This window comes from Dreissena polymorpha, chromosome 13 (genome assembly GCF_020536995.1).
Source record: "Dreissena polymorpha isolate Duluth1 chromosome 13, UMN_Dpol_1.0, whole genome shotgun sequence".
Classification (NCBI taxonomy): Eukaryota; Metazoa; Mollusca; class Bivalvia; order Myida; family Dreissenidae; genus Dreissena; species Dreissena polymorpha.
Window position 1 is genome coordinate 32,055,986 of NC_068367.1, and position 144,179 is coordinate 32,200,164.

The window sequence follows — 144,179 nt, forward strand, 5'->3', positions numbered from 1 at the left end:
CCAATGTTCTGGTGGAATGCTCAAATCAGCCTATGGGATAAATGAAGTCTATTCATTCTGAACTATCCGCGGGAAGTTTTATTTGAATTTTATTGGACAGTTACAAAGGTCAGGTAAGGTGAAAAAGCTTGCGTATACAGCTTTGCCGAATAAAGAATGGGGTCGTCTTTGTGCAGAAAACGACCCTTTTGTCAATTCAGTCACAACATACATTCTCCATAAAATAGTGCATAATAAATTTATAGTTTTTATATAGTTTTATCATAAAAATAAATATTTACAATAATGCCACGTCTTTATTGTTTATTAAGTTCTTTTGACATATTCAAAAATGTTAAATATATACTTATATATAGTTGAAAAAAAATATATAAAGCGGAGTAACCCACTAGACGCACTATTTTAAGAGCAGGAGAGAGTTACTTTCACTTTCTCAAAGAAGTAAAAGTTAGCGATAAAAACAACAACGTAAAACAAACAATCAGCATTCGTAACATCTACCTATATGTAAGTATCTTCATTGCTTGTAACTTGTGTACAACATTTTGTTTTGAAATGAACTACCGAAATGTGGTTTATTAAGTAAAAATTTTAAGTAAAAATACTAAAATCCGAAATGGCATTATCAAATAATCACGCTTTCATGGTTAGATATTGATAAAAGCATAACAAAAGCGAAATGGTTGAATAATTTGGAGAGTTATTTTGATATCGTTATATTTTGTTACATAACATGGATTTGTTTATAAAAAGCATAAGATACAAAGCTTCCATCTGGCCATTTTCCATTGAATCAGGCTTTTTCCGCTCCATTTTGGGAATACGCCACACTGGAATTTTGGGAAATTTGCGTCGTGAAAACCCCCATTTTGGGAAAAAAAATATTCGCAAAATTGGCTCAATCGGGAAAAATTTTCGCATGTAAATAGTGTTTCTTATATTTCAAAGAAGCCGTTAACTGGTAAATAACGACTATTTTGATAACTTATTATTAAAATTTTACATAGTATCATGAACATGTGAGAAAAGTGCAGGTGTTTTAATCTGACTTTTGGGAAAAGGCCTGGCCTTTTTTGAGGTGAAAAAAATCGTGCGAAGCGCCGGATTTTGAGGAAAATAAGGAAAGTCTTAAATAATCATTAACATATCCTCGAAGGCCCGAATTCTGTGGGGGTCCGAATTCCGGTGACATTTGTTTTTGTCTCGTATCGCGAGAGTTAAGATGACGTCACGCACGCGCAGTTCGGTAAATATTGACAGATGCCAACGCAACTGTCACCTACGAAAAGACTTTCGAAATGAGACCAAAACATGTAACACTCCTGTATAATGTTTCTCACACCTTAATTTGTATGTTTTCTACTATTCCTAAATTATGGCCCCCTTTAAACCCCTTTATTTGGTCCCAAACTCGCTTTTAAACATGTGACAGTCCGTTTGCATTGTCGGCTGGAGTTGACTTGTAGAAGTAGACCGGAAGTTTTCGTTTTTTCAATTAGGCCAAGCTATTTTTTCTATTGGGTTGCTGGTCGTATCCCTTAGACTACTTTTTCCTATTTTTCGGCGTAAGCTGTATTAAGCCAGCTTTTCACCCTGACTTGACCTTTGTAAGTGTCCAATAATACTCAAATAAAATTTCCCGCGGCTAGGTACGAATGAATACACTTCATTTATTCCATTGGCTGATTTGAGTATAACACCAGAACATTGGAAACATATCCGCGTCTTTGTAACACTGTTTTACTGCATGAAACAATTTTATCTCTAATGAAAAGGCTCAATAGATAGAACAGTTTTACAATCAATTTTCCAAATAAATACAGTTTGTGCGTTCACCTTTTATTTTCAGAGAATTACCAGCGCAAAAGCGGCCATTTGTGAAAGTCAGAGTTTATATACAGTTCATCACCGGAGTTCGCAGAAGGGGTTGCGATCATTGTGTTACACCGGTCTTACTGACAATAACGTAGTGACTGTAATGCATTGCATTCAATCCGCAAGGTATCAAGGTCAGTTTGCGGTCAGTTGCAGAAATCTTTATATAAACGCCGTCTCGTAAACTTTGTGCACTTGAAGTCTGTTTTGATCAGAAAGATACTAAATAAAGATATTCGGCGATATTATTGTGGTATGTCAATCATCGATTTTTAATATGGTTTCAACATTTGCATGATAAGGACCAATTTTGATATAATTAATTAGAAATTTTTATCCATTTAGACCAGTTTATTAAGCATGAGCACAATAATTCACTATACTATAATTATTCAATTAAATAAGATTCGAGTATTGCCGGCTGACCTATATGCACTCGTTTATTTTCATGTTGTGTTTTTCTATTCTGTAAATATAGATATCTGAGCAATAATATCACATAAAGCAAAATAAGCCACGAAATCTGGCGCAACACCCCGTAATTGATTTGCTTATGATGTAGCTAAGAACTGGGCAGAAAAAAGGCATCCGCTACTTTTTATCTCATGGAGATAACTTTTGATCGTTCATAAACATCGACCACAATCAACGCCGTATATCTTTTTTAAAGATATTTCTTGTTTCAATTATATGCAATTAATTGCTGAATGTAAAGATCATGAAGAATAAACTGCTGGCACATATAAATTGTAAATAAGTTAACCTATTTATGTGTTTGACTGTTAAAAGAGTTATTTTAAAAGATTATTTATAAGTTGGAGCTCTAAGGAGGGGTGACACTTTACTCTGTTAGTGTTGTGATAAGGAAGAAAAAACGAATGAAAATACAAATTCATAAACTAATTGTAAATAAGTTTATATATTTTGACTGTTATAAAAAAAAAAATATATTTCCAATTTAAAAAAAAAATACAGAAAAACTAACAAATAGCAGTTGCTTGGCCTAAATACCCCATTAGGTTTGAGTAATTTCCCTTTGAATGACGTCACCGGAATTAGGTCCTCTCTAAAAAATTGGCAGACAGCTTCGACCAGGGCTACTTTACGAAGCCGAATCTTATTTATTTAAGCACATATTTGCCAAATTCGGTTTGGTAAATGTAAATAGAGGATTTTTCCATCAAGGTATGTACACAATTTTGTGTTGTGTTTGTTTACTTTCACTTCTTTTTAAAAATCGATTCTTACCCCCAAGGAATTTGGTCCTTCGAGGATATTTTACAGTTTTTAAAACAAATTCAAGGCAACAGATAATTTTATTATGCAACACTTTCTATTTTCTACACCGGATCAGGTAAACTTATAAATTTTAAGGTAAAAAAAAAAAAAAAAAGTTTTTTTTTTTTTTTTTGGAATTGGGATTTTTTTTTTCAATTGGGAAAAAAACAACCAGATTTGCATTGGGAATGGGGCCGAATTTCGTACCCGTGGCATAGGGAGGAAAAAGCCTGTGAATCTATGGGTCCATTAAACAAATTTATTTCAAAAACAATATTTTTTTCATTCCCATTCAATAAAAAATGAATTGTTCTTTTTTTATGCCCCAGAAGGAGGGCATATAGTGATCGGACCGTCCGTCTGTCCTTCTGCCACACTTTGTGTTTAGGTTTCTCAAAATGCTCATGACTTCTATGTCCCTTGAGATATACTGTAATTACTCTATGTTTTCGGACACTTATTAATAATTAATTTCTGAAAATTTAGATGCGAAAAATATTCAAAAATGACAGGTGTCCGAAAATTTAGAGACAAAAATTAAAGTGTCCGAAAATTATAATTATTTTGAGATAAATGCAATAAATCAATGTACAATAATTTTCTTGTGATTAACTCTTCTTTTTCTGCTGAAACAAATAAAAGCAACTGCACAGCTTTGCTAATTCTTGCCAGAAATGATATAGAACAAATACGTTCAAACAGAAAACATTCTGCTTCTTTAATAGGACTACACTGTTTCAAATGCTGTTGGGTAATTATTTTATACTGGTATATATGGTTATTTACCCAATTACACTTATGTAATGGTCCATTGCCCTCACGCTTGAATCTGCCAGGTTTTATGACCTTAATCCCATTGTAAAAATCCATGATCGAAGTGTCACAGGATAAGTGAAAACAGGGCCGAAGTATTTAGAAAAGTGCGGTTAAATATACTGTCCGAAATTTAAGAGACATTTATTATGGACGAAAACTCCTATGTCCGAAAATTTAGAGTCACGAAAAATAATTATTTGTGCTAAAAAAGAGGGTTTTCGCAAACTTAGAATGTCAGAAAACTTAGAGTAATTACGGTAACCTTCATATTTAGTATGCATGTGTATATGGAAAAGGCCTTTCAATATGCACAAAAAATTTGACCCCTGTGACGTTGACCTTTAACTTAAGGTCCGTGTTTAGGTTTCGAAATCTGTGTTTAGGTTTCGAAAATGCTCATAACTTCTACATGTATGTCCCTTGAGATATAACCTTCATATTTGGTATGCATGTGTACATGTATATGAAGAAGGCCTTTCCATACGCATAAACATTTTTACCCCTGTGACCTTGACCATGAACTTAGGGTCCGCGTTTAGGTTTCGAAATCTGCGTTTAGGTTTCGAAAAATGCTTATAGCTTCTATATCCCTTGAGATATAACCTTCATATTTGGTATGCATGTGTATATGGACAAGGCCTTTCAATACACACACACAAATTTTTACCCCTGTGACCTTGACCTTGAACTTAGGGTCCGCCTTTAGGTTTTGAAATCTGCGTTTAGGTTTCGAAAAAATGCTCATAACTTCTATCAAAGCGTTTTTAGGGGGCATTTGTCATATAATGGTGACAGCTCTTGTTTTTAAGTCAAATAATTATCATATCTTATCAAGGCCTTTTCCCATTTTTGTGAAAATTTGAGTTGCAAACTTCAGGGGTCTCGCTAGTGGGCAAAGTGGGCGATTTGTTCGCCCAGGGAATATTAATTTTGCACATTAATTTCATGAAGGCAAAGTAAAATCTCCCCCTTTAAATGATTTACTTTGTGCCAGACATTGACTGATTAAAATCAATTTGATGTGGAGAATTGGACACAGGAGAATTCTCAGCCATAAGTTGCTACATTTACAGGTCATGCAAAGTTGAACATTCAAATGAACAGTCTGGAGCTATTAGAGTTCTTGCAATTGTTTATAGAGACGCCTTGATTAATTGCCTTGTGCTGGCTACAAATAACTATGCTTAAGCTAAGTTAAATGGCCCATTATAAAAACAATATTCAAGAATGATCAAATGGGAAGAGGTAACCTAGCACTTGCAATAAATATGGGACTCATTTACAGGTCACATTTGCAATCTCTGCTGTAAAATGAGATTTTAAATGACTTTTTAGTTTAAAACAAATATTTGTAACAAAATACAATGTATGTTTTTGATATACCGTAATTTCTATATGTTTTCGGACACTTAAAAATAAAAAAATTTGTTCGTGTCCGAAAACTTAGATATGAAAAATACTCACAATACAGGTGTCCGAAAACTTAGAGTAAAAAATTGAAGTGTCCGAAAAAAGCATCCATTGTATCAACGACTACCGGTAATAGCACGCGCTTGAAAAATACCATGCCATATAGTATAAATTACAGTTATATTTTTGCACTGCATTTTAAATAATTATGCCCCCCTTCGAAGAAGAAGGGTATTTTGTTTTGCACATGTCGGTCTGTTGGTCTGTCGGTCCGTCCACTAGATGGTTTCCAGATGATAACTCAAGAACGCTTAGGCCTAGGATTATGAAACTTCATAGGTACATTGATCATTACTGGCAGATGACCCCTATTGATTTTCAGGTCACAAGGTCAAAGGTCAAGGTCACAGTGACTCAAAATAGTAAATTGGTTTCCGGATGATAACTCAAGAATGCTTAGGCCTAGGATCATGAAACTTCATAGGTACATTGATCATGACTGGCAGATGACCCCTATTGATTTTCAGGTGGCTTGGTCAAAGGTCAAGGTCACAGTGACTCGAAACAGTAAAATGGTTTCCGGATGATAACTCAAGAATGCTTACGCCTAGGATCATGAAACTCAATAGGAACATTGATCATGACTGGCAGATGACCCCTATTGATTTTCAGGTCACTAGGTCAAAGGTCAAGGTCACAGTGACTCGAAATAGTAAAATGGTTTCCGGATGATAACTCAAGAATGCTTACGCCTAGGATCATGAAACTTCATAGGAACATTGATCATGACTGGCAAATGACCCCTATTGATTTTCAGGTCACTAGGTCAATGGTCAAGGTCACAGTGACTCAAAACAGTAAAATGGTTTTCTGATGATAACTCAAGAATAATTAGGTCTAGGATCATGAAACTTCATAGGTACATTGATCATGACTGGCAGATGACCCCTATTGGTGTTCAGGTCACTAGGTAAAAGGTCAAGGTCACAGTGACAAAAACATATTCACACAATGGCTGCCACTACAACTGACAGCCCATATGCCGGGCACGCATGTTTTACAAACAGCCCTTGTTTTAATTTGTGTGTCATCAAAAGCATTCAATTTCAATACCCCCAATACACCTAATGATGCCCTTATTATTTCTGAATATTCAATTATACAATTGTACAAAAAAATACGAAAAGCGGTTAATTTTAATACTGAAAACTTTTAAGTGTGATTTCAATTGCCCCAATTGTGGGGAGATCGGTTTTGGGATTGATGTGCTTCTTCTTCATCTATTTCGATCACGCCTACATTTAGACTGCAGGGATGCTAGTTCCAGCCATATACTTCTCTAAGTGGTTTGTTTCCCTGCATTTTGGGGGATGTGGTAAGCTGTTTGCTCTATTTCTGCACAAAGGCATGATGGAGATGGCACAAGTTGAATTTTTATCCCCACGCCTTTTGAAAAGCGTGGGGATATTGTGGTGATCTCTGCCGTCCGTCTGTCTGTCTATCCGTCCGTCCTGGCCACTATCTCCTCCTTCACTATAAGCACTAGTACCTTAAAACGTACACACTTGGTATCTTTGAGCATATGTGTGACCCTGCACTATTTGGAATTTTGATCTGACCACAGCCACAGGGTCAAATTTATGGGGGTGGGGTCGGGTCAGAGATTTTTACTCATTTTTTTAATTTTATGTACTTTCGGAAAACCCGAAGTATTGTCACAGCCAGCTCGTCGTCCGACGTCCGCGTCGTGCTAAAACCTTAACATTTTGTTAAGGTTTTGAAAATTGGCTCTAAAATCAAAGCGCTGCCTTCAGTCTACAACTTTGAAACTTCATATGTAGCTGCACCTTCATGAGTTCTACATCCCACACCCATTTTTGGGTCACTTGGTCAAAGGTCAAGGTCACTGTGACCTCTAAAAAAATAATTCTGACAAGCTTTCATTTATTCAAAACTGCACCTGCAGCCGAGCGTGGCACCCGTTATGCAGTGCTCTTGTTCATTCTTTGTCTGCTTCTGCTCCCAGCTTGGCCCATCTGTCTGCTTCATCATTTCCATTCGTCCCGCAGTGGGAGGAGATACAGTAGATTACAATTGTTTACTTCTTATTTTGTAGTGCTGCTGTGAGGAGAGGCAGTTTGTTGGCTGTTGCTGCTTTATGGACTGACAAAGCATTGTTAAGTAGACTATCTAGAAGTCTTGGTTTACTCTGCTTCTGATGGTGTTTGCAGCAAGGATAAAGGCTCATGCATCAGGTCTGTAGTTTGTGCAGAAGAAACCTGATAGTTTTGCCTTTGCCTTGCCTGTCTGTATGGGTACTGCAGATAGGCTCCAGCTCTCCCTCTATTGAATGCCACTGTTGCTTACCCATATGTGTAGGCCCATATCCATGCTTCGTCTGGGGTCCTATCTCTTAGTATGGGCTTTCTTGCCCTGTTTTCGTGCTCGTCTTTTGTGGTGACATATGGTACTGCAGATTGGTAAGATTCTAACCAATCTATGTCCATAAAATGCAAAACAGACTCTTAAAGTACTTGGTACGGTTTCGATTTTTTACATGGATCACTTGCGCTAAATATGGACCATGCATGCTAAATAACAAAAAAGTGTTACTTTTATACATAGTAGATGGCGTGGTGTTCTGATTGTATTCCTTTCCAATTTTTATGCACAGTGGCAACTTATTGCCTGAATATAGAAATCAGGTAACCCTTGTGCCTGAATTGTTATGCCCCCGGATCGAAAGATCGGGGGTATATTGTTTTTGGCCTGTCTGTCATTGTGTCAGGCAGTCATTGTGTGTCTCATAAAACTTTAACCTAGTTAAAGTTTTATAACTTTTGCAATATTGAAGATAGCAACTTCATCTTTGGCATTCATGTGTACCTCATGGAGCTGCACATTTTGAGTGGTGAAAAGTCAAGGTCAAGGTCATCCTTCAAGGTCAAAGGTCAAATATTTTTCGTTCTTAAAACTTTAACCTTCATTAAAGTTTGGTCATAACTTTTTGAATTTTGAAGATAGCAACTTGATATTTGGCATGCATGTGTATCTCATGGAGCTGCACATTTTGAGTGGCTAAAGGTCAAGGTCATCGTTCAAGGTCAGAGTACGCCTGTATCTAAATTTCCAATCATTATCTTTGTTTGCCTTTTTTAAGGTCTTGAGTAATTTAGCCTTTTATATAAGACACATTAAATTAAGAAAAAATTGAACCCATTGTCAACTGTTGGTCTATGCCAACGGCATTCAGTACATCTTGAGGAAGGGCCCCTGATTATAAACATGCAGTATGTCTTTTTAACTTCTGTTTGTAAAATATCTTTCATATAACCTGTCCCTTTTGTATTGACAAATTACATCTTCGTCACGGCTACACTCAGCTGAGATGCACTTAGCGCTATTTATTGTCCCCTACCGGTGAAACCGGAGGGGACTTATGGTTTACACTCAGTCTGTCTGTCACATTTTTCTGGATCCTGCGATAACTTTAAAAGTTCTTCATATTTTTTCCTGAAACTTGAAACATCAACAGATGGCAATATGGAGATTATGCACGTCATATCATTTTGTTCCTACGTCAAAAATTCTGGTTGCTATGGCAACAAATAATTTATTATTTTTTTACTGACAATGGTGGAGTTTCACCGGTAGGGGACCATATTGCTAGGCAATCTCTTGTTGTATAACAGTAGCAATTGTTTAACACTGAACAATTATTTTTTATCAATTATTATTTAACATGATTTTTTGGTAAAATCATACATTTCATATTAAACATATTTATGCAATTTTGTCAAGATGAGCAGTTTAGTTTGTTAATTATACACTGCTATACAATACACAAAATAGAAAACCTTTATTTGGACTGAGTGACCTTATAGTGACAATCAAGGCAGCCCAAAACTGTATATGAACCTTAGCCTTTGGCGTCACGATTATATCAAAGGGCACAGTGACAGTTTTGTTTTCTAGTTCTTAAAGATAAAGGGTGAGTAAGTGAATGAAACGATATTCATTAGATATGTTTGCCTTACATTGAATTTTGATGTAATTATGACATTATCTGTTCATTTCAGATTCTTAACTGCTGAGTGTGGGTGTAATCAGTGGAAAGTTTGAACAGATTCACTCTGTATCAATACCACTGAACCACATAAAGGACACGGACACCGAACTGAGTGCATCATTATAAACCTTTATCAGGATGGGATGGTGGTACCTCACCATACACATGATGATAGCTGTCAAAGCAAGTACAGTACTTGATCAAGGAATAGTGTGCATGTTACAGTGTATTGATAGTAGTATATTTAGCTTTGTAAAAAGCATTTTATGTGTATCTACATTGTGTAAGGATAAAATCTGATAAAATATTTACTGTGCCAATAATCAAATACTACAATGTTAAAATGATCTACGATGTTAATTCATAACTGCTCAGTATTAATTGTGAATTAAAAATTAGCTATGTTATTATGAACTGAAAAGTAGCTGTGTTATTGTCAACTGAAAAGTAGCAGTTTTATTTTGAACTGAAAAGTAGCAGTGTTGTTATGAACTGAAAAGTAGCAGTGTTATTATGAACTGAAAAGTAGCAGTGTTATTGCTTAGTATATTGAGGGTCACTCACTGAATTTCAATTCTGTATATTAATGCTGTGGCTATGAACAAGATGTCGTTCAATGACAATGACACTGAGACACTGTTGTTACCAGCTGGCAAACAAAAATCATCTATGCCGTACAGCAATACGGAGTATGAAGATGATTGTGACATAGGAAACCTTCAGTCCAGGCCAAGTCCTGTTCATCAACAGATGCACAGTGGCCCAACTAGAGAGGACAAAGGCGAATCTATATTGACATGCTCAGGAAGCCATATTGTTGTGGAAGATGCCCACGGTGGACTCGGAAGCAGCACAACGTGAGTACATGTTTTTGTCCCATCAACAGGTTTACATAATGTCGAAATAAATCCCATGGAATAAATTGTGTATCATTCTTTGAAATTTGGGCTAAATGCATTTGTGAAAAGTTTTGTACTAGATTAGCATGTGAAGTCTGAGTAGGCTAATCAAGGAGGATTCTTTCCGCTTTTGATGGCATATTTGTTTCAAGAAAGACTCTTTTTAGCAAAAATCAAGTTTAGGTGAAAAGTGTCGTCCATTATAAGCCAGTGGGGACTTATTAGGCTAATCTAGGACTTCACTCTATGCACATGCTGTAAGCTCAGTTTTCAAAGAACAAGGCTCAATTGATTCTTTTTTTTATATTTCATCATTGCACAGGGAAAGCTGTCACATGCAGACTAATATGGTGATATTGGGTTTATTTCATTATGTCATGTGTTGTTTATCTTTTTATTAAAGGCACTTTCGATCAGTTATTTTAAAAATAAAGACACCATTTTTGAAAAATGATGGGAGACATAGAATATTAGGTAAATGTACTAAACCTTTTGTTTCACTTTTTCTATGTCCTGCTAAAGAGACTTTAATTCCACTCTTGCATAGTATTTTGAAAGGTAATTACTTGCTGGATCCTGACTCAATATTCACAGGGTGACCCCAGTCACATCATTAAGGTCTATTTAATAGGGGTATTCCACTACGACCCGATTCCCCACGATTTGTCCCGATTTCCAATATTTTGAGGTCGGGGACATTCGTAGCTCAATCGGCGAAAGTCCTAACTCATTTGTAGCTAGTTGTGGGCCAGTTGTAAGTGATTCCTGCAACTTGTGAACTCCTGAAAAATCGTGGCCAGATTTTAAACCTGTTTAAAATTTGGCCAGGACCTCCAAGACTGAATTTAATCGCAGTTGACTCGTAACAGCGTTGTAGTGCGTTCTTGGGCATCGTAATGGATTCGTAGGTAATTCGTTACTCAATCAGGAAATCGGTGATCACGTGATCTGTCTACGAATCAGCTAAGACGTTGGCAAGACTCTCACGAGTTCGTCCCCGAGTCAGTTGCAAGCCCGCTAAGATTCTCGCGATTTAGTTACGAAACAGTTACGATTTTCGGAGAAAGGGTGTGGTATATAAAATGGGGTGTGATTTTTCCGCGGATCGGCTTGTCCAGGGTCATTTATGCAATTCGCGTAAATTCGAAAAAAAATGGTTGAAAGTACGACCGAATCTGAGGGTGTATTTCATAAGGGGCCTGGGAAACCTCTCCGCATATTACACTGGTATATTGTCTTAGCATTTTTTTTAAACGAGCCTTAACTGTAGTTTCCCAATCTTCCAATAAAAATCGGTCTTTAAAAATGTGTTTCATATTTCTTTTCTGATTCGATTGCAAATGGCGACTTTGTGAAGCGTTAATGAAGACGAACGAACGAATCTCACAAAATCTCAGAGATTTAACAACTATTGAAAAACAAATTTAAATGGGAAAGGGAAGAAACAACAGTGGATATAAATCAGAAAGCAATACCACTTTCTGAATGGGTACGGAAGATCTACTGTCTTGGTAAGGCTGAAGTCATATTCTATTCTTGTGAAAAAATATTGAACTACTTAAACTGTGGTAAATTGTAGTTAGTTAAAACTTGTAACATTGTTGACCTTATGTAGAATATAAAGGCATTGAGCTCAAAGTAAAAAGATTGTCGTCATCGTTCACAGGTATCGGAACACTCGTTGATTTTGATCACAATTAATACTGGTGACTTTGCATAACATGTTTTAAAAGGGATTTTAAAAAGATTTTCATAAAAAAAATCTTGTTGATAAGTTTAAGATGGTGTTTATTAAAAAATCTGTTTTAAGGTTTGTCATTGCGTAATGCACGCGATTTGGGTAGTCAAAATCAGTCTTCAGAATTTTCCTCCCCTCAGACTTCACCTCAATCACACCCCTGCTAAACAGAGCTTCTCATTTTGTTCAGTCATGCAGTTGTTAGGGCTTTGTATGAATAACACGTAATTTGTTTATAATCAATAATGGCAAGAAGAGGCAAGGGCAGGGGGAGATCAGTAAGAATACAATCGAAATAGAAAGCACAAAAAATCCTCCGAAAGGAGCAACTCTGACTCCTATGGATTTTGAAGATCAAGATGTGGAACTAGATGTTGCAGATTCAGAGACCTGTGGTGCAACCGGTAAATACTACAGCTGCTCTTTGTCGAACTTCCATTTTTGCTTTGCCGCCAAAAAAGGAACGGAGGCCTCCCAGTGGGCATCAAACATTGTGCGAACGTTGCTGCAACTTAATATTTAGGTAGCAACGTAGGCAAGCATTACCAAACATTGCCACAACGTTGCATACAAAACATTACCGGACGTCCGGGTAATGTTTTGTATGCAATGTTGTGGCAACATAATATTTAGGTCGCAACGTCGGCAACCATTACCGAACATTGCCACAACGTTGCATACAAAACATTACCTGGACGTTTCATCAAACGTTGCAGCTTGGTTGTCACAATGGTGTATATGAAAATTTTCCTGACGTTTTTTTCCAATGTTGCTGCAACGTTGTATTTAGGTTGCATTCGAACATTGCAGTTTGGTTGTCACAATGTTGTATATGAAAGTTTTCCTGACATTTTTTTCCAACGTTGCTGCAACGTTGTATTTAGGTTGCATTGGAACGTTAGAGTTTGGTTGTACCAATGGTCTATATGAAAGTTTTCACGACGTTTTTTTCAAACGTTGCTGCAACGTTGTATTTAGGTTGCATTCAAACATTGCAGTTTGGTTGTCACAATGGTGTATATGAAAGTTTTCCAGACGTTTTTTTTCCAACGTTGTATTTAGGTTGCATTCAAACGTTGCAGTTTGGTTGTCACAATGGTGTATATGAAAGTTTTCACGACGTTTTTTTCCAAACGTTGCTGCAACGTTGTATTAAGGTTGCATTCAAAGGTAGTATTTTTTAATCCTTTTTTTTAAATAATATAAAAAAATAAAAATCAACAAACTATTTACTGCCAACCGCTCTTTCGAGTATTATCGGCAGATAAGCACACTGTCAAGTCCGTTTCTTAGAAAGAACCAGTACTTGGTGTCTAAAGAGGAGATAATAAAACGCTTCCCGAGTAGGAATCGTACTTTATAATAATACAGTTTATGCATACAGTCCAACCTGCCCGAGCGACCGCCTGTTAATAGCGACCAACAGTCAATAACGACCACACCGATTTCCTCCCGAACGATTTCACTATATATTAAACCTGCGAATAAAGCCCACCTGCGAACAAAGACCAAAGACCGCTCTTTTACATTCCCAAAAGTCCTTTTTGATAGCTTACAACGACCACTGCAATCATAGAAATCAACGATTTCGCAACTTTAAAAAAACAAAATGGCCGCCATGACGCTGTGAAGTCACGTGATACACATCTTACCAGTGGACTTGTTGGTCGCTATGGAGATATTGGCAAGTGACAGTTTATTGCACTCGATAGCAGTTGTTTGTTTATTTAACACACATTGCTAATTATTATTCGCCTGCTTCTTTTATGAATTTGACTGTTTGTCAAAAGTGTAAAAAATTGCCTTTGTATTTAAGTGACTCGCGATTAAAGAACTAATTGCCGAAAATATCAAAGACAGGTTTGGGGCTTTCATCAACTCATTGCGGAAATTAACGGTTTCATATCAATTACCATGCCTTAGTAAAAACATTTTGATAGTCATTCCCTTCTTAAATTTCTCCGTAAAAAGTCGTGCATAGATTATAGATAAGTAAATTTTCAATTCATGTTAACTATCATGGCTTCCAAGCGTAAGTTCTGACGTTGGAAGAACGCGTTAAGGTCATTATTTTGTAAGTCAAAAGACGCAGTTGTAGACAAGTGGCTCAAAGTGATCTTGGTGTAGACAAAAATCTAATCCAAAACATTCTGAATTACATGCATATATACGTGTATGTCAATAGTTATTTATACATGTATATGATTAATGAAATAAATAATAAAAACATAAGCGAATGGAAACAATAAATATAAAAACAAAACTGTGTTTTCAATCCTTTATTTCATTATACATGCAAAAGTATTCAAACATTTATACAAAAGAGCACATTCATAAATAAGCTACCTGTTAAAAAAACTACTAGCATATTTTGCAAAGTTTCAATCGACCCTGGGAATAAAGACCCCCTGTGAACAAAGACCACATCGACCAAATCCCTTGAATGGTCTTTATTGACAGGTTAGACTGTAGCATCAATGAAAATATGATTTATTGTAAATTTTAGAAATTCAATTTTTTTAATTTTACAGATCAGTTGCTTAAACTTAAAGATGCTAAAGATGAACTTTAACTCAAAATAGCCGGATAAATTGTTTTGTTTGTTTGTTTGTGTTATGCATTAAAATGGTAGAATCTATAGTTAAGTTTCAACAAAAAATAAATAGTCAACATTTTTGTCTGAAACTTTCAATTGACGCCGTGGTGTAGTGGATGAGGTGTCCCCTAGCGATTAGGAGTTGGTTGGTTCGATTCCCACTTAGGGAGCGTTTCATTAACTCCTCTATAGACACCAAATAATGGTTCTTTTCAAGAAACAAACTTGAAAATGTCCATAACTGCCGATACTAATCGAAGAGCGGTTGGCAGTAAATATTTATTTTTTAAATATTATTTAAAAAAATAAATTTAAAAATACTGCGTTTTAATGCGACCTAAATACAACGTTGCAGCAACATTGGGAAAAAACGTCGCAGCAACCGTGGGAAAAAACGTCAGGAAAACTTTCATATAGACCATTGGTACAACCTAACTGCAACGTTCGCATGCAACCTAAATACAACGTTGCAGCAACATTGGATGCCCACTGGGCTTCTTACACATGTACATGTACACAGAAGAATGTAGGTCACATTGTAAAGAATGATCAATATCAATAGATATTGGCGCCTAATTCATGGGTGCGTCCGGTGAGGTCCAAGCTTTATTCGTGACCGATCTGCATCGTTCGTAGTTATACAGTCGCAGTAGATACTTGCACATTGTAGTGAAGTCGCGGCACTATTCGCAAGATTTGAACCAAACTCCACGATTTGTCGTAACTCAATTGATCGTACCAGTGTCGTAACTGTATCGTAGACTTCACGAATCTTCCCGATTCAATAAATGGGATACATCATAGCGAATTGTGGGCTTGTTTTCGTAGTGGAATAGGGCCATAAAGCAGCTGTCATGAAATGTTCACTACAAAAAGTATGATATGAAAGTAAAATTTGGCAGACAGTAAGAAACAAACATAATATTATGCTGTACAAATAACTATATATATATTAGAAACTATCCGGAGATAAAATGATAAAACCACTGAATAATTAATCAGGCTGTCAAGCGGTCATACTTTTTCCTACTATTTCCTACTTTTTCATCAGGATCCTACTTTTTCCTATTTTTTTACCAAATCTTCCTACTATTCCTACTTTTTCATTTTCAATGGAGAATTATTTTTTTTTAAAGAGTTTATTTAGTAAACTTGCAGGATGAATGAATCTATGGCATGACTGTATCCCTGTTAATGTGCATTCATCTAGATGAGACCTGACAACCCATGCTGACTGTCTGCTAGCACCTCTTCAGGAGCATAAATATTTATTTTTTATGTAACTTTTAAAATTATTGACAAGTTTTTTTTTGAAGTAACAATAGTGCCTTGTTTACTTCCTTAGCATTTGTATACTGCAGACTTCACTACCTTACACAGTTCCCAGTGATGCAAGAGCTGAGGGAACCCATTGTTTATTCCAGTTTTATTTTGTTTCCATTGACAACAATTTGACCAAACCTTATGCATGTTTACATGATATTGCTGTTTGGAATTTAGAGATATAGAGATACATGTATTGTATGAGTGGTTATGTAATATGGAATTTATTACACAAGTTATTGGAAAAAAGATCAAACTGATGCTTTGCCGAGTTTTCATCATTTACAAATATAATGTAATAAATTCTGTATTACATGACAACGGATATGATGTTCTATTGATATCATAGGTACATCATGTTTAGTAATTAAAGATAAATGCACAGAGCCTAAATGCCCTGATACATTTTTATGCTCCCGGTTGGGTGGCATATTGCAGTTGTACTGCCAGTCCGTTTGTCTGTCTGTGTGTGTGTGTGTCCGTCCGAAAACTTTAATATGGGCCATAACTTTTGCAATATTGAAGATAGCAACTTGATATTTGGCATGCATGTGTATCTCATGAAGCTGCACATTTTGAGTGGTGAAAGGTGAAGGTCATCCTTCAAGGTCAAAAGTTAAAAAATTATACAATCCAAGGGAAGTAATAAGCTTTAAAAGGGAGATAATTTCTAAACCTGCCAAATGATATATTGAAATTTTATTTCAAAGCTGCGCAATAGTGGACATTGTGTTCAGGTCGGGCCACCGTAACCTCGTGAAGAGGCCAGTAGGACCTGTAAATAAACTCTGAAACACACACACGGGCATTGTGTTTCGGACAAACACAACTCTTGTCTAATGATGCCATAGGTAGTGAGGTAACTTCAAGGTGTTAAAGCGAAGTATTAAAATTATTAAACGGCATTATTACACTCCCGCAAAGTCATCAATAATGTGAAGCCATTATTTGAAACTGGAATAAACAATTTAGTGCAACTGTTTCATTGCCCAATCAATGCTGTCATAAAAGATGTCAGGTGATAAGGTCCTATCTCCAGTTGCATAATCTGCTCTGCAATGACCAGTCATTTTGAATGTAACTTAAGTCATTATAACTGCACCCTATTGTCAATTTAAAGGTTTCACAATGTAGCTGTAGCAGAGCATTTACACTGCTTTATATACTAGTATTAATCTTAAAACAAGTTGGTGTATCACTAAATAAATTTGACTGCTTAAGGATATAACATGCACAATATAATTACCATTTGTATATCGATACACAGAAGACCTCTAACCACTTATTTGATGATACACCAAAATGAACAGCATCTAATTACATGTATACTTCTTTATCAGGGTAGCTTTGCTTGAAACTTAATTATCATAGATACACTATAAGTGCTAAAATTCCTAGTGGGAAAACAAAGTTTAACCCTTCATGGATGGAGAAGTTGGACAACAGTGGAAAAACACTGGGATCATGGTGCAAGAGAGATACCGGCAATGAGTTTGCAAGATATTGTACTGTCTGAATGAAGTCCATCTTGTAGTAATTCTGGTGCTAATCAACTTATAAGTCATGCAGATGGATAAAAACACAAGGAAAACATGAAATACATGCATGATAATTCACAAAAGCGTTTGATTCAAGTGGGTATCCATACAGAACATGTGATGGCACTCCTGCTCTGTTTCAAGCTATGGACCTGTGTCTAAAAAATAATTATTATTTATTCCTACTTTTGAGGAAAAAGTTCCTACTTTTTCCTACTTTTTTCCTACTTTTCTTGCAAAAGTAGTTCCTATTTTTTCCTACTTTTTGAAAAAAGGTCACTTGACAGCCTGTAATTTGTGTAATGTGGAAATCACTTGAATATAAGAATCAGAAAAAATTGAGGTACATTTTACGTTATACATGTATTTTGTATTCTATTTAAATAATTTTAAACTGAATTTAATATATTTTGCAATGTATGTGTTTCATTGATTAGCAATTTCATTGATTAGCAATTCTAAGGTTTTGTTGAGAAATACTGGCCACTTATGCTGATTGATATTTGTCAACACACTTAACAGTACAAAGTTCTACAAATGGAGGGCATTTGCAATTACAAATTATTAAAAACAGGATAGCTACACTTAAATCTTGAGTGATCTTCAGTTAACCCTTTCCCCCATAAGAGCAAAGTGGAAATGGCTTTTGCAACCAGCATAAAACCAGATCAGCCTGCGAGTAACTCGCAGTCTGTTCAGGTTTTATGCTGTTTGCTGCTCATCAGTAACTCAGGGTTGGAAATGAAGCCTTTAAAACTTGAATTTAGTAAGAAAGTTCTTTAATTAAATGTAACTTTCTATGGGACTACAAATCAGACAAAATACATAATCTAAGTGGTAAAGGCTGAACCAAATGTTACAAGGAAGCCATTGATTTGAGGCATCAAAGGGGCGCTATTTTGCAGCGTATAAATATTGCATAGCATGTAAAACAAAAGTGAACTTTATAAACGGTATACATTTCTCAAGTGATTGAATTGAAAGCTCAAATTATTCCATAATCGATATGTCATTACAATCAAAAGTAGAATTGCAAGACACCTGTTTGATGCTCATCAGTAGCTAAGGGTGGGAAATGAAGCCTTTAAAACTTGAATCTAGTATGAAAGGTATTCAATTACATATAACTTTCAGTGCTTTCCACAGGATTTTTGTCAGGCGCCCCGGGGCTGATAGGGGTGGTTCGGGAGGGGTGTCTCCTGCCGACTTTAATTTTTTTTAATTCAACGTGTAAATTCTCGTTCTGTGGTGCATTATAACTCAAAAAAACAAAATCAAAAGACGTCATTTGGTGCGCTATGACTCTTCAAGAAAATCCCCCAGTTATTTAAAAATATATATAATTTTTTATATTGTTTAATTGTTTTAAAACTTTCCCGCACAGATAGTAAAATCCCAACTCGAACGATTCCCGAATACATTAGTTTAAACCCAACTCTATTACTGTATACTTACTACTTTTCAAGTTTCTATTTATTACCCGATAATCCCGTTTATTTCATTTTTATAAATCACTTTCTGGTAAAAATTTACGATAAAAGCTCTCAATTATTTCTTTAACACAAACCTTGCCATTTTCTATAGTATCAAATAAATTTTAAGTGAATATTTATAGATTTGATGAAATATTGCCTCTTAACATGCATCAATCCCGTGTTGTGTGCTTGTTAAAACGCTAAATACACGCACGCTTTCTATGCAAATGATGCGACGTTGTACATGCTGAATAATTTTCGCGCTCTTTTGAATTGAGAAAAAGATTTGACACAAAATAAATTTCACTGCTAATTTAAAGCAAGAATATTTAAAGTTTTAACCTTGCAGTACCCGTCTGTAGATCTGCCGTGGAATCATATGGAATTCTATGGAAATTGTTAGATGGAATTCCGTGGAGTATTGGCACTAACTTTCCATCCGATTCCATGCAATCAATGGAAAAGTAAAAAAACAACAGAAGGGGGACTTGATATGGGATGGAATTCCATAAAATGCCGTGGAATTCCATAGAATTCCGTGGCATTCCATAGAATGCAGTGGAATTCCATAGAATGCCGTGGAATTCCATAGAATGCCGTGGAATTCCATAGAACGCCGTGGAATTCCATGGAACGCCGTGGAATTCCATGGAATGCTGTGGAATTCCATAGAATGCCGTGGAATTCCATAGAATGCCGTGGAATTCCATAGAATGCCGTGGAATTCCGTGAAAAGCTATGGAATTTAATAAAAAGCTGGAATAAAATAGAAAAAACAAACAGATTATAGATCAAAGGCATTTTATTGATTTTGAAAAACAAATGTGAATGTAAATAAAGGTTTCATCATAGAAGTTAAACAAGAACAAGATCTGGCATCAATCATTAACCACACACATGCAGTCACAGTACATATTCAAAAATGAGTGGTTTTACATTTTCATTAAGTACCAACTCTCTTAACCACAGGCATGCATGCACACATTCAAAAACACATCCATAAACATGCATGCATATACAGGTGAGAAAAGAAAAACTTATAAAAGGCACAATATAAAACATAGAAGTAGAATTTTACATTTCTCTTATGACAAGTATACTTCCTTTCTCACATATGTTCATAAACACACACAATTACATGCACACACACATCACGCACAATTGTTCTAGAGTTTTTTCTCATAAATTTTAACGTTCAACAACTGTTCCTTATTAATTCTAGAACACTTTCAGAACGATTACAGAAGTTCAGTTCTAGTTGATGTGTTCCAGTACAATTCTAGAAAAGTTCCGAAGGTTAACTTCAAATATTTAAGTCTGAAACCAACTTTTTAGAAAACAAATTCCCATGCAGACAGCCAGTATTCAAGTACTGAGCATAGTTAATAATAATACATAACAAATTAACAACTGTTGTAAATTTGTTATTTATTATACTATGCTCAGTACTGTTGAACACAGACTTAATTCAATTATCCAAGTTTTAAATTCCTAAATTTAAAAAAAAAACAAATAAATTAAGACAAAAAACAAACACAAAATACAATTCACAAAATACATAACTGGTCTTTTTTATACAAGAAGTAACCAAAATAAAACATGTCACCAGCCACAGACTGCCAGGCTTAACACAGAGGCTAAAAATGTTTGTCCAAGTCTTCCACTGCCATTTTCCTTTTCTTCTGAGAATATTGAACACCAGTCACTGCCTCCGGGTCCTTTTTGGTATGAGGTAAATTGTACACTGCTCACATGTGCTCTACAGAATAAAAAATCATAAAAATGTCTAAAGCAAAGAGATATTTACATTCAAACTATAACAAGAGATTGCAAAGCAATATGGTCCCCTACCTGTTAAACTTCACTATTTTAAGTTTGTTAAATATATTTGTTGCCATAGCAACCAGAATTCTTGCATTATAAACAACATGAAATGACGTGCAAAATGTCCTTATTGTCATCTGTTCATGTTTCAAGTTTCATGAAAAAATACTTAGAACTTTTAAAGTTATCCCAGGATCCAGAAAAGTGTAAATGACTTAGACTAATATATTGAATTCCAAAAAGACAAAATACTTTCAGGTGCTTAACATTAAATAATTTATCTAGCCCAGGGCATAACAATATTTACCATGAATTTGTGGCCCTGTAAGTCCTCTAGGTAAATGCGCTTAAAGAGCCACTTTGCTGTTGGATTATTTCCCAGCCAAACTCTGCAGTATCTTCCATCAACTGGTCAATGGAAATTAAAGCACATAATGAAAATGTATAGGGAACGTAATTCATGAATTGTTTTAAATATTAAGTTGTTAAATGGTCTTTAGAAAGAGAACTAAAAACGAAGTGAATACATCGCAAAGCACTAAGCATAACTTAATTTGTTGGTATGATTAGTACAAATTTATTATTGCTATAATTAGAATGATGTGTAATTCTATTGGTATGAAAATGCACACTCAGATACCTAAAAACCAATTCCATTGGTTTATTTTTTTATTTCCAAGCAAATATGTTGAATTGATATCCCCCGCCAACATGCTTCTGGACACATAAGTAATATATTTGACACTCAAACAAGCATTTTTTAAAGATACAAAGGGCCATAACCCCGTTTTTAACAGATGGTGTACAATTCCATTTGGCGTGCATCATCCTCTTATCCATATATATACTCGAACCAGGTTTCAATGAAATCCGCCAAAGCACTTCCAGGATATGGCCTTGGACACACAAAAAGCATTTTTTCAAGATACAAAGGGCCATAACTCTGTTATTAACTAATGGTGTACAATGCCATTTGGCATGCATTATTCTCTTATCCATATACATACTCATACCAAGTTTCAGTGAAATCTGCCAAAGCACTTCCAAGATATGACTACGGACGGATGGAAAGACGGACAGACGGAAGGATGGAAGGACGAACAGACAACGCCAAAATAATATCCCTCCGCCTATGGCGGGGAATAATAATAAATATTAACACCATTAATGAGCATTGAGTGCTCAACATGCACAGTAAAAAACTTCCTTAGCCTGCAGTTCCATAACCTTGCATGATAGAATTCCGATACTACATTCAACGTTATTAATTTCTCCACATAGGTCTTATTACTTCCTTTTTCAACCTGCAAACTCCACTAAGTGAAAATTTGGGTGACAGCTGCTTTTAAACTAATATTTGCCATACTAAAACCTCAAATATCACATAAAAAGGTCTACAATAATGTCATAAGAAGATTAAATTTAAAGGAATATTTAGAAATAATAAAAATCACAAACCTTCAGTTGTTGTTCTATTCCTAGACAGACTGCTCAAACACTGTATGCATCACTCTTTAGCAATATTTCATGTCACTTTCCAAATGATATAACTACATAAGTATTTTAAGAAAGTGTTTTTAATGGAAAAACTAATGAACTCTTCTCTTTGTTAAATGTCTTTAACTTTATTTTAACAAGTTAAACCAGTACATTGTCCACCATGTTTCATGTTTCAATCTAACAGGTAAACTTTCTGTATTTGAATTCAGCCAATTAGAAAAGGCTGTAATATCTTATAACCAATAGATTTGCAGCAAACATACCCAACATCTGATGTACAACACATGCTTAGCTTATCAGATAGATTGTTATTTGACAACCTGGACTGGCTGAGTTTGATATTGAGAAAAAACAGTGTGTATACCACTTGGACAGGGTTAAGGAATTTAAACTTGTAGAAATTGCTTTGAAAGTAACAACTACTCCTACTTTTGCAGAACTACTACTTTAATTACTACAGCATCAACAACACCACCACCAACAACAACAGCAACAATAACAGCAGCAACAGCAGCAACAACAGCAGCAGCAACAACAACAGCAGCAACAGCAGCAGCAACAACTGCTACTACAGCAACAACTGCTACTACTGCTACTTCTATTGCTACTACTATTGCTACAGAAACTGTTAATGCTACTACTTCTACTACTACTACTACTACCACCACAACCTCTACTTATATAAAAAACACTACTGCTACTACATCAATTACTACAACAACAACACCTACTACAACAACAACAACTACTACTACTAATACAGCTACTACAACTACTACTACTACTGCTGCTGCTGCTGTCGCTACTATGAAGTCTATTTGGCTATTTGTAAGTGTAAGGTGTTCTATATGTGTTCTTATTCCCCATAAGAACTTTTGTAGAACTTACTGGTTCTTAAAGCATTCTAGATGTGTTCTAGAACTACATTTTAAAACATTTTTAGAAATTTTTGACCATATTTTGTCCTTGAAATGTTCTAAAAAGGTTCTTGAAATTATTGGAACAGTTTCAGTCCTAAGCCATTTTCCACAAATGTTCTGGATTTATTATACAAAAACTGTTTTGGAACAATTCCAGAACATAGGTTTTAGAACACAAATATGGAACAGTTCCAGAACTGTTCCAATTTCTAGAACAAATTTATAATTATCTTTATTGCATTTTCTTTTAAATACAAAATACATGATGCAAATAAATTCATACATGTATTAAACTACAAATACATTTCAGACAACCAGTGAAAATTTTCTAAGTTATTTTCCATTGATTTCCATCCAAGAAAATGTATAAGTTATTTTCCATAACGATTTCCGTTGAAAAAAATGGCTAAGTCCAACTTTCCATGGTGTTTTCCATACATTCCGTGGAAATGCATGGAATTTTAGTCAAGATTCCGTGGAATTCCATAACAGTTTCAGATGGAAAATTGGCAAGTGGATGGAATTCCATCAAATTCGATGGATTTCCATTGATTTCCGTAGAATTCCATAATATTTTCTATGGAATTCCATAGAAAAGTGCTAATGACTATGGCAGATCTACAGACGGGTAACATTTACATTTGAAAGTGTGTTTCGGATTAAAAACGCGTTAACATCGACTTACGGGAATGGGTTTCGGATTACAAATTTATTTATTCCCATTTCAGATTTCAACAAATATTAACAGTTGCCATCATCAGTCTTCTTAGTATCGATTATTGGACAAAACATTTACAAGTGTGCGTAATTAATTCAACGAAAATTTGTTAAAGCGCATTACGTGTTGAATAAATGTCAGAAAAACGAGGTAAATCAGTTCTATAAATGGACTTGATGAAATATACATGTACTGGAAATAAATTGTTATCGCATAATTGTAACCGGGAGTTATTTGCACAACTTACTGGCTATAAGTAATTGATTCTTTACCACTTGCAATTAATTTCTCGTATTCATTATAAGTCATAGGTAACACTTGTTTACAGTAAAAAGGTGTGATGATGATGCCCGAAACCGTCTTAAATGTACTGTACTGTACTAGTTACCAGTTTTATATTAAGTAAATGGTACAACTTCTTGCTAATCAAGCTGCGATAAACTCTTACTTCGTGCCCGATGTCAATAAAAAATAATGGCTGATAGTTAACCCGCCCTTATAAGCATTCGCGTAACTGATTGGACAATGAACATCACAGTTTGACCACTGGAATGTTACCTGAGAGTTTCCTGTGATAGCATAAATGATTGTGTAATGTGGCTAGAATAATCGATACTCGCGTCATGCTATTCTCTTATCAGTGGATTATCCATTAACCCATGTGGTGTTAATGGCGATTACTTGCGGAAGTAGGTACCGAGTGCTCTTTTAAAACAGGGCATATTGATACACTGATAGAGAAACCTTCTTTCTTTTTTTTGACAATCTCCACTTTCTTTTACTGAAAAATACACTGCTCGGAAAATTTCAAGCGCCCCGGGGACTCTGATTTCTAAATTCAAGCGCCCCGGCGAGGGATCATTAAATGGCCTGTGGAAGGCCCTAACTTTCTAAGACACTACAAATGCGTTAAAATACATTGTTCATATCTAAGTGGTAAAGGGTGTAAATGCCAGTGATCAACAAGTTTGTGAGTTAAATGCCCTTTACCTTAAATATTTTAAAATGTATACATTTCTGAAGCAAAATAAATCACATTTCTCAAGTGATTGAATTGAAACCCAACAAACCGGTATGTTATCACAATTAATTGAAGAATGACTGATTGTGCAAGTCACATGTTATAATTATATTTTGCTGAGTTATGTACCCTTGAATTTAAACATGGGCATGACTGCTTTGCCTTTAACAAAGCAGTATTATAAGGGTACTTTTAGTCACTTTTTACAAAGCTCATAATATATCCAATTTGAAACAAATATCACCCAAAACAGGAAAACAATATCAGCCTGTCTTGGAAAACTAGAGGAAGCCTGGCTCACCCAGGATGAGGCATGTTCTTTTTATCGTATTATCGCAGATTAGCCTGTTTAATCTATTATTCACTGTCTTAAATGCTTCATTCACAGTGTTTAATCTATTATTCACTGAGTTTAATGCTTCATTCACAGTGTTTAATCTATTATTCACTGTGTTTAATGCTGTATTCACAGTGTTTAATCTGTTATTCACTGTGTTTAATGCTGTATTCACAGTTTTTAATCTATTATTCACACAATGCTTAATGTTTTTATCCTATTACCAGATGAGAATCAATAGTATAACAACAATCGTATTAACTTGAGCTTTATACTATCGCTATTTTTATACCCCCACAAACGAAGTCTAGGGGGGTATATAGGAGTGAACTTGTCGGTTGGTCAGTCTGTCTGTCGGTCCGTATTAAGTGTCCGCTCTCTAATTTAAGTAGTTTTCATCCGATCTTCACCAAACTTGGTCAGAAGTTGTATCTACATGATGTCTAGGCCCAGTTCGAACATGGGCCTTGCCGGGTCAAAAACTAGGTCACGGGGCCACTTAGTGCGTTTTAAACATTCAGCATGTTGTCCACTCTCTAATTCAAGTAGTTTTCATCCGATCTTCTCCAAACTTGGTCAAAAGTTGTATCTAGATGATCTTAAGGCGAAGTTCGAACATGGGCCTTGCCGGGTCAAAAACTAGGTCACGGGGTCACTTAGTGCGTTTTTTAACATTCAGCATGGTGTCCTCTCTCTTATTCAAGTAGTTTTCATCCGATCTTCACCAAACTTGGTCAGAAGTTTTATCTAGATGATCTGAAGGCCAAGTTTTAACATGGGCCATGCCAGATCAAAAACTAGGTCACAGGGTCACTTAATAAGTTTTACACATTGAGCATGGTGTCCGCTCTCTATTTCAAGTAGTTTAAATCCGATCTTTACCACACTTGGTCTGAAGTTGTAACTAGATGATGTGTAGGTAAAGTTCGAACATGGGCCATGCCGGGTCAAAAACTAGTTCACGGGGTCACTTAGTGTGTTTTAAACTTCACCATGTTGTCCACTCTCTAATTCAAGTAGTTTTTATCCAATCTTAACCAAAATTGGTCAGAAGTTGTATCTTGATAATGTCTAGGGCAAGTTTGAATATGGGTCATGCCGGGTCAAAAACAAGTCACGGGGTATCTTAGTGCGTTTTAAACCTTGCCATGTTGTCCGCTCTCTAATTCAAGTAGTTTTCATCCAATCCTCACCAAACTTGGTCACAAGTTTTATCTAAATGATCTCTAGGACAAGTTTGATTATGGGCCATTCTGGGCCTAAAACTAGGCCACAGGGTCACTTAGTGCGTTTTTAGTGCGTTTTTAACATTCAGCATGGTGTCTGCTCTCTAATTCAAGTAGTTTACATCCGATATTCATCAAACTTGGTCAGAAGTTTTATGGAGATGATCTTAAGGCCAATTTGAACATGGGCCTTTCTGGGTCAAAAACTAGGTCAAGGGGTCACTTAGTGCGTTTTAAAAATTGAGCATGGTGTCCGCTGTTTTTTGTGAAAACAACATGCAAAATATTATGTGTCAATGCGGCATGTGGGGGTATTCGTTACGTCTGTGACAAAGCTCTAGTTTTATCAGATTTGGGTTTTTCAAAAAATTGAATTATACATTTTTGTCAACTACAGAAAAACAAAATCGTCAAAAAATGCGATATTTTATAAGTATTAATGGAAAATAGGAGGAAATAATAGAATAAATAGAATATTATGTGAGTTTTGGATAAAGATCAAGTTTATCATGCTTGGCTCGAACCATGTTAGCGCTCAGCAAGCCTCGCACTACCTCGGTTATAAGCCTCGCATGATAAACTTGATCTTTATCCAAAACTCACATAATATTCTCTATATATTCACTGTGTTTTTTGGGAATCATGAATTGGTGATGAATCATCACTGCATTGCATGAAATTTTAACAAAATTCACACCATGTTTGTCCATGTTTTCCATGAAGTGCTGATAACACTTTGACTGATTATGTTCCTAACAACTGACTAACTGAGCTTAGGGACAGCAAGTTATGTTTATACAACAATCGCTCCTTTTGACATCTGCTTGCAAAGTGCATCGAAGTTTGCGTCATTGAGTGTTAATTTCTTATCTGCTGATAACATTATATGTAGTCATATATGCATATCACTCAATATTACAGAAGACCTGGGGCTTAAATAAGGCAGTACCAGGAATATTATCGTGTAAAGATTTATGTTGCTTGATAAATATTATGATTTAATAATAATTTAGTTGTTCCAAATGTAAACTTACTAGTTTAAGATTGCAAAAATTATATGGTAACACACTTTTTTCGAAAAATTTAATTGGAAAAAGAACAATAATTCTGTTACGGTTTGTGTTACCAAGATATTGGAGAAAGAAGTCTAGCAAAACTTGTGTACAGTCTAACCTGTGTTAACCCTTTCCCACTCAGAAGCGAAGTGAAAATGGCTTTGTGCAAACAGCATAAAACCAGAACAGCCCGCGAGTAACTCACAGTCTGTTCAGGTTTTATGCTGTTTGCTGCTCATCAGTACAGTATTTAAGGGTTGGAAATGAAGCCTTTAAAACTTGAATCTAGTAAGAAAGGTCTTTACTTTAATTTAACTTTCTAAGGGACTACAAATGCTCAAAATATGTATCTAAGTAGTGAAGGGTTACATATGTATCTAAGTGGTAAAGGGTTAAATATGTATATAAGAGGTAAATGGTTAAATACATAATTTTATCTTAGTGGTAGAGGGTAAAATACTTATCGAAGTGGTAAAGGGTTAAATACATATCTAAGTGGTAAAGGGTTAAAAACGTATCTAAGTGGTACAGGGTTAAATACATGTATATAAATGTATCTAAGTGGTAAAGGGTTAAATACGTATCTAAGTTGTAAAGGGTTAAGTAGCCAGCCACGGGAGGCGGCCTTGTAAGGCAGGTGGCCACATTTGAAATGATTGGTCAGCTGAATAGTATCATCCTCATTAAAAGGAACAAACACGGAAAGCAAGAAATCTTTTAATGGCTTAAGTAACATACACGTTTATGTTCATTGGTATATGATACTTGAGTGCACATGCAGTTAATAAATTATATGAAATATCGTGCTTAGCTTAGCAAACCTTACTTTGCAAAAGAACAAAAATCAGACAACATTTTTATTATGGTACATACATGTATATAAGCATTTGTTATATTATTGATACGTTCTTCTTATATATTTCTAGCAACCTGGAGACATTGATGCACCTTCTCAAGGGCATGATAGGGACAGGTATCCTGGCCATGCCCGTGGCATTCAAGAATGGAGGGCTCTGGGTCAGCTTTGTGATCATATTCCTCATAGGGATCACTTCCCTGCACTGCATGCACATGCTTGTCGAGGCGGGCAACAAACTGTGCAAAGAGTGGGTATAGTTTTGGTCGCGTTCTGGGAAAACTTGGCTTGATGTGTGTGCATAAACTGGTTGTCTGAGATAAGCCTGTGCAGTCCACAAAGACTTATCAGGGAAGACACTGTCTGCTGTTATGGATTATTGTTATTTATATAAATCTCTTTAAACAGAAATAATAGTTAAGGCAAAAAGTGTCATCCCAGATTAGCCTGTGCTGACTGCACAGGCTACTCTTGCAATACACTTAATGCACATGCATTTAGCCTTTTTTTCTTAAAGCCTGGCTTGTATTCTACTGTGAGATGAGAAAAAAAAAATGACTATAAAGCAAAATATGCTAATATTTTATTCATAAATTTACATGAATCATGTATAAGCGTGAAGTGTAAAAAATAAGGGTGGGCAAATACTGTGAAACCATTAATTTTTGCAAACACAAAATTTCGTCATAAAAAAAGGACTATTTGCCAGCACTAAAATTCACCAATGTCTGATTTTGAAAAAAAGCGCCAGTCAATATTCAATTTGTTTGTAATACAAATTGTGGTGGGGAAAGGGGGAGGACACTTGGGAGTCACTTGCAGGAGGTGAGGCCTGTTTGTCACATGCCAATTAATGAATCTATTGTTATCAGGTGATAGTAATGGACCCTTATTAATGTATGTCATTTACAAGTTCATAGTTAAATGCAAACAACACAAATAAAAATGTTCTTTATTAATTTGTAATAAATATGCATAATTTAATTCAGTCAGGTGTAGATCACACATCGTCATCTTTTAATTTTGTTTATTGTCTTTGACTTTGATCCGCTGGGTGAAGGCTGTATAATCTGCAGCCCCCCTGAAAAACACAATAATCACAATGGGTAATAAAGTTGTTAACAATTAGCACTAATCATTACTATTCTACCTAAAGGAAGTCAACGCATTTGATACATTTTTACTGCATTCGCGTTTTACAGCAATGTCATGTGTCAGTTAAGTACACTGTATTATGTACACCCCTTTGTGTCAACACCGGATTTATCTTGATAATAAAATCGACAAAGTATGTATGTGGGCAATACGGTTGATTTTAATGCCTTGTGTCTACGGTAATTCAATTGACTTTTGTTTAAACATTGGACATAATTATTCATTGGGATCCTAAATTCTTCACTCGGTCCACTGACGAAATAAACACAAATTAATTCCTGACAAATAATTAATGTTTCACAGTACATGGTAAATACAAACAAGTTTGTGCATATTATTCTAGTCTGTATATATTATTCTAGTCAGTCCAGGACACACCTGGACTTTGCGTCTACGATGGAGGTCGCACTGAGTAGACATCATCTGCTGCAAAGATGGAGTCGGGCTGGAAGGTAGACAACTCTTGATTAAAAATATGAGCCTCACTTTTGGCCTTAACTGGATGTTCCCTATGAAGAGACTTAAAAAATACTTAAAAGCAGAAAGTGTCATTCCTGAATTAGCCTGTGCACAGACTAATCTGGGACAACACTTAATGCACATGCAAAGGTTTTCTTAGGGTGAGACTCATAAATACAAAGTGATGTATATAAACCAATAAATAATCTTTTTATTATGCCCCACTTCGAAGAAGAGGGGGTATATTATTATTGATCATGACTGGCAGATGACCCCTATTGATTTTCAGGTCACTAGGTAAAAGGTCAAGGACACAGTGACTGGAAACAGTAAAATGGTTTGCGGATGATAACTCGAGAATGCTTAGGCCTAGGATAACGAAACTTCATAGGTACATTGATGATGACTGGCAGATGACCCTTATTGATTTTCAGGTCAAAAGTCAAGGTCATAGTGACAGGAAACAGTAAAATGGTTTCTGGACAAAAAATCAACAATGCTAAAGCCTAGGATCATGAAACTTCATAGGTTCATTGATCATGACTGGCAGATGACCCCTATTGATTTTCAGGTCACTAGTTCAATGGTCAAGGTCACAGTGACTGGAAACAGTAAAATGGTTTCCGGATGATAACTCAAGAATGCTTAGGCCTAGGCCCATGAAACTTTATAGGTACATTGATCATGACTGGCAGATGAACCCTATTGATTTTCAGGTCAAAGGTCAAGGTCACAGTGACTGGAAACAGTAAAATGGTTTCCGGATGATAACTCAAGAATGCTTAGGCCTAGGATCATGAAATTTAGTAGGTACATTGATCATGACTGGCAGATGATCCCTATTGATTTGCAGGTCACAAGGTCACAGTGACACAAACAAGTAAAATGGTTTTCGGATGATAACTCAAGAATGCTTAGGCCTAGGATCATGAAACTTCGTAGGTACATTGATCATAACTGGCAGATGACCCCTATTGATTTTCAGGTCACTAGGTAAAAGGTCAAGGTCACAGTGACTGGAAACAGTAAAATGGTTTCCTATTGATAACTCAAGAATGCTTAGGCCTAGGATCATGAAACTTCATAGGTACATTGATCATGACTGGCAGATGACCCCTATTGATTTTCAGGTCATAAAGTCCAAGGTCAAGGTCACAGTGACCTGAAGCAGTAAAATGGTTTCTGGATGATATATATATATATATGTATATGTATATATTACTATTGATACTTAGGTCTAACATCAGGGGTTTTTTTTACCCGATTTTATAGATGAAATTAGACTATATTTCCAATCGCAAAAAATATACTTTTTTCCCAAAATTTGCTTTAAAAAAATCCCAATCAGAAAAAAAAATGCTTATGACATCGGCTGTTTTGCTTTTTTAACGAATTGTAGTCCGATCCGGTCTTGTGCCGGATGTCGACTTGACTTCGATTTGGATAACGTCTGCATTATTCTTGTGCCCGATATTCTTCGTGTTGTATAGGCGCTTACGATATTTGCAATGAAATTCAAATGTTTTGTGATGCGACTGAATGAAAAACAAATATGTCGCGCAATTCGAAATATAACGTGAAAAAGATTCTTTAGCAAAATTCTGGTCAAACGAAAACTGTTGATTTTTTTTAAGCAAGCGTCATTAAATAAACTAACATCGTCAACTAGTACAAGTCCTATTATTGAAACTCCTTCCATTGTTAATGATAGTAATTTAATAACAAGTGACTCTTGAATCTCGTCATCGTTGATTTCTGAAAGCAACGTTCTGACTGACATTCAACATGTTGAAAGCAGTAGTTCTTCTGAAGAAGAAGAAGCGCCTCCTAATAAAATGGTGCCTGATGCAGGATTGTTTTATTTTACAAAATTTGAGGCCAGGTATACATGGTTGTACTGTAGTGTTGCCAAAGAAGCTACTGCTTGTGATTCAAAATGTTGAACCCTTTCATGTAGTTTTAAATCCCAATTTATTTTCCCAATTTCTTGAAAATGTAGATAAAATTACCAATGTCAAAGCCATGGGCTATCTTCCCTAAATGCTGAAAAAAACTTAACGTATTCACACAATGGCTGCCATTACAAATGACAGCCCATTTGGAGGGCACGCGTGTTTTACAAACCGCCCTTGTTTATTTTAGGTATAAATCAAATTACAACAGTAATTTGATTTAAATATGCATCACTTTGTTTTCATTAAAATAATAAGTGCAGCAAAAATAATGAAAAAGTTTCTGCACTTTTTATTTTCATGCTCATGATAATTTGTAATTAAATGTTTTTAAAATTATTTCAGAGGGAAATAAAAACATTCTTATCATGCACCTGGTACATGTCTAATCTACAGGTTATATGTTGCCATGTGCACCAGAAATATCAGAAGGACTATCCAATGTGACAATGTCTTCATTGTTTATCACATTTTATAACATAATTGGTGAGATTATGTTGTTTAGAAATATGATAAAGCCCCTGGTCTCTGTGACTGCAGAAGGCATATAGGGATTATCCTGTATGTCAATTAATCTATATGTCCGTCTGCAGGGCTAGCGCTGGCCCAAAATATCTTTGAGCCACCCAGATCTAGGGGGGTCCGGGGGCACATGCCCCCCCCCCCCCCCCCCCGGAAAATTTTTTGGATCCTAGATTATCTGTGGTGCGTTTTGGGCCTATTGCCAACCAGTTTTTTTTTGTTTAAAATAACAATATATACAGGCACATGTCACATCTCATAATATACATCACACCACAATTTTCATAGTTATAGAGATATTTTCATACAGGACATTTTTAACAACATGATGAATGGCATGTAAAATACAAGCATACATTTCATTCACAAAATACATTGCAAACAAATCCTGCTATACACAGAGAACAAAGTCATGACATGTATCATTATTATATCATTATTATTATGCGCTGTTTTTTACAAGGCTACAGTTTGTAGATCACTTTAAAGTCAACATCTTTGCAGTCTTTTCCTTCAATTGAGATTTTCATGAGATGTTCCAAATTTTGTAGAGATATGAATTACTGTTCCTATGTGTTACAAATTCGTAACTTTAATTAAACTTTAATTGCAATTAAACCGCGCGTGTTGTTCACGTTTTCCTTTGATTAAAATACGCCGCTGTTAGTTAGCATAGTGTGTGAGTAAAACGATCAAATTAATTAATAATCACCTTTTCATCGGCAGAAAGTTGTAACATCAACGACATAGAACTAGTTTTTTAATTATCACTCTTTAATTTAGATCGATAGTCAGCTTGGAAATAATTAATATATGGTCACGCTTATTTTCATTTTTAATCTTATAATACGACATTTGCGACCGGCCGCTATTTTGTTTGCAGCCGACAATATTAACTGTGTATTCAAAGCTCCACCCATTTTTACGTTTCATTCAACAACGTCATTTCATGTGTAAGCGAACTCAGTTTTGATTGGCCAGCTACCATGTGCACTTCAATAACAATAAGGTCAAGCGATGTCTCGATACAGGTGCAGACCGGTTTTCGTTCACTGTTCAAACTGCGAATACTTTCATCGAAACAAAGAGAAAAATATAGAAAACCAGTTTCGGGTTAAAATGGCGGCGGTTTTCAATGAAATTTTACGAGATTTTAGCATTTTCGCAAATCGGATTTTTCTTGAGCCAAATTCTCAATATTTTCGCAAATGGCTCAAGTGGCGAACGACAGCGCGAGCCCTGCGTCTGTAATGTTGAACATGATTAAACCATTTTCTCCTGCACCATATTATGAATACATGACCATTGGATACTTGTAATTCATCTCAATAGAAGACGATAGTCAGTTACCATAGTTAGTTACCTCCCCTGACAAGTCATTAGAAACATATAAATCCTTATATTTGTTAAGTGTGGCTCATTGTTTCTTATGTATTGCACGATACAGTATCTATAATAGTTGTAATTTGTGAAGCTATTTGATTGTGCATATGGATATATGCTTTTGAAACATATGTATTATGATAAACCTTCTACTGTTAGATGCTTAAATATTCTGCGCTATAGGCGGAGGGATATTGTTTTGGCCTTGTCCGTCTTTCCGTCCGTCCATCTTTCTGTCCGGCCGGCCGGCACTTTTGTGTCCGGCGCCATATCTTGGAAGTGCTTTGGCGGATTTCATTGAAACTTGGTATGAGAATATATATGGATAAACGGATGATGCACACCAAATGGCATTGGACTCCATCTATAAATAACAGAGTTATGGCCCTTCGTATCTTGAAAAAAAATGCTTTTTTGTGTCCGGAGCTATGTCTTGGTAGTGCTTTGGCAGATTTCATTGAAACTTTGTTTGAGTATATATATGGATAAGAGGATGGTGCACGCCAAATGATGGCATTGTACACCATTGGATATTAAAGGAGTTATTGCCCTTTGTATCTTGATAAAATGCTTTTTTTGTGTGTCCGGAGCCATATCTTGTAAGTGCTTTGATGGATTTCATTCAAACTTGGTATGAGTATATATATGGATAAGAGGATGATGCACGTTGGCGTTGTCCATCCGTCCAGAAAACTTTTATGTACAGAAGTATATTGGCGGGGGATATCAATTCAATGAATTTGCTTGTTTAAAATTAATATGACAAAATAAAAAGCAAAATCCTGAAGTATCAAAATGAGAAAAAAACAGAACCAACATTCAACTTACAGGTACCAAACCAGTGGTTTTTATGGGCCAAGGGACGTATAAGGAGAAATGCCATAAGCCTGTTATTATCAAAAGTGCTGTCCAGCACCAAGGGGGAACCATGTGCATCAAGTATTTTGTTCTGTAACCTCATTTACATGCAGCACCCTCACACAACTTTGGGGAAAGGGGTCTGCAGCTCTTAGAAGGGGGAATCTTTTGTAAATGGGGTAATTTTTATAACGAAAGAAAACAACAACTATGTTTAACTGTTATAAACATATATTTCTATATATGCGACTGTCTATATAGGACAGAAAGGTGGACTTTTACTCAATCTATATAACAGTAATCTTATTTAAAAGTCCACCATTATGTCCTTTTTGTTCCTAAAACAAGCTAGTGCTGTGTCCATTTGCATGCAAAGTCTGTCATAAACCAAAGATCACGACCATGATATATCCAGCGTGCAATATAAATTGTCAGGTTATTCATGCATGTTTATGTATGTATTAGCTTAATTTGGCAATCTCAAAACACGCTATTTACCTACCTTATAGAAGTATGTGTTATATTCATATGTTATTCATTGGAATAAAACAAAACATTATTCCATGTAAGTATTTTCAAATGCGTATAATTAAATTTGTGATCCGAAAACAATGTCAAGTTTGATTGTTCAAGAAAGCATGCACAAATTAGACCCATGTACAAAATGGCGTCATTCATTCTCATGGAAAGCATGGGCTTTAATAGTACCTCTTAATTAAAAGCAAGTAGTTTACACTGTATTTAACACGCAAAGATTGTTGAGATAGGTCAGTATTGACTTGTGACATTTACAGTTATAATTGTATACACCTTCATGTGTGCACTGGTGTGTTTCGGCAGTTCAAAGCAAATTCAAGAGAGAATGGTAACATCCAAAATGACCTGTGATGTTTGGCAAATGGTGTTATTGATGTACAATGAAAGCATACAATCTGGTCAAAACTGGATTATGAATGTCGGATTAAACTCAAAATTAAAGTGGGTGAAAAAAGGGTAAAATACTAGTTTGATATATTGGAGTAAATTTTCAACAATAAATCAGCGATTTCTTTTGATTTTTATTTTCTGAGGGGAAAAAAATCAGTTGGGTTTTTTTTGAAAAAAAACTTTTCAGGTGGGGGACTGTGGCCGAAATTCAGCGGAAGATTTGATAGATTGAGGGCCCTGACATGTATTTGAGCTGCGCTGTGGAAAAAGCCGGCTTAACGCATGCATGTACATTTGACCCAGAGTAGCCTGCGCAGCTTGCACATATGCCTTAAGCACCCTTTTCCCATAGCACATCTCATACGGTTCTTGATTTCAGGCAATTTGTGAATGTGTTCCTGATCATCACCCAGCTAGGCTTCTGCTGTGTGTACATTGTGTTTGTTGCTGAGAATATGAAACAGGTAACATTCATACTTCCACAAAACTTGGTGTTCTATGGGTGATATCTTTTCCAAAATTTATTGGGCATAGCAGTTCTACAGATAAGTGTATTTTCAGTTCATGTTACAGCAGATAATATGATTTATAAGTATAAAACATCTGACTTGTTCAGTTGAAACATATTTATTATTTAAAGCTTATTTAAACGTCTTGTGTCTGTTTTCCGGTAGAACTAGTATTTGGTGTCTTTTTAAGTAATTTAAAGAACTCTCATACAGGTGGGATCAACCCATGACCTCCCGGTCCCTAGAAGGACACTATATCAGCAACACCTCTTTAACCCTTTGCATGCTGGGAAATTTTTCGTCTGCTAAAATGTCGTCTGCTGAATTTCTAAAATTAGCATTTTCTTCGATTTTTTTCAAAGAATACTATCAAAACAGCAAACAGTTTGGATCCTGATGAGACGCCACGTTCTGTGGCGTCTCATCTGGATCCAAACTGTTTGCAAAGGCCTTAAAAATTCGGTTCCCGCATTGTAAGGGTTAAAGAACGCTCATACAGGTGGGATCAACCCCATGACCTCCTGGTCCCTAGAAGGACACTATATCAGCAACACCTCTTTAATTTGAAATTGAATATGGTGAATACTATGTACATTAATGCACACGGTGTTGCAAGATGAAACTGTTCAACTTGATCAATTAATACTGTTAATACATGCGTGAGAATGTTTGAGAAATTAAAGCCATTTTTCTGGAAAGAGCATTCTGGCAGCAATCATTTCTTAAACATATTTGCTTTTAGAGAACAGCATGTATTAAACCTTTCCCACTCAGAAACAAAGTGAAAATGGCTATGTGCAAACAGCATAAAACCAGAACAGCCTGCGAGTAATTGGCAGTCTGTTCAGGTTTTATGCTGTTTGCTGCTCATCAATATCTAAGGGTTGGAAATGAAGCCTTTAAAAAATAAATCTAGTAAGAAAGGTCTTTAATTAAATTAAACTCCTAAGGGACTACAAATGCATTAAAATACATAAATTAGTGGTAAAGTGTTAAAGATGTGATGAAACTATTTCATTATCATTATTTTTTTTTCTTTACAGGTAATTGAAAATAAAGGCACTTTTTCATTGGATAAGAAAATCTATATGAGCCTTGTTACCGCATTCTTGATTCCGTATGTGATGGTGCGAAGTTTGAAGCGGCTGGCTCCCTTCTCCACCTTCGCCAACCTGCTCAATTCTGTGGGGCTGGTGATCATCATGGTGAACTTGTTCCAAACGTTTCCGGACTTCCCTACTAGACCAGCCACCGGGGATATCTCCAATCTGCCAGTGTTCTTTGGTCAGGCTATGTTTGCCTTCGAAGGGATTGGTTTGGTATGTGTATAGAACAGCTGACAATCTTTGTTTACCGAAAATTAAAATATGTATTGCTCTGGGAAAATGGTGCTTAATTCATATTCCTAAATTGTCGTCCAAGATTAGCTTGTGCAAATTGCACATACTATTCAGGGATGACTTTTTCCGCTTTTATGGCTTTTTTGTTTAAAGGAAGTCCAGCTTTGTTGTCAGGGCTGTAAAACAAACATGTCAAAATATTTTAAGCCAATTGAATTTATAATAAATGGTCTTCTTATTAAATACATCAAGTATCAATGCCTTATACATCAAGTATCAATGTTGTATCAGTGCTCCAGCTAGGCCTTATTTGAAGGGCGCCCTGCCCTGCCTTTCTGAACCTCCGCCCTGTCCTTCCTAGGGCGCCCCCTGCCCCCCCCACACACACACACACAATTTTTTTTATTTTTTTCCACATGAGTATTAATAAATCCCTTATTACATTGTATGTAATTTATTCCTCATTGATGCCATTATACTTAAATGGTTTAATAATGGTTTAATAATAATGGGAATAATATATTATAACAATTATTAATTACATATTAATGAACATGCAACAGGAAGCATTCCAGAAAGGCCCACGCGCTCGAAAGTGCCCTTTTGACAAAATACTGCGCGTCGAAAGTGCCCTTTTGACAAAAAAGCCCCCCCCCTGCCCATTTCAAATCCTAGCTGGAGCACTGCTTATACATCAAGTATCTAATATTTCAAGACAACAAATGTCTACTCTTAGTGAATATTTTCATTGTAAGGATCAGTATCAACAAGCTGCGAAACAGGCCTTCGAGCAAGATGGTCTCCTTAAATAGAAATTGTTCATAAAATATTCATGGGTTTTACATACAGTTTATAAGCAGATAAATATTGGCAGTAAATGAAATGATGTTAATCTTCAAAAGACATTCACAGTTTTAAACCACGTTTTTCGAGAGAAAGGCCCATGTAAATTTCTTAGATCCTATTTTCTTTTTATGGGGCTAATGGGTAGTCATTTGTTCTCACTCAGTTCAGTTTGTTTTTTCACTCTATACATTTATTTTTCAGGTGCTTCCACTTCACAACAAAATGAAGGAGAAGGAAGCATTTTTGGGCAAGGCTGGTGTCCTCAATCTGGGACTAACAATCGTTATATGCCTGTACTCGGCGGTGGGTTTCTATGGTTACTTGAAGTATGGTGACGATGCAAAGGGAAGCGTGACCTTGAACTTGCCGAATGATGAGTGGTTAGTATACGTGTGCTAGTACTTAGTTTGCTGTCGTGAAATTTACTTCATGGTGTACTTTATGTTTGTTTTAGTGCAATTATTGATTTAGACTTATCAAAGTTATTTTATTATTAAAAAAAAAACATTAATTATTATTATATGATATTCATCTTACTTTCTATATATAAATTCAAACAACATATGGTAAACAACGACAGTCCAGATTTCCCAGCACTTTATTTTAACATGAAAATTAGCACCAAATACTCATGTTTAATTATTTCTTTGTGAGATGATCTTGCCATTTTAGAAAATTATATGAGAGTTGTACTCCGGGAAAACTGTACTTAATGCATGTGCATAAAGTGTAATCCAAGATGAGCCTGTGCAGTATACACATGCTTATCAGGGACGACACTTTCAGCTTTTATGGAATTTTCTTTTTATCCCTTTCAGTGCGGGAACCGAATTTTAAAGGCCTTTGCAAACAGATTGGATCCAGATGAGACGCCACAGAACGTGGCGTCTCATCAGGATCCAAACTGTTTGCTATTCTGATAGTATTCTTTGAAAAAAATAGAAGAAAATGCTAATTTTAGAAATTCAACAGCCGACATTTTAGCAGACGACAAATTTCCCAGCATGCAAAGGGTTAAGGAAGTCTCTTTATAGCAAAAATCCAGTTTTGAGGGGAAATGTTGTCTCTGATTAGCCTGTACAAACGGCACAGGCTAATGTAGGACAACACTTTAAACACAAGTGTTAAACCCCGTTTCCCCAAAGCGAGGCTCTAACTCAATTTCCTTCCAATTCAGGCTCTATCTGTCGGTGAAGCTGATGTTTGCCTTGTCGCTGTTCATCAGCTACGCTCTACAGCTGTACGTTCCCATATACATCATATGGCCTTTCATAGAGGAGAAATATCCCCGTCTCAACAAGAAGATGGAATATGCATTCAGAGCTGGCCTTGTTATATTTACATGTAAGATTTGAAGAATTTTGAGTTAAAATATCAAGAATTGAGTGTCAAACTGTTGATCTGCTTAAAAAAAAAAATCTATAAAATATACATTTTTCAATTTTGTATTTTATGCTTGAATGGAAGTGTTCAAACAGGTACCCAAAAAAAAACGATTCTGCGGGTCAAAAAAATACCTGCAGATCTGGGTCAAAGTTTCTGCGAACGATACCGGTTCGAGTGGCAAGTTACGAAGTTCAAGATTACATGTTGAACGTGTAGTCAAATCATCTATTTTAAACAAATGAGGAAAAATCACATCCTTTATCATTTAAGCAGTGTTGTTATTACAAACAGTCATAAATGAATAGACGTGACGCACCACAAGCATTCACGTACCGTTTAATTTGTTATTCAGATCCCAATATGGCGAAGTTAAAAAAACAAAGCTTGTATTATAAAATATATCGACTTCAAATTAGAAAAGGTAGCTTACAGTTTATCTCTTTCAGTGCGGGAACCGAATTTTGAAGGCCTTTGCAAACAGTTTGGATCCAGATGAGACGCCACAGAACGTGGCGTCTCATCTGAATCCAAACTGTTTGCTTTTCGGATAGTATTCTTTGAAAAAAAATGAAGAAAATGCTATTTTTAGAAATTGAGCAGACGACATTTTAGCAGACGACAAATTTCCCAGCATGCAAAGGGTTAAGTTATTTTGGCTTCTCTCCTTAAAATGAGACAAGCTTAATTTTTGCTTGACAGGTTGTTTTTCCTATACATGCACTTTTGATTGCTATTCCAAGTAATACTAACATTTGCTGATTAAGTTCAACAACATTGTGTAAACCTTATAAATAGTTATATGCAGTTCAGTATTTCATTCACAATTAAATAAATCAAAATAATAAAAAGTATAATATTCTAAACAATATACTTGACAAACAGTTGAATATTTAAGAACGCTAAAACATGCTATGACAATTAATGTAGTTTTATTTTAATTAACTTATGTATCATCCAACCCAACCTGAACCAAATTTTTTTCCGGTATTTAAATTTTGACCCGCCAACCCGACCCGAAGAATATTTTTGATCTGTGTGATCCTTATTAGTCTGTGTTTGTTTCTTTACACAGAGTCATTTTCTCTTGATCTTGGAGTAATATAAAATGGCTTGATTTGTCTATACAATATATATGGTATCCTTGTAAGTACATACTCGTATATGCATTTAATTCTTGCTGAAGGCTATTCGTCACAAAACTCTGTTCATGTATCTACTTTATTTATAATGAAAAACTTTTTGAAGGCACTTTATCAAAGATTTCCTAAATGACAATTTAAAAACACAAAAACAATTTGTATATGACCTGTCTCTTGCAAAAATGGGCACAAATGCTCAGGCTGGTCTATTGCAATAGCAGCTCATACATTTTATACCTCCTCAATATTTTCTCCAGAGTAAGCAGCAGTTGTTGCTTGTACATACACCATAAACCCATGGTATATGATTCATAATTACCAGACTGTTATTATTTGACCAATTGCATGGTATCTTTAATAATAAAATGCAGATTATAAATGATATCTGCAATTATTATTTTTTAGGTTGTTGCTTTTAAACGCTATATGACCTTGTATGAATTGAGTCTTGTTTTGGAAGCAATCAGGCTTATTGCATGTGCGTTAAGTGTCATCCCAGATTAGCGTTTGCAGTTCACAGGGACAACACTTTCTGCCAAACTGGATTTTTGTTTAGAAGAGATTTCCTTTAAATGAAAGAATTCCATTAAGCGGCAAATGTAGTCCCTGATTAGGCTTTGAGGACTGCACATTCTAATCTGGGCTAATACTTACAGCATATTCATTAAGCCCACATTTTCCAGAGCAGGGCTTATTGTATTGACATTCTTATGGAAGCTGAGTTTTCAATATACTCCTACAATTTTTCAGAATACATTAATACAGTCAAGTTATTTATGATTTCCTAGAAGAAAAAACAACAAAAAACTGTATTTTAGCTCGACTATTATATATGAAATATATATAGTGGAGCTATCCTACTCACCCCGGCGTTGGCGTTTCCGTGAGCATGGAAATGTTAAAGTTTGCGTACTACCCCAATTATTTTCATTGTCCCTTGACATATTGCTTTCATATTTGCATACTTGTTTACCATCATGACCCCAACCTATAAACAAGAGCAGACAACTGTATCAAGCATTTTGACAGAATTATGGCCCCTTTTATACTTAGAATATGCATATTATTGATAAATCTATGTTAAAGTTTGCGTACTACCCCAAATATTTCCTGTGTCCCTTGACATATTGCTTTCATATTTTGCATACTTGTTTACCATCATGACCCCAACCTATAAAAGAAGAGCAGACAACTGTATCAAGCATTTTAACAGAATTATTGCCCCTTTTATACTTAGAATAAGCATATTATTAATAAATCTATGTTAAAGTTTGCGTACTACTCCAAATATTTCCTGTGTCCCTCGACATATTGCTTTCATATTTTGCATACTTGTTTACCAACATGACCCCAACCTATAAACAAGAGCAGACAACTGTATCAAGCATTTTGACAAAATTATGGCCCCTTTTATACTTAGAATATGCATATTATTGATACATCTATGTTAAAGTTTGACAAAACAACACTTACCTGACATACCACAATGCTCTCCACCCAAACCAAAATCCCCATCCCCCCCCCCCCCCCCCCAATCCCCACCCAAAATCAAAGCGCTGAAGGCACTGAAGATGTTCGCTATTGCATAATTTAACACGCAATTCATTTTTCAAAATCAATCGCAAGTTTGAAATGAACACACGCCATTCAACTTTAAAAAGTGTGTGTCATAGCGCACGGGTCGAGTTTTGTGTGCACTTTTTATCATCCTTCTTATTTCATAGAAATAACTAAGACAAAATAAAAACAGCATGCTTTTTTGGAAGTTCTGAAAGCAAAGAAAGTATGATGAAAATGGTAATGAGAACTTAATATAAAGAAAATTTGCAGTCACCATCATATTAAAGGAATATTTTTTCTAATATCAAATGACTATCTCACCAAGAATATAAATTCATAATGAAAGTTCCGTGTACAAAACTTTTGATTTTTGACACCATATACACATTCAAAATATACAATAATCTTCGTATCTTGTATATGGAGGAATAAAAGTATATAAACATTGCTGTTTATGCTTTACTTGTTACCCGAACAGTTCACACGGTGTCAACAACGCTAACATAAACATAGGTATAGAGCACTAATGCGCTTTTAGGCGAAGCTGTTTCAGTATTCATCTTAGTGACTTTAACATAACGCCAACAGACACGCATGAATATTTTCGAATATTTAATAAGCTGATTCGAGATACAACCTCTGAATTTTTGCTACATCACTGCGTATGTGCTCAATTCAAAGGATGTAGCACTGTTCAGTGTAAGGAATTCCGGACTACTCTCTGTATGCTCAAACGACACAAATTGTGGCCCTGTTACAATTACGCGTTACAATCCATCTCGCAGAATTTCAATTTCGCCTCCAAGATGAGAAAACAATCATTAGCGAAATAGTATAGTGTCACGATAAGAGAAATTCGTTTAATTATCATACCACAATGTTTGCCGTACTTGGTCAGCACGTCTGGAAATCATTCCTTAATGCGTCGATAGGCTGCCATTATTAACAAGTTTGCTATTTTGAATTCAATTTTGTATCAAAAAGCATTGTTTTTAAATGTGGGATTTTCAATTCGCAATGAGATTTGTAATGACCCTCGTCATGCGAAAATGGGTCTTATTCCATATGCGTCCATCATATAAATAGCCCACTCAGCTATCCCTCCTTCTGGTAAGGAGAAACATAACATATTGAGTGATTTTAAAGCGAACAGCGTCGCCTATGGCCTGACTGCGCAAGAGCACATGTTGGATTTAACAAACGCTTGCCGAAACGCATAAGACCCATTTTCGCATGACGGCGCTATTGGCGTGTGATTTAAATGTGACGAAAGAAAACTGCGTTTAAATCAAATATAAACATACGATATATTTCGATAATGAAGAAAGATACTCATAACAAGGCATATGAGGACACATATGAAGTGCTCTCCCGTAGTATATTTTTTATTTACTCACACTAATGTGTGGTTTGACAATGCTAACACACATTTCATGCGGTGAATATGCATCTTACAAGTGAAAAACACAACACAATAGTTTAACTTTTGTTTAATTGTATTCAATTATTTAGAAAAGTAAATTGCTAACTTTATTTCAAAGTCGGCGTATACGCCGACTACATTTTTAAAATTGTTATAAATATATTTAATATAATATATTTAGTTGTTTTCGGTTTTAGCGATTATAAAGCATTTTCGAGGTTGCCTATAGTATGCCTGAGTAATTGATGAACTCATATCCAACTGTCAATGTATTGAGAACTGTGAATATAAACAAGCTAAACCTTCTACTAAGCTTCTACTATTGCGTTGCTAGCACCCGTAAATACAAAAGATCGCCGCTATGTGTTGAGAACCAAGAACGCTTTCCAGAAATACCCGATGTAGTAGCTTCAACGAGGTTATGAAACAGGTCATTCGTATTATTATTATAAATTATTTGTTATATTCGGGTTAAGCGATTATGATTTTTTTTAGTCTATCGTATCGCTGAAGTTATTGTTGAACTTATGTTCAACGTTTTATAAATTGAGATTATAAATAAGCGTCAACTTTTTCCCAAATCTCTCAATTTACGACCTGTACTACGTCATTGAGTTGTATGTGAGAGCGTAACCTATTGCGTTGTTATCGCCCGTAAACTTTCCTTTGTTTATCGACAGGCGCATCTATTAATAGCCTCATATCATGAATGCCAAAACACCCGCGAAAAAGAACCACGTGACCAAATAGGACGCTAAACGCAAATACCATGCGACTACGACTTTAATTATGTAAGAACGCTCCGCAATTCCTCTGAAGCCGGGGCCTTGTGATTGCTTTTACGTAAAGAATTGACCTCTAACTGAAGTAAGCAAAGGAAACGCAGCACCTAATTGACCCATTCCTTCTATGTGCGAAGGCAGATTGAATTTTACTAATGTATGGTTTGCCTATTATAACACATTATAATGCGGTAAATATGCGACTAAAAGTAAAAAACACTATAATTAAACTTTTGTTTTTAATTAAGTTATTTAGAAACCAAAATTCCAAACCTTATTTCAAAACAGCAAGACTACATTTTTTAGAGAATATTCTTGTTATATTTAAATGTTTTTTAACAGTTTCAGCGATAATGAATCATTTTTATGTTGTCTATCGTATCCCTGTAATAATTGTTGAACTCGTGGTCAACGTGTTATTAATTGAGACCTGTGAATATAAACAAGCGTAACCTTATACTAGTGCGTAATTCTCACCCGGACTCCCCTTTGTTTATCGCCAGCCTCAGATTTATGAATGAGATGAGCGAAAATACTACGTCACGCAGACGCAGCAGAAAGTGGACTATTTTAATCATTCATAAACAATCTCCTCCGCGACACGTGCAATACGATCATTGTTTTTTTTATTCTTTTCTATAAAACACCATTCGAAACTATTGCATTTAACACGATATTAATATAATGTTTCCATTTGTGAATAAACATAATTGGAGAACTCAAACCTCTTGCATAAATTATACAACTCTTTCTTCGCGCGTAGTGTAAGCGGGAATTGGGCTAATCATACCCAGGCCGTATCGACCTGAATTTTACATCAAGCACATTAGATGGTCGCTAAAGCGACCATCTAAAAACAATATTTTTTTTTCTTATTTTTGAAAGATCATCTATTAAATGTGCACAAACCCACATTATACCCCCCCTCTCCCCCCCCACACCCCCCCCCAAAAAAAAATTAATTTTGAAAGATGATCTATTAAATGATCACACACCCACATTATACCCCCCCCCCCTCTTCATGATGGCTTACGTTATACTGACGAGCACTAGAATAGCCGAGCGCGCTGTCCTCTGACAGCTCTTGTTATACTTGTTCTCTCTTAAATTGAATAGACATATTAATTGCTTATTTCAGTTGCTCTGGCTGTGCTAGTGCCTCATCTGGATCTACTGATTTCATTGGTTGGAGCCTTTGCCTGCTCATCCCTTGCACTCATAATTCCACCAATCATAGACCTTGTTACTTTCAAACGTGGAACTTTGATCTGGATCAAGAATGTAACAATTGTTCTAATTGGAGTAATAGGTTTTGCTACTGGCACATATTCATCAATTAATGAAATAATCAAGCAATTTTAATGTGTGGAAAATATTTGTTCAGATATTGTGATAACCCTTGACAGTTTATTTGTAACATGACTACTTAGGGTTTAAATATTAATTATTTGTCTAATATTGTTAGCTTATCATAGTGTTTGATACAGATTTTTATGAAAGCTGTCTCAAAACTCAGTTACCATACCTATAGATGCATAAATTATTTTATTTTACTAAAAGAGCAATATATATTGTTGTCTTAAATATATTTAATATATTTCCCTTCTGACATATTTTTAGCTCATCTGAGCAGAAGGTCGTGGCCTTATTGTATTGTGGGGTGGGGGATGTTGACAGTAAGCAAGTAATATAATATTTTATTGCCTCCATAATTGACTTCGGTATTTCAGCTTTAGTATTTTCACTTACTCTCACTTTAAAAGATAATATTTGTAGTGTATCCTGTACACAAAATGCTAATTTGTCTTTGGTTTTATACAGGATAATTGACAGAGCATTTCATGGATGGTTTCTATGAGATGTATATTTTGTGTGGCTTGTAGTCTTGATGCTTTTAACACTGCTAGAAATATAAACAGATTCAGATAGATCATCATAAAGTGATCTTATAATAAAATGTTTAGAAGGCACATGTTCACATTTAATTCTCAATATGTATATGTTTTGTTACGAAGAGGACCTTGCATTTATTTGTACATGTGTATTTCCAACTTAATTTGTGTGAAGAACTGCTGCTTATTTGTGTTTGACATGTCAGTCTTTATTTTATGTTAAAGAATATGTTAGCCCCTCTACCTCACATTTCCAGTAAAAGCTTTAATTATTTGATGAAATCCATGTTTCTGGGGAAATGAAAAAAAGTAGAATAATTACCACTCAACGGTTATTACTATGAAAGCCAATATTAATTGTTAGACACTTCTGTGGATTTATGTGGGCCTGCTAAATTATGTGTTAAACAAATACTTACGCCTAGAGTTTTATATTATAAATTATGAAAAAAACTACAAATTAAGATCAAATAAAGATGCCTAATTGTATTAATCCAAAAAATGTGTGCCAACGACATTAATATAGTACACAGTTTTGTGTTGGTTGGTATGCCAGGGTCTGTTAGCACATATTTTGTGTGGTTCACTTTCATACTAAGGTGCATGTTTTCATGTTGAAAATTCATACATGCCATAATTTTTCAGACCAATTCCGGGACATTGAGTTAAAATGTCCGGGACTTTTGCCGATTTTCCGGGACATGTATAAAATGTAGCGATATTTATAGACATATGCATTTGGGGTACGTTTTTTTTTTGTTTCGCATCGTTAATTCGTTAATTGCAAAAGTTCGAAAGCCTATCCGAAATACACTTGATCTATTAACGTCAAATTAAACATTACTACTTCCGTTACTAGATACAAGCCACGTGTTTTCAGTGAAAGCGTTCTAAACATAGATGGTGACGTCACTGCGTTATTGTTATTAAGACCGGTGTGTAACGCGTAGTTGTTGATACGCCTTTATTCATTTATGACATTTATATAATAAACAAGAAATATCTTTAAAAAAGATATACGGCGTTGATTGTGGTCGATGTTTATGAACGATCAAAAGTTATCTCTATGAGATAAAAAGTAGCGGATGCCTTTTTTCTGCGCAGTTCTTAGCTACATCACAAGCAAATAAATTACGAGGTGTTGCGCCAGATTTCGTGGCTTATTTTGCTTTATGTGATATTATTACTCAGATATATATATTTACAGAATAGAAAAACACAAGAAACATGAAAATAAACGAGTGCATATAGGTCAGCCGGCAATACTCGAATCTTATTTAATTGCATAATTATAGTATAGTGAATTATTGTGCTCATTCTTAATAAACTGGTCTAAATGGATAAATATTTCTAATTAATTTTATCAAAATTGGTCCTTATCATGCAAATGTTGAAAACATATTAAATATCGATGATTGACATACCACAATAATATCGCCGAATATCTTTATTTAGTATCTTTCTGTTCAAAACAGACTTCAAGTACACAAAGTTTACGAGACGGCGTTTATATAAAGATTTCTGCAACTGACCGCAAACTGACCTTGATACCTTGCGGATTGGAATGCGATGCATTAAAGTTAGGTAACAATTCTGCTGCTGAAACGACGGCTTGTTTACGCCAACTGTACACGACCAAGGCAACAGCTGTGCCTAAAATATTGATATATCGACAAAGCGACTAAACGAACTATTTACTCCATCAGACAAAAATAGCATAGATTCCAATTTTTTCCTTCAATGAAAAGATCGCAACCCCTTCTGCGAACTCCGGTGATGAACTGTATATAAACTCTGACTTTCACACACTGGCCGCGAATTGACCCGAAACCTCGCGGGTTGAAATGCAATGCAAGTAAGTACTAAATATGAGAATATAGCCTTTAGTATAAACGCTTTTGCGCTGGTAATTCTCTGAAAATAAAAGGTGAACGCACAAACTGTATTTATGTCGAAAATTGATTGTAAAACTGTTGTAAAACTGTTCTATCTATTGAGCCTTTTCATCAGAGATAAAATTGTTTCATGCAGGAAAACAGTGTTACAAAGACGCGGATATGTTTCCAATGTTCTGGTGTTATACTCAAATCAGCCAATGGAATAAATGAAGTGTATTCATTCGTACCTAGCCGCGGGAAATTTTATTTGAATATTATTGGACACTTACAAAGGTCAAGTCAGGGTGAAAAGCTGGCTTAATACAGCTTACGCCGAAAAAATACAACAATACAGTACAGTTAGATCGCCAACTCAAATCAATTCACAATACATAGAGGATATTTGTTGGATTCGGTGGATTATCGATTTTAATTCACGAGTGATCATAGAAAATAATATTTTCACGAGTGGCGCAGCCACGAGTGAAAAAATATTTTTTCTATGATCACGAGAGAATTAAAATCGATATTCCACCGAATCCAGCAAATTTTCTTTTTACTTTATGCTTTTTTCACAGTTTATATACATTGTTAAAGAGTTTAACTAAAGAATTTCGCTGGGATAATGACGTCATTTCGTCAAAAAAATGACGTCATTTCACAGTAAACAGTAAAAATTATCGATAATTTTCACTGATAATTTTCATTGTTTGAAACAGTGAAATTATCAGTTTTAATTCACTGATATTTCTCTATAAACCACCGGAAAGCATAAAATAAATACAACCAATCACAATAAAACAAATACAACAAAACAGTAACGTGCGAACATAAACTGCTTTTAATTTTTTACTCAGCGATGTTGGACTTCAGATGTGTGAACAACTATCCTTTGCCCTTACGCAGCGGGAAATAATGACGTAGTAGATTGAAGTCAATTAACAACCACATTAAACAATGCCGCCTTTTCGGTTTGACCGCGAACGTGAGACAATCGATATGATAACAGGACCCCTGTTAATTGATCGATTTTAACACGTAGCGTAGTCTGCCTATTCGGGTAGGCATTGTCATGGAGACGCTGCAGATATATACAGATTCGAGGTGCAGTTAAGTCTAAGATAAGGTACATGTATATATGGATTTTGTAAATTCCGGGACATTTGACAGATTTCCGGGACAGCGGGACAAGTTCTTCATTTCCGGAACTGTCCCGGACAATCCGGGACGTATGGCATGTATGTTGAAAACTTTCTGGTTGGTAACAATTAGGCATGTCAGCAAACATTTGTTATGTTCATCTGGAAAACTGATTTGGAATCAAGAATGAGTAGGATAATGTTCAGGAGTTTTGAGCATGTAAGTTACCGAACATTCAATTTGTATGGACATGGGAGACAACCTACTTGAAAGTTTATTTGGTTTAGACAAGGTGGGTTACTTACTGGACAATTCATTTTATATGGGCAAGGGAAAATACCTATGTTAAAATATATTTGGTACTGGTAAGGGAGGTTACCTAATGGGAAGTTCATTTAAATCAAATGACCTAAATATGGTAGAGCTCTATGTGCTTTAAATGTCCCAGGCTAATCAGAGACATCAGTTTCCGCTTTTATGGAATTTTTTGTTTAAAGAAAGTCTCTTCTAAACAAAAATCAAGTTTAGGCGGAAAGTATCGCTCCTTGTTTGGCTTTACAAACTTCTCAGGCTAATCTGGGACAACACTTGACAAACATGCCAAACGGCCCCATTTTCCTATATCAACACCCATATGAAATTCACAATTATGATTAATTTCTCTGGGTTTGAGGTGAATACTCTTACTGGGTCAGATATGGTAGTGCCTAAAATTTGCAGATAAGTGTGATCTTCTGGTGCTTTCCAGATCTTCTTTATAATTATCATTAAATCCTTTATTGCAATATATTTATTTACATGTTTGTGGTTTAGTGATATAATTGTTTATCTAATTCTAAGTTTCCATTAGATATTTTGCTTTTTACATATTTTAAGCTCACTTAAACTAAAGAACTATTTATAATGGTAATAGACAATGTTTTCATCCAAAAGCTTAAAGTGAAGCATATTATTATTTATACTGAACGGCGTGGTATTTTACAAGCACATGCTATTATTTCTTTAAACAATTGACGCTTTACTGTTTACACATTGCATACTTGTACCTGATGGTCAATGCAACAATTTGGTGTGTCTTGAAATTTTCAAACACCTGTATTTTTATCCTCCACCAAGAGTCTGTCTGTCTGTACCGTCCCGGTCTGTCTGTCAAGGCGTTTCATGCGCTTTATATTTCACATTTCAGTTCAAACTCCTCAGTCACCAAGTCCTATTGGGATGTTTTTAGTAATATAAAGAGGTATCATGATTCGTTGAACTGACACTCACCAACCGGTTCTAATCTAGTTAAAAATGTGTTTGAGGCTGCTAATAAGAAACGGTTTACAGTCAACTCGTACCTAAGTCAACTCGCACGGTAGTCAACTCGCACGTTTTTTGGTTAACTCGCACGGAAGTCAACTCGTACCTAAGTCAACTCGCACGGTAGTCAAAATATTGATGTATTAATGGGTTCTAAATGAGCTATTTATGCATAAAACAAATGAGAAATACTTTCAGAGTTTAGTTCAATACTTTTTAATGAAAACAATTCACAAAATAACAACAAAAAAAATCACAAAATATTGTTTACACCATGGTAACGTTATCGGCACATTATAACAGACATTTAAGTACTTTTATATATTTTTTAACTATTAATTTAATTTTTATTTCATTATTAACACACATTATCAAAGCTTTATATATGTACACAAGTATAGACATACATCTATATACTTTTATTATAATATTTATTTCAATATATTTACACACAGTATCATAGCTTTACAATATGTACACAAGTAGACATACACCTACATACTTTTCTTTCAATATTTATTTCAATATTTACATACATTAACAAAGCTTTACAATATGTACACAATGAGACATACATCTATATTTTTTAAATATTTATTTTAATATTTTCACACATAATCAAAGACCCCCTATCAGTAATAGCCTTATTTACTCCTCGATAATCAGTACCCTTATCAGCTCTGAATGACTGACAGATTATCTGTTTATTGTAATTTTAGTGGTGAGAAATAGGGTATTGTTACTGATTAGGTGACAGCTGTTTTCAATATCTTTCATAGCTCATTAAAAGTAAAAAATATAAGCTTATACAAATTTATAACAATTAAATAGAAATTAGAATACAAATAATTAAAAAAAAACAAAAAAACATGAACGCGGAAATAGAGCTCTACATAGACTTTCCACTATTATAAATCAACACGCGAACAATTAAACGAATTTAAATTAATAATTGCAAATTACATATATTCCGATATTGGTTAAAAATACTTGGATCGAGTGATAACAGTATCACAAAAACAAACTTTCATCTACAGTACAAATAAACAACGTTTATTAAATAACTTCAAACAAAGCTGGTATATTGAGCAAAGCTGGAATATTGAGATAACTACTTGACTATATGACAAATCAGAAATAAGAAATACAACACACCACTAACACGATTTCGATTATCTTCACATTAATTAGAGATCGTTATAATAACATAATACGCGAAAATAGAAAATGTAAGCTTTGCAACGGACACGCTATAGAAAATGAGTATTACTTTCCACTTGTTTGACATTCTAATGCAGTCGGCAAATAGGCCTTTTCTTAAGTTATGAAATACTATAGTATGCAATGATATGAATGGTACTTACCGGTTTCGCATGTGTTCGGTGTTGCCATTTTTGGCAACTATCGCATTCAATTGCTTGCTGCCTTGGACCCACATTCCTTGAACACAATATACACGGATAATCCATAAAAAAAAACGCATGAATTCACTATACGTATGTATTCCGAGGCACATCTATGTTGATAATGATAACCTATTCTTAATTTAGTCGAGTTATATACATAACTAAGATCGTATTATGAAATAACCGCATGCAACAAACATCACCTAATTTTCGTTTTAATTTACTTTAATTTAACTTACACCTGATTAAGTAAAACTTTTTAAATACAAGCTAAATTAACTTTAATTGAATCGTGCGCGGTATACAACACCCTTTACAACATTCTCCGTTTTGTGACAAACATTAAAGTATCAATGATTAATTATCATACCAATTTTGTTTAATTGATTAATGCTTTGCCATTTTAATAATTGTTAGTTGTATATAAGACCTTTCACACCTATTACAAACATTCATATAACCCGTGAAAAACACCGACCACAAGTGTACAAGAGCCATTAAATGTAACAAACGTATATTCAGATTATTTAAAAAGGTCATAATTTCTATTATTTTTACTTATAAACAACTGATCATATTACATCCTTCATCTATTTCTATATATTTTTTCGAGGCGTGCGAGTTGACTACGAAAAGTGCGAGTTGACCAGAAATGCCGTGCGAGTTGACCAAAAAACGTGCGAGTTGACAACCGTGCGAGTTGACTTAGGTACGAGTTGACCGGCACCCTAAGAAACTGAGCAAACTTTTGAAAAAGAAAAGAACCAATATATGTATCTGTACTGAAAAGGGTTTTCATTTCACTATTTGTATAAAGAAAATAATGTGTATAATCCAAGGACAATGTGTGCACAGTTACTTTCCTATGGTGCATTTGGAAAAAGTAATGAGCTGATTCATTGAAAAAGATGTGATAAAATGTGTTTTATTCAAATTTATATGAATAATTTTATTCAGTTATCCACGGACTCTAGATTACATCAATATACACTCCGTGAGTTATCCAAGACCGACAAGTTTCGGGATGGAGCATGCTTATATGTAGCTAAAACAGGTTCCGTATTATGCTAAAGATTTAATCTTGAAAAATAGTGTGTCTGGACTCAAATACTAAGTGATTCAGAATGTTTGGTTTTCTCTCGACTGTCAAAAACAAAAGATGGTTTTAACATGAGGCGATGTAATAAACATGTATCATACAATACTTTAAGAAAATTTCTAATTGATGCTACGCAATTTTGTTAGTGATATATAATGTTATGGTTTACATCTATTGAGATCGGCGACGGTTTCATGGGGATTGTTGACCGTATGTATAAGCGTCACGTCCAGTGAGTCCGCGTAAGATGGTTGTGTTAAGGATTCTGTACATGACAGGCTAAGGGTGTCGTAAGTGTTCATGCTTGTTACTGTTTATGTAAACATTAAGGAAAATAGTTTTTGACGATGTTGGAAGAGCAGCGTCCAAGGTTTGATAATCACCTAAAAAAAATTCACAGTGGCCATCTATGTAAAAGACCGAGCCAGTCCGATTGAGATAACTCGATTTTTCAGTTTCTTCCCTTGGGCATACGCCACTGCGTAGGATCCTAGCATTGATAACATTCTCCTAGCAGAGTTGTCGTTTGTGTTTCAACATTCAACAATGGCCGCCTTAATGAGAGTTTCGATTAAAAACTTTCTTACTGCATACATTGGCTTGTTTCGCTATTTAGAAGCTGTCATTTAGGATATATGAATTATTTATTCACTAAATCTCCGCTTATAACAACAATAGTTGGAATTCGAAGGATATGTACTCGATGTGAATGAAGGACTTTCTGGTCTCTGGATCGTAACAGCTTGACACGGCAAAACTGGCATACTGATTACTGGTATTTTTAGTTATCAATATAAGTCACATTGTGCTTTATAAATTGTATTCGAGCATTTTGCGACTTATTGAATGACTATGATACCCGATATCAACATTTCATCGTGCAGATCACTGTTGTGCCAGTGACATCCGGTGCCACGCCCCCCTGCAGAGAGGTACCCGGCTTGTGAGACGTAAGGACGACGGGACCATGCTGCCAGGGATGGAGCTCGCGACCAATCAGATGGAAGCTGATGCCTGCTGGGACCGCCACTCCCTGACCACGCTCTCTTTCCTATGCAGACAGCGCAGTGACCAGACGTGAACCAGAGAATTCATTTGTGCACCAGACATTACTTAATAAACATAAGAAAATGATGTATTTATCATTAATGAAAATAATAAAGTGTGGTATAAGACTTAATCAATTACAAGTTTATTTGACGGTGATATATTAATTGATATCAAGGTCAATTGAATAAACCATTTGTATGCAGTGCCTATTCATTACGATGCACGCCACGCCATTGTTTGACCTAACACCAGGAAAGCTTTCAACATACTATCATGATAAAGAAAAAATATTCCGCGATGGGCAGCTGTATGACTTTGATCCAAATGTGGACGAGATGTTTGAAACAAGCAGGAACATAAGCAGAGATTTAAATCCAGACTTGATAGACAAGGAAGGGAACAGAAAATGCTATGAAGAGTTGTTAAAGTTACTACATGTGTTTGTTTTACCAGAAGTCTGTTTTTACCCAAAGGACAGGACTGTAGTTGAAACTGTTTTGTCTGAAATTGAAAAAGTACATGCAAAAATTGAAGAAGACATTGAGTATAAAGGCCGAATGAAAAAGAATACAGAAAATTCATTAAGGAAGTTGAGGAATAAAATTCTGCAGACTGAAGACTTCTCTAGTCAAAGATATGTTGCCTCACTTCAGGACAGTTTTCTCAAAGTCTTTCTCCAACATTTGGACAAAGAGTTGAGGACATTAAATGAATCGTTACTTCAGAATGAGAGAGAAATTAAACTGTACAGAGATTCAGAAATAAAGAAAGATTCATCAAAATTAGAACAGGCGAGAACTGACCGTGATGGTATATTGGAATCAATCACCAAGGCCACAATAGCAAGAGAGGAGATCAAGAATGTTGTTTTGAGAAGTCACGTGAAAAAAAGGTTTTCACGTACCATAACAAAGCCGTCAGATCTTCATGAGTTATATGTGGAAGTGAGTAAAAGAGTTGATGTTTTGAGTGGGGAGATAAAAGAAAAGATTTATGCAAAAAATCAAAGTTTCTAGTGTTAGAGAAGCAGTGTTGTTGACCATGAAAGAAATAGACACTGATGGCCGGTCGTTTGGTTTTAATAGGAAAAAAGGTACATTTGAACCGGAAACTGACCTATTTGACCCAAACAAACTGCCTGAAGACTGGGCTACACTTAATGATAAGGTCAAAACCTATCTAATTGTTAAACCAATTGGCTATCGCACTAAGTATGAAAAGTTTTGTGAACGAGTTAAAAACCAATGTCAGCGTTTGATTGAGGACACAAAATTATTTACTGGAATGTCCGACTTGGTTGAACCTTTATCCCCTGAAACGGAAGATTTTATTAGTATGATTGGTGACAAAAGTGTGCGAAGGCCATCGAAAACGGCTCCAAACTGTCCACCTGGTACGGTACATGGAGTGCTGAAAAGGGAACGCAGTTTTTCAACAAAATGGTCCATGGGTAGCATATCAAGGGCTGACTGTGAAAGGATTTGTAAAGATGTTACCAAGCACATTGAGGAGATGGCCTATGATCTAGCTCTCGAAATTCAAGGTAACCAGTGTCAGCAGCTACAACAAAACTTTGTGAACAAGGTATACATTTGCTATGAACAGCATGTGGCAGAAGAATTGATGCCAATTCTGTGTGATTTGTATGAACAGAGCTACAGAGCTCAATGCTTTAGTCCCTCAGAATGGCTGAAAAGATATTCAGCTTCTGATGTAGGATATGGCGAGGAGACATTTAGAAAATTGTTGGAGAATCCGTTGGACCATAGTCTAACACGACCGAGAGGTATGTATGTAAATAACCTTATTGTGGGTGATAAACATGACAGAACAAAAGCAAGAGCAACCATTGGCTATGTCAGTATGACTAGTGTGCCAATTGATCAGCTATACAGTCAGTCTGATGGGCAAGACGACTCTATGCCCATGTCTTTTATCGGAGCATTGGCATTGGGTCTTGAGGAATATCTCAAAATGGACCTCGATTTACCCAATCCCAGTGCAAACATACCTCCATCAGCCTTTAGTCAGGAGAATCAGCATGATAGTGTCTTTGAAGATGAAATGGTAAGCCACTCGGCTGAAGATTCAAACACTGATTATCAGCTTCAGGAAGTCAGTGAATATAAAGTGATTGCTCCTCACGAAACAACTGTCAATCAGACCCATGCTGAAGCAATTGCAAATGGTGCAGCTGATCCAGTCTGTGTGGTTGTGGTAGATGAAACCATTTACAAGAGGGACCATGGAACAGATGATTCTGAAGAAGTTATTATGCGGAAACATGATCAAGCTGTTCCGGAAGTAAGTATTCTGCAAACATTACGAAGTAGGTTTTACCAAATGTTTGACAAGTTTTATACGATAATTGAACAGGAGAATGCCGCTAATACTCTGTTCAGCAAATTTCGGAACGTAACCAGAGCAATCAAATTCATCGAGGAGCATATTTCTAAAAACCAGACTACGAGGGCAGATCTTTGTGCTGATGACTTGCTAGATGTTCTGCTTCTCCTTTTGCGTAAGCTTGAACCTGAAAAGTTTCTGCAGTTTTATGCGCACCTGAATTTGCTCATTCATCTCAGTCCCCAGTTCATGCAGGGAAACGCCCACGACTATTTTCTTGTAACCATCAGCGTCGCTTATCAGCACCTCTTTTAACAGCAGCTGCTGCATAAGAATTCAGTTTGTGTATAGTTGTTCCGTATGTTATACCCTAAGAATTCAGGATGTGCATAGTGGTACAGTATGTGATACCCTGCATTTAAAAATATAAGCATTCAGGATGTGCATGCTGGTACTGTATGTGATATGCTGCATGAGAATTTTGTGTGTGTATTGTGGTACCGTATGTAATACGCTGCATACAAATTTAGTATTTGTATAGTTTTACCATATGTAATACGCTGCATACAAATTTAGTATTTGTAAAGTTTTACCGTATGTAATACGCTGCAGGAAAATTCAGTATGTCATTGTGTATAGTTGAACCATAATTATGTGATTGCTGCATGAGAATTCCGTATTTGTATAGTTGTACTTTATGTGATCCTCAGTGATTTCCTCAAATTCTTGTGATTGGGGTGTATTTTGACAAAACATTTACCAGGTATATACTTTCCCTTTACTTAAACAGCTCCATGTTTTTGGTAAAATTGTATTTCTCTGTTTTATTTTCACCCTTTAACTTTATTTTCAATAGTTCAATCTGTATTCACTTGATAGTTGTTCAAAGAGTATTTATCACTTACAATATACCTTGTTTCCCATTTGATACAACAATTACAATTTAAAAAAGTGACTTTTTTATACGAGATCGGGTTTTATGAGCAAGTCCGTCTGTGGTGTAGCTAGAGCAGCGCGGGTGGGGTAGTGTCTTGTTTTGGATTGGTGTAAATGGATATGGTGAAATAATTGTTTTATTTGATGGTGAAATTATTGTTTTATTGCAATAAATATTTGCAGTGAATTTGGAAATAAATTGTTATTGTGCGTGCCGTGTTTATTCATTTTTTTTGTGTACTGTGCTGCATTAAACATGAGCAGTCAAAATATTTCTCCGGGTCCACAGCTTGTGCGTGTAAATTTCGACCCCCCACAAATGCTAACGTTGATCTCCGGAATAGGACCCAATTTGGCACGGGTCATTGTCCAACTTCGACAGGAATCAGGTAACTTGGACCTGGACACCTTGGAGGTCCTGATTAGGCGGTCCCTAAGTGTTAGAGAGTTAGATCAGCTGGATTTTACAGAAAATCCAATGCTTGCAGCGGCGTCCCAGGCTAGCGGAACCGAGGAAGACTACATTGATTGGGAGCCCTTAAGTAGGTCCAGGGTCCAGGAGTCTGGGTTCAGGAGCACCCCATACCTAGACCAGGGCCCCGAGGCTCAGGAGCGGTTTAAGGCGGAGCTAGCCTCTCAAATTTCCGAACTTGAGGCTGACATCACTGCCACATTGGGGCAGCTCCAGGTACAGAGGCGAGAACCCCTGGCCCCCCGGCGTCTGTTGACAAAGCGGGGCCCAGTTGTTACAGGAGATATCCCTACCCCTTTCGATAACCTGTCATCACGCCTCCCGATCCCGCCCCAGTCATTAGCTTTTCCCCGGATGAGGGCGGATAGGGCAAGCGAGCGACCTAGGCGAAGTAGCCCTTGTCGTTCGGTTGTTTCAGAGGCCCCTCCCATGGCCCTTCCAGTGCATAATCCCTGGCGCACGGTAGATCACGACATGCCAACATTACTCAGCGAGATGTCCGCAGAATACTTGGGACACTTTCGGGCCCCAAGAAGCCCCCCCTCCTATAACGCATCTCTGTCCATCCCATTACACCATGCCTAGCAACCAACCTGTTAGTGGCGTCCCATTGTATAACAGCCAACCTGTTGCAAGTGACGTCTCACTGCCTAGCAACCAACCTGTTAGTGGCGTCCCATTGTATAACAGCCAACCTGTTGCAAGTGGCGTCTCACTGCCTAGCAACCAACATGTTAGTGGCGTCTCACTGCCTAGCAACCAACCTGTTAGTGGCGTCCCATTGTATAACAGCCAACCTGTTGCAAGTGGCGTCTCACTGCTTAGCAACCAACCTGTTAGTGGCGTCCCATTGTATGGCAACCAACCTGTTGTAAGTGGCTTCTCAATGCCTAATAACCCAACCGTTGTGAGTAGTGTTCCCATGCAAAACACCCTACCAGTGGTAGGTAATCTTACAGCAGCCAGCAATTCACCCATATTAGGTAATACCATTGCACCAAAAGACCCAACCGTGGCCCTACCAAACAGTATCCCTGTTCCGATAGGCCACCCAGTCCCAAGTAACCCCCCAACCCAGAGGGATCGAGACGTCTTGACTAGGCTGCCCAAGAGCTTGCAGTACGACGGGCGAAGCAACTGGTCCGTATTTCGCACCAAATTCGAGCGATACGTGACGATGAACAATTGGACGGAAGCGGAGAGTGCTGACTGTCTTGTTTGGTGCCTGACAGGGAAGGCTGTAGATTTTTATGCTGTTCTGGCTGAAGGGGGTGGTACAGTGCCCTATTCTGACCTAATGCAGCGGCTGCAGGAGCGCTTTGGCGCTAAGGAGCTCCCTGCTACGGCTCAGGGCCGTTTCCAAGTAGCCCATCAGGAACTAGGCGAGTCCCTCGATGACTGGTCGGACCGGGTGCTTACGCTGGCGGCGAAGGCCTTTAGAGATCTGCCTTCAACTTATGCCACTCAGCAGGCAGTGGCACGGTTTTGTCAGGGATTGAGCGACAAGGAGGCCAGTAAGCACGTGAGCCTGCAAGTGCCGACATCGATTGGGGATGCTATGAACCGCATCAAAATGCACAGTCATATCTTGGCTGCGTGCGCCTCTGTTCCTTTGGGTGGTCCAAAGGGTAAATCAGAGGACCCCCGGCGGGTTCACGCCGTGAATATGGAGTCTTCTCAGGGGGCGCTAAGCTGGTCAGCTGTCGACAGACTGGTCCAGGTGATGGAGAGGCTCGAGGGCACCGTGGGGAATTTGTCCCAATCCGGAGGGAACTCTGCGGGGAACGTCCATACGCATGGGTACGGTAACCAGCGCCAGGGAAGGTATCCTGAGGGTGCAGTTGGCGGATACCGGAACCAGAACACCTACGGGCGGGGTCCTGGCTCCAATGCAAATAACCCTTATAACCAGGGTTATAACAATCGCAATGGCAACCCAGCGGGCGCACCTCGCGGAGGTTATGCCAATAGAGGAGGGTTATCAAACCGGCCTTCAGCGAACCAGGGTGGTCGCCCTGATAACGCGCCTCCCCCAGATCCGGGAAGGCGTGGAAGTAAGCAGGATATGGTCTGTTTCAAGTGTGGGAGGTTAGGGCACTTCCAGAGGGAATGTCCTGCACCCGCGCAACCCCCACGCGCCCTTTAAAAAACTAGCCGGGGTCGGGTGCAGCGGCCCATGCCCGACCTTGACGTCAGTTGCCACAAAAAGGGAGACACCCGTAAAGGCTTCCGTGGAGGCGGAGTCGCAGAAGAAACCGGAAGTGGTTCATGTTAACCAGCTGGGGTCAGCGTCGCAGTTCTGCATGAAGGTGCAGGTTCGCGATGTGGTGGTCAATGCGGTGGTTGATTCAGCAGCAGAGGTGAGCATTATCTCCGATCGGGTATACCAGGCTATAAAGCGCCCCCTCCCAAGCTACGCGATGTCAAGCTGTTGACGGCCGGCCGGAAGTTGTCCATGCAGGGGTCTGTCGTAGGTCCGGTTAAGTTGAAGATTGGCAATTATTGGTATAAAGAAGAACAGTTGTATGTAGCCCCGATTGATACAGATGTGCTATTGGGATTTGATATCTTGGTGAACAGAGGTAGATCTATCCTTAATATGGCGGACGCTACTCTTATTTTTGATGGACAGACTATTAATCTTGACATTGGGTCAACAGACGGGCAAACTAGGGTCGCTGAAGTGAGGGTTTGCAAGAGGCGAGTTATTCCACCAAACTCAGCGGTACAGCTGAAGTGTACCATGCCTAGGTACGATGTGGACTACATTGTGGAGTCGTTTAGTAACTCTAAGTTGTTGATCCCTAGGGTGGTGCGGTCGGCGGGTTCTGATCCCGTACTGTGCCTGGTCAACCCTACGGATCGCTTTAGGTTGCTGAAGAAGAATACGCTCATTGCAAGGGCGTTTCCTGTTGCTGAGTACCCCCCTGGGGAGTCTTTAGCCCCAGACTTGGGGGTGTCCGGGTGCAATCTTGTTCCCTTGGTGACGCAGCGCCGTCGGAAGCGGTTCCGGCGCACGTTCGAGACCTGTACGAGCGGTCAGGAGAACACCTGCAAGACTCTGAGAAGAGACAATTAGCTGCTCTGCTAAATGAGTATCACGACGTGTTTGCACAGGACGAGTTTGATTTGGGTTCATTCACCGCTATCACGCACACCATTGATACCAGCGACGCATTTCCGGTCAAAGAGCGTATGCGACGGACACCTGCTTGTTTTGTGGGAGAAGTAGAGTCTCATCTCGAGAAAATGTTGAGGGCCGGTGTGATCCAGGAATCCACGTCGGAGTGGTCCTCAGCCCCGGTTTTGATCCGGAAGCGGGACGGGACTGTCAGGTGGTGCATAGATTACCGGAAGTTGAACGATGTCACGGTCAAGGACGTGTTTCCGTTACCCCTGATTGATGACTGTCTTGATACTCTAGCTGGCAGTGTCTGGTTCTCCAAGCTGGATGCGAACTCAGCTTACTGGCAAGTGAACATCGCGGAGCAGGACCGGAAGAAGACGGCGTTTGTCACCAAGTACGGTCTTTTCGAACATGTCAAGATGGGATTCGGACTCTGCAATGCCTCCGCGACCTATTCCCGGGTTATGAACCTGGTACTTCGAGGTCTCAATTGGGAGACCATGCTGGCTTTTCTCGATGATGTCGTCGTCCTAGGTAGCTCCTTTGCCAACCATCTGGCCAATATAAGGGAAGCCCTGGAAAGGTTCCGGCGGCACGGGTTGAAGCTAAAGGCCAAGAAGTGCGTCCTTTTCCAGCAGCAGGTGGAGTTCTTGGGCCGCCTGGTGAGCAGCAACGAGATCGCCATGACTGATACCGATATCAAAGTAGTTGTAGACTGGCCTGTGCCCAGGAGCTCCAAAGATGTTGAGCGGTTTACTAGCCTGGCAAATTATCATAGAGTGTTCATTAAGAACTACTCGAACATAGCGGCACCATTGTATCGAGTCACGGGCAAGAACAACTTCAGATGGGAAGGTGAACAGCAGGAGGCGTTTGACGCATTAAAGGCGGCGTTAACGTCTCCTCCGGTGCTGGGCCTTCCAAACCAGATTGATGACTTTATCCTAGATACAGACGCGTCGGACGTCGCAATAGGCGCAGAGTTGATACAGCTTCAGCACGGTGAAGAACGGGTGATAGCCTACGGTAGCTACGCCCTTACCAAAGAGCAGAGGCGGTATTGTACCACCAGAAAAGAGCTTCTGGCAGTAGTACGGTTCACGCGTCAATTCCGACATTACTTGTTAGGCAGACCTTTCGTTATCAGGACTGACCACTCAAGTTTCACATGGCTTTTGCGTTTTAAGGAGCCTCAGGGGCAGCTGGCGAGATGGATGGAAGAACTGTCTCAGTTTAACATGGTGCTGCAACACAGGGCAGGCCGGAAGCATGCGAATGCGGATGCTCTCTCTCTCGTATTCCGGAAGGGGAGTGGTTTGATGCGGGATCATGCGAGATCCGGTCCGGAGATTTGCCATTTGGGGGATGCAAGCACTGCCAGCGAGCAGATCAGTGGAGCGCGTTCACTGAAGACGTCGATGATGCGGTTCCGTTGGCGCTACCTACAGTTCGCGAAGTTGTCCGTCACATTGGGGTGTGTACCGACACGAGCACTGTAAGGGGCAACGGTGAGACTGGCCGCGTCGGCGATGATGAAGCCGTGTTAACCGAAGGCGTCGAATACGCGGTTCCGTTAGCGCCACCTACAGTTCGCGAAGATGTCCGTCACATTGGGGTGTGCACCGACATGAGCACTGTAAGGGGCAACGGTGAGACCGGCGGCTTCGATAATGCGGTTCCGTTGGCGCTACCCTACAGAAGATGTCCGTCACATTGGGGTGTGCACCGACATGAGCACTGTAAAGGGCAACGGTGAGACTGGCGGCGTCGGTTATGCAGTTCCGTTGGCACCGCCAACAGTGTGCGAAGTCGTCCGTGACATTGGGGGTGTGCACCGACGTAAGCACTGGAGGGGGCAATGGTGAGACTGAGGACGTCAGTGACGAAGCAGCAGCAGCCAAGGTAGACAACAGTGGCAAGCCGGATCCTGAGTCACAGGGGTATTGTCCGACTTTAGAAAACTTGTTTCTTAATTCGTGTCGGGTTGATGTGTTAACGGTTGATGGTGTTTTCCGGATATGTGCATGTGGTCCAGAACCGGAAGTGGAGGCGCCGGCTGGGTCAAAGGAGTTTGAACCCAGCAGTTGGGGTTTCACGTGTGCCGACTTAATAGAGGCACAACTGCAGGATCCAGATCTTGGTTTCATTCTGCAGTGGCTCAACAAGGGGGTGGAACCCGGGGAAGCAGAACTGTTTGCGGCAAGCCCTGGAGCCAAGTTTTATTGGTTAAACAAGGGGCAATTAGCAGTGATAGACGGGGTGTTGTATCAAAATACCCTCGCATCAGAGGGAAAGCTTTTGGTAATGCCAAGGTCGCTGAGAGAGGAGGCCATCCGGTTGCATCATGACATACCTTCAGCGGGTCACCAGGGTGTCAAGAGAACGAAGGAGAAGGTGAAGGATAAATTTGCCTGGTATGGTTTGAGCAAGGATGTTGCTGGGTATGTGGCTACCTGTGAGACCTGCAACCGGAACAAGAAGTCGGAGCGGAAAGGGAAAGGTCCTATGACTGAGTACCAGGCTGGAGCCCCAATGGAGAGGGTCCATTTAGATTTTTTAGGTATATTGCCAAAGACGCGCCGAGGCAATGAGTATATACTCATGATGGTGGACCAGTTCACCAAGTGGGTCGAGTGTGTCCCGTTACCAACGCAGACGGCGGAGGAGACGGCTCATGCCGCGGTTGACCATTTCTTCTCGAGATTCGGTTTCCCCCTTCAGGTCTTTTCTGATCAGGGGCGTAATTTTGAGTCCAAGTTGTTTACAGAGTTGTGCAGGGTTCTTGAAATTCATAAGGCCCGTACCACACCGTACCGTCCATCCGCCAACGGTCAGGTAGAGCGTTACAATCGAACGCTGATGGATGCTGTCCGGTGTTATATAGGTAAACACCAGAACCAGTGGGACCAGAACCTGCAGCAGATAGCGGGTGCATTGCGCGCATCCGTCAACCGTAGTACGGGCTTCACGGCCAACAGGCTGATGTTGGGCAGAGAGGTCAACACCCCTGCAAGTCTGATGTTTCCCCAAAAGGGGGAGCATTTCGAAGAGGACAATTATGCGCTTCAGTTGGCACAAGACCTACAATCGGCCCATGAGTGTGCTAGGGGCAAACTCAAGGTCGCTACAAAACGCATAAAGCGAAATTATGATCTCCGATTGCTGGAGCGCACCTACGAGGTGGGCGATGCCGTGTATGTATTAGATACCGCCACCTTAAAAGGTAAATGTAAGAAGCTGTGCCCCCCCCCCCCCCCCCATGGAAGGGCCCAGGACTAGTGGTCAAAAAACTATCTAGTCTCATCTTCCAGGTAAAGCTCCGAAACGCGGTATTTGTGACGAACCACGATCGTTTGAAACCATGTCGCGACCGATTGCTACCCGCGTGGCTGCTAAAGGAAAGGGATTCGCCGGAGGCGGATTCTGGCGAGGAAGCCCCCGATGGGCAATTGTATTGCCTGTGCCAGAAACCCTGGCAAGGACGGTTCATGATCCAATGTGATCACTGTGACGAGTGGTACCATGGATCATGCGTAAATGTGACTGCAACAGAGGCTTTGGACATTCAAAAATACCGCTGTCCGAGGTGCTAATTTTTCAATCATAAACTGTTTTTATTTGTTTATTTTTATTTAATAATAATTTTTTAATAAATGAAGACGACAAATGTGTCTGCTCCACTTACAGTGAATGTATATACCAGCTTGTAAGAGGATATTGGCCAGTCTAGTGTTGATCATTGAGATCCGTGTATATTGGCACTTAAAATGTAAAGTATATATTAAGTAATTAACGGCTATTTCTGACAAAGTCAACTTGTGTTGGCAATATCACTAAGTCACCGAATGATCAAAAGCAGAAGGACATTGCGATGCACTATTAGAAATCTCTACACATTAAGCCTCATTCTGAATTCTGCGAGTCATTTGACTACGCGCTATTGGCTTATTGTGAAAAGGGTCTTTTCATTTATAAATACTTTAAAGAAGTAGATTTTCCATCACTCTGCAGTGGAGAATTAGCCGCATTTAGTGAATAATTTAGAAACATGATTAATTTAAATCACATGTAATAGCTTTGAAGTCGAAGTTGAGACCTGAAATCTGTCTGCATAGAGTGGCACAATTTGTTTGGCATATCTTCAACCATGAAAGCTGAAATCTGTATATATTGGCAGCTTTCTGGGAAAACGGGGTTTAATGCATGGCAAATAGGATTAGCCTGTGTGCACTGATTAGCCTGTGTTATGCGCTGCTGATCAGTGGACAACCACAGTAAACAACTTCCGTGCCTTCAGCATTTGGATTGCAGCTTTCCGGGAAAACGGGGTTTAATGCATGACATTTTTGTGTGCACTGATTAGCCTGTGGTATGCGCGGCTGATCAGTGGACGACAACAGTAAACAACTTCAGGGCCTTCAGCTGTGAACAGTTACACTAGAATTTCATTTAAAATCTTATCTAAATAATAATTACCACCACGTTGGGTGATATGCAATTTGGATTGTCTATTATTTCTAGGTTATTTTATTTTCTTCTTTTTTTTATATATATATAAGAACTTAAAACATGCGCGTGGCGTCTCATTTTATTCCTACGTCAAGAATTCGAGCGGCTGTGGCCACACAAAAGACTAGGAATTGTTCATTTATTTTTTTTATTTGCTTGACTTCGTCATCGGTGTTGCAGAGTATTCACTTCCCAATGGACCGTCATATGCCCATTTCCTTTCAGCATGGACACTAGCTTTGAGATGGATGAGATTCTGCTTTTAAATGATGTGGATGGGTTGGGCCCTCGATCTAACCCAAGTTGGGCGGCACAGATGGACGACGAAGACAGGGCGGAACAGGAGGTTGTCGAGATGGACACTAGCGAGATCGTCCCGATCCCAGCCCTAGATGAGTCGTCTAGCTACGGGAACTCTGTCGGCATAGTCCTTACAGAGTTGCCCAAGAGACCTGCCGGCATAGTCCCGCAGGAGGTGTCCAGTGTGGGTGACGCAGCCCTAGAAGAGTCGTCTAGCTACGGGAACTCTGTCGGCATAGTCCTTACAGAGTTGCCCAAGAGACCTGCCGGCATAGTCCCGCAGGAGTTGTCCAGTTTTCAGAGAACGTCAGAAGAATCGTCTAGCTACGGGAACTCTGTCGGCATAGTCCTTACAGAGTTGCCCAAGAGACCTGCCGGCATAGTCCCGCAGGAGTTGTCCAGTTTTCGGAATACGTCAGAAGAATCGTCTAGCTACGGGAACTCTGTCGGCATAGCCCTTACAGAGTTGCCCAAGAGACCTGCCGGCATAGTCCCGCAGGAGTTGTCCAGTTTTCAGAGAACGTCAGAAGAATCGTCTAGCTACGGGAACTCTGTCGGCATAGTCCTTACAGAGTTGCCCAAGAGACCTGCCGGTATAGTCCCGCAGGAGTTGTCCAGTTTTCGGAACACGTCAGAAGAATCGTCTAGCTACGGGAACTCTGTCGGCATAGTCCTTACAGAGTTTCCCAAGAGACCTGCCGGCATAGTCCCGCAGGAGTTGTACAGTTTTCGGAACACGTCAGAAGAATCGTCTAGCTACGGGAACCCTGTCGGCACAGTCCTTACAGGGTTGCCCAAGAGACCTGTCGGCATAGACCCACAGGGACCTTCCAGATTCGTAGAGTCGTCTAGCCATGGGAATCCGGTTGGCATAGCACAACATGGATTGCCCAACTTTTCCACTTCCATAGCCCATCAGGGATCTTCCAGGTTTGTATCGTCTAGCCATGGGAATCCTGTTGGCATAGCCCAACATGGATTGCCCAACTTTTCCACTGGTATAGTCCATCAGGGGTCTTCCAGGTTTGTATCGTCCGGCTATGGGAATCCTGCTGGCATTGCACCTAGGCCGAGCAGGGATTGCCCAGTCATGGGAGTAAATCGCGGTGAATCGTCCGGCTATGGGAATCCTGCTGGCATTGCACCGAGGCCGAGCAGGGATTGCCCAGTTATGGGAGTAAATCGCAGTGAGTCGTCCGGTTACCGGTATCACACCGGTAACCACCAGGAGTCGTCCAGTTACCGGTTTCCCACCGCGGGTAACACCCAGAGGGATAAGCGTAGTAATAGCAACTGCTCGGTAAATCGCCCTAGCGGTGCGTATGGTTATAACGTCGCCCACAACTCCCGGGAAAAACGACAGCTAAGACATAGGTCTAGTCATGAAAATCTTGGGAGGGATGGGGGATCTAGGGAAACATTTAAGTGCTAGAAAACGTCATGTTCCAAGGGATGGGTCTGGGGATGAGATGTAAGGTCCACCAAGATGACCAAGTCTGATTCGTGTCCAATACGTGGGTGCAGAGGGGATTTCTCGCTACGCCATACTTTAAGGTCACACCTTCCAGAAGTAATGGACCTTCGGGTACCAGTACATGATAATCTCACCCGTAGGAGGTTAGGTTTCTTTTTGGCTATGGGGGCCCGGGTTATTCGGGAGGGAACTACCTTGGTGGATTTAATGAGGTTTTGTTCGACCATGGGGTACACTCTTCATGGGGCATCCGGAAACCCGTCCCAGATTGAGGCCGCTGGAGCTCTCGCAAGGGCCTCTGGGGAAGAGGCAGTGGCCTTCCTTGATTTGCTACACTGGAGCATTCTGACCAAATTGTGGGCCCTTCTTCCAGTTAATGAGCAGGAGTTTTTTAGATCCACATATGCACTTTCTCTTGAGGAAAGGGAGTCTACTAGTAGGTGGCCGGAGGCTGTAGACAGCCATTGTCACCTAGACAGGTGGTCACGGAAGGTGAACGTCAACCTGGATATTAACATCTGGAAAAGTATGGCCTGTATGTCCCCCTTGGTGGAGGTTGAGATCAACTTGAGAGCCGTTGTCACTAATTTCTGTGACCCTTCCACTTATCCTAATATCTCTCTACTTGAGACCCTATATGGCGTCCGTTGTTTTTCAACGATTGGCTTGCACCCTAAGGGAGCCACGAAGTATACGGACGCCGACATTCAGAAATTCTGTATGTTACTGGAAAGGCCAGAGGTAGTTGGTTTCGGGGAAGTCGGGCTCGACCACTCAGTGCCTTATGCAGAGTGGCTGGGGCAAGCAATCTTACTTAAAAGAGTCTTTAGTTTTCTTAAAGAACGCCATGTTCTGGTCCTACACTGTAGGGGGGCAGATGGGGACATACATGGAAAAGAGGTACACATGTGCCTCTTGTCCATCATGCTCGGAGTAGTGAGTCCAGAGCAGCGTATTCACTTACATTGTTTCCAATGAGACATGGAGGTTCTACGTACCTTCTTGAATTCTTTTCCCAACACTTACGTGGGATATACTCACAATGTGGACGATTTGTCTGAAGATGCGGCAATGGCACTTCGATTAGTCCCGTCCGACCGTCTGCTTATTGAGACAGATGCCCCGTATTTTGGTGGCCCCACCATTGGGAATACGTCATCCCCAATGGTGGTTGGGTGGGCAGCCAAACATGTGGGTCGGTTTAGAGGCGAGAGCACCAAAAGTGTGCTAAGGGCCACAGTGGCTAACACTCGGGCACTCTATCGTTTGAACTGGTAAGGGGGCGATAGTTTCTTTTATTTTTTTGTACAGATTGTTGTTGCATTTCATTTATTATCTGTGGATAGTACCATAAGTGTAATGTAGGTAGGGGGCGATAGTTTCTTTTGTTTTTTGTACGGATTGTTGTTGCATTCCATTTCTTTTAATTTCCTTGGTGTACGGGTCTTTGCCATTTTTCTGTATAAAATTGAAAGTTAAATTTTCCGCATGTTGCATTTTTCAGTTGTGAGAGGATTGTTCATTCCAGTCCGCATTCCAATTTTCTTCCATTATGTTTTTTTTTTTGTTTATTTTTCCGGGAATTTTCCGCATGTTGCATTAGTCCGACACCACAAACCTGTTTTCCTATAAATGCTTTTGGTTTTTTTTCTTAAGTACATAACATTGATCTAGCAAGGTGGCAACTTGTGGGTTATCTCTCAATGCCAAATAACCCACTTGTTGTGTGTGATGATGGTGGTGCTAGTGATGATGACAGTCTTTGTAGTTTAGCTGGTAAATGTGATGATGATTTTTTAATGATTTTGGCGGTGGCGGATGTAGTAGTTTGTGATGATGGTGGTGCTAGTGATGATGACAGTCTTTGTAGTTTAGCTGGTAAATGTGGTGATGATTTTTTAATGATAAGGGCGGTGGTGGATGTAGTAGGTTGTGATGATGATGGTGCTAGTGATAAGACTGGCCTGCGAAGTTTGCGCAGGCTGATTGGTGTTCAAGTGTCCAAATTCATAACTTCTTGTTTTTTTGCAGGTTTCTTTGCTTTGTTTACCCGGTGCAAGTTCACTGTAGTTGACTTACTTTTAAGACACTGTCACAGGCTATAAGCCTGGGCTGTGAGTGTGGGAGTGTTGTTTTATTTTAGGGCTTAGGCCATTTATCTCATTAGCCCTTTATTGGCCTCGCCCACCAGTCCATTATTCTTTTGTCTTTTGGTTCTTTTTATTTTTGTCCGGTCTCCTGTGAGTAGAGCTCACTGGTAGGTTCTTTTTATTTTTTCTTGTTTAATATACCTTCTCTATTTTTTTAAATAATTCAGATATTTTCTGTAATGCAAAATTTGGCTGGTAGGATGTAGGTGCACGTTGGCCACTGTAAGGCGGTGGTTGTAGAACTGACACTCATATCTCGGCTTCCCCTCTTTGTGTACATCATTCGTGTACTTTTATCATTTTTCTTGTCTGATTGTTTAGTATATCTATTTATTCATGTTTCCCTGATTGGGAGTGGATATGCTGAAGTTGGTATTGCCTCCCGGAAATAAATAGAGAATAAATAAAGATCATTATAATTTTGTTATTAGATATTTAAAAAAATACATTATATATATATTAACATTTATATTATTTCTTTTTTCGTGCCTGGAACGAGGGTGTGTTTTCACCCAAGTGTAACACGCTCGTAAATAGGTACGCGTAGCCTCGCTAAATACTGGCGGGTAGTTGGCGGCAGGGCGAGAGATTCAGGCAGTAATAAGTTGCATCTAGTGTTGTCTTACGGTGAGCTCTTTCAGCCCACTATTATTGGTAGTTCTCTGAAAATCCGGACTTGTGAGCATGTCCTTGCCGTGGGAAACTGTTGCATACCACTTCCTGTGGTGTTATTATTGTTTAAATATTAATAATAATTTATGTTGTTATTTACAGCCACCGCCATGGCGATCAACATAATTGTGCGTAACCCTGCACCCTCCAGTCTCCAGTACATTATGTCAGTGTTTCTTTTCTGTAGCGTGTTTTGCTGTCTATCCAGGCCTCTGTAATGGCCAATTTCAATGCTGTAGCTGTTTGCAGCCGAAGGCAGGGTTTGTCCAGTTTTTGTGGACAGAAGTTTTCTTTTCTTGTACTTGTTGTTCATTCTTTATTATGTTCCCATTTTCTTGTGTTAAGGCTGCCTTGCAAGTGTGTTTGATTAGTCTTTAGTGTTGCGTTGGGCGCAGTCTAGTTACCTCCTTCACTAAAGTTCAGGATGTATAATGTTGCACAGGTAAATACCTCATCAATAGTGCAGATAGAAATAATGATACATTACAGTGTAAATTACTACTAATAATACGAATAGAGTAGATGAAAATAGTGATACAATTAGTAATAATCAGAATAGAGTAGATGAATAACGCATACAAGTAGAATAGAATAAAAGATAGATAAAGTATAGCACATACAAGTAGAAAAGGATAAGAGATAAATAAATAAGTAAATACGTACATATACCAATATACTCACACCGGTGTTGGACATGGCCGACTGTTGTTTTAAAGGGTTGATCCGTGACCACCTGTCTAGGGTTGGGGCCCCAAATCTGCATGTTGCGGCGTGCCCGTAGTATTGATACACTTAGGTTGTCCCGCCCGACTTTGGGGAGTCTGGGCACTGTCGTAGTTCAGCTAAGTCGCTGCGTCTAGGCGTACATCGCATGGCAAAGGCGCCCTCCTTGCTTACGAAAGGGGCATTGGGGTCCGAGAGATAGTCAATATACTTCCTTGGAGTGCATGGGACGGCTTGGGCGCAGTGGCTTTAGAGTACGTTGCATGGCAAAGGTGCCCTCCTTGCTTACGAAAGGGGCATTGGGGTCCGAGAGATAGTCAATATACTTCCTCGGGTGCGACGGGACGTCTGTGGCGGACTGACTATGACATTCGGTGGGACGATTCCTTGGTGAGTAGGGGGTCGTCCCAAAAAGAGAAAAGCGAGGGAGTGTTGTGCCAGTGACATCCGGTGCCACGCCCCCTGCAGAGAGGTACCCGGCTTGTGAGACGTTAGGACGACGGGACCATGCTGCCAGGGATGGAGCTCGCGACCAATCAGATGGAAGCTGATGCCTGCTGGGACCGCCACTCCCTGACCACGCTCTCTTTCCTATGCAGACAGCGTAGTGACCAGACGTGAACCAGAGAATTCATTTGTGCACGAGGTAGTATAAGTGTATTGCTTTGTATTTGCCCCCAGGCCCAATTTATTGCTATTTACCCATTGCTATATGATTATTGGCCATACGTTGAGAACCCACAAGAGCTAACCGTTTGAATCACTTTATCACCAAGCTGTCCTGAGATTCAACATTGAAATCAAACTTTTACTGGTTAGTACTCTTTCTTAGTGTTAGTACTTTTTATCATTTTAAAGTTAAATGAACTGTGTCACAGTAAAAGAGACATTAACCCTTTCAGTGCATGAACGAATTTTAAAGGCCTTTGCAAACAGTTTGGTTCCAAATGAGACGCCACAGAACGTGGCGTTTCATCTGGATCCAAACTGTTTGCTATTCTGATAGTATTCTTTGAAAAAAAAATGAAGAAAATGCTTATTTTACAAATTCAGCAGACGACATTTTAGCAGACGACAAATTTCCCAGCATGCAAAGGGTTAAGGCGATTGTGGCCAGTTTGGATCTAGATCAGCCAGCAGTCGCTTGAAAGCTGTTTGCTTAAAAGCGTTTTTCTGACAATAGCAAATAATTTAATTGGATACTGATTTGACTGCGCTTTTCCTGTGACCTGGCTCAAATAACAGAATTGTCATTAATCAAATTATTTATTTCGAACATTAATCAATTGTTTTTCTTGTCCCTCGGGATCAATGACTCCAGCACTTTTCTGTTGAGAATTGAATACTGCTAAAGGCGATGCTAGGGGCCGTGAGAGATGTTGCACCTTCCAGTATCGCTCGATTGTTCATTGTCGGCTCGGGTACTACGTACATGTACCCCGGGTACTCTTAAGTATACTTACATGTATCCCGGGTACGGTAAATATACTAAAATGTACCCGGGAAATTTAACCCTAAATCAGTCGTTGTCGACTATTTTTTTGTAATAATTATATATACACATTTATGTCAATTTTCTGAAGAATGGCCTCTATATTATCGGAACACATACTCAAAAAGCATGTTGATGCAGTGTTTTTTGAAGAGAAGTGTGTTTAAGATAATCGGTTGTGCGTTTTACGACATCGGATTTTGGGCGCGAATACAACTCGGGTACAGTCTAATATGGACCGAGTACAATAACGTTTATTTACCGTACCTGGGGTACATGTAAGTATACTTAGAGTACCCAGGGTACCTGTAAATATACTTAAGAGTACCCGGGGTACATGTAAGTAGTACCAGAGCCGACAATGACCAATCAAGCTCCATTATCCGTCATGAACCGACTAAAAAAACCGAGTCGGCAATATTTGACTTAATTTTTGGTTTGGTTGCTCTCGAGGGATCGAAAATTTCAGAATCTTCCTAAAAGCCCTACGGGTTCGATCCCCAGAAGCGACATTGAAAACTAGCATACTTTGTTATCTAAAAGGTTTCTAAACCTGATATACAATGATACTGTGAATTTTCTCTCACATGATGTTCATCAGTCATATTATATAAAAACTTACAGCAGTAGTAAACAACTGGACAATAATTAATGAACGCATCTTTCATTTGTCTTTGACACTTTGATTTTGACATGGCCTAGATTTAAATATGTGACTGGACTTTACCAGCACTCTTGTAACAGAGCTAAAGTTTAAATGTACCATTGAAGATCGCCTAAATCCAGATTTGCTATTATAGACGTGTGGAAAGTTTTAAGGGTGTGACAAGTAAGCAAAAATTGGTCATTACCCAGAGGCCACAACTGTTCTATGACTGTATTAAAACAAGAAAAATCAGTGCCTGATTTAGATTTCCTTAGATAGTTCAATAAAAACTAATTTCATAAGCCTGGTAACAGTTTAACGGTAATGCTACCAATGTGTCACACCAGGGCCTTGAATTTGAAATCTAGGACATGCATGGTAATTTCTTCAAGAAATCAGGACACATAATTGTATTTTAAGTCCTTAATTGACCTGGCTATAGTTCTCAGATTATTATAAGCTCAATCAGTATATTTATGTCATTATTTATGCTTTGTGTATTGTAAACATATACACAATCATGCAGTTACATGATAGCAATAAATAATATCAAAGCTACCCATACTATAAAGGTCATTGACAAAGCCTATGGTCAAAATGTGAACACATTGAGTGTAATCGCCCTCTGGTGCCAGCAAAAACAACACGTTGACAGGTTGTCATTTTTGACAGTTCTACTTTTACTTTCATTTTGTGATATCAAACTATTAACAATTATGTGGCTGAGAAAAATATCGCCATTGCTTTTTATGCTCCCGGTAGGGTGGCCTATGTCAGTTGAACTGTCAGTCAGTCAGTGTGTCAGTCTGTCCGTCCGTCCGAAAACTTTAATGGCCATAACTTTTTTAATATTGAACATAGCAACTTGATATTTGGCATACATGTGCATCTCATGGAGCTGCACATTTTCAGTTGTGAAAGGTTAAGGTGAAGGTCATCCTTCAAGGTCAAATGTCAAATATAAAGCGTCTGTCTGTCTGTCCCAAAACTTTAACATTGGCCATAACTTTTTCAATATTGGCGTGCATGCGTATCTCATAGAGCTGCACATATTGATTGGTGAAAGGTCAAGGTCATCCTTCAAGGTCAAAGGTCAAATTTTGCAATATTGAAGATAGCAACTCCATATTCGGCATGCATGTGTATGTCATGGAGCTGCACATTTTGAGTGGTGAAAGGTCAAGGTCATCCTTCAAGGCCAAAGGTAAAATATATGGGTTCAAAGCTGCGTAGCAGGGGGCATTGTGTTTCACAAACACAGCTCTTGTTAAATATATTTTCTGCACATTTCTTCAAAAAACTTACATCAATACACGATTTTCTTCGTTAATTCAATCATTCCTGACAGACTTGTGTACGTATTTCGCTTACATTTTGACGCGCGTAGGTAGGACCGCATTACCGCTTCCGAAATGTGTATTCATACTATTGCCTTCGAGGAACTTATCTGATGTTTGACGGAAAGGGCCGAAAATGTGCGAGTGTGGGTCAAGTTCCCCACAGGTACTACTTTCCCGTTCCCCCAATTTTTTTTCCGTACCTAAAATTTTTCGTACCCAATTTTTTTTCGTACCCAATTTTTTTTTCATCCCCAATTTTGTGTTCGTACCCAAAAAAAATTCGGTCCCAATTTTTTGGTTCCCAAATATTTTTTCGTACCCAAATTTGTTTTCATACCCAAATTTTTTTCGCAAAATTTGTGTACCAAATTTTTTTTTCGTACCAACATACACAATTGTGGTGATTGTGGTGATGTAGATAAACTTAACCTGATGCTTTTATATCCATCCTCTCAAAAGCATCGTCACACCAGTACTGTCAGTACTTTGATTATTATTGTATTGTTTGACAAGTATTTAATGTCCAGTGACCCGTTCTACAGTCCCAGCCTCTGGTGTCAAAAATTATTATTTATTTATTATATGGGCACATGAGGAGTGTAAGGGAAATATAATTATCGGAGTTTGAAATTTATTGAGACTTTCCCTTCAGTATGAATTTTTCGTTTAAAGAAAGTCTCTTCTTAGCAAAAATTAACTTTAGGCGGAAAGTGTCGTGCCTGATAAGCCTGTGCGGACTCTGGGACGACACTTGACGCACATTCATTAAACCCCCTTTTCACAGAGCACGGCCCATATAAATACCACGATCATTTACGTGTCGGGAACGAAGCATTTGTTTTAAAGATGTTTGTTAAAGCCCCATATATTGGTAGAGTGTAGATAGCTACAACTAACATTTGCAAATCTGAAACTATTTTTTTTATTTTGTCAATTTACCAAAACGTGAAAAGGCCCCTTTAAAATACTTCAGAAGAATATATCAAAACCTACGCATGCGATTATACTGGATAGGTTAGAATGTATGTAAACCTTTCAACGTTAGCGATATTTAAAGCATATCCTGTTCGCGTTCTTAAAAAGAGATTGCCATTTCTATGTAAACAACCCACGTAAATATACTCGTACTGCAAATATCCATATTTGCATTAAAGGGACCTTTTTCACAGATTCTGGCGTGTATTGAAGCTTGTCATTAAATGCTTTATATTGATAAATGTAAACATTTGATCTAAAAAGCTCCAGTAAAAAATCAATAATAAAATTAAAAAATGAAAAAAGTAAGCCTCAACAGGGCTCGAACCACTGACCTCTGGAGTCTTGGAGTAAAATCTACCTCTTAGACCACTTGGGCATCCGTGCTAATACAGTGAAAAATGTATTTTATACTTTATATAAGTAATCCTCGTAGTATTACGACACATATAACGACAACAACAAAACTTTCCAATTTGTTCAATCGTTTCGTGTTGCTACGCTTTATAATTTTAAGGTTTTTAAATCCTCAAAAGATGCATTTACTGGATATTTTAGAGCATGGTTAATGTTCGGTATAACTGTTTCCTCACAAATATCATAACTTAAACGAAAATGTGCGAATTTGAAACAACCTCTTTTTTTAATTTTGTCAATTTACCAAAAAGTGAAAAGGCCCCTTTAAAGTAAATAATATTTATGAATTTTATTCAGCGTGGGTTGCAGAGGTCTGACGTGGCTTATACCGTATGATGTTAAGTTGATTCGTTAATAAAATGCGACTTAATCAATCTATCGGAGAGGCATGATCGTCTTTAATATAGAACTAATGAAACTCCAAAAACAGTGAAAGTGGAGTTATTCTTGATACCGTCACATAGAGTTACAAGATAAATGTAAAGGCGCCAAACTAAATTTGTGTTGAATGGTTAAAGGAATGGGATATATGAGTATCTCGTTTTCTGTTTCCATTTGTTCTTGCTTAAGTTTCAAACTTTGCAATATTTTACCAAGATCTGTAAAATGTAACCAGATCTGAAAGAAAGGTAGCACTAGTATTATTAACAAGATTCTTGTAAAGAAGTACATTCTGACAAAGATTTAACCATCATAATAATAATTATTATTGTTGTTATTATATTATCCGTATGTGTTTTGAATGATGAATTATTTCAGCAAAACCTGTCTATGCGGCAAATTTGTACATGTGCGCCCCACAGAACGGACGACATGTGTATGCGTTGAACGTCGCCGCATAACAAGACCGATCTGCATTCTATACATAGATGGTGACGTCACTACGTTATTGTCAGTAAGACCGGTGTGACACAATGGACCGATCTGTCTATGCCCAACCTCCGCGCAGAGATTTGACGGGAACCAGCTCGGAGATTGGTCTATGCCTAGACAAAACGCGAAACGTATATGAGGCTACATGTCTCTGTGGCGTCACATAGCGGCTTAAGCGTCGAGCTTGCGTTCTTGCGAAGGTTAACATTTAAAAGTATCCCTGACAACGATAATGGACACTTCCACGGAAAGGGACTTATTCGCAAAGATGTTCGAAATGATAACTTTCCAACTATTTGTCACATATCATTTTTTGTATATATAAACTACACTGTACATCATGTGGAAAAATAACACTGATTACGTAGACCCATACAATGGAAAGCTTTTCAATCGAAGGGTCAGGATTTTGAGCCCAGTTGGGGAAACTTTTGTTTTCGAAAATTCTGTTTGAAATCATAATGGAGCTCTTAAGTTACGATGTGTACATGTATCAATTACTTATTTCTCTTGACGACCCTAAAAAAGTGACAAAAGCTGTGAACACGTCTCGTTAGTATCTAACCTTAAGCCATTAAAGTGTTAAATACAAATTGCGAATGAGCATGTATCCATATCAAAGCAGCGGAAACAGTTTATCTCTTGTTACTGAATTTCGATTTAATTTAAATATAATATTAAAACAGTGATGTGTTATACCAAGAACAGGATTCATGCATTATTTCATCGATTTTAAAATGTCATTAAAATAAAAAAGAAATAGTTAAAATGGTAAGGCGACATGATTGTACAGTTTCAACAGCACAAACCTCTTAAAATGTTGTGTTTTTTGTAAGATTTAATATAGCGATAATTACGCAATTTACGTTTCCTTTTAACCGATGTTAAGTGTGCTGTAACTTTGTAGGCGTTGGATTACATCTTAATATTTCTCAATCTAAAATGAAATATTCAATTATTGCATATTTTCCCATGCTTATAGATCGCATAAGCTTGTCTGTTTTTTCTCAAATAAACTAAACTCACATGTCCAAAAAGCATTATTTTCAATCTATAGTTATACAACGACTTTTGGAAACTTCCATAATAAGGAACTTTTTGTTTACTTTTTGATAGCATAGTAAATCCAATATTGTTCTACGGCTCCCATATATGGGGCTATGCATATGTAAATACAATTGAAACTGTCCAAAGTAAATGTTGTTAAAGCCGTTTGCATATTTGGACAAATACCAATACCTGTATCGTCATTGGCGAATGTATCCGACTGACTTTATCTGTTGCATATTTTGTTAATTGCATTAAATATTGGTGTAAGCTATTTGTGATGCCTAACAATAGATTTCCCAAACAATGCTATAATATGCTTATAACAATAGATGGCGCGGGCGTAATTGCTGGGTAACAAATGTCAAATCCATAATATTTAGATATGGCTTCGGGTTCGTCTGGATCTCTCAGGATATTGGCAATGTAGATTTAGTTGAATACATTTTTCGCCAGCGTATATTTGATTGCGTCACCCATAATTGGCACAATGACATAAACAATGCATCTACATGTATCATTATAAAAAGTCTCTACTTAACACCCAAATGTATTTGCAGTTGGAAATTTCACTCAAATATAAGACAGCCTTTAGGTGCTCCAACCAAACATTAAATGGTGAAGTTGGTAGGGAGTTGCATATAATTTGAGAATATGTAATTTTTGGTTTAACGAAAAAAAGATATCTAATATTGATTGTGAATATCATGCATTTTTTGCAATGTAGTAAATATGACTTTTTACGTAGGGAAGTTCTATATAACTGATTTATGGGTGGAAATACTGTACACGACTTTTATAATCTGATGGGAACACCAATGCGGAGTAAAACATATGAGCCGTGGTCTGTGAAAAGGGATTTAATGCATGTGCGTAAAGTGACGTCTCAGATTAGCCTTTGCAGTCCGCACAGGCTAATCAGGGACGACACTTTCCGCTTTTTTTATTTTTTGTTTAAAGAAAGTTTCTTCTTAGCACACATTTAGTTTAGGCGGAAAGTTTCGTCCCTGATTAGCCTGTGCGGACTACACAGGCTAATCTGGGACGACACTTTACGCATGTGCATTAAGCCCCATTTTCACAGAGCACGGCTCATATTTCTCACATCAGTTACACTAATATTAACAAATCACGTTACCAAGCTACAGCCTTTCCAGTGATTGCACATTTACATTCCACGGACATATTAATTACCTTTACCCAACATGTACACTTCCAAGTATTCAGATCATGATTGTGCAAAATGTGTTTATACCAAAGTAATTATGTTCGTGGTATGCTAAATATGGGTAGTTGCGTTTAATTATTTTGCATCGTGTTATAAAGTTAAAGTTGTTTTACCACAACTCGTATTTCCGTTTATCAAAAACTTTCAGCGTAAACATCACTCTTAAATAAGATGTAGAGCCTTGCAGAGGAACACATTAACTACCAGTTGAATGAGGGAACTTTTATAAATTTCGAGAAAGCAAGCTGTATTTATTTAAGGTAAAAAAATAACTGTAACATATATTTATGGATTTAAGTTTATATATTCGTTTAAATAAATCGTTAAAATAAAATTATTTGCAATATGCTGTAGAACAGACAATAATTTAAGACAATTTTACTAATTATATGTATATGTCAGGATCACATTGTAGTATGTACATTCAGAAAACCAAATGCCATATCCTACATATGCGGCATGCTCCAATACATATCATTAGATCGTAACGTACATTGCGCGTGTTAATGCCTATTGGAAGTGTCAATTGTTGTTTTGTTTAGCACACCGTAGAACCAAGTGTCGAATGTGAGCTATTCTGGACTGGCATACGTGCGGCGTCCATCGTCGGATGTCGTGCGGTAAGCGCCGTCAAATTTTCCAATCTGGTCTAAGAATCGCTCACCATGGTATTCATGAAGCATCTTAAGTCATTTCTTAAATAATTTCACTTAAGTTCAAAATTACAATGTTTTGTATTTCTTTACTAGATAAGGAAGCACATGTTTCTATTGGTATCTCTAAAATAACATTGACATAATAATGTTATTTTCATGTAATTCTTGATGCCAAACTATTGCAATCGGAAATGAAACACTTAAGAAATTTTTCCAATGTAAGGATAAGAATAAAATTTAACTTAAGATGCTTCTGGAATACGACCCTCTCAGAAACCATTTAAGATTTCACAATGAAACTTCATGGGTGTATTGATATCAATGAGGAGAAATGCCTTGCTAAAGAACCATAACCCTACACTTTCTTAAATAAGATTATTTTTCCTTTGTTGTTTTCATATGATGTAATTTTTCAGGGCTATATCTCAGATACCATACAATTTTTAGTCCCCTACCGCGTCACACTTTTCTCGAGCCTGCGATAACTCTAAAAGTTCTTAATATTTTTCATGAAACTTGGAATATGGATAGATGGCAATATGGACATTATGCACGTCATTTCATTATGTTCCTACGTCAAAAATTGTGGTTGCTATGGCAACAAATAGACTAGAAATACTGCTGAAAATGGTATTTTTTTCTGGATCCTGCGATAACTCTAAAAGTTCTTAATATTTTTTCATGAAACTTGGAATATGGATAGCTGGCAATATGGACATTATGCACGTCAATTCGTTTCGTTCCTACGTCAAAAATTGTGGTTGCTATGGCAACAAATAGACTAGAAATACTGCTGAAAATGGTGTTTTTTTCTGGATCCTGCGATTACTCTAAAAGTTCTTAATATTTTTTCATGAAACTTGGAATATGGATAGATGGCAATATGGACATTATGCACGTCATTTCATTTTGTTCCTACGTCAAAAATTGTGGTTGCTATGGCAACAAATAGACTAGAAATACTGCTGAAAATGGTGGTTTTTTTTCTGGATCCTGCGATAACTTTAAAAGTTCTGAATATTTTTTCATGAAACTTGAAACATGGATAGATGGCAATATGGACATTATGCACGTCATTTCATTTTGTTCCTACGTCATAATTTCTGGTTGCTATGGCAACAAATAGAGTAGAAATACTGCTGAAAATGGTGTGTTTTTCTGGATCCTGCGATAACTTTAAAAGTTCTTAATATTTTTTCATGAAACTTGGAACATGGATAGATGGTAATATGGACATTATGCACGTCATTTCATTTTGTTCCTACGTCTAAAATTATGGTTGCTATGGCAACAAATAGACTACAAATACTGCTGAAAATGGTATTTTTCTGGATCCTGCGATAACTTTAAAAGTTCTTAATATTTTTTCATGAAACTTGGAACATGGATAGATGGCAATATGGACATTATGCACGTCATTTCATTGTGTTCCTTCGTCAAAACTTCTGGTTGCTATGGCAATAAAGTCAGCGTTTTTAGATTTCTTATTTATTAATATGTTAACGTAATACTTTGTGAACTTTGATAAACATTTGCAATGTGAAGTATGTTTATTGATAGATTTCGCTCTAACCTTAAATATGCTGAAAAATATTGTAAACCAAAATATGAGCTCCGTGTCAAGTGTTGAGTGCCCCAGTATCGCTGCCGACATCCATTCCTATTTTGAGGTGTTTCTCTCATTCCAATATGAAGTTTCGCTGCCGACATCCATTCCTATCCAGGAGCGTTTTTCTCATACCAATATCTCGTGTCGCTGCCGACATCCATTCCTACCCAGGAGTTTTTCTCCCATACCAATACATCGTGTCGCTGCCGACATCCATTCCTATCCAGGAGTGTTTCTCCCATACCAATACCTCCTGTCGCTGCCGACATCCCTTCCTATTTTGAGGTGTTTCTCTCATTCCAATATGAAGTTTCGCTGCCGACATACATTCCTATCCCGGAGTGTTTCTCCCATACCAATATCTCGTGTCGCTGCCGACATACATTTATATTTTGAGTTGTTTTACACAGACCAATATTTCGTGTCACTGCGAACATGATGCAATACTTTCTTGGTTGGAAATCGTCTGCGTACATCCATTTATCGCTCATATCGTTGTGAAAAGATCTTTTTGTGTTCAGAATTACTCTTTTAGAATTACTCAAAATCCTTTAAAAAAATCAGCGAAAATTTCATAGGCTGTTACCATTATGCAAACAAATTTGATATTTGAATTGGCAGTCTGTAAATCGCAGCAAAATTGATACAAAGCGAGGCAACAACCTGAGTATCACGCGGGTTTGTTTTTATTAAAACTTGTAAACCTTAGGCAAACAGCCTTGCACAAAACATTGATGTACATTATGTCAGAAAACACTTGCCCCTTGAATAAATGATGCACAAGTTTGACAACCTAATTATGTAAACTGGCTGTATAATCTGCTAAATAAGTAGGGAGTATTCAGTCGCCTAGACAACCACGGTATTGTTAACACGATCATCGGTTTTTTTTTAGAATAGCTTCTTCTGTTTTCTTAACCATATGTAAGCGCGAGGTGTATATTTATTTATAGCTTATTCAATCCTTTCCTATATGTATGGCCATTAAAGTTAAACTGTCAAAATATCTTTTTCCGAAAGACTAATTCTTTTTTTCAGAATGGAACACTACTTGACAAATACCATAAGAATGCGTAATACGCCATTGTGATCCAGGATTTCGAACATTCTAAAATTCTGTAAAAATTCATCTTGCGATGATAGGAATATGAAGTAAGGGTCTCCCATGATCCACAGTTTATAGGAAAACGTAATACATTAAACAGGTGTGTATTAAAACGTGCTTTTGTGATGTGTTTGGTCTACAAACCATACCGACACATGCAAAAGAATGTAATAATAATTCGCCGCATGCTTCATGTTTCCTTTAGAAATTATAGTAATAATGAAACAAAGACACTAGCTACCAACATGCGATATGGAAGCATAAACCTGCCATTTTGATTTGTGAGTTTTGACTTTTGACTTCTGACTTTTGACTTGTGACTTGTGACATAATTCGGCGCGTTTTTTTAAATGTAATATGGCAGACAAAAACGCTTTATATTCTAGAACATTTTTCTTATTAAATGAAGGTACTTTCTAACAGAGTCTCTTCTAAAATCATATCATCTTGGTTGCCTGCCACTGGAAGGCTGCTGAGCATATCGTATTGTCGACTGTATGGTCCTGTTCAAAATGTAAGTGTTATACAAAGCCCTCTCCCGTGTAGATTCTCTTAAAATTTAATATTTCAATGACGATTGTGAAAGCTGCCATTATTATCTATATAAATATACCATTTTATACATTCGAGGGTCGAAGGATTTTAAATATATATTCCCATTAACTATGTTGCGAATAGTGTCGCCCAAAAACAAAGATCGGGGTAGCAGAGTGACTGAGTGGTTTACACATTTTACTTGTGATTGGAGGATTCGCTGGTAGTCCGGTTTTAAAATCTGCTAGGTTTGGGCTAGCTGGTTTTTCACTTGTCAAGAAACTAAATATCCTATCATTAACCTATCCTGTAAGATATTCAAGAGAGTGTCTATAAGCCCCAACCTTTCTGCACTATCAGTCTTAAATATATTCTGTTATATATTATCCAAAGCAAACCCTTGATATGCGTGTTCAAGTTTGAAACACACAAAAATCATCAACATTTCATTTTAAATATTCTTTTACACTATGCAAGAACATATAATACCAGAAATCATCTTGTAATTTTCATACATTATCCTGACTGTTCACACTGTTTTTATGTTTTATTTTTACAGATATTGACTCGTAACGAAAATCAAAATGAAGATTGGGCTCATACTATTAATAATTTTGGCGCTTTTTGACGCGGTGATGTGTTGTACCAACTTATTAGCCAAAGAAAACTTTGAATCAGATATCTGAACTTATTATTGAATATTTCAAACTTGTTTTCAAATACACCGAGATTCTAGGATTTTTATTGAATAGACATGGAAAATTCATTGTCAATGCGGCAATTATATAGACTCCTAAAGAAGTTTAACCTGAAACGTCGGGTATTACTGACCTACCCGACATATGATACAGTTATTGATACCATTCAAAAAGAGTTGAACACTTTTGGACAAACTCTGGCTTATAGATCTATGTGGAAACGGCTTCGAGTTAATCATAATGTGAAGACAACTCATCAGGAAGTTATGGAGGTAATGAAGATTTTAGATCCTGAAGGCACTTACCTTTGAACAGCCTATCGTCTCAAGAGGCGAGTTTATTGTGCGAAAGGCCCCAACTATATCTTGCATTTAGATGTCTACGACAAGTTAAAACCCTTTTGATTTTGTATCCATGGTGATATTGATGGTTTTAGTAGAAACCTAATCTGGCTAGAGGTATCAGATACAAACAATAATCCAAAACTCATTTCGAAGTATTTTTTAGATTCCCTGAAGTCAATTGAAAAGGCACCTCGTATTACACGTTGTGATGCTGGAACAGAAAACTCTAATGTATGCCTTTACAACAGGTCTTTCGGTACAATGCATCTGACGCTTTCGCAAAACACTGAAGTTTTATTATTGGTAAAAGTACATCTAATCAGCGAATTGAACGTTGGTGGGGCTTTTTACGACAACAAGGTTTACAGTGGCGGCTGAGCATCTTTAAAAGCTTGCGTGATTCTGGACGATATGATGAACTCGACCCAATCCATTCTGTTAATCTGACATTTTGCTTCATGGATCTAATTCAAACACACCTTGATCGAATTGCTCAAAATTGGAATACTCACACGAATAGACCCCAAAAGAATAACGAGGTCAAATATGTAAAACTTGACGTAATCTTCTATTTACCAGAACTATTTGATAGCCAAGATTTTGGCACAAATGTTGATATACAAGACGTTATTTGCTGTCAACGAATTTACTCCATTCCGAAGAACAAAACTAAAGACTTTAAAGAATTGGCCCAACTCCTAAAACCGGATTTGCAAATGCCATATGACGCTGATACTGCCTTGCAATTGTTTTTCGAGCTCAATGAATTGGTGAGGTTAGCAAACAACCAGTGACTGAAACGACTACACAGCTGTAAATTCATGAATAGTTTCTACTGCACCGAGCGGTCTGCCATCCAGTTGAGAAACCGATACTCCTGTGAGAACATGCTAGGAAGATAAACGGCGGCAGCCTTTTTCTAATGAACTCGTATAGACTTTATTCATGTAAAATGACAGTGATTTTTTTTTCTTTTCTGTCAAAGGTCAAATTGTAGTGTAATGTATCGGGTCTCGAATATTAGTCAATCAGTGATGATAGGATTTTCATATAACATGGTAAAAATGTTCACTTTTACCAGATGATGTGTCTTGGGAATCACACAGATTTCTCGCTTCAAGGTCAATGTTGCACTAAGAGGACAAAGGCCCTTTTTCCCAAAACATATTTTTGCAGAGTAACTGATGATGGGATATTAAAATAGCCTAATAAGAATTCCACTATAAATAGACGATGTGTTGCACACAACACCAAGGTCCCTTTTTCTATGGCTAAGGTCTCAGAGGCCTATTGTCAGATTGTGGTGCACTTTTGTGTGTCATGTTTGCACAAAATCATAGGCAGTAGTTGGATGCGACTTCCTAAAGGAGATAAATGTAAAGGTGTTTTGCGAGTTCTGGATGCAGTGCAAAAGACCTCCGAGATTTCAATTTTATTTTTGAAACCAAAAGGAACACATAAACAAATCAAGACGTAGGACATTTTAAATCTCACTGATCAAACCTAAAACACATTTCCAATTTGGACTTGGCCAGCTGTGAAGTAACTTATTTGTCTCAAATATTTGCCAAGATTGGGTCAAGGCTAAGTCTAAACTGAGTCATGGTTAAGTCTGAATTTGGTCTGGTTAAGTCAGGATCGGGTCAATGTTAAATCTGGATTGGGTAAATGTCACGTCTACATTTGGTCAAGGTTAGGTCTGGATTGCGTCAATGTTAAGTCTGAACTGAGTCATGGTTACGTCTGCATTGGGCCAAAGTCAAGTCTGGATTGGATCAATGTTAAATCTAAATCGGGTCAATGATAAGTCTGGATTTGGTCAATATTAAGTCTGGATTGGGTCAATGTTTCGTCTGCATTTGGTCAAGGTTAAGTCTGGATCAGAACAATGTAAACTCTGGATCGTGTCAATGTTAAGTCTGCATTTGGTCAAGGTTAAGTCTGGATCAGGTCAATGTAAAGTCTGGATTGGGTAAATGTTAAGTCTGGATTGGGTCAAGGTTAAATCTGGATTGGGTCAATGTTAAATCTGGATTGGGACAATGTTAAGTCTGGATTGGGTCAAAGTTAAATCTTGATTGGGTCAATGCTAAGTCTGGATTGGGTCAAGGCTAAGTTTGGATATGGTAAGTGTTAAGTCTGGATAGGGTCAACGTTAAGTCTGAATTGGGTCAGGGTTAAGTCCGGGTTGGGTCAATGTTAAGTCTTGATCTGGCAAAGGTTAAGTCTGAATTGGGTCAAGTCAAGGTTGAGTCTAGATTGGGTCATGGTTTAGCCTGAATGGGATCCAGGTTAAGTTCGAATTGAGTTTAGGTTAAGTCCGGATTGGGTAAAGGTCAACGTGAGGTCCAATTTAATCATTTACTTTAAGTCAATGCCAAACACACTTCAAAGTGTGGAAGTTAGCAATTTGGTGTGTGATTGGTGAGGATATACATGCAGACCAAATAGGACAGCCATTTTCTAAAGTAATATGCCTCCTGTTTACTGTTGCAGACAGCCTAACTCTAGAAAATATTAGCTAAACGTGGCACAGTAAATGGCACAATACAAGTTATCAACAAAGCACATTAAAACAAACAAACTGAAAACAATGTGCACCAAACTTTGAACTTAAATGCACCGGTACTAACACACATGGAATAAATGAAACATTCTCTGTTAGAATAAATTACTATAACTACATAAATGAACAATAAAATGCTATTTTTGTTTCTGATCAATTATAAAAACAAATATAATTCAAAGAATCGGTCAAAACTTAAAGCAAGAAGTCCCAGAGGGCCCTGGATCGCTCACCTGAATAATAGGCAATCTTAAGTTGTAGTAGTAATACATTAGTAAAAAAATTATAACAAAACTAGAAATGTGTCTTCTGATATGGTGCCCCCACTAATAGAAACATGCAGCACAGGACTAAACATCATGGACTAGATATCAGTATGAAAATATACATACTCGTCACTTCTTAGACCAAAAATATCGCTTACTTTATTCTTTAGTATTTAAAGATCGTGTCGTGCTTATTTCTCATTTAGGACTGCAAGAAATAATTCTTCTGAAAGAGATTGTTACCACGGTATTAAATAGAATTTAATAACTGTCTTATTTATAAGTGCAATAATGTTTGCAAATGGAAGGATTGGCATTTCGATTCAATGTTTTCTTATATTGTGTACCTAATTTTTTTTGCAAAACCATGTTGCCTGGCATGAGCACGAACACGTTCTTTAACTCAGGAATGAAATTATTAATGATGCACAACGGTTGATGACCTTACGATGTCAAATATAGTTATAATCTGCTAAATTAGAAGATGATACAGACTGTTTTCGTGTCTTTTAATACCGATAGAACGATTGGTATTGTAGATTTTATTGGTAACCTTTAAACTCACTTTTATTTTTTCATGTTCAAACAGTTAAAATTCAAAACAGATTGTTCCTCAAAGATGGGCTTCCTTTTTCCCGTTCAAAATAGGGTTATTTTTTACCCACCTTTTTCGAAAAGAATGTGGTAGTATGAAGGATTTGTTACATGGCTTTGCACACAAAAAACATCTTGATTTAAAAATAAGCATTTTTTTTTATTAAAAAACAAATACAAAACGTTTTTGTAAATGTCAAAACTTCTCTTGAAAGAATAATATCAGTGCTTTGAAACCACCACTTTAAAAAATGAGTGACTGCCAATATACCAGTAAAATTAGATCTTGGGTCACCACTTTGAAGCAGTCAATACCAACCATTGCGAAAGTCATACATTCATACATATATAGAATCGGCTTTAATTTCGTGTTGCATTTTATTTTATTTGTTTATATAGATTTGTATACATAACATGTGCCTTTTATTTTTTGTTCAGATCTAATAAAAATGCAAACAAATTAAATAACAATTCAATAAAGGCTAATTCATGTGAACACTGTTATTTTTCATTGTTTTTACACAAATGAAATAATATCCGAAAATATTGTCTTTTATATCAAGAAGGAACAACTCCATTCATCAAATTCGTATTTACTTACGTCCTTGGGATGATAAAAACAAATATATAAAGAAATATATTTACGTGTACGCATCGTATTCAGTATGATGATGAATTTAATATGCATCAATTACTAACAACGTATGACGTTACATTGATGTGCAGATTATAATTCTGCTTTGTAATATATCATACCACAGCTGATTCACACATCTTACGAATTCCTTTCGAATCGTTTGATGATTTATACTTAAAATGTTTCAATCGTTGAACGTATTTGTTATGAATAATTTTAAGCTCATGTGAGCGCAGTTTTCACAATTCAAACAGTGAACACTCTAGGGGTCAAATTGTCACATGTATTGTCCAATCTTCATGAAACTTGGTCAGAATATTTGTTCCTATCACGTTTCGATCGAGTTCAAAATTGGGCCACATGGCGTCAAGATTGTTAGCCATATTCAAGAAACGATTTTAAACACTCTTTAACACTCTTCAAATACATGGCGTGAACTATTGTCATTGACACGACGATTTACCAAGCTGCAATCGGATTTAGCAACAACATTAATCAAATGTATCTTTATTTGCGCAAATGGAGTGATTACAATAAACATATATAAAGAAGATTACTCACTCATACGTTCCGAATTTATAATGATGATAAATGTACCATGCATCAATGACTAACAACGTATTAAGGTTTATTGATGTACAGGTTAGAATTGAGCAATATAGTTCATCATGGTACATTTGATTTATTCATTTTACGAGTTTGAGGCTTTGAAATTAATGTGTTACCATATTTTAACGTTTTTATTACGAATCACTTTTTAACTTTGATTGCATATTAATACAACAGCATTAACAACAAGAAATTGATTAATTATTTATAATAAACTCTTTACTGGAACAAAGTCAAATTTATGTCACACGTGTGAATATCGTGAGCTTTAATTATAAAATAATGTTTTAATGTGACTTTTAATTGACGCTATTTACAGATATAATTACTATGATTGTTTCATTGTATTAATTGCAGATTTACAGTAACATATGAAATTCTAAACATTTGTCGCATGTCTGCGTTTAAATTACAATGTGTTGTTTTTGTTGGCGATGATAGTGCAGTCACCATTATGGTTGATTATAAATAAATAAAGATTTGAAAACATTTGCACTACACTTGTTTAACTACCTATAAATAAGTTTACGTGCATGGAAGATGATTAATTGAAGATTTATGTTTTAAACTTTTCTGATTGACGAAGAAAAAACACTCGATATCAATAGCACTTAATTTAGATGTCAAAGATAAAAGATTAAATAAAGCTATCCATCACTTGTAATTAAACAGACCCAAAACAAACAAAAAACATGCATCACTCAAAATATTAAAGGTTACGCACTCTCAAATGAATTACTTCTGTGTTGATTAAGGAGCCCATACACCAAGCACGTTCTTAGCCAGTTCGACCACGTTCTGAAGAAAATGAAGAACGGGATTTGAACTTGCTTGAACGTGTAGTTTTGGTCAGAACATAAATCTACAAAATGATTGAATGACGTTCATACACAGTTCGCGCTACGTGCAGCTCGTTCCTATCCCGTCCTATCCCGTTGCCAGTCCGTCTTTATCCAGTTCAAATCGGGTCAATCGGTGCAAAGGCAGTTTTCACTCCTTCCTACTACGTTCTAAGTACGTTTAGAACGTAGTTGCAGCCACGTTCTGCACGGCGATTATAAAACCGACTACGTTCCTGCCAGTTCTTATTTAGGTTTCACGCTTTGAGCCGACCAGACGTACATTTGTAATGCCTCCAAGAAATAATTCCGCCAAATTTGCAGTGCGGCTAAAGGCTGCCGCAATTTAAAAAAAAACACAAATCAATATCTCAACTGAAACACGTCAAAAAATGCAGAAGGTATTGAAAATCCTGAATCTGCCAAAACTAAAAATAAAAAGGAGCGCGCTGTGTCTCCGGTAGCTTCAGATGATGGATCTGCTTCCAGGTCGGGTAGTCAAATATCGGACGAAGATAAAGCATCTAGCCAGGAACCAAAAAATAAGAAAGCCAAAACCACACAAATCTCACAATGGAACAGCAGGAAGCCATGGTTGACAGGCTTAAATCTAACGAACTCCTTTATAACAAGAAGCTTTATAGCTACAAAGACTCTTAGAAAAAAAGCATTCGTTTGGGAAAAGCAAGCAGAAGTCATGGGTGTGAACGGTGATGAATTAAAGATCTGGTACAACAGTCTTAGAACCCGCTATACCAAACTAAAGAAGACGAAATCTGGTGATGGTGCTCCTGAACGGTCGGATAAAGACCAGAGGGTTCTGAATAACTTCTCCTTTTTGGCTCCATTTACAAACAAAGTGAAGAAAAGAACTGTCGTAAGTGTAAGTATATCTTAACATTGCTACATATACAATTGAAAAACACATTCTATGCATTTGCTTTTGTGTAATACTTAAGTCTGATAAGATATACTATAAACAGCTGAAAATGTAGAGATTGATGCAAACATTTAATAAAAATGTACATGTACTTATAAGCTACTTTTACTGTTGCAGCTCAAATCGAAGTTACCACCACCAACAGCTACGTCTACAACCCCGTATTCGGTAGATGAAGAAGACAGCTGCTCAACATCTGGACTGATTACCGACACCCCAAAGTCCTTCACAAGCAAACCTAGTGAGAACTTCAGTTCTGCAATCAGCGGAAGGATGGTCCAGTTCATGGACATGCAGAATCGTCTCGTACAGCATATGGTCAAACCAAACACAGACCGCATGAAAGAAGCCTTTGTCGAATACGTACGGGAGTCCGTGTACGATATTAGTCCGAATCTATGGGAAGATATGCACATAGACCATATGAAGACTGTCCTGGTGCAAAAAGACAGAGATAATGATCTGAAAAGAGGCCAAACATAAATTGCACGAAGCCAACATTTAAAAAATTTACAGCTCCAAGAGTGTGCATGTTTCAACTTAATATCACAAATGATGAATTTTGAGACAACGACCTCTATTTATATGCACATTGTCTGTACGTATTGTATTTACGATTTGAACGTTGTAACAACTGCATTGAACGAGTACAACGTACTTGGAACCTACTGCGAACTCCTTAAAACGAGTACAACGTACTAAGAACTTACTGAGAAAATATAGAACGTGTTGCAAACGTTGTAAGAACTTATCTTTTAGATTCTATTTATTTACACGAAACAATATCGTATTTGAGGCGTAGTGCGGACGTAGTCGGTCTGTCTGAGAACGGATTGGACGGACTAGAAACGGACTCGATCGGTGTGGCATTGTTCAGGTAGTTTCGGTCCGATCGCACAACGTTATGGAACGTTCCTAACCCGACCTTACTACGACCTATCCGTTCTTAGTACGTCCATTCCGTTTCCAGTACGTTGTTACTACGTTTAATTGTAGAACGGGATGATCGGAAGAAAATTTTGAGTAGGCTCACAGTTCTGAAACCCCTCTCCCGTTCAACCCCGTTCCAGGCCGTCCACAGAAGACAGTTCGTAACACGTTGCTACTACGATCTCTCCGTTCTCACACAGTTCGAGCCCGTTTAGTCAAAATTTTCAGAACGTACTTCGAATGGAATCGGTGTATCGAGGGTATTACACGTTTGCAATGTTTGATGTCTCTTTTCACCATGACCAAGCTACTTTCCACTAAATTATGATACATATTTGGAGTTATAAGGCTATAGCATTTTCAATAAAGCATTGAAAATGTATATGTGCTGGTACTAAAAATATTTACATTATGTCGGCATTAAGGCTAACCTTTTGAGAATTAATACATAGGGGAAAATGTGTGAACATAGAAGCCAATCCAACAAAGTAGTGCCAAAATTTTTGTTTTTACTTAAATATATACCTTTAAACTGATTCCAAACATATCCGTTTAACAGTGTTTAATAAATTACATACATCATGCACCCAACCATGGTTGTGTGTAAGCAACCTTACAGTCTGTGACCTTTCTAACATGTCTCTTGCAATAAATTAATTGATCTGATCGTTCTAATTGAACATTCATGTTTGCAAGCTTTTTTACACTCGTATACACATGGAATCAAATGTGAATTTTCTCTTTAGAACACCGCTGATTTTTTAAAAACAAAAACACAAATCAAACTTTGAATTTTCTAAAGAAGATGTTTTATTTATTTTGACAGGAGCAACTTTGATTCCGATTTTCACCAATGAAAATACAAAACAGACTGGAACACATAAAATAATGAAATATGGTGAAATTAAGAATAATCATTACTAGTATAAGTTATGTTAACTGTTCACATCATTATTACGAGGTGCTGTGTGATGCGTAAACAAATCATGTGCCTCTTACGAAACCGTGAAAGGCGAACATTTATGCGCTTTCATCTTCATAATTCTAGCATTAATTTCAAATATAACCTGGTCTAAACTTGTAAAAAGGACAACAATCATTTAAAGCCTTGAGTGTCTTACAGTAATTGTATTGAAACTATAAATTTAATGCATATTTATATCAAGTTTGCAGTCGCTTTGTCAATTACTTGGAAAGATGTCATATTATATATATGATATTAAAATCAGCCAATCAATTAGATGAGAAAGAAATGACGAAATATTGATATCTTATATATGAACAAGTGGTGCAAGTGGACGTGTTTTTTGTGCTCCTAAGTTTCTGGGATTTATAAATATAATTAATATAGCTACGTGACTGAAAATTGAGTTACTGGTGGACATAACAATTATCAGGTAAATTCTACAAAAAGTACATTTGAAGTGTTAAAGCTGATGACAGTATTGGTATGAAAACAAATTGTTCTTCTATTTTCGCGATGCAAATTTTGTAAATCTGAAGTAGATCCTGGATGATCTGGACAATTTTCGTGAACTCCTGTCAGTGTACGTTTTAGCGTGATTGTATCAATTACCAGTGAATCGGATTAAAATCACTCGAGCTCGAATATATTGACAATAGATACGATCGGTACAGTGTTATAGTGATATAGTGATATAGGATTATATCGGATTATATTACCCGAGGATATAGAACTGGTATTATTACACATCATCCATATTGTGGCTATATTGACACTTAACACCACTGTATAGATTTAAGTCCATACTAAAATACGTCCTTCGGCCATTGAGAATTTTTTTCGCTCAGGACGGTATTATAAGACCACACATGATTGAAAAATCGTCACGCTCTAGTGCGGCGCACTTTATACGAAACATAATTCTACGGAACATGAACATGCTGTGAATGGCTATATCGGTGACTCGTGAGTGAAATACGCTTATCAGCCATATGGGTCGAGTTAATCGGAAACCGAAACGTAAAAAGAGCAGTGAATCGGACTCAGAAACAAAATCACTGAGAAAACCCTTTAAACAAGGCGCCCGAGCACAGTACGAATCGATAGTGGACGTCGATTTGAGCCAGGTACTCAACGAGACAAACGGGGTATTATATGACAGTGAGTATACCTACAATAAGTTTGAGTTATTGGGCGATTGCGACGACGCTGAACTAGACTTATCGAAGGACTTAAACTCTGTATTCTCCCCTCACACGTCCAAGAATACAGAACAGGTCGCGGAAAACATGGCAACGGGGTATACGCCGGGCGCTCAACAAGGGAGCGGTGCGCCACAAGTAGGCAGCGGTGGTATGGACAGTAATCAGTTTGCGATGCTTATGAACATGATGCAGGGACTGAAACAAGGACAAGATGAAATGACGAAAATGTTCGACATTAAATTGGATAGATTTAAAAATGAAATGTTAAAGAACATTAATGATCAGGTGGCATCCCTACGCAAGGAAATTGCATCGGACGTACAGAAACAAGGCTATCGAATTGATGAGGTAATGTCTACTATTCAGTCATTGAAGGATCGTGTCGCCACAATAGAGCAATCACAGGCTGCAAATACAAGTGTACCCTCAGGCGATCAAACGGAAACCAATAACGGTATACAAGATCAAGGTCAGCGGACATTTAACCCAAGCGCTCGATTAGATGATACGGACATATCCGTTATTGCAAGTGGTTTACCATATGATAACGGCGAGGACTTACTTCAGAAAGCTCAGAATTTGATCGACGCCCTAGGCCATGAAGTCAAAACACAGGTCAGAATAATGAAAGTAGTAAGATTCCGAGCACGAATACAGGATAAACCAGGGCCAGTGAAAATAACCTTCCGTAATGTTCAAGAAAAAATCAAAGTTCTCAGAAGCAAGATGTGTTTAAAAGACTTACAGCAATATAGTGACGTATATGTAAAAAGTTGTAAATCGCACGCGGAAAGACTGATTGAAATGAACGCACGTGCTTTACTGCGCCAGATGCCCGACGGAAAGAACTTCCGGGTTGATGCTAATGGCAGAATTCAACCGCGTCAACAACATGACAACCGAGGTAATGTGAACTAGGAGTCATCCCGACCCTTTGGAATTATTCGGATAGCGCATATTAACGTATGCGGTTGGACACGTGAAAATCACAAGCTTCGAACTGGAATTATAAATGCGCTAGATGCGGATATAATTACGTTGTGTGAAACACATTTGAAAACCGATGATTGTGTAAATATAGACAGTTATTCGTGGTTCGGTTTTAATCGAACAAATATTCACCGGGACGCTCCAAAGGCGTCTGGAGGAGTAGGCATTTTAGTGAGAAATGGACTCAGTGATCAGTATAATATAACAATTGTGGATAAATCTTTTGAGGGAATACTTGGCTTACGTTTTGAGCATAGTTATACAGGGTCGGACTTCATAGTTTATTCCTGTTACTTGCCGCCAGAAAATTCAACACGAGGTCGAGACGCCCAATCTTTCTTCGCACATCTCTTAACGCAGCTATATACACACAATGATTGCGATGACCTGTTTATCGGCGCGGACTTTAATGCAAGAATTGGAACGTTATCAGATACTATATATCAATGCGATACTATTCCCGCGCGCAGAACACTTGACAATACAGGTAATCGCCATGGTCAAGAGCTGATAGACTTTTTGAACGACTCAAAGTGTTGTGTTCTAAATGGCCGTTACAATTATGATAATTACACTTCAATATCAAACAAAGGCCGGGCGGTGGTGGACTACATATGCGTTCCACACGAGACACTGTCGAAATGTAGTGACTTTAAGGTATTAACGGCACAAGAGATTGCGAGTGACAATGACCTACTTGGATTATTAGGTCAACGAGCAAGATTACCCGATCATTCTGCGCTCGTGATCGAGTTTCAATGTAGGGATTATAATACGAATAGCAATGACAATAGTAATCCTACTTCAACCGATAATGTGCGATTTAAACTGCGTTGCATACCACCAGACTTTATGCAAAATGAAAGGGTGGCAACAGCTATTATTTCCATCATCTCACAGATCGAAAGTGCACGAGAAAACCAGGAAGATATAGACTCGATATATAGCAATTTGTGTAACGCCATCACAGACGAAATGAAGGCTCATATTCCAACCTATAATGCCAGTAAAAAGACTAATAAACGGCGAAAAGTGTCAAAGCCATACTGGTGTGACGAGTTACAGCATTTATGGGACGTTTTGCGCATCAAAGAACGCTCGTTTGTGAAGTACAAGGGAAATAATCAACAGAAATCGATACTTCGGTTAGATTATGTTAATGCCAGAAACAGGTTCGACAAACAATTACGACAATCAGAACGCGTATATAGAGCGGCACAAGCATTCGAAATAGAGGATATGTCATGTAACAATCCTACGGAGTTTTGGCGAAAAATACAAAATCTTGGGCCTAGAAAAGACAATTCCATACCAATAGAAATAGTGGACAATGGTAACATAATAAGAAATGAGCGAACAGTGTTTGAGAGATGGAGATTGGACTTTAGTAATTTGTACAACGGGGATAACAACGGCGATTTTAATGAGGAACATTATGACCGAGCGAAACTTCATAAACATCTATTGGAAATGAACATGCAGGACCCCCTATATGTGTCCAATGAACAAATGAACCGTAACATAAGTATTGAAGAATTAACGACTATTATTATGCACGCACGGTCTGGTTCGGCGTGTGGTCATGATAACATACCATATGAAGTGCTTAAATTCCCGGCGGTCATAGTTACATTGCAACACTTATTTCAATTGATATTTGATAGCAGTTTAATTCCATCCTGCTGGAGAAAAGCCATTATTTGTCCTATACTCAAGGACCACAACTCTGATAGACGTGTGCCGCTTAACTACCGAGGAGTAAGCTTACTGACATGCACAAGCAAACTTTATAGTGCTTTCTTGAACAAAAGAATTACAACATATCTGGATAACGATGATATATTAGCGGACGAGCAGAATGGATTCCGGGCTGGGAGATCTTGCGAAGACCACATTTACACTTTGAACAGCATTATAAGGAACAATAACTCGGTATTTGCTTCTTTTATTGATTTAAAAAAAATGCTTCGATTTTATAGACCGCGATATGCTGCTCTACAAATTGCTGCTACATAGAATTGATGGAAAGGTCTATAACTCCATACGAAATATATACACAAGTGCCACATCGTGTATACGTATAAATAATAAATTAACAGACTGGTTCAGCTGCGATTCAGGGGTCAAACAGGGGTGTTGTTTATCGCCGACTTTGTTCGCTATCTTTGCTAATGACCTTGTGAAAGAAATCAATGACCTTGACCTAGGTATTTCAGTGGGAGAGGCAAACGTGTCCATTCTTATGTATGCGGACGATATTGTGCTAGTTTCAAACAACGAGGAAAAGTTACAAATCATGCTTAATACCCTCCACGACTGGTGCAAACGTTGGCGCGTGATAATTAACACCAATAAGTCGAAAACCGTTCACTTCCGGCGGGGCAGAACATCGCGGACGGATAAGGAATTCCGAGTTGGTGAAAACATCCTGGAAACAGTAGCGCAGTACCGATACCTTGGAGTGATTTTCGATGAACGAAACGACTTCAGTGCGAACTGCGAGGCGTTGGCAAAGGGTGCAGGTCGAGCGCTTGGAAGCTTAATTAGCAAGATTCATAACATGAAACACTTCCGGTTCCAATCGTTTGAAAAACTATACACCGCATGCATTACACCAATTCTTGAATATAGTGCTTCGGTGTGGGGCTCTAAGACATATCAATCACTTGACAATGTACACAACCGAGCATTAAGATATTTCATGGGCGTGCATAGATTTACCCCACTACCGGCACTTTATGGAGACTCTGGCTGGAAACCAACCTTGTATGGAAGATGGGTATGTGTCCTCAGGTTCTGGAATAGGCTAATTAAAATGGATGACAATAGACTCACCAAAAAAGTGTTTAATTTTGATTATACCAAATGTGTGAATAATTGGTCAAGCGACGTTAAGCAGATACTATCAACGTTAGGGATTATCGATCGGTTTCACGCTAAATCATGTATCGATCTGGATGCAGCAAAATCTTTGATGACCCAACATTATATAGTCAAATGGTCACAAGACGTGTTGAACATGCCAAAACTGAGAACATACGCAACATTCAAATCGGAATTTAAGTGTGAAGACTATGTGAGGATGAACCTCTCAAAACATGAACGCTCATTACTATGTCAGTTTAGATCGGGAATATTACCACTGAGAATAGAGACAGGAAGATACGCTGGTGAACCAGTTGATAATCGAACATGTAGGTTTTGTGATCTAACGACCGTAGAAAATGAGAAACATTTCCTACTTGTATGTGATTTATATAACAATATCAGGAACGACGTGTTTGGTGATATTCTCATAAATCACGACTTTATCCATCTTAACCCAGAACAAAGGTTTTGTCATATATTAAATGTATACCCAAGGAAGACTGCAAAGTTCATTGTTAAAGCATATTTGCTTAGGCAGTCCGTAATGTATCCACTGTAAATTTGAATCTGTATCAGTGCTGTAACTCTTATTGATAAAAGTATATTAGCTTTTTGATATTACAGTATACCCAATTGTTTTATGCTGCTTTTGCTATGAATAACTATAATATTTTAAACATTGACGACATAATCGGGACCACTTGAAGCTGTATATATTTGCTGTATATATGCTATCTGTTTTCTCAGTCCCACTCGTACATCACTTGTTATGACATAGAACTGTATATATATGCTTTACGTGTAGATTGAGCTTAACAGCTAAGGTGACTTATAGGTCCAATGGGCCGGGTGCTTTTTTATATGTATATATTATTGTTTATACCATACGAAATGCACATGTCACTATAATAAACTATTTACTTACTTACTTACTTACTATTGAGGATTTACGGCATATCTATAGAACAAAGCGAAACATAACTATATTCAAGTTACAGGATTCATAGTTTTCCGAATGTGAGAAGATCAATAAGATATGAATAAGATATCAATAAGATATTGATTAAACAAAAAAGTAACGTTCAGGTTAAGATTTTGCTGATATATTTAATTGTATACAATATGTAATAAACGTTACCGTGTCTTTGCGTAAATCACAATTGTAAATTCGAATCCTAACAAACCGAATTATTCTCATAATTTCATGTTTCTGTTAAATGCTATCTGTATTAGTCCATACAAATACACCGAATTAATAAATATATTTAAAAGAAAAGTTGCAATATTTAAATTTATTGTTTTTAATTATACTTAGGTGTATGTGAGAAAAAGGGATGCCTCTGATCAATTGACTCATTCAGAGGTAAAATTAAATGAGTCGCGTTCTGAGAAAACTGGGCTTAATGCATGCGCGTAAAGTGTCATCCCAGATTAGCCTGTGCAGTCCGCACAGGCTAATCAGGGACGACACTTTCCGCCTAAACTTGATTTTCGGTAAGGAGGGACTTCCTTTAAACGAAAAATACAATTAAGGCGGAAAGTGTCGTCCCTGATTAGCCTGTGCGGACTGCACAGGCTAATCTGGGACGACACTTTACGCACAAGTATTTTGCCCAATTTTCACATAACAGGACACAAATGTTCCGCTCGGTGACCGCAACATGCGGAATATTGCAACCGTATTAAAATGCAATATGAATGCTTTCATTCGCTTTTTATTGCCAGATATTCACATTAACAAACGTACACTTAATCCTTAAGAGTGTTATTTCTTAATCAAGATGCACTGACTGCCATTGCGATTCGATTTTCACGTTTGCATGGATCATTATTTAATTCAATTTATTTATTAATGTCTTTGATCACACTAGCTAATGTTATATAACTTTTTAATATCTAAATAAAACTGCTAGCGCGATTGATTATAGAGTATTTAAAATCATCCCTAATGTTATGTTCTTTAAAGTTCAAATGTGAAGGAGATGATTGCCTGTGTCATATGATGGTTGCTGTAAAATAACAATGCGTTGGCGTTTACATCATGTTAACACTAGACCACATATTTTACGTCGTGAAGTATGGCAATAGACACGAATTTTGTCATAATAGTATGCAGCAACAACAATATTAGTATGATTTGCTAATGAGATGACTACAACATACCCTTATATTTAATGTGATAAAATACCATATATAATATAAATATATATTATTTACTCATGTGTGCCGTTTTCAAATAATCGTTATTTTTTAATGTGCATCTATGACTTAAAACATATCATGAAGTTTAATAGACGAATAAATTATAATTCAGCTCTACAATATGTCATTTTACAAATTCATTTCGATTTTGTAAACCCTTCATTTCACTTTTTACTATCTAAACGTCTTTGTAATGAATAACTGTTTTTTCCAAGGTGACGTTGGTTATAAATGAATTTATAAGCGTTCATTCGCAGTAAGAACAAGAAAGTCATTTTATAATTGTACAGCAAAAGCTTTATTATAACAAACTTGTCATATCGTCATATACTTATATTACGATACACACTTGTGTATAAGCAGACACATTTGAGCCTCGATTTGGGAAAATGGATTTGCTTAAAATGTCGTCCTTCACATGCACTAATCTTGGATGATATCTTACGCACATGCACTAATCTTGGATGATATCTTACGCGCATGCACTTATCTTGGATGATATCTTACGCACATGCACTAATCTTGGATGATATCTTACGCACATTCACTAATCTCGGATGATATCTTACGCACATGCACTAATCTTGAATGATATCTTACGCACATGCACTAATCTTGGATGATATCTTACGCACATGCACTAATCTTGAATGATATCTTACGCACATGCACTAATCTTGGATGATATCTTACGCACATGCACTAATCTTGGATGATATCTTACGCACATGCACTAATCTTGGATGATATCTTACGCACATGCACTAATCTTGGATGATATCTTACGCACATGCACTAATCTTGAATGATATCTTACGCACATGCACTAATCTTGAATGATATCTTACGCACATGCACTAATCTTGGATGATATCTTACGCACATGCACTAATCTTGGATGATATCTTACGCACATGCACTAATCTTGGATGATATCTTACGCACATGCACTAATCTTGAATGATATCTTACGCACATTCACTAATCTTGGATAATATCTTACGCACATGCACTAATCTTGGATGATATCTTACGCACATGCACTAATCTTGTATGATATCTTACGCACATGCACTAATCTTGAATGATATCTTACGCACATGCACTAATCTTGGATGATATCTTACGCACATGCACTAATCTTGAATGATATCTTACGCACATGCACTAATCTTGGATGATATCTTACGCACATGCACTAATCTTGGATGATATCTTACGCACATGCACTAATCTTGGATGATATCTTACGCACATGCACTAATCTTAGATGATATCTTACGCACATGCACTAATCTTGAATGATATCTTACGCACATGCACTAATCTTGGATGATATCTTACGCACATGCACTAATCTTGAATGATATCTTACGCACATTCACTAATCTTGGATGATATCTTACGCACATGCACTAATCTTGGATGATATCTTACGCACATGCACTAATCTTGGATGATATCTTACGCACATGCACTAATCTTGAATGATATCTTACGCACATGCACTAATCTTGGATGATATCTTACGCACATGCACTAATCTTGAATGATATCTTACGCACATGCACTAATCTTGGATGATATCTTACGCACATGCACTAATCTTGGATGATATCTTACGCACATGCACTAATCTTGGATGATATCATATACACTAAGCCCAGTTTTCCCAGAGCGCATTTCATTCTAATGCAGTCTTTCGGTGTTTGTTTAAATGTTGTTGTTCGCACAAGGACGGCACTTTCTGCCAACTCTGGATTTGTGTTTAGCAGTGACTATTTTAAACGAAAAATACAAAAGCAGAAAACGTCGTCCTTCAACGACACTTTACGCAAATGCATGAAGCCAAGTTTTCGCAGAGCTTATTTAATTCGTATGCAGTCTTTCGGTGTTTGCATGTTGTTATTGTTGTTTTCTAAAAAATATTAATACCATATAACAATTTATAATTATAAGATGAACAGAAACGTGCTGATTAATACCTTAATTGCGCATGTTTAAACACAGTCTAAACTATTAATCACATGCATCCGGAAAATTAATTTAATATACATGTAATTCTAAATGTTTTATATTAATTATCAATTTATAGTTAATGACTATTTAAGGTCTCGTAATTAATGTGATGTTTAACCAGGCTACCGATCTATGCGGTATCTGACGTAACAAAAGCGCACAGCTTTAAATCTTACTATAATCTTGAAAACGAAGAGTTGACAGCGAGGCGCGAATCGTTAACACCCCTTTGAGTAGAGAATATAAACGCTGTTGTCCCCGTGGCTCAACTGAATGCGGTGATAAATGGGACTCAGGATTAATGAATTTATAACATTTGAGAGAATGGATGTGTAGATTATGTTTGAATATTAATTGTGGTGAGTAACTTTCAAGTTTATGATTATAAAATGATTTTTTTCTTAGGTCCATGTTTCATTTGTCATTTTTAATAAGGATGCGCAACAAAAATTAATTATATTTATTACGAAAATTGCAGTATTAAGCCAATCTGTTAAGTGTTTTAAAATATATACGTAAAGAGAGTTTACGTAATACAAAATTATTGCAAACATTTTGGTATATAGTCTACATATTTTTACATTACTTTTAAATTACGATTATGAGAGGAGAATAAAAGGCAATTTAAAATGCACTTCATTAGGATTTCAAAGATTAGCTTCCATTTTTAAACAAGCCATCCATCACTTACATTTTAATTCTACAGATTCACAAACAAATAAACAGCAAAACATAAACCATGCATAATGCTATATTGGTATAAATACAAAAGTCGAATTCCGGTGAAGATAATAATACAAAGACGATTTGGGTCGAATCTAACATGAAGTACTATGTACTCTGTATTGAAATGTGATTTTATTATTTATTTTTTTTTAATGCAAGAGTCAAAAATAATCTCGGGATGTTGTGTGATATGAAAACAAATCGTGTGCGCTCAATCAATCTAGACAAAGGTATTAAGCAATACTTAATGCTACTTAAACTACGACTATCTTCACAATATTAAGCCTATATGTACATTCCTGAGACATGACATCAATTGTAAAAAATAAGCATATTATAAAATTATTTTTGTCAGAAATTTATAAAAATAGATAAAAACTCCTAATAAAATGTTTACTTTTCCTTTAAAAAAATACATGCTTTTGTATTTGCGCTGCGCTCTGTGAAAACGGGGTTTAATGCAAGTTTTGTCCCTGCTTCGTCTGCGCAGCCCGCACATCCAAATCTTGGAGAACACTTTCCGTTGTTATGGTATTTTCGTTTGAAGAAAGTCTCTACTTAGCGAAAATCCAGTTTAGGCCGAAAGTGTAGTTTCTGATAAGACTGTGCGGACTGCACAGGCTAATCTGCGACGACACTTTCCGCACATGCATTTGACCCTGTTTTCCAAAACCGAAGCTGGTTTGTAAAGGGACAATTAAGAAAGGATTCGAATCGAATATTCACAAAATAAAATATAGAACGGTTTAACGGAGCAGAATTTTTAAATATGATTCCAAAAGAAAAAATTGCAAAATGATGGCAATCGGGTAAACTGAGTAAACAAAAAAGCACTCGTCTGATCAATAATTGTACATCAAAAAACTATAATGACATGTTAAGAAACTAGACGGAATACAATGGATGCACCTCACCTGAAGATGTATACCTTTCGGCATTTGTTATACTGTAATATCAAATGATATGACGTTTCCATTGGAATGTACAGTTTTGATAAGAAACGGGATTTAAAATCAAGTTTTGTTCTTCACCTCAAAATTACGAAAAACCAAATCCACCAATGCTACACGACAGCTACGTATATTCGCATACCACCGAGATGTAAAATTGAACTGTAATTTGACATGTTGTGTCTTTTATACTTAAAATCAGGTTAAAGCTCGATCTTAGCTCTTATTTAACTTTCTTAATAATAATATACGGACTAAAATATCATTTAACATCTTGTTATACCAGATTTTCACGAAGTTAGAATCCGCGTTTTTATGTTGGGGTTTGGCGGTCGGGTGGGCGTCGTCAAACAGGTGGTTTCCGATTAATAACTTTAGTTTGTACTGACCAAAAGTAATGACACTTTGATTTACCAAGCTTGTGTCGACGCCTAGCTTGCAATTATCTTCTAAACATTTCGAGTAAATTTAAAGGCCACTGTGACTAAAAATTAGCAACACAGTTTCTGCTCAAAGCATTGAGTTAGGATGGAGATATTGCACTACAATTGTAGCATCCTTGAAAGCTTAGCTGAGATTTGCTTTTTGAGCCACTCGGTTCAAGGTTAAGGTCACTATTACTAAAAATAAACAAACAGTAAACACGTGGTTTTCGGAAAATAACCGAGTTTGCATTGACCAATCGTGATGAAACTAAGGAAATAGCAAGTGTGTATGGGGAACTTATTTGGCTTGGTATTTGGAGCGTGTCTGGAAAAGGTCAATGTCACTGTTACTAAAAAAGAAAAATGGCAAATTTGATGCTGTGACATGTGTTCAAGAGTTTGTATTATCAAAAGTATGGTTAATCCATTTGAGTGTGATTCATTTCTCAAGACGCACTTGCTGCCCTTGCAAATCAAACCACACTTTTGCATGGTTTTATGATCTTAATTCATTTTATTCAATTGCAAGTTTTTGAATAGCAAACAAAACTGTTCGTGCCTTTGAATATATGTATGTATTGCACAATGGCATGAGTTTCGACAGATTTGGATGCTTTTAAATATTATACAGATTGCTACAAATTGATTATTAAATTTTGAAATTGATTTTGCTTAAAAAAATGGGCTCACAGTTAAATTAATGTTGACACAATATCGGTGAAAATCGCTTATAAGTTGTTTTTAAATTATATGCATGCGCATTGGATTATAACTGTCATTAGTCTAGAAATGCAAATACGTTCCTGATTAGCATTAGCGGACTGCAAAGGCTAATATGGAACGGCACTTAACGCACATGCATTAAGCCCAGTTTTCCCAGAACGAGGCTCATAGCATGTAATTATCTCGAACTACAAAAGTGTTAGTACTTAAATAAGAGGAACGTGTGTAAAGAGCGAGACGACAACTGGTGTCACAAACTAGTGAACCTTTCAAAATAAACATTTGGGTCAACCACAATTTATAACTACGGGCACTGTTTAGATGTCGCTCTATTCATATTATGCTTACTTTGAAAAAAAACCCGTGGGCGACAAACAGCTGCCATAGCATAATGAAAGGTCTTCTGTTGTTCAATCAAATCGAGCGCATGACAGTTCAAATACACCCAAACGGCAAGTGAACAAACATACTTGTGTGAACTGTTTTAAGTTGTATATTGAGTCTCAAAACGTAAATGATGTACTAATAAGTTTCGTTGTATACATATTAACTGCCCTTTTCTTGCTTACAATTTAACAAGGGTGCTTGAAATATCAAATAAATTAAATTAAGCGAAGAAGATTCGCTAAAATACGGCATTGACACAATTCAGTTCTTCGAATTTCAGGAAAAATATCGGCACATTCATAATCAAACATGTTGATAACAAATATGTAAAGTGTGCACAATGAAGAAACGGAATTTAAACTGATTGTCATGCTCTCGATTTTATTCAAAAATGAAAGACCTTTCATTATGTTTGTTGCCCACGGGTTTTTGTCAAAGTAAGCATAAAATGAATAGAGCGACATTTAAACAGTACCCGTAGTTATAAAATGCCCTAAAATGTTGGTACAGTCCACTCTCGTTATCTCGACATCGGATATCTCTATATTCTCGATATGTCGAAGTAAGCTCAATGTCACATTGTTTTCATTCTTTATCTATATAAATAAACATCGCTTATCTCGATTTTTGTTAACTCGAATAATTCGATATGTCGATATAAATTTTTGTCCCGAGTCCCGATTTAACATGTATTTACTGTGGTTTATCTCGAAGTGCGAATAACTTTCCCAGTGTCGGCAAAAGGTGAGAAACTTTTTCTTCGATACTTCACCGTCCCGCTTCGCCCGGCTGCTCCCGATACCGTGCGGTAGGAAATTGATCCGTTAATTGCATCAATGATCACACGTGTGTAATGTCGTTAGCCATTAACTCTTGATTAAGGCCTGTCACTTTAAGTGTCACTTTAACATCAATTAACTGCAATTAATACACAGCCTGCCGAAAGGTCGACAGACTAATTGTTGTTACAAACAACATTCCAAAATACATTGAGTTATATTTTTGCGTATAATATATATTTTTGCGTCGTTTACTCCACAGTTTAGAAAAATTATAACTGCATGTGTTCATGCAATTCTGTAATACTTAAAACGTCATTTTAAGCATTTAAATAGCAAAATTAATCGTGCCTGGTAAAACGCGTACATGTATATATCAGGAAGAGAGCATTATGTCACCTGGTGACGTCTTTAGTTAGATCACTTAGCAGGTATTAAGATGTTAAAAACAAGGTAAATTTTCGTCTCATTTTTTCTTTGAAAACGCCTAATCGGATCTCGAACTCTCGTTATCTCGATATTTTTTCTTGTTCCCGCCGACTTCGAGATAACGAGAGTGGACTGTATTTCTCTTTGGTATTGCTTTGTGTGTGTATAATCGCTACAAAGGCATGGTTTCTGTTGGTTAAATTAGACTGTTTCGAAACTAATGTCATCTTTCGATATTGCAAATTACCTTACGGTTATTGTGAATGATCATTTTTAATCGATTTCATATTTTTCACACCAAATAAATCATGATAACAATTTTCATTAAGTGAGAATGGGTGAATGCGGCGTTTATAGCTTGGTGATAAGTTGGTTCCTTTTTCCTAGTTCCTTATTCCTTTTTCGAATAAGGAAAAAGGAACTGCTCCTTATTCCTTATTCACGCGAAACATATTTGTTATAGGGTTTTAAAGAACAATGATGCAAACATTTCTGAAGTTAATCAAACCAAATAACTCGAATACATTTACTTTACGTATTACGTTACATATTCATGTTTCTTCTTCGCGATTGCAAAGGATTTCTTGTTTAAACCGAACCGATATTTTCTTATTCGAATACTTATTTCAAATCAACAAAACCTAAAGCATATACTATTATTTTACATGTATGTGATAAAAAAATCAATCTTTTACATTTAAACATGTTTTGTTTTTATTTTTAATCCAGTTCCTTATTCGAGGCTGAATACGGAAAAAGGAACCAGCTCCTTATTCCTTATTCAAGCCGAATTTTTACTTAAACATCAATGAAGTTGATCCAAAATTAACCACATATAAATGAACATATTATTTATATATTGGTGGTATTACCATAAGTAACTGGTTCCTTATTCCTTATTCAAATCGAATAAAGAACTGGAATTTTCTTTCGATAAATTATAAGTCAAAACGAACCAACGAGACGATTAACTCTACGAAAATTATAGTAAATGTATGTCGGGTGTAACAAATATTAATTGCAGTACAGTTCTACTTTGTTTTATTTAATAATAACAGTTCCTTATTCGGTTTAAATAAGGAACTGGTTCCTTATTCCTTATTTAAATCAAATAAGGAACTTGAATGTTCATAGTAAACAAAATATTCAAATGAACCAAAGGGACCAATACATCAATGAATATCATTGTAAATTTAGATTGGGTATCCTTATTCGGATTGAAACAGGAATAAGGAACTGGTTCCTTATTCCCTATTCAAATCGAATAAGGAACTGGCATTTCCCTATTAAACAAATTATTAAAATGAACCAAAGAGACCAATAAATCAATGAAAATCATTTTTAATGTAGGTTGGGTAAAACAACATTATTTGCAGTAAATCTCTAATAAGTTTCATTTAATTAAAACATAGTTCCTAGATATTATTGCATGCAAAATATTCAAATTTTAATAAAATGTTAAGAAAGCCAAATAGTTGTTTATTGAAGTGAAAACAACAACATTATTCAAACTTAAAAGAATCAGTATTTCTTAAATTATATTCATTGCAACATTGCTGATGTTCGGCTGCAGGCGACAAACTTTGAGATTTAATCAATATGTTTATGTTCTATACCATAAACAATCGTACAACACTGTACAGTGGTACAGAGAAAACTCTTCGGTGCAATATATGAAATAGTAAACTCCACGTTGGTCCCAATGGCATTAATTAATTATATTTATTACGAAAATTGCAGTATTAAGCCAATCTGTTAAGTGTTTTTAAATATATACGTAAAGAGAGTTTACGTAATACAAAATTATTGCAAACATTTTGGTATATAGTCTACATATTTTTACATTACTTTTAAATTACGATTATGAGAGGAGAATAAAAGGCAATTTAAAATGCACTTCATTAGGATTTCAAAGATTAGCTTCCATTTTTAAACAAGCCATCCATCACTTACATTTTAATTCTACAGATTCACAAACAAATAAACAGCAAAACATAAACCATGCATAATGCTATATTGGTATAAATACAAAAGTCGAATTCCGGTGAAGATAATAATACAAAGACGATTTGGGTCGAATCTAACATGAAGTACTATGTACTCTGTATTGAAATGTGATTTTATTATTTATTTTTTTTTAATGCAAGAGTCAAAAATAATCTCGGGATGTTGTGTGATATGAAAACAAATCGTGTGCGCTCAATCAATCTAGACAAAGGTATTAAGCAATACTTAATGCTACTTAAACTACGACTATCTTCACAATATTAAGCCTATATGTACATTCCTGAGACATGACATCAATTGTAAAAAATAAGCATATTATAAAATTATTTTTGTCAGAAATTTATAAAAATAGATAAAAACTCCTAATAAAATGTTTACTTTTCCTTTAAAAAAATACATGCTTTTGTATTTGCGCTGCGCTCTGTGAAAACGGGGTTTAATGCAAGTTTTGTCCCTGCTTAGTCTGCGCAGCCCGCACATCCAAATCATGGAGAACACTTTCCGTTGTTATGGTATTTTCGTTTGAAGAAAGTCTCTACTTAGCGAAAATCCAGTTTAGGCCGAAAGTGTAGTTTCTGATAAGACTGTGCGGACTGCACAGGCTAATCTGCGACGACACTTTCCGCACATGCATTTGACCCTGTTTTCCAAAACCGAAGCTGGTTTGTAAAGGGACAATTAAGAAAGGATTCGAATCGAATATTCACAAAATAAAATATAGAACGGTTTAACGGAGCAGAATTTTTAAATATGATTCCAAAAGAAAAAATTGCAAAATGATGGCAATCGGGTAAACTGAGTAAACAAAAAAGCACTCGTCTGATCAATAATTGTACATCAAAAAACTATAATGACATGTTAAGAAACTAGACGGAATACAATGGATGCACCTCACCTGAAGATGTATACCTTTCGGCATTTGTTATACTGTAATATCAAATGATATGACGTTTCCATTGGAATGTACAGTTTTGATAAGAAACGGGATTTAAAATCAAGTTTTGTTCTTCACCTCAAAATTACGAAAAACCAAATCCACCAATGCTACACGACAGCTACGTATATTCGCATACCACCGAGATGTAAAATTGAACTGTAATTTGACATGTTGTGTCTTTTATACTTAAAATCAGGTTAAAGCTCGATCTTAGCTCTTATTTAACTTTCTTAATAATAATATACGGACTAAAATATCATTTAACATCTTGTTATACCAGATTTTCACGAAGTTAGAATCCGCGTTTTTATGTTGGGGTTTGGCGGTCGGGTGGGCGTCGTCAAACAGGTGGTTTCCGATTAATAACTTTAGTTTGTACTGACCAAAAGTAATGACACTTTGATTTACCAAGCTTGTGTCGACGCCTAGCTTGCAATTATCTTCTAAACATTTCGAGTAAATTTAAAGGCCACTGTGACTAAAAATTAGCAACACAGTTTCTGCTCAAAGCATTGAGTTAGGATGGAGATATTGCACTACAATTGTAGCATCCTTGAAAGCTTAGCTGAGATTTGCTTTTTGAGCCACTCGGTTCAAGGTTAAGGTCACTATTACTAAAAATAAACAAACAGTAAACACGTGGTTTTCGGAAAATAACCGAGTTTGCATTGACCAATCGTGATGAAACTAAGGAAATAGCAAGTGTGTATGGGGAACTTATTTGGCTTGGTATTTGGAGCGTGTCTGGAAAAGGTCAATGTCACTGTTACTAAAAAAGAAAAATGGCAAATTTGATGCTGTGACATGTGTTCAAGAGTTTGTATTATCAAAAGTATGGTTAATCCATTTGAGTGTGATTCATTTCTCAAGACGCACTTGCTGCCCTTGCAAATCAAACCACACTTTTGCATGGTTTTATGATCTTAATTCATTTTATTCAATTGCAAGTTTTTGAATAGCAAACAAAACTGTTCGTGCCTTTGAATATATGTATGTATTGCACAATGGCATGAGTTTCGACAGATTTGGATGCTTTTAAATATTATACAGATTGCTACAAATTGATAATAAATTTTGAAATTGATTTTGCTTAAAAAAATGGGCTCACAGTTAAATTAATGTTGACACAATATCGGTGAAAATCGCTTATAAGTTGTTTTTAAATTATATGCATGCGCATTGGATTATTACTGTCATTAGTCTAGAAATGCAAATACGTTCCTGATTAGCATTAGCGGACTGCAAAGGCTAATATGGAACGGCACTTAACGCACATGCATTAAGCCCAGTTTTCCCAGAACGAGGCTCATAGCATGTAATTATCTCGAACTACAAAAGTGTTAGTACTTAAATAAGAGGAACGTGTGTAAAGAGCGAGACGACAACTGGTGTCACAAACTAGTGAACCTTTCAAAATAAACATTTGGGTCAACCACAATTTATAACTACGGGCACTGTTTAGATGTCGCTCTATTCATATTATGCTTACTTTGAAAAAAAACCCGTGGGCGACAAACAGCTGCCATAGCATAATGAAAGGTCTTCTGTTGTTCAATCAAATCGAGCGCATGACAGTTCAAATACACCCAAACGGCAAGTGAACAAACATACTTGTGTGAACTGTTTTAAGTTGTATATTGAGTCTCAAAACGTAAATGATGTACTAATAAGTTTCGTTGTATACATATTAACTGCCCTTTTCTTGCTTACAATTTAACAAGGGTGCTTGAAATATCAAATAAATTAAATTAAGCGAAGAAGATTCGCTAAAATACGGCATTGACACAATTCAGTTCTTCGAATTTCAGGAAAGATATCGGCACATTCATAATCAAACATGTTGATAACAAATATGTAAAGTGTGCACAATGAAGAAACGGAATTTAAACTGATTGTCATGCTCTCGATTTTATTCAAAAATGAAAGACCTTTCATTATGTTTGTTGCCCACGGGTTTTTGTCAAAGTAAGCATAAAATGAATAGAGCGACATTTAAACAGTACCCGTAGTTATAAAATGCCCTAAAATGTTGGTACAGTCCACTCTCGTTATCTCGACATCGGATATCTCTATATTCTCGATATGTCGAAGTAAGCTCAATGTCACATTGTTTTCATTCTTTATCTATATAAATAAACATCGCTTATCTCGATTATTGTTAACTCGAATAATTCGATATGTCGATATAAATTTTTGTCCCGAGTCCCGATTTAACATGTATTTACTGTGGTTTATCTCGAAGTGCGAATAACTTTCCCAGTGTCGGCAAAAGGTGAGAAACTTTTTCTTCGATACTTCACCGTCCCGCTTCGCCCGGCTGCTCCCGATACCGTGCGGTAGGAAATTGATCCGTTAATTGCATCAATGATCACACGTGTGTAATGTCGTTAGCCATTAACTCTTGATTAAGGCCTGTCACTTTAAGTGTCACTTTAACATCAATTAACTGCAATTAATACACAGCCTGCCGAAAGGTCGACAGACTAATTGTTGTTACAAACAACATTCCAAAATACATTGAGTTATATTTTTGCGTATAATATATATTTTTGCGTCGTTTACTCCACAGTTTAGAAAAATTATAACTGCATGTGTTCATGCAATTCTGTAATACTTAAAACGTCATTTTAAGCATTTAAATAGCAAAATTAATCGTGCCTGGTAAAACGCGTACATGTATATATCAGGAAGAGAGCATTATGTCACCTGGTGACGTCTTTAGTTAGATCACTTAGCAGGTATTAAGATGTTAAAAACAAGGTAAATTTTCGTCTCATTTTTTCTTTGAAAACGCCTAATCGGATCTCGAACTCTCGTTATCTCGATATTTTTTCTTGTTCCCGCCGACTTCGAGATAACGAGAGTGGACTGTATTTCTCTTTGGTATTGCTTTGTGTGTGTATAATCGCTACAAAGGCATGGTTTCTGTTGGTTAAATTGGACTGTTTCGAAACTAATGTCATCTTTCGATATTGCAAATTACCTTACGGTTATTGTGAATGATCATTTTTAATCGATTTCATATTTTTCACACCAAATAAATCATGATAACAATTTTCATTAAGTGAGAATGGGTGAATGCGGCGTTTATAGCTTGGTGATAAGTTGGTTCCTTTTTCCTAGTTCCTTATTCCTTTTTCGAATAAGGAAAAAGGAACTGCTCCTTATTCCTTATTCACGCGAAACATATTTGTTATAGGGTTTTAAAGAACAATGATGCAAACATTTCTGAAGTTAATCAAACCAAATAACTCGAATACATTTACTTTACGTATTACGTTACATATTCATGTTTCTTTTTCGCGATTGCAAAGGATTTCTTGTTTAAACCGAACCGATATTTTCTTATTCGAATACTTATTTCAAATCAACAAAACCTAAAGCATATACTATTATTTTACATGTATGTGATAAAAAAATCAATCTTTTACATTTAAACATGTTTTGTTTTTATTTTTAATCCAGTTCCTTATTCGAGGCTGAATACGGAAAAAGGAACCAGCTCCTTATTCCTTATTCAAGCCGAATTTTTACTTAAACATCAATGAAGTTGATCCAAAATTAACCACATATAAATGAACATATTATTTATATATTGGTGGTATTACCATAAGTAACTGGTTCCTTATTCCTTATTCAAATCGAATAAAGAACTGGAATTTTCTTTCGATAAATTATAAGTCAAAACGAACCAACGAGACGATTAACTCTACGAAAATTATAGTAAATGTATGTCGGGTGTAACAAATATTAATTGCAGTACAGTTCTACTTTGTTTTATTTAATAATAACAGTTCCTTATTCGGTTTAAATAAGTAACTGGTTCCTTATTCCTTATTTAAATCAAATAAGGAACTTGAATGTTCATAGTAAACAAAATATTCAAATGAACCAAAGGGACCAATACATCAATGAATATCATTGTAAATTTAGATTGGGTATCCTTATTCGGATTGAAACAGGAATAAGGAACTGGTTCCTTATTCCCTATTCAAATCGAATAAGGAACTGGCATTTCCCTATTAAACAAATTATTAAAATGAACCAAAGAGACCAATAAATCAATGAAAATCATTTTTAATGTAGGTTGGGTAAAACAACATTATTTGCAGTAAATCTCTAATAAGTTTCATTTAATTAAAACATAGTTCCTTATTCGTATTGAAAAAGGAATAAGGAACTGGTTGACACATTGAAACCGCTTTGTATCCTTAATCATATTTAAGGATAATAGGTAGAAATATATTGCAATACATATTTTTAATTTCGAACCTACATAAACCATGATTTTCATCGACATTTTATATTATTTGGTTAATTTTAATTTATGTTTGAGAAAGGCAATACCATTTCCTAATTATCCTCTTCATAATACTTGTTTGCAGCGTGTATAGTGACATATAATATTTAAAGAAATTTGACAGAATACGTCCATATAACATAATCATGCTTAAATAACCCACACTACATCTTAAATATAACATATCCGAAAATGATTTTCCGAAATACAGGCTTCCGAATAAGGAACTAACTTAACGCCAATTCCTTATTCAGAGGCCATAATTTCGGATATTTAAATTCGGATCATTCTAGAATAGCAAATCTATATATTCGTTAGTATTGGCTATTTTTAATGTAACTTTTTTTTTATTTATATGTCTGATAGTGTTCTTGAAGTTTTTTTATGACCCTAACTTCTAAAGAAGACTTTCCGATAGCTGAATACCAGTCATCATTTAGCTGTCCCATTCCGTTTTAATACCTAAACAGTTACAAGGGGATATGATTAAGGATGCAAAGTGATTTCAATGCGTCAACCAGTTCCTTATTCCTTTTTAAATACGAATAAGGAACTTTGTTATAATTAAATGAAACTTATTAGAGATTTACAGCAAATAATGTTGTTTTACCCAACCTACATTAAAAATGATTTTCATTGATTTATTGGTCTCTTTGGTTTATTTTAATAATTTGTTTAGTAGGAAAATGCCAGTTCCTTATCAGATTTGAATAAGGAATAAGGAGCCAGTTCCTTATTCCTGTTTCAATCCGAATAAGGAATAAGGAACTATGTTATCATTAAACGAAACTTAACAGAGATGTGCTGCAATTAATGTTTTTTGATACCCAACCTACATTTACAATGATTTTCATTGGATTTATTGGTCTATATGGTTCATTTTAATATTTTGTTTAGTACGAAAATTCCAGTTCCTTATTCGATTTGAATTATTCAAACCAAATAAGGAACTATGCTATTATTTAATAAAACAAAATAGAAATGTACTGCAATTAATATTTGTTACACCCGACATACATTTACAATAATTTTCGTTGAGATATTCGTTTCGTTGGTTCATTTTGACTTATACTCTATAGAAAGAAAATTCTAGTTTCTTATTCGATTTGAATAAGGAATAAGTAACCAGTTCCTTATTCCTTATTTACACTAAATAAGGAACTGGATAATCATCACTTAAAACTTAGTAGAAATGTATTGCAATTAGAATTTTACATATACAACCAATATATGAATAATAAGTTCATTTATATGTGGTTAATTTTGGATCAATTTAATTGATGTCTAAGTAAGAAAATGACAGTTCCTTATTCTGCTTGAATAAGGAATAAGGAACTGGTTCCTTTTTCCGTATTCAGCCTCGAATAAGGAACTGGATTATAAATAAAAACAAACATTTAATTTTTTATCACATACATGTAAAATAATTGTATATGTTTAAGGTTTTGTTGATTTAAAATTAGTATTCGAATTAGAAAATATCGGATCGGTTTAAACAAGAAATCCTATGCCAGCGCGAAGAAGAAACATGAATATGTAACGTAATACATAAAGTAAATGTATACGATTTATTTTGTTTTGATTTACTTCAGAAATGTTTGCATTATTGTTCTTTTAAACCCTATAACAAATATGTTACGCGTGAATAAGGAATAAGGAACAGTTCCTTATTCCTTATTCGAATAAGGAATAAGAAAGTAGGAAAAAGGAACCAACTTATCACCCATCGTTTATAGCCGTTTGCATGCGGAACAGTGACTTACATCACCTTGCCACTTCGAACAATACAACACTTGCAGCGTATATCATAACTAACTTAAAATGAACGTTCCAGTTTCATTACATTTTGCAATTATCATATGTCATTTTATTCACCATTCACAATTTATAAATCAGATGTTTGTTAAATTTTACTCACATTTTGTTGACTTTGACAAGTACACTTGGAGACTTTTCTAACACTTTTTAAAATTGAATATATCACTTATGCGTAAAGATTTTGATTTAAAATTGTACATGTAATCATTTGACTACAATGTCAATCGGGACACCTCGGACAATTCCGCCATATCGGCGATCGTCTCTCGGGTGTATTTGGTGGAAGGATATGTCTAACGCCTCTAGGCGGAAGATATTACACCGAAAATATAGTTCGGGTTACACACCAATAAATTTGCACTTAATCAACCGATAATACAGATATATAAGGACCAATATCTTTAAGGAGTAATATAATAGAATATTCATTAATGTTAATGTTTAAAATTAGATATTATTGCATGCAAAATATTCAAATTTTAATAAAATGTTAAGAAAGCCAAATAGTTGTTTATTGAAGTGAAAACAACAACATTATTCAAACTTAAAAGAATCAGTATTTCTTAAATTATATTCATTGCAACATTGCTGATGTTCGGCTGCAGGCGACAAACTTTGAGATTTAATCAATATGTTTATGTTCTATACCATAAACAATCGTACAACACTGTACAGTGGTACAGAGAAAACTCTTCGGTGCAATATATGAAATAGTAAACTCCACGTTGGTCCCAATGGCATTATAGTGACCAGCCAGGCAGTCACAAACTGTATATGGACCATAGCCATAAGGCCCTCAGTGGGGCTATTATCAGTATTGAGACACCTGAAAGGTTTCATGGAATGGAATGAGTGGGGCTTGATTGAATTTGAAAAAACGATTCTTTCTGTACATTTGATGATGGCAACCATACAGTACTTCTGGCAGATATTGTTTATATTTTATCCTAGGCATTTTAAGTCCAGATGTTGTTATCCCGACCAGGCAACTAGCTTTACAAAGCCTTAAACAATCCAGTGCCATTAAAATTAGGGACAGTGTAACAATTTTCAGTTTGGTAATATTATTTGCCCTTGGAAATGAACTCAATTCAGAATGGCCTCTCAAAATAAGACATACTGTATTGGAAATGTTAAAACTGAGCAGTGGTGTTGCTAAAATTTATATTATTTATCCTTTAAGAAACTTTAAGATACATATCACAGGCATGCCCATGGTTTTGGGTCTTTACTCTTTAGATGGGAAACAAAAGCACTAAATATGGTCGACAGTGCAGGCAACAATTGTAAAAAGATATTTTCCATCCCTGACTGCCATTACTGACATGAAGTAATTTAACTGTAATATGTCTGGAAACAGTGTCAGTCACACTTTTCTAAATATTGATTTATTAATGCATATGTATATATATGTCATACAAGTACAGATCATAAAATACAGTCAATTTACAACATTTAGCAATTGAAAAACAATTATCACAGGTTTTGGATCACAATGCATTGATATATCACATTTTGAATATCACAGTCAAAGTTAATCATTTAAATTCAGTTACAAGTAAATAGTCAGTGTATTTGGCAGAGATCTGAAATAACAAGTAGTTACAAGATGTTGAAATCAAGACATGATATATATACCACAGGATGCCCCATGAAAGGTTTGCAACTTATTTCCAATGGGGCCCTATAGATGGGTGGAAAATGTACAAAAATGGTGGCATTAATATGCATAAAAATATTGTTAATTTAAACTTAAGACTATAGTCTTGAGATCAAATAGTAATTAGCATATATTATTAGAGAGCATTAGTTACACAATGTTTACTACTATCTTGTCATCACATTTAAATGTACGTACAAATACTTTATTGATGACTTATTTGAACAACAGTAATATATATATACCGGTTATATATACATATATATAACATATTCGGGCTCAAAAAATGCTAGCTAAGCCCCTGAAGAATCTTTTTCTTCAGTTCACCTTTTTAATAATATTATTAACAATAGATGTAGCAGGAAGATCAGTTTCGAATATTGAACCAAGGTGTTCAACAGATGATTGAGAAACAATAGTGTGATCGTTACATATTACATTAAAATAATGAAGTTTAGATAATTTCCTTTTGGAACCAAACACTAAACATTCAGTTTTTCACAGGCGTACAGATAGTTTGTTATCCACTAACCATTTAATACAATTTTCAAGTTCTTTACAAAAAACACTACTGATGATACTAGGATCTTTTTGAAAATAAAGGATGACACTTTCATCAGCATAAAGAATAAGTTTACATAAATACAATAATCAAAAATCACTATTAATATCCTATATCAGTGTTAAGGCATTAGGAAATGGAAATGGGTGTGACAAGTAACAAGAACCCTACACATTTACATCACAAAACATCTGATATCTACAATTACTGGATATAATATAAATGTTGAAAGTTAATATAAAGAGGGCAATACAAAAGAATGTACAAAAGTAGTAATAAAGACAAAACAACCAATTTACAATGTTAAGATTTATGCAGTTGTTGGCAATAAGAGAACAATTACCATTCTTTACTTTGAATTTTGCAAGTGTAAATACATGCATGTAAATCAGAACACAAGAATTTGTTTCCCGGTCACTTTGAGCTATATAAGTGCCCAATGTTTACACTCAGTGAATTTGTAAAACCAACTTATATGTGCTAACTGTCTGTCCGAAAACCTAAACATTTCCTATAACCTTTGCAATTTTGAAGATAGCAACTTGATATTTGGCATACATGTGTATCTCATGGAGCTGCACATTTTGAGTACTGAAAGGTCAAGGTCATCCTTAAAGGTCAAATATACGGCTTCAAAGCGGCGCAATAGGGGGCATTATGTTTCTGACAAACACATCTCTTGTTTTTACATGAAAAACCACAGACATTGTTGGAATTTGCCACAAATTAGGAATTGTGTATACATTTTTTAACTCAATTTTCCACACAATGAAACAACTTTTTTAAAAGGCACCAACAAATGTTCCTCCATCCCCTTTGCACGCTAAACAAAGAATCAGTTTTTAGCTCCACTGGCCCCGGGGGTCACAACATTGAACATATGCTTATATAAGGCCTATTTTGTAAAAGCTTTAAAAAACTTCATGGCCATAACTGTATGGCATATGGCTACCAAATTTAGTATGAAGTGACATGTAATAGTTCTCTTCTTAGTTTGTTAAAATAATGCCCATGGGGTCAAATTTGAAACTGCCCCGGAGGTCACAAAATTGAATATATGCTTATAAAGTGCTTATTTTGTGAAAACTTCAAATATATTCTTGTCCATAGCCATTGGACTTAGGGCTACCAAATTTGGTATGTAATCTTATAGTCCTCTACCAAGTTTGTTCAAATTATGCCCCTTGAGTCAAGTTTGACCCTGCGCTGAGGATCACAACATTGAACATATGCTTATATAAGGCCTATTTTGTGAAAACTTTAAAAACTTCTTGTCCATAACTGTATGGCATAGGGCTACCAAATTTGGTATGTAGTGACATGTAATAGTTCTCTTCTTAGTTTGTGCAAATTATAACCCTGGGGTCAAATTTGAAACTGCCCCGGGGGTCACAAAATTGAATATATGCTTATAAAGGGCTATTTTTTGTGAAAACTTAAAAACCTTCTTGTCCATAATCATTGGGCCTAGGGCTACCAAATTTGGTATTTAGTGACATCTTATAGTCCTTTACCAAGTTTGTTCAAATTATGCCCCTGGGGTCAAATTTGACCCTGCCCTGGGGGTCACAAAATTGAACATACGCTTATATGGAGCCTTTTTTGTGAAAACTTTAAAAACTTCTCGTCCATAAACATTCGGCCTAGGGCTACCAAATTTGGTAAGTAGTGACATCTTATAGTTCTCTACCAAATTTGTTCAAATTTTATCCCTGGGGTCAAATTTGACCCTGCCCCGGGGGGTCACAAAATTAAACATATGCTTATATAAGGCCTATTTTGTGAAAACTTCAAATATATTCTTTTCCATAACCATCCGGCCTAGGGCTATCAAATTTGGTATGTAGTGACATCTAATAGTCCTCTACCAAATTTGTTCAAATTTTATCCCTGGGGTCAAATTTGACCCTGCCCCGGGGTCACAAAATTGAACATATGCTTATATAATGCCTATTTTGTGAAAACTTTAAAAAAAATCTTGTCCATAACCATTAGGCCTAGGGCTACACAATTTGGTATGTAGCCAGTAGTGATATTGTATAGTCCTCTACTTAGTATTTTCAAATTATGCCCCTGGGGTCAAATTTGACCCTGCCCTGGGGGCCACAAAATCAATTATATGCTTATATAGTGCCTATTTTGTGAACACTTTAAATATCTTCTTGTCCTTAACCATAAGGCATACGGCTACCAAATTTGTTATGTAGTGACATCTAATAGTTTTCTACCAAGTTTGTTCAAATAATGCCCCTTGGGTCAAATTTGACCCTGCCCGGGGATCACAAAACTGAACATACACTTATATGGGGCCTATTTTGTGAAAACTTTAAAAATCTTTGTGTTCATAACCATTGGGCCTAGGGCTACCAAATTTGGTATATAGCGGCATCTAATAAACCTCTACCAAATTTGTTCAAATAATGCCTCTGGGGTGAACTTTGAACCTGCCCCGGGGGTCACAAAATTGAATAAACGCTTATGAAGCGCCTATTTTGTGAAATCTTTAAAAATCTTCTTGTCGAAACCATTCGGACTACAGCTTCCAAATTTGGTATGCAGCAACATCTTATAGTCCTCTACAAAGGTTGTTCAAATATGACCTTTGGGTCAACTTTGACCCTGACCCGCGGGTCACAAAATTGAACATTATATACGCTTATATCTTGCTTATTTTGTGAAAACTGTTAACATATTCTTATCCTTAACTCTAGGACCAAGGGCTACCACATTTTGTAAGTAGTGAGGTATAGTTGTCCTCTACAAAGTTTGCTCAAATTATGCCCCTGGGGTTAAATTTTACCCAGCCCAGGGGGTCACAAAATTGTTCATTTGCTTAAATAGGGCCTATATTTAAGTATTTGCACATGCTGAGAATATTTGTTTCGGCCTTTTCTTAGCAGTGGAGCGATAAAGGGCCACCGTGGCCCTCTTGTTTATAAGAATATGTCAAAATGGGCAAAAGTCAGGGACAATACTGTCTAAATGCCCTTATAACAACTCTGGTGACATGCGGCTGTAGTATATTTTTTCTGTAAATTTACAGCGAAACACAATGTCATCATCATAAATGTATTGCTTACATGTATATAAATATGTTACGAGGTCTTACCCGGTATTTATACAAATTAACCTGGATATTTATGAAAAACACCATCTCCTTGTAAAGTGTAAAGAGAGAAGGCATTTGTTCACCAGTAACATTATGTTCAGTACCGGTAAATTGCAAGCAACGAACATGAAAAATTCAGTTCCCAATTCATAGAGTTTTTAAAAAGTTCAACTTTGCTTAAGTAATAATGCATCAATGTTAATTCTAAAGAAAAAGAGTAATCATTTATGCCTTAACTGTTCTGCTGTCCAGAAGCAAGGACGGCATACACAAGCTTTACAACATTTATAGTTTTAGTTACTTAACAATCTAAAATGAATGTCCATTCTAAGTTTGCTGTTGTATTTTTCCTTAAATCATACATGTTTCTTGCATAATTGAATGTTCATTTCCATGGATCACAATGTATATAGAAACAAACATTATTTTGAATTATCTTTCACAGTTATATATTTAATATTAGGTTAATTTTGGGATACACTAAAGCAAATATTAACATTTGTCTCAAAATGGATCATCCTCTGAAGCCCCCGATGGGATTCAAACCCATACCTCTTTCCTCTGGAGATGAAAGTATTCTATCTTAAAATACAAGGGCATGTAAGAGGAAAACTAGCAATTTCAAAGGGACTTTTTCACAGATTAGACATGTATTGAAGTTTGTTATTAAATACTTTAAATTGATAAGTCACAAAATCTAACTATAACATAAGAACTCCCCAAATTATTTTTTTCATTATAGACTCTATGCTATATTGATAATAGCTAAAGAAACTTCAGCGTACAGTTTACATAGTATTGACAGACCTGTATAAAGTCGCGCCAGTCAAAAATCATAAAAAAGCGACATTTAAAGTTATGGTAGCCAGAACTATATTGATAAATGCAAACATACGATCTAAAAAGCTGCAATAAAAAAACAATAATAAAATTGAATAAAAATATAAAAGTAACCCACAAATGAGCTTGAACCATTGACCCCATGGAGTAAAAGTCTACCGTTTAGACCACTCGGCCATCCATACTCATACAATGAGTGATGTGTTTCATACTTTATCAAGTTTATGTAAGCAATCCTCGTATCTCACAAAAATTCAAAATATAACGATAACAGTCGATTTAATTTTAAATTTACTCGATCATCGATGTAAATACTATAAGTACTCGTTTCAGTATATCAGTAATGGCATCTTTAAATTTTAACAAGTTTTTAAGTACGTTGTGGGAATTCACAGATCTACATTAAATTATTACTTAAAGAATGCTATCTAGAAAAAGACGAGCTAAAAGACACATTTTAATTTTTCCTCTTTACGAGGAGGCCGCCATCTTGTTTTCTAAAGTAGTTCCAAATCCAATATGCCGGCCGCCTACGTACATCAGAGAGACGGTGTGGTGTAGCCCACTGTCCGATGCGTTCAGATTGACTACAATGTGTGCAAGCTCGCGATAAAATCATTCATCCGTGACGAACGGATGCTTTAGCACGTGGGGTAGGTATCGTTTCATCTTTTTAGAAGTGGAAATGGTGAAACGCGATATAATTATATTTTAATTTCGATTTCATCGTTTTAGGTGGGTTCTTGAACCAAGACAAAAATAAAATAAATTACAAAAGCAATATGACTCGCATGAATATTCCGTATCGCAACCACGCCATTGGCATGTTGTAGGCTACCTTCCCCACACGCTTAAGTGTCCGATCGTCAGTGATGAATGATTTTATCGTGAGCTTGCATACAATGAAGGCAGATGATCACACGCACAATTTTAAATCAAAATCTTTATTCATAGCTGAGATACTTAAGTTAAAAAAAATCAATAGAAAAGTCACCATGTGTATGCTCATGTGGAAGGGTGACGAAACATCCCTCAAAGTTGTATAAACAAATGTGTGGCTTTAACGCATTCATGTCTAGCGTCCTGAAAAAAGGACATTGCAAACAGCGTAGACCCAGATGAGACGCCGCATAATACGGCGTCTCATCTGGGTCTGCGCTGTTTGCTTAAAGGAATTTCTTTATAAAATATTATAAATATAGAAATAAATATACTTGACATCCCTAATTTTGGAAATAAATTGATCCAATTTAGAAGGATGGGAGAGTCCACTGGGCATAAATGGGTTAATGAGAAAGAGAAATGCTCACGTTGTTACAGCCATGTGAGGACACACAAGGAAATCGAATTTGATAGATTCGTGACTTCTCACAACGCTGTTGTTTTACGTTGTACGATTCTGAGAATTTGACTTTGAAATAGTGTTCTTTTTTACGTTTTATTCTTTCTTGTAAATCAATTTCAATTAAATTAATAGAAATAAATACTTACGTGCTGAATTATTTTTCGTCCAAGTTTCAACAAAATTCGTTCAAAAATAATGGAGTTATATTGATTTGAAGACGTGTTGCGTTAGAAAAGTCACTTGAGCCTGTATCTGCTTTTAATATCATAATTATAAAATGTAATGAATTGATGAATCAGAGAGAGTCAAAAGTGGTGTAAAAAGAAACAAACAGTACACGTGTGTTCTCGTGTTATTTATTTTAGTTGTATGTCTGTCTCTCTTCGTGTTAATTTGATCGTTGTAAATAAAATTGTGAGATTTATGTTGTTGTTGTTTTTATTTCAGACTAACGGTTTAAGTCGATGACAATGGATTTGTATTTGGCAGCCATTTTGATTTGCAACATCATCACCTTCGTTGCATGCCAGACCAATGAAAATGCTTCATCGACAGACCCCAGTCAACAGCCGTATAGTTCTCCCCAACAAAACGCTGAGCAGGAAGTTAACCTTACACAACCAAATTCGTGCCTAATTATGCCAGCAGTTCGAGAGCAGACCCAGTTTCTCCGGGATTCGGTAATGTATATCTTTGAGCTGGAGATTTATAATCAGTCTGAGGACCCACTGCGCTCAGATATTTCCAGAACGTTTAAGCCATGGAAGTGGTACCGTACGTCATCGGAACACGGCAAGACGCTTCTAACTCTTTCATTTAATTACGACATTCTTTCGCTGTCAATCCTTACAATCGGCGTACAGCGCGTCCCTCTGAAACTTCGAGACGTTCCTGAAGGATGCTTCAAGCGTCTAACGGCTGAGGAACGCGTTGACATGATCCGCGAAAAAGTCTTTGACAATTTCAAGAAACGTAAAAGCAAGAAAAAACCGCAAGAGGGCGACGAGGAATTAGAGAAGATTATTCAACCGGAGGTCATTTATGTCTGCAACGAGATGATACGAGATGTGAACGGGAAAGCCGTTTTTGCGAATCGATGTTGCGCGCGCGACGCGGACGGCGGTGAAGTCACGTGTTCGGAGCAAGATGTCAACCTATGGATCACGGTGTTGTATATTTGCATCGGTCTGGTCAAACTGATGATCTTCATGTTTTGCCCGCTTCTGATACCATCCACCATGTACACCGCGTCCTACGTTGCAGCCGAATACGTGGTGAAACTGACAAAAGACCTCACGTTCAAAATGTTCGTCAGCGAAAGCCCGACTACGTCTGTCCGGTACAAACATAGGTTCACTACGGAGGATATCTCAAAATGGCGTCGGTTTAGAGAATGCGTGATGACCTTGCCAATGGATCAAATCATTGATGTTAAAATAAACGAACTACGGATCAAAGTGAAGGGAAAGCGAATAATCCCTGCTAATGACCCCCCGACTGGTTTGCTCCGGACATTCTATGATAATCTTATACGGTGTAAAATACGCGGTTTAGAGCCATTCAAAACTTGCTGCAACAAAAGTGTCTTTGCTTCTTTGGAGCCATTGGTGAAACACAAGTGTACCTGGGAAAACTTAGTTCTTACTGTAATTAAAATCATGTGTTTGGCGTTGGTCCCAGCTCCATTTTATCTTAGAGCTTTCATATTTTATAAATTTGAAGAAGATGAAATACTATTCAGAAATAATATTGTGGAAGGCCTGGGGCTCAAAAGAGAGTTCAACCCGTTTCGTATGAACTTTGTGCAGTATTTTACTCCGACACACTGGCTGTTCATACTCTCCTACTCAGTGCTCATAGTTGCCGGTTTGGTGATCGGCTTCGCAGAAGACAGGTCACGAGATAAACTGAAATCAATCGTGCGCTCCGCGTTTCACGACATGCAGAATGTGTCTCGCACGAACGTGCTTCAAGTTGTGCTCGGGTTTCTACTATGGCCGTTCCGCAAACTAGGGCTTCTGGCCTTTATTTCCTGTCCAGTCGTCTGTGCGGTGACGGCCCCTGTCTGGGCTTCAGTATTTGTCATCTACAGTGTTCCAACGGTGTATCTAGCTTACCGACTAATATACCACGTGCGCAGCAAGCTCGGCAGTGACGTCAGCATGTTCAAATCAGGCAAACCCTTAGGCAAAGCGAAACAAACTGCTTACACAATGCATCAAAAGCTAACATCTATTGACAAAAAGGTTCATATCGCTAGGACGAAATTTTACGACGAAGAAAAGCAGAGCCCGTGCGTGACGGGATTTGGTCGTCTGGCGGCTTTTCGTCGTCTGCTAATCCAGATGCTTGTCGGTGTGTTTTGCCTCGTGGTGTTGTTCGCGTCAGTGCTACTGTTTGTCGAATCGATTGGCGTTATCGTCGAGATGCTGGTGTTCACAATGATGGGGATTATAGTGAACGCCGGATCGACGTTACGTTACGTCAGCATGGCGTTGCTAGTGATTGTGTACATGCATAACTGCTACGATAACGTGTACGAAAACTACCTGATGTTCAACCAGAATATTTTTGAAGCGGTGATGGAAAAGGTGGAGGATCTTAAAAAAGTGGCGAGTCTTCCATCCAGCATGCAGGAAAACGCCGCGTTTCAGGTAGTTACATATTGCAGTTCTGGGGCAACGTTGCTTAATGCATATGCGTAGTGTCGGCCCAGATTAGTCTGTGAACTCCGCACACGCTTATCAGGGAAGACACTTTCAGTTGTTATGTCATATAACGTTTAAATGAAGTCTCAACTTAGCAAAAATCCAGTTGACGCGGAAAGTGTCGGCCATGATGGCCTGTGCGAAGTGCACAGGCTAATCTAGGACGACAATTAACGCACATGCATTAATGGTTAGTCAGTTTTTCCATAACGATGCTTTATAAATCAGAGAACTATCGACAAGTTACATACTATCTTATCGTAGATAATAATAATGCCGTAACAAAGAAAAGAGGGAATACTTAATTCACCATGGACGTCAGTTCATCTGTCTGCCCGTCTATCTTTCCGTTTACCTCTCTGTCCGTATACACATTCCGAATGCTTTCTATACTACCTTGATACGTTAAAGTAAGTTAAACATTACAAAAGGTATGCCCCTTCTTCATCTAAGACATTGGTGCATAATTATTACGACACATGATATTATAACAAACTCTAGTTATATTCGTCTTTGATTAGTACCGTTGAAACCAGTGTACCCCGAGCTTTGTAGAGTAGATGCCACGAACATGATGTCAATGAACAAGTTTTTGATTTGGTAGAAATAGAGAGAACAAGTACAAATGTTTAGTAGGTCGTTGTAATTGCTTGATCAATGTATGTTTGGGTAAAGGATTAAATAGATTTATCAATTTGATTACAACTATTGCCCATTAACATCGTCGAGTACGGGACCACCACGTGTACAGTGTACTTCGGGTACGATCTCACATCGTCGGACACATTTCACACATGATTACAGTGTTCGAGCTTGATAATAATTCTCCCAAGGAATAATGATGGGTTTATTGGTGGGCCTTCTATTAGTTTTATTACTGTTCATTTACCTATTATGAATGAGTGTACCAAAACGATCGCAAAACTTAATAATTATTTCAGTGAATTAAGCAAAATTGACGTTAAAGAAAAAACAAACTGAAATAACAAGCATTATTCCAATATGGCCATGTATCCACATACTGAGTTTGGTAAATATTACCTAGCTAAATATTTTTGAGTCATGGCAGGAAACCAGATTTTTTGAGCGCACAGACAGACAAACAGATGGACACAACTAAAATAGCGTAAATCTTTCTCATATGGCCTTATATCCACATACGAAGTTGCATCAACCTTATAACGTACTTTAAGAGTTATCACGGGATCCAGATTTAAGTGTTTATTTATTTCTGTAACCAGAGCAAATACAGTTATCTCCGGATCGATGTCTTCATTTGCCAATACTTCCGTTACCCTGGCACCTACAGTTCGCGTCTAATGGAAATACTGAAATAAAGTGCATATGGCCCTCTACCAGCATAACAATTTAGCATGAAAATTATTTGACTTATCGAATAATCGGGATTCGAACTGACATACAGGATGAAGTACATGTGGCCGGACAGAGGCTAAATTGATAGTCCCCTAAAAGGCTCGATTGGTCATTGTCGGCTCGGGTACTACTTTCATGTACCCCGGGTACTCTTAAGTATACTTACATGTACCTCGGTTACGGTAAATATACTTAATCGTACCCGGTCGAAATTAGACTGTACCCGAGTTGTATTCCCGCCCAAAATCCGATGTCGTAATACGCGCTATCGATTATCTTAAACAAACTTCTCTTTAAAAAAAACTGCATCAACATGCTTTTTGAATACGAATTTCGATAATATAGAGGCCATTTTACAGAAATGTGAATATAATTAATTTCAAAGAAATAGCCGACAAAGACCGATTAAGCGTTAAATTTCCGGGTACGTTTTAATATATATATACCGTACCCGGGGTGCATGTAAGTATACTTAATAGTTCCCGGGGTACATGTAAGTAGTACCCAAGCCGACAATGACCAATTGAGCTAAAGTAAGACTGGTACCGGAATTATTTAAACTTAGATCTTTCTAATGACTTTTTTCTAACGCTTTGTACCAAACAAGTCACGCACACAATTGTTTTTAAGAAAGAATGAACAACTGTTCGCTCTGTTGTTTAAACGAATGATTAACAGTTCGATATACAAATACTTAATATACAAAAAAAGGAAACTAAGCAATGGCGTTTTTACCAGGTCAGAAGACGCCCGAAACTCACAATCGGCGCAGCATTATCATCACTTCATAATTCATTTCAGTTAAATACAAATCCATACTATTACTTGCAGGTTAAGCCGGTGGAAGCGGTGGACGAGATTCCAACAACCATAGATCTGGAGAAGAAAGATCCACAATGGCGGATAGGCCACCTTATGCTATTTTTAGATTCCTTCGACACACCCAGAATTCCGTTGAACCTTTTCAAAAAGCTATGTGAGGTCAGAGTTCACGGCGCACCTGGTCCAGTGTACATTAACCTTCTTAAAGCCACCTTGAAATTTTCCATTATTGTAGTGTTTTTGTTCTTTGTTATGATTGTCGTTATGGCGTTTTGAAGTGCACAACAGATGTCGTCAACCAATCAGACGCTAGCCACGCTTGCTGGTGGCTTCGTACCGATGTTGCTGAAAAACGTTCTATCCACAAAAGGGGAGAAACTCGATTTGAGAACGCTAAGTTTCAAAGGCCAGCTCGATGAAATTATTTCAGAATTCAAGCAAAGATGGCCGATAAACGATATGGTTGTAGAACTGTTTGATCCAAACGCAGTTGAGAAAACGGAAGAGAAGGTTGAGGAGGGCGCTGCAAATAAGATAGATAAGGACAAACGCAGCGATGCCAATCCGTGCAAGGATACGAAAGACGATTCCGGAAAGCAAACAGACGACAAGAAAGAAAAAGAGGACAACCACAAAGATGTTCAGAACGTTAAAGAACACACTTTAACAGCTGCAGGTAGCACATTAATGGTCCCCGGTACTTTCTCCGATAGTACAGAGGACTTACGAAAAGTCGATGACCACAAAGGAGTTCCGGAGTGTCTTCGTAAACTCTCGATAAATCCCTTGGAGGACAACCAGGTTGACATCTTTGTAGACCTAAGTGTCGTTCACGAGACAACTCCATGGAAGTGGATGTTCAGAGGATCTGACGAGTCCATTGACGGACACTCCATGACAATGCTCAATGACTTCCACGTGCCCAACAACGAAACACGCCTGTCAAATGACCCGGATATGAACACAGATAGCTTGCAGAGGCAGTTTAAGACGCATCGTCCAACTACCAGAGAAAATCATTTTGGAATGTAATTGTTTGTCTACGCTTTTTTCAACTTTAATTTGGTTTCATTCTTAGAAATGCTCTAGCTTACAGGTGAAACGTATTGTGAAGTTCAGTCGATTTTTGTATAGACTGAAATAAGCTGTCAGGGAAGATGGTTAGAATATAATTATACATGGTTGATTAAAAGAACAAATACCATGATAAGTGATGGCCGGCTGCATATCAAATCAGACTGAATGAATTTTGTTAACTCCAAGAAACATATCTGCTCCCGACGAGCTTGTTGCAGCAAACACGTCGGTGTACATCGCCTAACCAAGTGCATGAAACAGACCAACCAGCAACCTATTTACTTCTATGATATGTCCAATGTAAAACATGTGTAAAACAATATGCAAAATGTACCGTTTATCTCTGTATTGAACTAAAAACACTACAGTTTTAATACTTTATTATAGATATAGATATAACAACATATGTTAGAATAATAAATAAATACAATGTAAATGCAATGGATTCATGAAAACAAATCACAAATACTACATCAAGCTATTCGACTATAGGGGACATAATCACGTACAATTGAAAACAGCAAAGAAACAAGATGTTGCGTTCAACTAACGCAGATTTATCAGATGCAAGCCTTGTTAGTATTGATGCATTCATTGGTCCATTTGAACATGCTCGAATCCAAAAGTAGGTAAATTTAATGGTCAACATGAGGTCTGGTGATGTGAGGGTGCTGAGTGTTGAACAGAAGTATTAAAGCTTTAAAGTACCGGTAAGTAGCTTTCATGACAAGCACAACCAAAATGTTGACCTTCTGAGTTAGTCTTAGTTCTAAAGAAGGTCAGTGTCCAGGTTAAAATAAAGGTAATGGATGTGGGCATATTGAGAGTGTTCAAATACTCTGATATTATATATTATATAAAACTTGCCAGTTTGGGTTAACCTTGTACTGACGAACGATTAAACGAATGTACGACATGGGTCAATCAATGTATGCACCCCTGGCATCCGCAGATCCTGGGGGGGGGAATAAAAAGAGTCATTCAGTGCACATCAAGAGCTATATCAACCAGAGGCACAAGACTACATAAAAAGCGTGACTTACAGGCCAGTATTACAAGTGATTAATATGAGACTCGCTCTGGGAAAACTGGACCTAATGCATGTGCCTTTTCAGTAATAAGAGACCTCATTTAAATGAAAAAAATCCATAAAAGCGGACAGGGGCGCCCATGCACAGGCGGTCTGCACAGCATAATCTGGGACGACACCTTACGCACATGCATTAGGCCCAGTGTTCTCAGAACAAGGCTCCATATCAAGAAATGGATTTTGAAACTTAAGTATACCAAGTTTTTAGTATTTTGTACAATGGCAACTTATTCAGCCAAATAAAAACCGAAGTTTTAACTATTGATAAGGATGAAAAACTAGTACCTAAGTATACGACGTTTTAACAAATGATTAACATGGCAACTTGGTCACCACAGGTGAGGGGAAATAGTCAATCTGTTGTATGAAGTTTTAACTAGTGATAGCATTGCAAATAAGTCAGAATAGCTAAGAATACATAGTTTTAACACTTGGTTAAGATGGCAAAATTGTCAGCTAAGTATATCAAGTTTAAACAAGTGATTTAAGAAGCAAATTTGACAGCAAAGTATATTAATTTTAACAAGTGAGTAGGATAGCAAATGTGTTAGCTTAGTATACGGAGTTTAAAATAGTGATTGAAAGATTAAAATGTGTAAGCTAAGTACATGTATATTAAGTTGCAACAAGTGATTAAGATGGCAAATATAGCATCTTAGTATATAAAGTTTCACAAATGGTCATACAAAGTTTATCACAATATATTATCAAAATGTGTTAAAATAGTACTTACAAATACGCATAGAAATTTTCATTTATTAAAACAGTTTACAGTCCTAGAAAGATTTTAAACATTGATATGCACATTTAAAAATGATAGAAAAATAAATGCTTATAATAGCAAAGCAGCTTTAACAGGTGAAAAAGACAAGGCTAGGTTCACAGCAGTGTAAATGTACATAAAGAAGACGTGTGTGTAATACATTTTGGCTGTGCTCTGTGAAAAGGGGGTTTCATGCATATGCGTACAGTGTCGTCCCAGATAAACCTGTGTAGTCCGCACAGACTTACTTTAAACGAAAATAAATCATACAAGCGGAAAGTTTCGTCCATAATTAGCCTGTGCGGACTTCACAGGCTAATCTGGGACAACAATTTATGCACATGCATTAAACATCCTTTTTACAGAGCATGGATGATTTGAAATATTATCTATCAAAGATGGTCCACAAAAGAGGATGTAGATGTTATGATACAAAAATACATTAATCTGAGTATTTTACCAACATATCACATTTTGAAAACATAACCAAATAGGAAAGTTCACATAAAACTTGGGTCCATTTATCGTATAATTGGTTCATACTTTATTGAGATAACCAATTTAATACAATAATTATATGAAGAGGTAACGTTTAAAAAAGTGTCCTGAAACAGGCAATATACAACATACAAAGCATATAAATGAAATTAAACAAAATGACTTTACAACCAATTACTTAATTAAGTCATTTTTAAAGCAAATATGAAGTTAGCAGAACAATTGGTATTCTTAAAATAAGGTGAACAATACACATGTCCACAGGACACAGATGCCCCAACATTCCGATTTTATCACAAAATTCCAGATTTGCCAAAAACAAGTTTTTTTATGGCCAAAATTTGCTTTTGACTTCTACGTGTTACCTTGACCTTTCATGCGACGTGTGATGAATGTGACACTCAGTCGACTCATGTTGATCATTTGTGTTTCTTTTTATATTGCATGATGAGTGGAAATATTATAGGCCATACAAGATGGTTTATGGCTAAATTTGACATTTGAACTGTTAATGTGACCTCAAAATTGACCTTTGAACTGTAATAGCGACCTCAGATTTGACCTTTGAACTGTAAGTGTGCCCTCAGACTTTGAGGTAAGGACAAGTGTGGTACACAATATACCTCGTCATAGTATGGTCTGAATAAGTGCCACATTATTTGATACATGTTTTGTTTTAAAGAATTTGAAACAATATTTTTTAATTTTGTCATTTTCTAAACTTTGACAAGGCAGCTTTAATATAGACAATAAAAATAAAAGCTGAAATACCAATATAGAAACATATTAAACATGCATCATACTTAAAAAAATAACCCGCACTTTGTGAAAACTCTTTTCTTAACCAAAAACCTTAAAACCCTGGTAGATTGCAGATTACTTCTGAACATCACAAACAGCTTTATCTAAGTAATCATGTGCTTAAAGCCAGAAATAAAATTAAGTATCTTTTGAATTCTGATGTAATCCAACAATCTATTTGCAATGTAACAGAGCACATTTTTTTTATAAATTTTACATCATAATTAAAATCAACATTTATGGATGCCTAACTGGTTATTTATACTGAGAAAATTACAAGCACAAAAATCATGATAAAAGTTAAAATAAGTGACAAATCATGGGACATAAATAAGGTATGGGACTTTAACACTAAAATTTACAATTGAAAGCAGGGACAAATATAATAGAGTCTGGTTGTGAGAAAACTGGGCTTAGTGCATTAAGTGTTTTCACTAGGGAAGGGACCGAATAACCGAATATTCGAATATTCGAAAATCGGCCGAATATTCGAATCCAAAATTCATATTCGAGTATTTTATTTTTATGCAAAGACCCTTCCAAAAAAGTACATGTACAAAGTCACAGTTTTGGTTTCCATTTAAAGTCTTTGCTTTGATAAGAGCTGCCATCAATGAACGAGATGATAATTGGCAAACGGGAGGGTATAAGGAGAGGAGCCAATCGTCAATTCAGAGTAATGCAATATGTACAAATTATTTTCTAAAAATCAGTCAAATATGAAAGTCAATTTATGTGAAACATTAACGTTTATTAATAAACATTTAGAAATCTGTGTTTTACAGGTTTTTTTACTTCAGCGGTTAATTGTATAAACAGTGGTTAATATTAGCTTTAGTTACTTGATTAGCGCAGTTATTTACATGGATATTTTACCTCCATATATTTGTATTTTTTTGTATAAACGATGGTTACTCCATTATAACCTAACCATTGAAATTTGTTAACTTATCACTGTAAAATACCAACAACGCAATCCTGAAAATGACATCGTTTTCGCGCAATTTGTCAAACGAACATTGTTCAATATAGCCTCTGACTTTGTCACAAAAGAAATAAGTGAACAACGTGCTTAAACCTTCAGTGACCGAGAGGTGGACGGTTTTAAGAACTTATTGAAAGAACATCTTCATAAAATCAAAGCAAATAAAAGCGGAAAATCGTTACTTAATAAGTAACGGACACCATGCTCGTTGTAGTCAGAAACTTGGTACATGACATTATTTAAAGCCCCGTTAACACTTAAATTCAACGAATATTTTGTAAACTGTTGCATAACATAAAGTAAACCCATAAACAATCAGTGTTCTTTAAAGCAATAGCCAAATTTGAACGCTAGATGTGGTCTGGTAACATAGATTTAAAAAGATACAATCTTACCAGACCACATCTGTCGTTTAAATTTTGGGTATTATAAGTAACACTGATTTGTTTATGGGTACACTTTATTTTACGAAATAATTTACAAAATATTCGTTGATTTTGAGTGTTAATGGGGCTTTAAAAGGATCTGTCTGGTTATGATGTTTACGCATTAAATCGCAAAACTCATTATAATTTATCGTGATGATATAACTATTTTGGTAAATTTACATTAGCGACACGGATTCAATTCACATGGACCGAAGTATTGTGCAACGTAGCAATAAGACGAAACGAACACATAATGTTTAATATATGTTATCAAATCTCGGGTAAATACAGTTTCATCCAATTGCAGTGCACGTTGTGCAGCAATAAAACGAAACTTAAACATGCTTTTTACATAATTTCACGAAATGTATTATCGAATCCCGCCTGTTTAAAGTTTTAAGCAATAAAAGTGTGCGTTTTGCAACACTGCGTTTTGCAAGATAGATTATATATTTGAAATTAATTAAATACACATAAAATAATTCTTTGGAACGAAAGCACTTGCATTGAACATCAAGTTAAATGCAGTTTGTTTTTTATAAGCTAATATGTATTTAATGTTCATGCCATTGAGCATTAAATATTGGGGACTTAAAAAGGATAACTACATTCGTTTCAAGTTACCGAATTAATATACGTACCATCACTAAATTATGTTTCAGTTAAGCTTTATTTTATTAAATTATTGCATAGTTGATAAGTCTACTTATTGTTTTATTCATTTAGCTTACCGTACCTTATATAGCTCGAATAGCTTTTTTTGTGATCTTATAGAAGGTTTAAACGAATATCGGCACAAAATGTCTTGTATCGGAACGCCGGGACAAACACCCAAATCGCGGTCACGTCGAGATCTAGCATGTATGTTTTAATTCCGTTATTCATATATCAAATCCATGATCATCTAATAAGAATTTGGTTTCTTAAATTTATACCAATTAAATCGTCTATGTTCTTAATTCCAGAAAAAAATACCGAAACCAAAAGCAAACATAATGATCGATGGAAAGTAATCCAAATCAATTAGAAGTATTGTAATAAATTAGAATTAAGGTAATGTGTTTTCCTGAAATATCTTACATTTTATGAAACTAAACAGTATTTATTTAAAAAGAAGAGCTCCATAATTAATGATCTTAAACAAATAAATATTACTCTATCCAAGTTTTCAAAGCTGCACATAAGATACGATTTATAGTGGCATTTGTGGCAATCAGGAATAGTAATTTGCTCCGGACGGTCATAGGTTCGGACATTTTAATATAAGGTTTAAAAATAATATTTCCAGTATTCGTTCCCGTCCCTTGTCTCTACAGTCCACACAGGCTCATCAGGGACAACCGAAATTTTATTTTTGTTTAGGCGAAATTCCATTTAAATGAAAAAACAAATTAAAGCAGAAATTGTTGTCCATTATTAGCCTGCGCAGAGAGCACATGCTTATCTGGGACCACACTATAAGTGTATGCATTAAGCCCTCTTTTCACAGAGCGAGGCTCAACACATAAAGTGAAGGTTACAAGGGGCAGACAACTCAATCAGAGAAATTGTACATAATACAAGTGATAATACTTTAAATTAAATCATATCACACACACAGGATGTTAGTAAAACAAATATATATTTGGCACAATAGTTAACTGGATATATAGGTTACTCAAAACACAAAATGAACACATCTTTAACAAGTATGTACATTAAAGCAACAGTGTACTAATGACATGCAAAACATGGGAACAAAATAAACATTGCTTCCAAGAATTTCTAATTAATATTTTGGACTTTATTAAACAATATGGGATTTTTCCACTGACGTACAAACATTGAAATACATTTAATGCATATGACAGACCGATATATGTTTATAATTATTCTAAATCTACTTACTAATACAATACATTTTGTACCCAAAAGGAATTATTTTAATTAAAACACACGCAAATTCGTAGAATTGATATCCCCAGCCAATATGCTTCTGGACACAAAATGTTATATTTGACACTTAAAATGCATTTTTTTCAAGATGCAAAGGGCCATAACTCCATTATTAACAGATGGTATACAATGCCATTTGGCGTGCACCATCCTCTTATCCATGTATATACTTATACCAAGTATCAATGAAATCCACCAAAGATATGGCTCCGGACACACACACAAAAGCATTTTTTCAAGATACAAAGGGCCATAACTCCGTTATTAACAGATGATGTACAATGCCATTTGGCGTGCATCATCCTCTTATCAATATATACATACTCATACCAAGTTTCAGTGAAATCCGCCAAAGTACTTCCAAGAAATGGCTCCGGACGGACGGAAAGACGGACGGACGGACAACGCCAAAACAATATCCCTCCGCCTATGGCGGGGGATAATAAAACAACAAGACCTTGTCACAGTAGTGCCAAATCCCTGCCGAAATGTGTTTGCTTGTATGACAACATTTGTTTTAGAGAGTAGAATAATATTTGTAAAACATGGCAGCTGTGTCATCTATTTATATTTCAAGGATCAATTAGTAATATAGTGTTGGAATTATGCTGTAGAGATTTAAATATATGTAAATGAAAGAAAGGGAGGTAATTAAAAAAGAAGACTATAAACAGTTACTGTTCTTGATCACTTTATTTTTCCTTTACTTCATATATTCATTTTGCAGTGAATACTTCAGTGTTCAATTTAAAATATTATTGTTGAATTTGTAGGGAGATATAACAAATTGAAAGCTAAAATATTTACTATGAAATTAAATTAAATATAATTTAAAATTATAAATAAATTACAAAATAAAATTTAAAAAATAATTAAAAAATAAATAAAGGAAGATTATTAAAAAACTACGACCGAAAGAGTTATGTATCATGTTCACTGCACTTCTCCTACTTGCCATCTGTTTATATTTCTAGTTTCGAGTAAATCCCTTCAGAAGATTCAGAGTTTTGCTCCGGACAAAAATTTACTTTGAAATTATATAAAAGGGGAGATAATTTTAAAAAATAAGGTAGATAGAGTTATTGTTCTTGGTCACTTCACTTCTCCTAGTTGCCATCTGTTTATTTTTCAAGTTCAAGTAAATCCCTTCAGTAGATTTAGAGTTATGCTCCGGACAAAAATTTACTTTGAAATTAAATAAAAGGGGAGATAATTAAAAAACTAAGGTATATAGAGTTATTGTTCTTGATCACTGCAATTCTCCTAGTTGCCATCTGTTTATATGTCAAGTTTCAAGTAAATCCTTTCGGTAGATTTAGAGCTATGCTCCGGACTAAAATTTACATTGAAATAATATAAAAGGGGAGATAATTAAAAACTTAGGTAGAAAGAGTTATGGTTCTGGGTCACTGCACTTCTCCTAGTTGCAATCTGTTTATATTTCAAGTTTTAAGTAAATTCCTTAAGTAGATTTAGAGCTATGCTCCGGACAAAATTTACTTTGAAATTATATCAAAGGGGTGATAATTCAAAAACTAAGGTATATAGATTTATGGTTCTTGTTCACTGCACTTCTCCTAGTGGCCATCTGTTTATATTCTAAGTTTAAAGTAAATCCATTGACTATATTTGGAGGTATGCTCTGATCAAAATTTCGGACTGACGCACAGACGGACAGAAGGACGGACGGACGGGACCAATAACTATATCCCCTCGTAAAAAAATTTCGGCAGGGATAATTATGACCTCCTAGATTTAATATATTCACTACTAATAAATACAGTTGAATGGCACATAACATAGCAGCAGTTATATACATGTATTGTAAATAATCAAATGAAACGTATAAACATTGACCTCATGTTATCTTTGGATGGAATCAAGTCGAGTATTTATAACAATGTTTAAACAATTAGAGCATAATGCAATTTGGGAATGTCAGAAATAAATATAAATACAACCTTTAACTGAATTGAGCTGAGTCATGTGAACTTGGGTCTTATGGCTATAGCACAGCTCAATACAAGCCAGTGCTGTTGCGCAGTCCGGTCAAAAGCAATGCTCTCTGCTTTAAAGTAACGAAAGGTTTCGTGGTTTGATTAAAGGAAATGATATTTCCTGAACAGATGTCTTCACTGCGCAGGCTGGTCTGAATCTGTTCCGGTCGTATATGGCATAAGACCCATTTTTTGCATGACGTGGTTCATTTAGTTTTATTTTTGAAGCATGCATCACAATCAAAGCTAATTCATGGCAAGATAGGAATGTAATATCAGCTTGATAACAAGTTTAATGAAGCATGGTCTGAACATTATTGTTTGTTAGTTACCTACTACAAATGATTTCTTGGTACCATCTGGTCTTCTCTTGAATTCATAGCTGTATTGAATGGAATTCATATACACACTACATTGAACCCGTCATACAGAGGAAAAGAGTTATGTGCTGGGCCGTGCTCCTAACTAGCAGCACATGTACCATGTGTGACCCTTGATCTTTCCCAAAGTATAGCTGAATGACACTATGGCATGATAGGGTTGTACCATATGGACCTCAGCTGAGACCAAACCAACATGAGAAGGCCAGCTCCAACAGTGACTGGGGGGAACCGTCCTCTAGACACACAAACATTTCATGACCTTCAGGCATATGTCTCCTGTAAAATGGCAAACATAAAATGTGTGGTTCAATTCTATAAAGCGTAGCGCTAGATTGATATTCTGGTAGTCTTCGCACTCATAAAATATAATTTGGTCGCCATAAAAAATAATTTTGCCAAAGTAACAATAAGTTGATAAAATCCTAAAATGAATGCATATTATCATGTTTAATGAACAAAAGGTTTTGTCCATAGGATACAGATGCCCCCACATTCAATTTTTTTTATTTGAGCTTTGACATGCATGTGTGACCTTGACATTTGAGGTAGGAATATAGGTGTAAAACACTTTTTTAAGTAAAATTCATTTTACTTATTAAATACTTACCTGCTATCTATTAGCTTACTCCTTTTCAAGGGGAATTAACCCATCCGGAATTTAAACTGGGAATCGGCCACCTCCATACCGTAATACAGGCCAGGTTAATCAAAGTGCAATGCAACCTAGGTAAAAACCGGTAACTAACTCTCAATAGTCTTTCAATATATATACAAAATATTAATCGAATAGCTGGGTGCGAGGTGGGACTTACCGATAGCAGGTTAGTATTTATTAATGATAATGAATTTTACTTTAAAAAAAGTGTTGTTTTTTTAATGTCATAAATACGTTACCTGCTATCTATTAGCTGATATTGCAGCTGCGGAGGGAAGGTTCGTATATATTTTCCAATCACAGTAGAACCCATATACCGGGTTATCGGCTAATGATACCAAAACCCAAACAAGGGTTATCAGCTAATCTTCGTGAGAACGGTATTATTTGTGACTTCTCGGACAGAATAAGTATGTCAATGTCGTAAAAGACACTACCGTTAGTGAAATCACAATGAGACCAAACATATACAAATTGTATTGTTGGCACTTCAGAGAACGAAGATAAAAAGATGAAAAAGGTGGTCGGATTCCTCCAGAAAATAGCTTGGAGCATGTCAGAAAGTAAGGTGTGATTAATATACGCCCACGAAATAGACAGAGCTCTTAATTCATGCGGTCAGATCCTAAAAATGAATGATTCATTAGATTACAAATAAAAGTAAACCTTCCTTTGTCGAGATATAACCTAGAGAAATAGAAACCTCAGATACATCCCCCGTTTTTGGGAAATGAAGAGTGTCTTTTGAGTACCTCGAATGGACTAACACTGCTGAGATAGAATTTCAAGGCCCCGATTGGCCATAGAAGTTCATCCTCATCTTCATGTCTACCATTTTATAACAAACCAGTAAACATGCAGCTTTTTGAAGCCATATAGAGGAGTTGATATTAAGCAAGGAATTTTGGCTGCCACAACAAAGTGAAGACGGCATTAGATACAACTGAAATTGGTCGTATTCAACAGAAAAAGCATGAATTTCACTTTCTTAAGCAACCCAATAACACAAGCCAAATCCTCTTAAGCAGGTTAGGGAACGAAAAACATAGTGTTGAAGTTCCAAAACTTGGATCAGTTCCAAAATAGGTAAGACAGCACAGAGTTGTGATGACTTACAAAAACCAAGGTAAACGAAAGCATAATCTGTATCCTTTGATGGAGATAATTCTTATAATCAAACCAACATAAGATAAAAACCTCTATGCATCTTGCACAGTGATTAAGGTAATAAATATGCTCTATAATACCCAGTCAAAAAGAATTCCAGAGAACCTCATAGACAGTTCTGATGGAATTATCCTTGCAAAAGTAACAAGGATTTAATCTATAACAGAAAAACGTTCTTCTGTAGAGAATACTTAATAATGGCCAGACATGTAGTGGCACATGTTTTGATCAGTATAAAATATGTCTTTATACCCACGCTTTTCGGAGAAAAAGTGGGAATATTGTGGTGATGTGCGTCCGTCCGTCCGTCCGTCCTTCCTGGCCACACTATTAGCACTAGAACCTTGAAACTTACTTACATGGTAGCTATGAGCATATGTGCGACGGTGACAGTGACGGAATTTTGATCCGACCCCTGGGTCAAAAGTTATGGGGGTTGGGGCGGGGCCGGGTCAGAGATTTTCCTGCGACCGCGATTCAAAAAAGGGTCATAATTACTGTGTCCCTTCAGATATTGCTTTCATATTTGGTATGCATGTGTATCTAGACACCACCTATCCATGCGCATACAATTTTTTACCCCTGTGACCTTGACCTTGAACTTTGGATCAGTTTTTAGGTTTTGAAATCTGCTACCGCGATTCGTAAAAGATTCATTACTACTGTGTCCCTTTTGATATTGCTTTCATATTTGGTATGCGTGTGTATCTGGACAACACCTTTCCATGCGCATACAAAATTTTACCCCTCTGACCTTGACCTTGAACCTAGGGCTCAGTTTTCAGGTTTCGAAATCTGTGACCGCGATTCGAAAAAGGCTCATAACTACTGTGTCCCTTCACATATTGCTTTGATATTTGGTATTCATGTGTATCTGGACAAGACCTTTCCATGCGCATAAATTTGTTAACCCCTTTGACCTTGACTTTGAACTCGGGCCAGTTTTCAGGTTTTGTTGAATATTTAGAAGTATTTTTCCGTATCTGGTAATTGTCAATATAACAGTAAAATTATCACTCAGTGTTATCACTAACTAAATATTAAACTCATTTAGATACCTTCAGTAACAAAGATTCCATTTAATACATGTATATTTAATATAGTTTATGTGTAATTAAATTGAGTACTGAAGATATTGAAAATGGTGAACCTATTAGCATTTGTGTTTTATTCACTTAACACTCTTCAGGTTAACTGCCTACACTATAATTTGAAACTATTGCTTCATTTTCGTTTTTATATGAACCTTTGTTTGTGTTGGGTGAATTTTCAGGTGCTTAATAATTTTACACTTCCTGATTTAATTCAATTCAATGGCTTCAATAGTAGTTTTTATTCTAGAATGTAGATAATATACGAAATTACTAGATAATGCAAGATGCTTTACACATTTTACAAGTTTATAAGAAATAGTAACATATTTAGACGTTTTAGCTTTCCCTGGTACTTTTCATAATTATCATAATGAAAACACAAATAAAAACTAATAAACGTGCTTACATAATTAAACTCATTAAGAAAGGCCACATAACAATACTGTCTAAAACATTCCTATAAATTAGCACGTGTACCATTACAACTAAAATATAATATGCCTTATGTTTGTCAGGGCTTTTATCAAATGAAGCACTGTATTATGTATAGTACTTCAAATGATATGCGTATCACTTTTGTGTATTTTAATACGTTTATCTGATGATATAAACGTGTTAGAATTTTTATCAAATTTAACACTGTATTATTTATAGTACTTCAAATGATATGCGTATCACTTTTGTGTTTTATTCACTTAACACTCATACGTTTATCTGATAATAAAAACGTGTTAGAATTGTTATCAAGTTTAACATTGTATTATTTATAGTACTTCAAATGATATGCGTATCACTTTTGTGTTTTATTCACTTAGCACTCTTCAGGTTAACTGCCTACACTATAATTTGAAACTATTGCTTCATTTTCGTTTTTATATGAAGCTTTTGTATGTGTTGGGTGAATTTTCAGGTGTTTAATAAATTTACACTGCCTGATTTAATTTAATTCAAAGGTTTCAATAGTAATCTTTATTCTAGAATGTAGATAATATACGCAATTACTACTTTGTTGCTTCAGTACCTTATATTGGATTGTTTTCTTCTGTTATGTCTACCCGTTGTTTGTATGTCACATAACAATACTGTTTAAAACATTCCTATAAATTAGCATATGTACCATTACAACTGAAATATAATGTACCTTATGTTTGTTAGGGCTTTTATCAAATGAAGCACTGTATTATGTATAGTACTTCAAATGATATGCGTATCACTTTTGTGTATTTTCGTACGTTTATCTGATAATATGAACGTGTTAGAGTTTTTATCAAATTTAACACTGTAATATTTATAGTACTTCAAATGATATGCGTATCACTTTTGTGTATTTTCGTACGTTTAAATAATAATATAAACGTGTAGTCGGCGTTTACGATCGAAATCAAGATATGTAGTATCATTATTACATGTATAAAAATTTTAATAGTTTATGTCATTAGCTCTACTATGTTAATTGTTATGAACACATAAAAGGAAAATAATTTCTCATAAGAACTCTAAGTGTTATACATTTAGATCTTAAAAATCAAATCAATTAAATGCATTAAAAACTTGTATACATCTTTATTAATAAAATAATACGAAAATAATTTTTTTCTTAACATACAATTTCGCAAAATAAATCTTACATCAACATGTTTCTGATTTGCATATGTTTGTTAATAATTGGAATATTTAACCAAGCCAGTTGTTTATTGTTGTTTTTTTCTCTCATTTTTGTGATTATTTATTTTATCATTACTATGGAATACTCAACTTTTTGTATTCCTCCTTTTTGTTTTCTATTTTTGTTTGTATATATGAATATATTATGTCTTATAATAGAAAGCAAGTGGACATATTTTAAAATAGAAACTAACTGGACAATCACACACAAACTATCATTTACATCACCAATCACCTCTTTAAATGATTAAACTATGCACTTTGAATGTAAAAGGGCTAAACAATAAAGACAAACGTATAAAAATCTTCAAATGGTTAGATGACAAAATATATAGTATATGCCTATTACAAGAAAGTCACTTGATAAATACTTTAACACAAACCTTAAAAGATGAATGGGACGGAGACATATATCTCAGTGGACAACATACTAATAAACAAGGCATTGCCTTTCTGATTAAAAACAATATAGGGATCACAGTCGATAACTTCAACGAAATAATACTTGGCAAACTAGCAAGTATATATATCAAAATACATGAAACACAATTAACGTTAATCAACGTCTACGGTCCTAACATAGATGATTCCACATTTTACGAAACATTACAATCTTTTATAATTGATAACCAAGATAAAAATATTATAATCGGTGGTGATTTCAATACTGTCCTGAGCCCATTATTAGATAAAAAGCAGGGAAACCTTTATACTCATCCTAAAAATAGAAACATTTTGAATAACATAATTGAAAACTACAATATGATAGATATCTGGCGTACAGTATACCCAAACGAAAGCAAATTCACCTGGCACTCAAACACAAAACCAACAATATTTTGTAAATTAGACTATTTTTTAATATCTGAATCTCTTTGCAACATTATTGACACATGTAACATAAAACCAGGATTTATGACTGACCACTCTCTAGTTGAACTTAAATTACTCAATATACTACCTGAAAGAGGCCCAGGATACTTTAAAATTAACAATAGCATCTTATTGGATACACAATATCAAACACAAATAAAACAGGAAATATTAAATACAGTTCAAAATAATAAAGATGCAAACCCAAACACCCTATGGGAAGTAATTAAAGGTAATATACGTAACACAACAATTAGATACACATCATTTAAACAAAAAGAAACACACAAACTTGAAACTGAAACCATCAAAACCATTGAAACACTTGAAAAACAATTGCATCAAACAAACACAAATGATACCACCGACATTGAAAATGAAATAACATTAAAAAAACAAATATTAGATGGAATCTATCATACACGTTTCAATGGAATAATACTAAGAGCGCGTGCACAGCATGTTGAACACAATGAAAAAAATACAAAATACTTCGCAAACATTGAAAAACGTAGAAGTGAACAAAAAACTGTACACAAATTATTAGTCAATGGCAAAGATATAACAAACAAAACTCAAATACTAGAAGAACAACGTTTATTTTTCGAAACCCTCTATAAACGAAAACATGTTGCAAATAACACCCTTTTTAAAAGTACACATCACGCTTTAAATGAAGAGGAAAAATTATTGTGTGACGGATTACTTAATGAATATGAATGTGGAATAGCACTAAAAGAACTGAAAAATAACAAAAGTCCAGGATCTGATGGCATCACAATCGAATTTTATAAAATATTCGGAGTGATATTAAAACACATTTAATCAATTCACTTAACTATTCATTTAACAACGAAAACTTAACTACGCTACAAAAACAAGGTATAATATCACTCATTCCAAAACCCGGAAAAAACTTAGAATCCTTAACAAACTGGCGCCCGATTAGTTTACTAAACAATGATTATAAAATTGCAACTAAAAGTATAGCAAATAGAATTAAAAAAATATTACCATCAATCATTTCAAAATCTCAATCTGGTTTCATAAAAGGACGTTAAATTGGTGAAAACGTTCGTCTTAT

The 144,179-nt window shown here is 36.5% G+C and overlaps 1 protein-coding gene, 1 long non-coding RNA gene and 1 pseudogene across 3 annotated transcripts; 2 read left to right on the top strand and 1 right to left on the bottom strand.

Moving 5' to 3' along the window:
- The first annotated feature begins 7,495 nt into the window (after positions 1–7,495).
- LOC127855573 (proton-coupled amino acid transporter 4-like) lies at positions 7,496–46,685 on the top strand. Of its 2 annotated transcripts, XM_052391304.1 has the most exons (9): positions 7,496–7,634; positions 9,459–10,305; positions 28,545–28,724; positions 29,992–30,081; positions 36,110–36,194; positions 37,283–37,558; positions 38,627–38,805; positions 39,603–39,769; positions 45,854–46,685. In XM_052391304.1, the coding sequence occupies exons 2-9, from the start codon at positions 10,046–10,048 to the stop codon at positions 46,075–46,077; spliced, it is 1,461 nt and encodes a 486-aa protein (XP_052247264.1). In that variant the 5' UTR covers positions 7,496–7,634; positions 9,459–10,045; the 3' UTR covers positions 46,078–46,685. The 2 variants fall into 2 exon arrangements, with proteins under 2 accessions (XP_052247264.1, XP_052247265.1); XM_052391305.1 differs by lacking the exons at positions 7,496–7,634; positions 9,459–10,305 and adding an exon at positions 25,125–25,311.
- LOC127855575 (uncharacterized) lies at positions 19,795–22,431 on the bottom strand. Its single transcript, XR_008037591.1, has 3 exons — positions 22,300–22,431; positions 21,149–21,249; positions 19,795–20,776 (listed from the first exon to the last, which is right to left on the bottom strand). It is a non-coding gene; the product is annotated as an uncharacterized LOC127855575 (long non-coding RNA).
- A 55,352-nt stretch (positions 46,686–102,037) lies between the features above and the next one.
- Positions 102,038–129,116, top strand: LOC127855420 (uncharacterized; annotated as a pseudogene).
- Positions 129,117–144,179: the final 15,063 nt, after the last annotated feature.

Coding starts and splice junctions, on each gene's coding strand:
- LOC127855573 (XM_052391304.1), top strand. CDS start 10,046: ATGAACAAGATGTCGTTCAATGACAATGACACTGAGACACTGTTGTTA. Junction 37,559..38,626: donor CCTTCGAAGGGATTGGTTTG/GTATGTGTATAG, acceptor TTTATTTTTCAG/GTGCTTCCACTTCACAACAA. Junction 39,770..45,853: donor TGGCCTTGTTATATTTACAT/GTAAGATTTGAA, acceptor TGCTTATTTCAG/TTGCTCTGGCTGTGCTAGTG.